Source organism: Sciurus carolinensis, chromosome 8 (genome assembly GCF_902686445.1).
Source record: "Sciurus carolinensis chromosome 8, mSciCar1.2, whole genome shotgun sequence".
Lineage (NCBI taxonomy): Eukaryota > Metazoa > Chordata > Mammalia > Rodentia > Sciuridae > Sciurus > Sciurus carolinensis.
In genome coordinates this window covers 67702899-67824794 of record NC_062220.1, presented here as the reverse complement: position 1 = coordinate 67824794, position 121896 = coordinate 67702899, and the positions used below count along the sequence as shown (strand labels likewise).

The following is a 121896-nucleotide window of genomic DNA, read 5'->3' as shown; positions in this document are numbered from 1 at the left end:
TGCCTCACACATGCTAGGCAAGCACTCTACCACTAAGCTACAACTCCAGCCCCTTTAAAGGGATTTTTTAAAGTTTACAAACTTAAAATTAAGCATAAAAAGTTAAAAACCCACGTGTTGGTCAAATAAAAAGATTTCATCTCACAATTATCTTACTCTGTACTGGAAATGTTATATAATTTTCTCTATATACCAGGATTAACATTAGTTGGAAAACAGACCAAGAATTAGATAAGAAATCAAGAGTTATCAATTCTTCATGAGTTCTGCTATCAATTCACAAAATAAATTTTCGTTGAAGTCACGGATTCTTCTTGGTATATAAATTGAACTAATTTAAACTCACATGGTTATTGTTGGACACACAAGTCCTCTGCAAATAATGGGTATAATTTGCTGCTTACATTTTCATAAATCATTGCACTTGTAAGACTTTTTTTTTAATTCCTGCAAAGACAAACAACTATATATTTTCAGTTGCTCATCCAGTCTTCCTGCCTTAAAAGTCTCATGGAACGGGTAAGGTTGTCACAACTCTTATTCCAATTTCTTCCTTTTTGTCAAAAATCCTTTGGTATTAATATCAGCCTGTACCTCACACTTTTAATTTTAGAAGCCAGCATTCCTTATAACTCTATTCTCCCTTGAGTGTTAAATTTTTACTTAGATATTAGAATCCCCTCTTCAGCTATTTAACAAAGACTTAATCCAGATGTAATACCTTTAAGCTTATGTATTAAGAATGCCAAAGATCATCTAATTCTTGTAAGAAATATAACATTTCTTGAGAAGAGAAATATTTCAGAATTTTTAAAGATGCTTTGGAAAGGAACTCAGTACTTCTCTTAATCTTATAGTTTTGAATGTCCTTGTTTCACACCCTGCTTCTTTAGAAGCATTTTTGAACACTTTACTCCTAGCTGAGGTTATAATAGTAACCCAAATATATTCACCCAACTTGTATTGCAAGTAGTATATATATGTACTAAGCCTTAATTCATATCAATACACAGGAAAAACACATACCCTTTATATTGACTTAAATAAGGGCAAGCACCTTTGTTCTGGAAAAATTCCTAACCCCTTCCCTAGTCATACATAATGTGTCAGGAAGCTCCATCCTTGCATGCAAACTGCAGCAAAGAATTCCCAATTAGTAAGGATTTTAGCGATTAAAAAATGAAATCCACAAGTCAAACTTGAACTGTTTTGATTAGATAACTTTACACATAAATTCTCTAGTTAGCCTGATGTATTTGGTTATTCTAGCACTAAGGTTTTTGTTTGTTTTAGGTGTTTTGTTGTTTTTTGCAGTACTGAGATTGAACCCAAGGGTCTCACACATGCTAGGCAAACACTCTACCACTGAGCTACATTCCTAGCACTTTTTGGTTATTCTGAAAGTTCAAATTAATCTGCAACATAACCACAGTTATTTCTCTTGCATATGACCAGCAGATGAAATCTTAAAACTATTGCCATTTAAAAAAAAAAAAAACCTTCTTGCCTAGTTATACCCTGGGGCTTTTTCGCAGTCACATGATACATCTCTGTCATGCTTTTCATTGCATTTATGCTGCAAGTCATATTAAGTAAAATATTAAAAACAGTAATTCATGTATTTTATTATAAAAGTGTGCTTTATTATAAGGAAAATTTAAATATAACCAACAATACTGAAAATAACATAACTGGCATTTATAGCCTTGGTCAAAGTTCTTTATTAAACAGGCATTTGTTTACTGTTCAATGAATAGTTAACAATCAGCTTATGCAACAAAAGAGATAAATGGAAAAAGTGAATAAAGAATACAGAATGATGAAACAGGAATTTTGTTTTTTCGCTTGTTTAACAGACATGGCTTTTAAAATAAATTCTTAAATAGAAAACAAATCATCTTCATATAACGAGCTCCCTTTCCCTACAAGATTTTGCAAAAGTGTTAAACAAAATTCTAAAATGTGGCTGATGTTATGTTACATACTTCAACTTATATATACATTATCCAATTAACATTCTAACCATGTTTTCATATACAAGTAGAACCATGAACATCCTCTAGTAAGACCACAATAGCCACAATAATTTTACCCATGTAGGTATATATTCTTTTGATATGTTTCCCAAAATGTGAACAACTGGTTAGAATTAATGTCTTTAGACATGGGTCATGGAACCTAAAAATCATGTAAGATTATATTGCTTTGGTTGAATATAATTAGGTTCATCTTATATGGCAGAATATAAGCATATCAGTGATCAATGAAAATCTTTTAAGTTTATAAGTAGACATTAACACAAATGGCAAGGCCTAATGTTATATGTGGTATGGACAAAAACTTCTTTTATTGTTATATGTGTTTTTGCTTATAAAATTTTATACCTACTACCTTAGAGAGGTTTTAAGGGAAAAAAAGGCAAACCTCACTGGCTATTGATCAGTACGATTGCGTGTTGGCAACCATCACAAGGAAGAACAGAAATGCATGGAGGCAGATGAGTGCAAATGACTATATTGTGTAGGCCAAGTGAAGAATAAAGAAATATACTGTGGTATGTAAATAAGGATCTCAACATATTTTTGGTATAGGACTAAGGTTTTTAAGTATAAGATCTTCGGCATTCAGAAGATAAAAGATTTAACAAGTTTAAATAGCTTTTTTTAAAAACGCTTTGTGACAAATATCAAAATCAAACTCTTAAAGAATAGAGGAAGTTGCAAAATGAAAAAAAGGAAACAAAGATACATGTCTGATGAGGGGAAAATGCATTAATGATTACTGATCTTAAAAAGACTCTTACCTATTATCATAATGACTAAATTGCCATTCCTTAAAACCACTGGAATATGTAGGTTACTGACATTATGCCAAAGAAGTCAAAATGTATTTTATTGCAAAAATATATAAAGTTTTAAAATTGCATATGATGTTTTATACCATTTCACCAATAGGCCAAGGCCAGCACATAACTTAAGCCAAAAAAACTTTGAAGTGAAAATGATTAAAATTTTACTATATAATGAGTCATAAAAAGAATGTGATGCCATGCTGGTTGCATGATTCATTGCCAGATTCTCTCTTACATGGGCAGAGTCACTAACTTGATATCAGGCTGAATAAATCAAACACATTGCCTACGATAGTGTCTTTTAATTGTCTTCTCAAACATGGATACTTTCAATATATTACAATCATTAGAATAAAACTTTAAGTCCAATAATTTTGAGGAGTAGAAAGTCATTTTATCAATGTTGTTTTAATGAACTACTAATTAGAAAGTGATGTTAAAGCCTATTGACTATTAAATCACTACTATTTACCAATACATTGTAAATGTAAAAAAAGGAAAAACCTGAAATCACAGAAAATGCTTGGCATCTACACAAACACATTCTCAGTGGACTAACCACTACTGTGTAATTTTGTCACTATAGGTCTTCTTGCTTCATACTTGGCTTCATGCAGTGGGTTCAACAATATCCATGTTTGTTCCAAACAGGGCAACTAATTGTTCTTCATAGGTGGCAATGTTCCTTTTCATAATTTCCATGCAAGGTCCCAGAAGCCTTTCAAATGCTTGCACATCCATGGCTAAGAAAAGGAAAGAATAAATGAAAAATAACACTCTTTGCAAAACTGCAGAATTTAAGTCAATATAATATTCATTCCCTGATGCTGTTCCATTATCATATTGCAACTGTGAATCAATAACACGAACTTAAGTTTTAGGCAATACTATAAAATCAAGAAAAAGCATAAAGATTAAAATTCTACTTCAAAAAGGAAGCAGCCAGGGTCCTCTCAGGCTACACTGTTGGATCCCTTGGCAGACACTATGCAATGCTAGGTTGGTAGGAGGTTTCTGGTCTAAGCCAGGAAAAGAATGGTCTAAGCCAGGAGAGTATCATGGCCAGGCCTTAGAAATTTTAAAAATAAATGTTCATGTTGCTACCTTAGTAATATGAATCCCTTCAAAGGTGGCAAGGGAATATTTCCTAGTCTGTTCTGAGGGTTTACAATGCTATGTTGTGAAGATCAAATGTTATCTTTTATAAAAGTTTTTATTCTTATACCATTGTCTGTATAATCCAAAATGGCAGCCAACATGATGCTTTTGTCTCCTACTCTAAATATATCCTATATCACTTTTCTTGCCTGCCTCATGCACTTTAGAGCTGAATTTACAATATACAAATGAAAAGTATTCTACCACAGAAATACAAATTACAATGTCTTTTGCCTTTCAAATTTGCAAAATAAAAAAGGCAGTGTTTATAATAGGGTGAATGAGCATTCTTGCAATGCTAGCAGTGTGTAAATTAGTAAAAATAAAAGTGATCTACATCAAGTCATTTTTAAAGAACACTTCTGAAAACCACTTCTAAGGAAAATTTCTGCATATGGAAAAGTCATCTATACACACACACACACACACACACACACACACACACACACAGGAGCTAAAATCCATAAAATATTTACCAGTAGGGAGTGACTGAATGATTTATCATGTATATATTTACCTAACTGAATGTTAAGATCTGATGTAATGAGAAAATTCCCAAGTTATAATGGATGAACAAAGCAGCTTACAAAATTGTTTTAAAACAGAAATCCCATGCAAATAGAAAAAGACAAAAAGGAATTATAATAATAGAAATCACTGAGTGGTGATGGTGATTCTGCGATTATTAGTTTTCCCTGTATGTCTGATAGTTCTCAGATTTTCTTTAATATAAGAAAAAATTAACAGTTTCACTCATGTCACCTTTATTCTTACTAATGGCTCTACTCTGCAAAACTGTCAGTATCTACTTGTCTTCTCTTTCAACCACTATATTACCTGATTAATATACTTATTTAAAGCCTTTTAAAAAGTTCCTTCTCTTAGAAGTTAATTCTGAAGAGCCCTACAAATATTAAAAACACAGAAACTAACTTTATCCTATTGAACAGTGGATAAAGAGCTCAGAGAGGTTAATTACTGTAGAATCAATTTTCTGAAGAGTGATCTTTGTTGCTCCTTCCTGAATTATATTTTATCATTATTATGGTAAGTGATTTCTCAGATATAAAATCTCAGATGACATACAAATGTCTTCCAGCAGAGGATGGCATTTCTGTAAAAATCCTCTGATAGAAGAAAGGAATAAACAGCTGAACAGCAGAACATTGATTATACTTTGATTAACCTAAACTCTGGCATCCCTGAGCTTGGATGAGTGTATATTTTCACAGACATTCCAACTTGCCTTGCAGAGTTTAATAATGAACTTTACAAAATCATTATTTTAGCTTTCTCTTTTAAGGAACATATGTTATTTGACAGGTTAGATGTAAAACTTGGCACTTGGGAGTTTTTGTTTCAATGATTAAAATAAGGTTATTTCATATATGCACAAAAGAATAAAATATATTTGCATGTGAAAATTTTCAGAGAAAAAAATTGCTTTCACAAATTGATTTTATAGTGCAGTACTAACTCTTGTATTTTGTGGGGCCTCCACAACATTTCTGAACCAAGTGATTCATATGACATGAAAACATAAAATGCAGACATAATTTCAATGCCCACCATTGTGATTCATACCTAAGCATTTGACAGTCCCAATGGCATGTGCAGAAGCTGCTCGAGGTTTGTTAGTTACCAGGGCAAGCTCTCCAAAGTACTGTCCCCGAGAACATCGAGCAATCTCTACTGCACCATTCTCTTCCACTTCTGATTTACCCTGACAATGAATTAAAAATATTAACTTTAATCAGCTTATCAAAATAAAACTTAAACTTAATCTCAATATCAAAAAGAAAATATATTCCTTGCTAATAGTATATGGATTTTTAGAACAATATTTACCTTTCTTTTCATAGTAATTTTCACTTCTCCAGATTCTACAATGAAAAAGGAATCAGCCAAATCTCCCTATCAGAATAAAACAAAAAGAGGTGAAAATGCAAATTTGACAATTCTGAAAACCATATGCTTGAAATCAGTCCAACCCCAGTGCAGAAATATTTGCCTGAAAAGTGAAACCCCATAGGAACGGTCTATTTCATTTTCTAAATCAAGAGGTTATAAGTGATAATTGTATAGTAACAGTTTTGTTTGTAAAGCTATTTGAAATGACATACTCTCTACCACAGCGTTTCTGCTAACAGCCAGGAAATGATGGCAAATAACAGGTAAGAATCTCTCCAAATTTCAGCCTGGATAATAGCATACAGAGTCTGAAATGGCAACACTGCTACATATCCCAGCAGCATCCCCTCACTCAGCAGGAATATGTCAGCTCACCTTGTGCTCCCTGAGAAGTGCTAAAATGTGCACTGTGTCTTCCTAAAGTAACAACTGTTGGCAGGCTGACCCAAGATAACCCTCACTCCTAAAAAGCAGAAAGTTCTCATAGCACTCAGGGGTGTTAGGAAGCAGTCCCTGTGGCTTTTGTGTTTCTACTGCAGTTAAGGACCATGCTGAGATGCCAGTCTACTGACAATCCACTGAGGTTCTGAAAGACTACTAAAATTCTAAAAAGTGATGCTGTTTCTCACTACACATTTTTTCTTGTTTCGTTTCTGAATCTACTCTGTCTTAATTTCCAATTTCTGAGTTAAACAGTACACTATGGAAGATAATGACAGACTTTATTTTCTTTTTTACTTAGCTTCTCAAAGTGACTCAAGAGAAAGGGGTATTTCAAAACTCTGTAGTGTAAGTCCAAAAAGTATCAGATTGTATCATAAAATGTTGAATCTATATTTCTATAATATAGTATAGCCAAGTATGTTTATAAATGTTTAAGTATGGTATATCTTTTCCTTTTTTTTTTTTTTTTTTTTTTTTTTTTGGTGCTGGGGGTTGAATTCAAGACCTTGTGCATGCTAAGCATACACTCTACCTGAGCTACACCCTAGTTTTTCAGAGTTATGAATCATAACAGGTCTCTCAGTTGCTGTGTATGTAAATGTGCTTCAAATGTATGTGAAACTGGTGAAATCTGAGTAAAGTCTAGATTGTGCCAATGGCAATTTCCTAGTTTTGATATTATACAAGAATGATCCAAGATGCACTGGGAGACACTAGATGAAGAGTACATGGGACCTCTCAGCACTATTTTTGTAACTTCTTGTGAATATTTCAAAATAAACTAAAAAAGCAAGGTATAAGAGGCTGAGGGTGCAGCTCAGTGGCAGAGTTGTGCTTAGCATGCACGAGGCACTGGATTCAATTCCCAACACCAAAAATTTTTTAAAGATTAAAAATAAGCATTTAGAAATGCACAATACTTTAATTACCAGTTTACATAGCCAAAACTTAGTCTTGTTCTCCAATTTGTCTCCACTTCTTCCCAATCCCTAATTGTGTAATCTGCATGGTATGCACATACCCACACAGATTTTGAGAGATTTATTTATTTGCCTTATAAACAATGATTTTCTTCCTCAGTCTTTCAGATCTGGAACCCTGTTTCACATTTAAAGGAAGAGAATAATTCAAATAAAGAGCACAATGCTGTATAGTGCAGTGATAACAAAAAAAAAGCCACTTAAATCATTTGCTCAATGCTTCAAAAATGTAACTAAGAAATAAGGTAGCATTGTCTGTATGCTTTACCTGTGAACTTAAACTGTCTTCATAAATCCTGCTTTTTAGTAGCCCTAGCTAACTGAAGTATAAAATGCTACTGATTCCAACCAGGTTCTTAGGAAAGTGCTGGGGGTTAAAGTTTATTGAATGTGTTTATTTAAACATTTAGTGCTTGGAAACCAGTAAAATTTATGGTGCAATGTGTCCCCTTCTTGTGACTGCTATCTGGAAGCAGCTGTAGGAGGTTTCATCATGAACTGATCGTGTAAAACTCTACAATATCTCCCAAAGAACTTCTGGGTTCTTACTAATGTCATGGAATGCTCACCTTTTACTCTTATAAATCTTACTCCCTATATGCAGTGAAATTTCATGTCATATATTATAAAACTGCAGAAAGCCATTTGACAGTTTAATACATATTCATTAAGGGATTCAAGATGGTGGGCTAAGGGAAGGCTGCATTCCTAGTTGCTCTGAAGCTTGGAATTCAAGCAGCAGGAGTACTGCTTCTCTGTGAGGTGAGTGAAAGAGGGGTTTCTTTAAAACAATATTGAACAGAGTGTCTTGGAGACTCAGAAATTTGGTTACCTTAAAGAAGAAAGACTACATTGGAGCCAAACCTGCTTTGGCAGCATCAGTGCCGGTTCAGCACAGAAGGAGGGGTAACACTGAAACAGCAATGGACAGCTTTAGCATGGAAAAACCTGAGACCAAAAAAGCAGCCTGCCCTTAGCTGATCTAGAGGCTGCACTATACACTGGTGCTTGAAAAGTATCCCATGTTTCCCAACTGGCTGTGAAGAGCTGTGGTGGGTGCCATCTTGATGCAGCCACGCTGAAGCTACTGCTGCTGGAGGAGCTGGGAGACCTGGACGAAGATGGCTATACTGTCCTGGCAAACACCTTCCCCGTAGCCTAGGGTTTACCTAACAGAATGGGAGCCAAACAGAAACAGAGTATTTTACCAAGGGGGATTGAAGTTGGAAAAGCAAAAGGAGCCCAATTCACTTCTCCTTTTGAGTCTTGACGGCTCATGTGAACAACTGAAGTGCTCAGGAATCTGAAAAGGCAGGTGTGAATACACTCAGAGACTAAGCCTGGAAAGGCTGGGTTCATGGGCAACAGAGAGGGTAAAGGACTGGCTCCCCCACTCCATGAATAGAATCCTTGGAAGGCTTCCTAGATCCAGACTCCTAGCTAAGATCAGCAACTGCCAGGCCCTAGGGGTATGCTGATCTAATCTCTCCAGATTAGTCACCACCCAACAAAGTCCCTGAGTACTGATTAAACCTAAACTAAGCCCCACCTGCAGAAATTCCACTCACAGAACTCTGCAGTGGCCCCACCCTGGGAATGCATCTATCTGGTCTGTACAGACAAATTGTCAGCTGATAGTACTTCCCATCCCATTCTACCTCATACTAGGGAGAAGAGAAACAGAATTATTTGGACCACTCTTAAGTCAATCCAAGTGGCAGCTTGGTGAGCAACACAAAAAGAAAGGGTTAACAACCCCCAGCCCTTGCTCTCACTCACAGAACGCAGCCCAGAAAGAAAGACACAGACATAGACAGTGTTCCTCTGTTCTTATTGACTATTTTTGGCCACCTCAGTGGAAACAATTGAGTTTTCACTGACGATATTTTTTGTTTTGTTTTTTGTTTTTGTTTTGTGTGTTTGCTGGGCTGATTGGTTCATGGACACATATGCATATTTGTTTATGCTCATTTTTAGCATATTTTAAATGTAGTTATTTTTCCTTGCCTTGTCTTTTGAGGGTTAGAGTTTTTGATAAGTATATTTTGGCTATGTTTTGTATTGTTTTTCATTTGACTATTTCTCTTGTTTCTCTCTTCTTCTGCTAACAGCCAAATGCTATTCTTTTTCATTCTCCTTTTACTTTGTTATTTCTCTTTTATCTCCTTCCTTACAATTGCATACTACATGCATTTTCTGTTCACTTTTTGAAATTATGAACTCTTTTCTACCTTCCTATCACATCTTCTTTTCTCTAAATTAACTATACTTTTTCCATCTCTAAGCACTAATTTGTTTGTATAACTCCTGCCCCAACAATTAATGCTATTTCAGTTATTACTGCTGTGTATGACACAGTTGACACCTGCTGTTTGCTTTAATGCCAGATATAGTTCATGGTTACTTACTATTTTTGCTGTTTGCAATTGCTGATCCTAACATTCTATTTTCTGTGGCAATTAATATTGTAGTTGTTATAGTAGGAACCAAGTATTTAGTTTAATGCTATATAGTCTTTGTGTTGGTTGTTGCTATTATTTGAATTCCTCCAATTCTGTGAGGTGCTGGGAACCTACAGAGACACTACAAGTTCATAGGACAGAAACTCTGCTGCTGAACTAAACTCAACCAAGAGACATCACACCTTGCTCCACACACAAATTAATGACACTAGATCTTCAGCTATACTTTAACACAAAGAATAAAAGAGACAAAAACCCGGACTGACAATCAGGCCCCAAGTAGAAAAACTATGGACATCCACTGCTGTAGCAAAAAGAGAAAGAAATAACACAAAGGTGTGGACACCACACCTGTGAGGAGGGGTCTCACTCCAGATCACTCTAGGACACTTTGGCAGGTGAAGACTTGTGCCCTACGAAGGTCTACACATAACAGTGGAAGAGAAATCCCTTCCAAAAGATACATAACACATGAATATAAGAAATATGAAAAAGTAAATTAACAGCACCTCCTAAAGTTCATAATTCACCATCAAGTAAATATTGAAGTGAAGGAAATATCAGATAAGGAATTCAAAAGGATCATTATAAAAATGATCAATGAATTCCAAAAGAATACAAAAAAAACTGGATTAATTAAGGAAGTCAGTACAGAATATAAACAAGAAATTCAATAAAGAGAGAAAAATGTAGAAAAAGAACCAAACAGAAATCATGGAAACAAAAGACACAATAAATCAAATAAAAGGTTCAGGTGAGGGCAAGGGTTGTGGCTCAGTGGTAGAGCACTCACCTAGCATGCATGGTGAGGCCCTGGGTTCGATTCTTAGCAACACATAAAAATAAAATAAAGGTATGGCAATACCTACAATTAATATATTTAAAAGTTTCAGCTGAAAGTCTATCTAATAGAACAGACCATGTTGAAGACAGAATCTCAGAGTTGGAAGACAAAGTGGCCAGCCTTAACCATTCAGACAGTATTAAAGAAAAAAAAAAATAAGCATGTTCAGTATACAAAAACTCTAGGGCAACATGAAGAGGCCAAATTTAAGAATCATTGGAATTGAGGAGGAATGTGAAATGTGACCTAATGGAATGGATAAACTTTTCAGGGAAATAAGAGAAAAATTTCCAAACCTTCAGAATGAGATGGATACAAGAGAAGCATCCAGAACCCCAAGTAGACAAGTTCAAAAAAGAGTCTCTCCACAACACTTCATATAAAATGCTTAACATACAGAACAAGTACAGAATTTTAAAAGTCTCAAGAGAAAAACATCAGGTCACATTTAAAGGCAAACCAAATTAGAATAACTTTGGATTTCTTAGCACAAACTCTAAGTCAGGAGGACTTAGAATGATGTGTTCCAAGTCCTGAAAGAAAATAACTGTCAACCAAGACTGCTATATCCAGCCAATTTATCATTCAAAACTGAAGATGAAATAAAAACCTTCCAAGATAAGCAGAAACTAAAAGAATTCATGACTACTAAACAGGCACTACAGAACTTACTTAAAGAAATACCACACGCAGAAGAAATAAAAACCCTCAGAACTCACAAAGAAAAAAAAAAAAAAAACTCATTTTAAGAGTAGTTAAGCAAATGAGAAACAGGACCAAATATACCAATATATCAAAATGGCAGGAATTAATAAACATCTCTCTATAATAATTGAATGTAAATGGTTTCAACTCTCCAACTGAAAGATAAAATGGATTTAAAAGACCCAACTATATACTGTTTGCAAGAAACTGGTAAAGACAGTCACAGGCTGAAAGTGCATGGATGGAAACTGATATACCATGCAAATGGAATCCCAAAATAAGCAGGAGTAGTTACTCTTATATCAGACAAAGCAGATTTCACACCAAAATTAATCAGAAGAGACAAAGAAGGTCACTTCATATTAGTAAAGGGAACAATCCAACAATAAGATATAACTAATAAATATTTATACCCCAAACTTGGGTACAATTATTTACATAAAAAAGACACTACTCAAATTGAAGCCCCAAACAGACCCCAGTATAATAATTCTGAATGATTTCAACTTTCAACACACCTCTCTCACATTAGATTGGTCATCCAGACATAAACTCAGTAAAGATTCTTTGGACAAGAAAACTATCATAAGTCTAATGAACATCTATAACTATTTCATCCAACAACAGTTGAATACACTTTTTGCTCAGCAGTTCAGGGAATCTTCTCCAAAATAGACCATATTTTAGGCCACAAAGCAACTCTTAGCAAATACAAAAATTTGATATAATTCTTTGCATCTTATTGAATCATAATGGAATTAAATTAGAAATGAACATGATCAAACCCTACAGGAACTACATGGGGAGACTGAACAATACTCTTGAATGATGAATGAGTGATAGGAGAAATTTAAAAATTCTTAGACTCAAAGGAGATACAACATAGTAATACAATGGACTAGAACCTCTGGGACACTATGAGGATAATTCTAAGAGGAAAGTTGATAGCTATGAGTACCTACATAAAAAACAAAAACAGAAAGATCCCAAATAAACAACCTAATGATGCATCTGAAGACCCTTGAAAAAGAAGAACAAGCCAATTTAAAAACCAGTAGAAGGAAATAAGATCAGAGCCAAAATCAATGAACTTGAGAATAAAAACTAATACAAAGGATCAGCAAACAAAGAGTTGGTTTTTTTTTTTAAAGTAATCTTTTTTTTTTTTTAGAACAGGTTATGTCTTTCAGTTATAGATATACACAATACCTTTATTTATTTATTTACTTTTATGTGGTGCTGAGAATTGAACCCATTGCCTCACATATCCTAAACAAGCTACTCTACCACTGAGCTACAATCCCAGTCCAAGAGTTGGTTCTTGAAAAGATAAACAAGATTGATAAGCTCTTGGTCCAAAAAAAAAAAAAACAAATTAATAAACTTAAAGATGAAAAAGGAGAAATCACCACAGACATCTTGGAAATCCAGCAGACAATTAGGGACTATTTTGAAGACTTATATTCCAATAAATTGGGAAATGTAGAAGAAATGGACATATTTCTAGACAACACAATATGCCAAAACTGAATCAAGAGGACATAGAAAACCTAAAAAGACCAATAACTTGTAGTGAGATACAAGCAGTATAAAAAGACTGTAGGTCAGGGGTGGTGGTGCATACCTGTAATCCCAGTGGCTTGGGAAGCTAAGGCAGGAGGATCATGAGTTCAAAGCCAGCCTCAGCAATTTAGTGAGGCCCTTATCAACTTAACAAGACCCTGTCTCTAAATAAAATATGAAAAAGAGCTGGAGATGTGGCTCAGTGGTTGAGTGCCCCAAAGGACTTCAAACAAAGAAAAGCCCAGGACCAGATGGATTCTCAGCTGAATCTTCCAAACCTTTAAAGAACTAATGCCAATACTCCTCAAATTATTCTATTAAATACAAGGGGATGGAACACTTCCAAATTCATTCTATGAAGCCAGTATAACACTCACATCAAAACCAGATAAGGACACATTAGGAAAAGAAAACTAAGACCAATATTCCTGATGAACTTAGACACAAAAAAATTAATATTAGCAAATTGTGTTCAAAACACATTAAGAAAACGGTACAGCACGACCAGGTTGGTTTTATTCTAGAGATGCAAGGATGGTTTAATATACGCAAATCAATACATGCAATTCATCACATTAACAGAATTAAGGGTATAAATCACTTAGTAATCTTAATAGTTGTAGAGAAAGCCTTAAAAATACTGAATAAAGCAGCAATGAAAGGAATTTACTTCAATATCATAAAGGCTATATATGAAAAACCCGAAGTCAACCTCATAGTAGATGGGAAAAAACTGAAAGCATTTCCACTATAATCTGGGACAAAACAAGGATGTCTACTCCCACTATTCAATTAGTGTTATAAATTCTAGCCAGAGCAATTAGGCAAGAGAAGGAACAAAAAAAAGGGGGGGGGTGTAAAATAGGAAAGGAAGTAATCAAATTATCACTGTTTGCAGACAATATGATCCTATACGTAGAAGATTCAAAAAACTCCACCAAGACTGCTGGAGCTAAATAAACAAATTTGGCAAAGTAGCAGGTTACAAAATCAACAAACGAAAATGAGTAGTTTTCTTATATGCCAACAACAAATCTGCTGAGAAAGAAAGCAGGAAAACAATTCTAGTCACAATAGCCTCAATAAAAATAAAATACCTACGACTAAGAGTGCAAACAATAATAAATGCTGGAGAGGATGTGGAGAAAAAGAAACACTTTACACTGTGGTATAATTTGAAGTCGGGTATTTCCACTAGGAAAATCAGTGAGATTCCTCAAAAGACTAGGCATGGAACCACCATATGACCCAGTTTTACCAATCTTCAATATTTATCCTGAAAAATTAAAGTCATACTACAGTGATCCCTGCATACCCATGTTTATAGCAGCACAATTCACAATAGCCAAACTATGGAATCAGTGTAGGTGTCCATCAATGGATGAATTGATAAAGAAAATTTAGTATACACACACAATGGAGCTTTATTCAGTCATAAATAAAAATGAAATTATAATATTTGCAGGAAAATCGATGGAACTAGAGACCATCATGTTAAGCAAAATAAGTCAGATTCAGAAGGTTAAGGGTCATGTTTTCTGTCATATGTGGAAGCTAGAGAGGAAAATGGAAAGCAAAGGGCAGGGGGTGGATCTCCTATAAATCAAAGGGGACTCAGTTGAGAAAAGGGACCAAGGGGTGAGAGGTGGGGATTGGTGGGGGGAGTGCTGGCCAAATTATATTGTTAGATTGTGTGCATGTATGAATATGTAACAATAAATCCCATCAGTTTGTATAACTGTAATGCACCAATAAAAAATGTGGAAAAAAATGAACAAAGTGAAGAAAAAAGCTAATTATATAAACAAAATATTCAATTAGCTTAATGGCTGTAGATTAAATCACTTTTAACAGGTCATTTCATAGGAATAATATTCATTTAATCCATCGCTGCTTATTAATTATAGAGACAAAGTTTGTCAAAATATATAAATGTATAGAAACCTTTTGGAATATAACCCTAAAGTGAATTACACTTGAAAAATACACACCTGAGCAATGATTTGTTCTCCATCATTGTACACTTTGGTGCCTATCACATCTACCACTTTCAGGCGTTCTGAAACCTATAAAGAAAAAAGGCAGTTACTAAGTAGTAAGAGACTAGTTGGGTAATCTTACCTATTTCGCATGTTAAAAAGTAGCATCCTAGAGGCTAAGTGAGCAGTGTGTACATTATATGCTTGTTATATTAGCTGGTAGCATTTAAAAATAAATTTGTATTTCCAACTTCTCTTGAGAAATCAGAAGACTCAGGAACTCTCAGTCCATATTTTCCTATGGCAACAATACAACTATGGTAGAACAGCAGCTGTTTCTTTAGATGGAGCACATGTTCTCCAGCTTGTCTGGTTTGGTTTTCATCTTTATGTACTTGCCTAGCTCTGAAGGCACTGGATTTCCATCCCTTCTACTTCTATTTAAGGAGATATGCTGCTGGAGAAGATCAGCTGTCTAACGCACATTCTGAAAGGTGGCTAAAATTCTACCAGTAACAAACTGGCCATCCAACATAAGAAAGGAGAAACACGATTGTGTTGACATTTGCCATTTTATATGATCCTGTGGACACATATGTGCCCCTCTTTCGTTACTCTCAAAATATTTCAAATATGAGACTAGGATATCTAGAAAAACACTGAGCTTAACAAAGTAGTATAGAAAGTAAAGCTCTGAAGCTTTCTCAAAAGTTTCTACCATCAAAGATAAAAACAGCTGATGAAGGAGATGAGGGAATGAGTCACAGGGCTGTGCAAGAGGACATTCCAGACAGATGGCAAGTGCACAAGGACCTGAAGCAAGCGAGAGTCAGCATGGTGGAGGAACAGCAAGAAGCTGTATGTCTAAGGCAGGACAATGAACATGGAGAGCAGAAAATGGGCCAGGGATATAGGGCTTGGCCACTGGGCCATAGAGCCTATGAGAAGAGTCTTAAAGAGAGGACTGTGATAATGTAGGTTTTAAAAGGATTATGCTGGCAGGTGATATAAGCCAGGCAAAAAGGTGATGGTGACTCAGACAGAAGGTAACAGCGGTGAACTTGGTGGGAAATAGATACTGAATAAATTCCGAAGATAGTGCTGATCAGGTTACTGATTGGACATGGGTAGGGAAAACCAGCTGAGTTTCCTGGAAGGATGGTATTGCCATCTATGAAGATAAGGAAGAGAAAAAAGGAGATTTGGGATGGTTTTAGGTTTGAGATGATAAACGGTTAGCAATAAAGTCAATTTTAGGAAGTATCAGCATACAGACAGTATTTAAAGCCATGGAATTCAACTTGTGCAATAAGACTAAGAATAGAAGAGATCAAAGACAGAGGCCTAGAAAGCTAATTGTAAGAAGGAAGGAGAGGAGAAAGAAAACAGCAAAGATGACTGATAGGGAGAGGCCGAATACCTTCTGTACTTAGATAACTCTTCCCTGAAAGGTAAAACTAGTGGCTCTTACTGATACATATATGATTATTTTAAGTCTGCACTTAAAGAGCACATATAAATGTGCTATAGGAGCCTGTTGTTTATAACTAACAAAACAAATGCAGTTAGAGGTAGTAAAAGAATGAGTTATAAAAACTTAACACCATGGTTTGGTCTTTTTATTTTTATTCAAATAAACGTTTTTGTAGAACTAATTATTCCTAACAAAATAAACTTTTAAAGCAGAATAAAAGCATAACCACACTCACCTCCAAAGATTTAAGGAATGGCAGTGACTCAATAAAGCTTTCATACATTTTTCTCTTTTTGGCATTGTTTTTCACAATTATTCTCCTGAAGGTTACCCTGTCCTAAAGACAGAATATCAAATACAAAGAAGTTAAAATATAGGGTTTTGGGGGGTTGGAGTAGTACTGGGGACTGAACCCAGGGATCTCTATCACTGAGCTACATTCCCAGCCCTTTTTTAATTTTTTGAGACAGGGTCTCGCTAAATTGCTGAAGGTTTCACTAAATTGCTGAGGCTGGCCCAAAACCTGCAATCCTCCTGCCTCAGTCTCCACAGACATTGGGATTACAGGCATGCACCACCATGGCTGGCTTAAAATGTAGATTTTTTTTTAACTGTAGCTTTTAGAGGAAAAATAGTCTGAATAAGTAGTTTTTTGGGGGGCTGGGGTTGTAGCTCAGTGGCAGAGGGCTTGCCTAGCATGTGTGAGGCACTGGGTTCAATTCTCAGCACCATATAAAAAAATAAATAAAATAAAAGTCATCAACAACTAAAAAAAATTTTTTTAAGTAGTTCTTGGGTTTTGATTTTCTTTTTTCTTTCCTTTCCTTCTTTCTTTCTTTCTTTTTTTTTTTTTTTCTTTTTTTTGAGGGGGGAGATGGGGGGGTACCCAAAATTGAACCCAGGGTGCTTAACCACTGAGTCACATCTCCAGTACTTCTTTATATTTTATTTAGAGACAGGGTCTACTAAGTTGCCAAGGCTGACTTTGAACTTGTGATCCTCCTGCCTCAGCCTCCCAAGTCTCTGGCATTACAGATGTTCAAAATTGAAGGTTTTATTCCCCATATAGAATAATAATTGAAGATGTCAAAATAAAAGGCTAACAACATCATTTTACTTTTAATTCAACTGATTTCATATTTTTATTTCTTCAGGCACAAAATTAATGTGGAATCACATAAAATATCTTCATTTTTTAAAAAGGAAGCATCAGGTTTACTTTTGTTCCTACATCTGACCAACATGTTGGGCTATACACCACAAGGTGGCGCCATGACATCATCTTAAAAAATATATACTAGTATGTACTTTTCCTGTGTTTGGCAACCCTAGAGGATTGCAAAATCAGTTAGGACATGACAAGCACTTTTATAAAAAACAAAGTAGGACATAAAATCTTTGTAGTAAAGTATTGTTTTGTTAAATATTTCTGTCATACACAGACACAGAAATAAATATCCTGGTCTTGATGTTCCTAACATAGACCAAAGTAAAAATCATATGAAAAACAATAGAAAAACATTTTAATCACAAAGAAATTACAAAATAAGAGATTTTGAAACATTACATGCTCTCTCTAGGTTCATTTTCATATCCACATTATGATAGAGTTTCTTTAACTGTGAAGGCTCAGAGAAACTACATTTTCTTGTCTAATTCTAGAGCTTTTCATGTTTTATCTAATTTTTATGGTCTAAAATCCTCTCATTTATATTTATATTACATGATCTCAAACATGCAGAACTTAATTTATGAACTAGGAAAATTTTTGAGGGTAGAAGTTCAAAAATTATTTTCCTAAAAATTTTATTCTGAAATAATTTTGACAAAATATTAGTTTAATTCTTAAAAATAAAATATTATTTTAATTACATAGTTTGGTGCTCATTGGTAAACAATTATAATATCTTAGTAAAATTAAAACTGAAATGTTAATACATTATTATGCCAACATATTAAGGCTGAAGTTAAATGTTCTAGTATGACAGAGGAAAATTCTAGTGTATATTAAAAGTCTTTAGGTGAATGTTGTGTGCCCAAAATTCATAACCCCCCACTGTAATGGAATTAAGAGGTTTTTGGGAGGCAATTAGGGCATGACTATGGAGCCCTCATGAATGCATTAATGCTTATTTTAAAAGCCCTAGAGAACCGCCTTTCCCCTTCCATCAAATGAGGACAGTCAGAAGATGGTCATCTATAAGCCAGGAAGCAGACCTTCACCAGACACCAACTCTTCCTGCGCCTTCATCTTGGACTTCCCAGCCTCCAAAACTCAGAGAACTATTTGCTGTTTAACCTTGTTTGAGCAGCCCCAACAGAAGAGGACACTAGGAAATTAAACATCCTATTTCCCAATTTAGTTTAATGCAATGTTAATATCGTCTGTAATTTGATTTCTTCTACTCTGAACAACATTTTTAAAAAGAGAAAATTTTACAAGATAATTCACAAAAATACTGAAATCATTTCCAAGCCTGACTCTGCATCAGCATCAGCTGTAGTGATTTCTGAGCTCCTGGCCTTTAATGATTCGAAGTCTGTGCATGTTGGCTCCCCCAAATGATTCTGATATACAATCAGGATTGGGAAGCAGACACAACACCATATTGTGGACAGAATTTACTAGAAACAGAGAAGACCCAAGAATTTACTAGAAACAGAGAAGACCCAAAATATTTCAGCAATTTAGAAATGAACCATGAGTTATAGCTCTCAGGAAGAATTTTCCACGAATGGCCCACCTCTCCACACCCACCATGATATATAAAGTCCAGAAAGTCCGATCTCAAATGCTCTTGACCTAGTCATTTCAATAATCTCCTCTCTGCATCACCTGCATGATCATACAGATCAGCTCATCTCTTAGGCTAACAACAACCATGTATTATTTACAGAGTCAGATTGTTCAATACAGGACTTTTCTCTTGGGATTTGCTTATCTTTATATATGCACGTATATAGCAGCACTCTTTTAAGGTCTGTCCACCTTAAATTTTTCTTTTCTACTTGATTTTCCATGAAAAGGGGTATGTTAAGCAAGTTGCTCTAAAAAAGCAGGTTTGAAATATTATAATTTTTAAAAGCTATTGTACTTAGGCATGTCTTCCAAGATGTTAATCACAAACTGCCCCCTTTATTTACTTTAATAACATGTACAGGCCACTGAAAATTTCTGAAGATGTTCTTGGAAGCTTAAATATTATGCACAGTGGGCCTTCTATACCTGATCAAGGTTTCCACCAGAGACGAAAATGATCAGGATTCCAAGAAGCCAACCTCTATGACAGGTTTTAGTCAAAACGCAGCCACATTACAAATATTGCCTAAAATTACCTTCAGACTATGTGAATAAGGCATATGATACATGAAATGTAACCAAATTTCTCGTTTAGACTTGGGTCCACACCCAAGTTAGCTCATTATATTTATGTAAATATTCTAAAATCTGAAAAAAATGTGAAATCTGAAACTTTTCTGGTCCAAGCATTTCAGAGAAGAGATATTCAACCTGTACCTTGAAGAAAATTTTCTCAAATATGCTTTTAAACCAAATTTTTAAAGTTTTAAGTTTAGTACTTCTACAAAACTTTAAAGTTGATTTAAAGACATGGAGTCTAGGGGGTAGGGAGGGGAGGGAGACTTCACATGTAATAGGAGGATATGAAGTATCAGGTACTATTGAAGCAGATATTGGAAGACTGTGCTTAAGGTGGTGATTCTCAAATTTTAATAGGTTTACAGATTCCTTGGGAGTCTAGCTGCAATGCAGATTCTGACTCAGTGGGTCCTGGGTGAGGTCTGCTATTTGCTTTCCTCCTCAGCTCCAAGAAGGGGCCAGACCTTGCTTTAGGCAGCACTGGTTTAGGGAAATGTTTATAATGCACGTAATTTTTTTTGAATTGTTGAAAACAGCCCATTCTATAGTTTTGATGTGCAAATATGAGATTTTTCTCTCAAATTCTGTGAAAGGAGAAGATATTGAAATAAATAAGAAGTATATTAACTATCTCGTTTGCGAGCACTGTAGTGTTACAGAAGTTCAACTCAGCACTTGATTCAGAAATGGATTTGGCTGATAAAAATATCTCTTGATCTGAGAAATAAGACATTTTACATTTCTTTTTATTAGAACCAGAGAGGTATGGAATTTTCCACTTGTGGTATCATGTTGGTGCTCAAAAATGTTTTGAATTTTAGAGTATTTCAGATTCGAGATATTCAACTTGTACTAATGCCCAGGTCCCACTGCCAGAGATTCTGATTGAATTTATCTATGATGGGGTCTCGGCAAGAGTATTTTTTTATTTGATTTTTTATTGGTTCTTTTTAGTTACACATGACAATAGAATTCATCTTGACATAATTATAAAAACATGGAATATAATTTATTCTAATTCAGTCCCCACTACTTCCCCTTCCTTCTTCCACCCTGCTCCTCCCCTCTACTTACTCTATTAATCTTTCTGCTATTTTCTTATATATATATTTTTAATTAGTATCCTATGGATATACATGATGGTGAGATTCACACTGGTACATTCATATATGAACATAAGAAAGTTAGGTTAGTTTCATTCTATTCTTTCCCTATACCATCCTTCCCTTCCTCCCTTTCCTTCATTCCTCTTTGTCTACTCCACTGATCTTCTATCACCCACACCCCACCCTGGCTTATTTTGGATTAGCTTCCACATATCAGATAAAACATTCAACCTTTGTCTTTTGGGGACTGGCTTATTTCACTGAGCGTGATAGTCTCCAGTTCCATTCATTTACCAGCAAATGCCACAAGGTCATTCTTCTTTGTGGCTAATATTCCATTATATATATCACATTTTCTTTAGCTATTATTTTGTTGAAGGGTACCTCAGTTGGCTCCAAAGCTTGGCTATTGTGAATTGAGCTGCTATAAACATAGATGTGGCTATGTCACTGCAGTATACTGATTTTAATCCTTTGGTTATAAACCGAGGGGTAGGATAGCTGAGTCATATGGTGGTTCCATTCCTAGTTTTTGAGGAATCTTCATACTGCTTTCCAGAGCAGTTGCACCTGTTTACAGTCCCACCAACAATATATGAGTATACCCTTTCCCCCTATATGCTCACTAACATTTACTGTTATTTGTATTCTTGATAATTGCCATTCTGGTAGAATGAGATGAAATCTCAGTGTTGTTTTAATTTGCATTTCTCTAACTGCTAGAGATGTTGAACACTTTTTCATATATTTGTTGGGTCAAGAGGATTTTTTTTTTAATACCCGAGGTAATTCTGATGGACAACCAGGTGAGAAACAAGTATTTTTGCTCTACATAACTGCTCTTTTTTTTTTTTTTTTTTAATACTTTTTAGTTGTCAATGGACCTTTATTTTATTTATTTATATGCAGTGCTGAGAACTGAACCCAGTGCTAGGCAAGTGCTCTTCCACTGAGCCACAACCCCATCAATGGATTCCAAGAGAATCAGTCTCTAGTGGTTTTTTCTAGACTCTAGCACTCATCATAATCACCTGGAGGAGTTGCTCAAATACAGACTACTGGGCCCCATCTCTAGAGTTTCTGATTCATAGTTCAGAATCAAGAGGTGGGGCCCTAGAATGTGCATTTCTCACAAGTTCCCAGGTGACACAGATGCCACCATCCAGGAAGCACACTTTGAGAACCACTGATTTCTCAGACTGTAATATCTCAGAGAGCAACCTGGGAAAAAACACTGAAGACTTTGTGTGGCTGGGTGTTTTTGAAGAGTGGGTAAGAGAGGAACATGTTGGGTGTTTTTCCTACTGCAGGGCTGGCAGATCCCAAGTTCCAGACTCGACTAGAGGAGGGGGGAAAGGACATGAAGCTCTGACTTAGCACAGTCTCAGTGCCCAACAGGTCAGCATGAAGCTTAATAAACTGCTTAATAAATAAAGTGCTTAAAAAATTCCCTTGTGACTAACAATTCCAAATAAATCTATTAGAATTAAAATACAGTGTAACAATTTCTTACAAATAAAAGCACTGAGGTCAAACAACTGTTTTACTCACCAGACCCCACAGAGCACCGGGAGAGGTAGCAGTGATTGTAGCTGCTCTGGGCGTATTGTACATTAAGGCCAGTTCGCCGAAACTCCCACGATTATCGTAGTTACCAACACATCTTCCAACACCATCGCATTTTACGTAAATATCAAATGTTCCTCTGTTGGACATATATAAATTAGGGGTAAAAATAATTCAAGCAAACTCCCGTTACAATAAGACATTTCAGAGAAAACCCTTGTGCAATACACTTTTATTTCTGGCCTGTCTAGCCCCTCTGGTGATAAATAATAAAAGGCCATCAATATGTTGATCAATACATTGTAAAGAGATCAATCAGCTAGACTAGGGTAGGGGCCACATATGTGCCTCCTGGGAAAAATGGGACTAAACAATAACAATTTAGGAGAATAAATGATAATAATATAAAAGCACAGCCACATAGTATATGAACAGAAAATCACCTAAAGGAATGTATATCACATTGACCATACTTAGACCACAGAACAGTGAGGGATTCCAGGGATGATCCATGTAATTAAGAGTTTGTTTCTCAAATGAACATGTATTATTTTTTGTGACCAGAAGAAAATGACTATTTTTTTAAAGAATACATCTATAATAATTTAGTTATCCACTACTCTAATCTATAGCAACAGACTGGATGCCTGATTTCATAAATAGTTCTATTGGAATATAAATATATTTGTTCCTTTATGCTTGATCTATGGTTGATTTGACTACAACAACAGATGTGAACAGTTGTAAAGACCCACAAAGCCTCAAAAATTTACTCTTTTGCCCCTCTACATAATATGTCCCTTTATTTTAGATCCGCCCCCCCAATCTAAAGCTAAAAAGCAATAAAAAATCATATTATATGTCTGATCCTGGACTTTTATATAATTTTTCCATTCTTTTTTCCTTTGGTAATGCGGGGTGGGTTACTGGGGATTGAACCCAGAGATACTTTACCACTGAGCTACATCCCCAACCCTTTTTACTTTTTATTTTTAGACAGGGTCTCACTAAGTTGCTTAGTCTCACTAAGTTGCTGAGGTTAGCCTCAAACTTGTAATCCTCCTGCCTCCACCTCCTGACTCACTGGAATTACAGGCATGTGCCACCATGTAAGTGTACTACACATTATCCAGGCCCTGTACTATATGAACTATCCTTCATGTTGGTGACTGCCATTCCACATACTGTACTTTATCAGACAGAACATGATTTCAAGGCTTACTGAAGCACCTGTGAGGACACACAAGATAAAGTCTTTGAGTTTATTTTGGTGGCAAAAAAAAAAAAAGTAATACCTTTTAAAATTAGAAAAGGATTATGAATGATAAATGAGACCAGAAACATAAGATAATAGATATTAATGAAGAAAGAATAAGGAAAAAGGTAAGTGGTATTTAATATAATTTCATGGACTGAATGACTATTTCAAGGATACTCTCTAGAATTTATTCTATGAACAATTATTTTCCAAGTATAGATCAAACTCTTCTACTTATTTTATTTACACTTTTCCACTGAAACTATCTTCTACGTTTACCACTTTGAAAAGGATAAAACATAAAATGTGCTGATAAGAAGTAAAACAAGATACCAACTCAGTTGAAATAACATCAATCTAATGTCTGTTAAAAACAAACAAATAAATAAACACACCTATGAGCTGCTTTTCACATGGTTTCCTTGCTAATAGTGTGAGGCCTCAGGTAGTACGGAACCATGGGAAAAGCACAGAGGCCAGGAGAGAGGGCTACGGGGTCAGCTCCACACTGACCATCTGGGTAACTGAGCCCTATCACTTCCGTGTGCCTGAGTGTTTCATTTCTCAATGGGTGATTAGGGTCTAATTGAAGAAAGAGCATACTATTATCAAACCTAAGGTAGTTTTTATAGTAAAAAATACCCACTACAAAAGATTAATACCATATCATATTTGGGTTCTCATATTCCCCTACAATTAAACATAGTTGAGTGAATTTCTCAACTGTTCATTGATGAAGGCTGGTAATAATAACAAAAATCATGACTTTGATTTATATTTGGGGTAACTGGTTTTGTTCTATTCCAAAATGCTTGTTAGTGTTTTGGTAACAGGTCACCCAGGCATCAGGTACGAGGGAATGGAGAGATGACTGGAAACCTTGATTCAAAGAGCATGCATGATTCATGTGTAAAGGACACCCACAGAGCCCACGTTGGGCCCAGTACAACGCTACCCAGAGAAGCACATGTAATCCAACAATCAGGCTGGGAGTTGATACCCGTTCCACATAAAACTGGAAAGCTTAGGGACACCGACTATCACATGAACACTTGATCCTCCCTTTACAAAAGTGAAGAAATGAGGACTGCGCCCAGACTGCTCCAGTTATGCTTCTGTTCTCATTTATTTAATGTATAAGGCGCACTGTTCTTTGATGAAGTAAAACACAACTTTTCTGCAATTTGATTTTCAATAGAAATAAATGTGTGCACTCTCATTTTAATAAAACAGTGTCTCTAGAGTTTTTTATAGACAAATATAATAAGGCACAAATAGTTTCTGGAAGTACACACAAACTCTGCACTATACTGAATGGTTATAATGAAGCAACAGAAAAGAAAGACTGGCTTTTAACTTTATGCCCTCGAAATATCTGAATTCTTTTATCCATGAGGATGCTTTGCTTTTATAGCTAATAAAATAACTTTTAAAAATATAATAACAGACCGAATTCTACTGTGATTTAACATGTTAGACTTTGTATTTTACTTCTATTCTCGCTATAATGGTCATCTACTACACACTATTATTATACACTATCTTCCAAATGCAAGCAAGTAAATGAGGATGCTCACATTAATGACTAAATCTTACAGATTAAGCAAATATCATCAGTTCCTCTAAAAACCATGCCTTTTTTCATGATCCAGCATGATTTCAATGCAGATACTGAAAATGGGTTTACTGTGCCCATTATGTAGCAATAATAATAAAGAAGCAATAGCAACTAGCATACACTAACTTGTCAGTTGTCATAATAGCTGCTGGAATTCTACACAAAAGGTTCTTTAAATTTCAGTAGTGAATTAGATAAAACTTACCTATCAATTACATAAAAGTTGTCACCATCATCACCTTGATCAATTACATGCTCCCCTTCTTTGACCAATTTTTCAAACATGGCATCTAATACTTGAGACATCTGCTCCTGTTTTTTTTAAAAAAATATAGTATTTATATTTATCAAGAACATTTTCTTAAGTAACCATAATTACCTCTGTATTTCTGTGAATGATCTCAAAGAAATGGAAATATCACCATTGCCATCAAATCTTGTCAGAAAAATACATTGTAAGTTTTCTGTATCACATACAAATAAAATGATTATATAGTCAGTCCCAGATTCAGTATATGAATAAAATTAATTATAATTAGTCTATTTCAGAATATTCGCTATATCACCACTTTAAAGTGAAAAATAAACCACCATCTATCTCATGAAAATATAATTTTAGCAACTAAAATGACCAGGTGGTAAATAATTCTTTTGAAACTCTTCTAAAGATACCTGTTTTAAAATTTCCTATCAGAATGGAGGAAGGAAGGACTGTATAGAGGGAAAAGAGGGGTGGGAGGGGTGGGGGGAAGGGAAAAAAATAATAGAATGAATCAAACAACATTACCCTATGTAAATTTATGATTAGACAAATGATATGCCTTTACACCATGTACAAACAGAGAAACAACATGTATCCCATTTGTTTACAATTAAAAAAAATTTTCCTATCAAAGATACCTGTTTTAAAATTTCCTATCAATCATCACTAAAATTTATGTCAAATTTACCCACACACTTGATGAACTTAGATCCTCACCCAGATCCTTTTCATTTTAGCATCAAAAACAAAATAGGACAAAGTAGAAAACAAAGCAAAATATTCCATCACTATTCTTTATCTTCAGGCAACCATCTACCTCACCAGGGCAGACCTATCAGAAATAGTTCAACAACTATAACTCAATGACTACTTAAACTATATAAAATTTTATCCTGCTCAAGTGAGATCGACAAGTTCTTAAAGATAAACTTCGACAAATGAGAATAAACTTGGAGGTGAAAGAACTCTTTCCTCAGAACCCATACAGGAACAATTCAGACCTCTGAACAGGGAGAACAAATGGATGTGGAGAAGAGTGTGGTGCAAGAGTAACAGAAAGTTAGGCGCCCAGAGGCTCATGTGTTCTACCACTTCTAAGTCCTAAGCTCTTGGTCAAGTCACTCTGTGGGTACAAAAATGGTGTATCACTTACTGCCTAGGTCCAAATCAATTTATTTTACAACCAAATTAAGGAGGTGATAATAGATTAGGGATGCAAGTGAAAAGAGTTTGAAAAACCAAACTGTTCTGGATCAAGAGGATTACAAGTCACATGTGATTCTCCTCTTGAGTCTCCATTCATAGGGAATGTGAAAACTCGAATCCACGACAGTATAGAGCATGGCAAGGGGCACTTGATGAGTGAGAGTTCCTGTGCAAAAATGGTGAGTTCGATGCGGCAGAGGGAGCTCTCCAGAGTAGCACAGGTGGGCTGCAGGGTGGAGGGTCCAACGTGCCTAGCCCAGCACCAGAAAGCTCCAAGGTGGGAAAGCCCTGGTTCTATCAGGATGGGACTGAAACACAAAGCTGAAAACAAGTGAAATGGTTAAAGCCCTACAAGGGTCAATTCATGTCTTCCTTCACAATTCCTCTGCTCTGAACACAGAATGCCTAGCAGTCAAGTGTTGACCCAACTCTTCCCAGACAAGACAAATCCAACTAGAACCGACAAAGGTGAATTCTGGTGCCCTAGACCCAAGATCCTCACCTGCTGGGATTGAGGGGTTCCCCAACGTAACAGCCGCCCCACAGTAGCACAGCCCACACAGAACACTGGCTGACAGGCCTGCCCTACTTACTCAGAGCTCTAAATCCACTCTCTGTTGCCCCTCTGGCAGCCTACAAGACTAAACAGCAAAGGAGCACCACATGGGATAGCTATTTCAAGAACAGTAGAGAGCATTTAGAAAGTTCTGCTTGTATACCCAGATAATATACTCATGAGGTTAAAACAAAACAAAACAGCATGTTTAGAAAAAGAGCAAAAAGTGTACCTTGGAAATTTAAAACATGATGGCCAATGTTCCCCGCTTCAAAATAGACTTTTTAGAGCAGTTTTAGGTTCACAGGCACATTGGACAGATATCCCATACATACATCCCCTGCCCATATACCTCCCAGTCTCCCTCAGTATACACATCCCCCACCAGAGTGGTAATTTTTACACTTTGATGACCCTACATTGACATATCATCATAACCCAAAGTCCACAGTTTACATGAGGGTTCACTCTTGCTCTTGTGCATTCTAAGAGTTGGGACAAAAAAATGTGTAACGACACATAACCACCATGGCAGTACCATACAGAATAGTTTCACGCCCTAAAATACTTCATACCTCACCTACTCATCCCTCTTCCCCGCTGACTAATGGCAACCACTGACCCTTTCACTGTCTCCATAGTTTTGCCCTTTCCAGAATGTCATATAATTGGGATCATACAGCAGGTAGGTAGCCTTTTCAGGTTGGCTTCTTTTACTCAATAATATGCACACAAGGTTCCTCCATGTCTTTTCATGGCTTAATAGCTCCTTTCTTTTCAATGGAAAATAACATTCCCTTGCCTGGACATACTGCAGTTTGTTTATCCACTCATCTGCTAATAGATAGCTTAGTCACTCTCAAGTTTTGGCAATTATGAATAAAGCTGCTATAAACATCTACACACAGGATTTTCGCATCAATGTTTTCAACTTCTCTAGGTAAAAACCAAGGAGTTTCCTGTGAGTTTTTGATGAAAGTGGTTTTGTAAGATACTACCAAAGTATCTTCCAAAGTGTCTACAGCATCTTGCATTCCCACTAGCAACAAATGAGAGTTCCTGTAGCTCTGTATCTTCAGGATATGACTGGTGGTCTCAGTGTTTTGAATATTGGCCATTCTGATAGGTAATGGTATCTCATTATTGCTTTAATTTGCATTTTCCTGATGACATATGAGGTGGCACCTCTTTACATGCTCACTTGCCATCTGTTCATCATTTTTGATGAGGTATCTGTTAGGTCTTGGGTTCATTTTTCAATCAGGTTGTTTTCTTACTGTTAAATTTTTTATTTTTATTTTTTGCATTCAAATAATTCTTTTTCTCTTATTAACAATAGATATGACATAGGTTATACACTTATGCAAAACTTTAAAACAGCATCTTTCTATCTTTACAAACCCTCACACAGTTGAATGCTTTGCAATTTCTACCTAAGAAACATCATTTTCTTCTGATGGCAGACAAAACATGAAGAGGTTCCTTTGAAGGTTCTAAACAGAAGATCAGAGCATTGGACCTCAGCTTGATTATTATTATTATTATTTTGTTGTTGTTCCAATTAGATATACATGACAGCAGAATGCATTTGAATTCATTGTACACAAATGGGGCACAACTTTCCATTTCTCTGGTTATACACAAAGCAGAGGCACATCATCTGTGTAATCTTGTATGTACATAGGGTAATAATGTCCGTCTCATTCCACCATCTTTCCGATCCCCTTCTCCCCTTCCCTCCCCTCACTCTCCTCTGCCCAATCTAAAGTTTCTCCATTCTTCCCTTGCCCCTAACACGCCATTATGGATCAGCATCTGCTTATCAGAGAAAATATTTGGCCTTTGGTTTTTTGGGATTGGCTTATTTCACTTAGTATGATATTCCACAACTTCATCGATTTACCTGCAAATGCCATAATTTCATTCTTCTTTAAGGCTGAGAATATTCCACTGTGTACATACACCACAGGTTTTTTTTTTATCCATTCATCCATTGAAGAGCATCAATGTTGGTTCCACAGTTTAGAAATTGTGAACTGAGCTGCTATAAACATTGATGTGGATGCATCACTGTAGTATGCTGATTTTAAGTCCTTTGGGTATAAACTGAGGAGTGGGCTAGCTGGGTCAAATGGTGGTTCCATCCCCAGTGTTCTAAGGAATCTCCAAACTGCTTTCCAGAATGGCTGCACCAGTCCCACCAGCAATGTATGAGTGTACATTTTTCACCACATCCTCACCAACATTTATTGTTGCTTTTATTCTTGATAATTGCCATTCTGACTGGAGTGAGATAAAATTTTAGAGTAGTTTTGATTTGCATTTCTCTAATTACTAGAGATGTTGAACATTTTTTCATGCATTTATTGATTGATTGTATTTCTTCTGTGAAGTGTCTGTTCAGTTCCTTAGCTCATTTATTGATTGGGTTACTGTTGTTTTGGCATTGAATTTTTGGAGTTCTTTATATATATATCCTAGAGATTAGTGCTCTATCAGAGGTGCACGTGGTAAAGATTTTCTCCCATTCTGTAGGCTCTCATCATGTTACTGATTGTTTCCTTTGCTGAGAAAAAGCTTTTTGGTTTGAATCCATACCATTTATTGACTCTTGATTTTACTTATTGCACTTTAGGAATCTTGTTAAGGAAGTCAAGTCCTAAGCTGACATGATGAAGATTTCAGCCTACTCTTTCTTCTATTAGGTGCAGGGTCTCTGTTTTAATTCCTAGGTCCTTGAACCACTTTGAATTGAGTTTTGTGTAGGGTGAAAGATAGGGATTTAATTTCATTTTGCTGCAGATGGATTTCCAGTTTTCCCAGCACCATTTGTTGAAGAGACTATCTTCTTGTTTTTGGTGCCTTTTTCCTAGTATGAGATAACTGTATTCATGTGGGTTTGTCTCTGTATCTTGTTTTCTGTTCCATTGGTCTACATGTCTATTTTGGTGCCAATACCATGCTTTTTTTGTTATGATACCTCTGTAGTATAGTTTAAGGGCTGGTATTATGATATCTCCTGTTCATTCTTCTTGCTAAGAATTGCCTTGGTAATTCTGGGCCTCTTATTTTTCCAAATGAATTTCATAATTGCTTTTTCTATTTCTATCAGGAACGTCACTGGGATTTAAATTGGGATTGTGTTAAATCTGTATAGCACTTTTGGTAGTATGGTCATTTTGACAATATTAATTCTGCCTATCCAAGAACATGGGAGATCTTTCCATCTTCAAAGGTCTTCTACAAATTCTTTCTTTTCTTACCATTAAATTTTAAGATCTGTTTATGTATGTTGGGACAACCACCATTTATCATATATATCTCTTGCAAATATTTGCTCCCAGTCTGTGTTTCTCTTTTCATTTTACTGTGTCTTTTGCAGCACAGAAATTTCTGGATTTCATCCAATTTTTTAAATCTAGTGTTGTATCTAAATAAAAAATTATCACCGGTCCTATATCATCTTGATTTTCTCATACATATTATCATCTAGGAGTTTTATACTTTGAACATTTAGGTCTGTGATTCATTCTGAGTTCATTTTTATGAAGGCTGTAAGATACATATCTAGATTCCTTTTTTATTTGCAAGCAATGTAAAGTTGTTCCAGCACCAAAAAAAAAAAAAAGAGTTTGTTGTTCCACTATATTGCCTTTGCTCCTTTGTCAAAGATCAGGTAATGTATGTGGAGTGGTTGGGGGCTATTTTGTCCCATTGGTCAATTTATGCATTCTTTTGCCAATATCTCACTGTCTTGATTATCACAGCTTTACACTAAGTCTTAAAGTCAGTATCAGTCTTCTTTGTCCTTCAATATTGTAGTTGCTACTCTGAGTTTTTAATCTCTCTGGATTTATCTATTTTGGGTATAAACTTAGAACCAATTTGTCCATATCTATGAAATAACTTGCTGGGATTTTTACTGGAATTGTATTAAATCTACAAACTGACCTGGAAAGACTTTGCATCTTGACAATATTGTCTTCCTATCCATGAACATGGAGTATCTCTCCATTTTATTTCATTCTTTGTATTGATTTATGATGAGAGTATTGTAGTTTTCCTCATGTAGATCTGATACAAATTTTTGTTAAATTTATATCTTCTGTTTTGGGGGTGTGTGTGAATGTAAATGGTACTATGTTTTTAATTTCATAATCTACTTGTGCATTGTTGATATATTGTAAAGCGGTTAACTTTTATTCATTAACCTTGTATCCTACAACTAGATCTAATCACTATTAGCTGGGGGGAATTCTTTTGTTGACTATGCTTGGAAAATCATGTCATCTGAGCAAATGTAGTTATATTTCTTCCTTCTCAATCAGTATGTTTTTTTGTTTTTTTTTTTTAACTTTCTTTTCTTATTGCATCACCCAGGGCTTCCGGTACAATGTTGAAAGGAATGGTGAGAGGGAACTACATTTTTTTACTGAGATAAAATTCACATAATATAAAATTAACCATTTTACAGTGAATGATGAACTGGCCACAGCTGTATAACCACGATTGCTATGCAGTTCCAAAACATTTTCATCACCCCAAAAAGAATCCCCTATGCCCATTAAGCAGTCACTTGCCATTTCCATGTACCTCTCTCCCCTGGAAACCACCAATCTGTTTTCTTTTTTTATAGCTGTATCTATTCTGGATGTTTCAATATAATGGGATCATAAAACATGACTTTTAGTTTCTACTTTATTTCACTCAGCGTATGTTTTCAAAGTTCATCCACACTGTAGCATGTGTCATGCTGCATTTTTTTTTTTCAGTCTAAATAATATTTCCACAGTCTGTGTATCCATTCTCTGTCAATGGACATTTGGGTTGTTTCCACCTTCTGACTATTGGGAATAGTGCTGCCATGAACATCTATGTACAAGTATTGCTTGACCAAGTATTTGTTCTCAATTATTTTGTGCCTATGTCTACAAGTGGAATTACTAGATCATATGATACCTCTGCATTTAACTTTTTGAGGAACCACAAAGCTGTTTTCTAGCTACATGCAGTGCTACACACCTGTAATCCCAGCAACTTGGGAGGTTGAGATAGGATTTTAAGTTCAAGACCAACCTCGGCAACTTAGTGAGACACTGTTTCAAAATAAAAAAATTAAAAAAGGGATTGGGATATAATTCACTGCTAAAGCACCCCTAGGTTAGATTTCCAGCACCAAAAGAAAAAAAAAAATTTACTTTACCCCTAGCAAAATATGAGGGTTCTAATTTCTCTGTATCCTCACCAACATTATTTTTCTTTTTTTAATAATAAAGAAAAGTGGTATTTCTTTACCACTGTTCCAATGGGGATGGAAGGGGTGGAGTGGTATTTCATTGTGGTTTTGATTTACATTTTCCTAATGATTAACCAGGTTGAGAATCTTTTCTTTTGCTTGTTGGTCATTTGTATATCTTCTTTGGAGAAATAGCTATTCAAATCCTTTGCCCATTTTTAAAGTGCATTTTGTCTTTTTCATGTTGAACTGGGTTACTTACAACTGCAAACATTTTCTTCCATTCTGTAGACTGTCTTTTCACTTTCTTTTTGGTAATATCCTGTGGTATACAAAAATGTCATATTTCTAGAAAGTCCAATTACTCTCTCTTCTCTTGTTCTTACTTTTAGTACCTAAGAATCCACTGCTAAATTTAAGGTCATGAAGACTTATCCTTGGGCATTCTTCACAAGTGCTATAGTTATATTACAGGTTTGAGTTAATTTTTTAATCTGGTGTGTGCAGGAGTTCACCTTTGTTCTTCGGTGCGTTGATATCTAGTTGCACTGGCACCATCTGTCTAAGAGATTGTTCTTTGCTCATTGAAATGTCTCAACAATCAACTGGCCATAAATGTGTAAGTTTAGTTCTGGACTCTCAATGCCATTCCATTGTTCTATATTGCCCATCCCTATGCCAGTAGGACACTGTTTTCATTTCTGTAGCTTTGTAGTGAGTTGGTTTTTGTTTTTTGGTTGTAGATGAACACAATACCTTTATTTTATTTACTTATTTTTATGTGGTGCTGAGGATCAAACCCAGTGCCTCACACATGCTAGGCAAGCACTCTACCACTGAGCCACAACCCCGGCCCCTGTAGTAAATTTTTAAATTGGGAAATGTAAGTCCTGAAAATCTGTTCCTCCAATATTGTTTCAGTTACTGAAAGCTTCCTCAATTATGTATACAATTTTAATACAGTGGATAACAGCAAAACAATGTGTTTTCAAGGCTTAGCTCTATAATGCATAAAAGCTACCAGTTCAAAATTTCATAAATAAATTAATATTGATAAAAATAAATTTAGGAAGAATATAAACTCTCTACTGGCATAGTAAAGAATCTATGTCCACATATCTATGGAATATGATATATTGCTAAGTAAAAAAAGAATAGGCAGAACACTTGTGTAGATTTTACTGCCACCAAAATTTAAAAAAAGAATATATTTTTATATGCATTGCATAACCCTGGAAAAACATACATAATAGTGCTAAAAGGACTTGGCTACTGAGAAACTGGGTTGCTGGGAGACGGAGGTGGAGAGATTTCCTTTCACTATCTTTTGTTCATTTTGAATTTTTGTAAACTTTGTATGTAATATAGATTTAAATTTCCTAATTAAAAAGCCAAAAATCTATTTAAGCAGAGCATATAATTTTACATCTTCATGTAGGCTAAGAAAACCTTGGAAAAATGATGATGACAGGTTTGCAGGAAACCATCCCCTCACTGGGTGCCTGTGTGAGCTCTGGCACCTATTTGTAGGCCAGCAGCCAGGGGCTGAAGATGAAGCCAGCGAGACAGTAAAACAGAGCTTTCTTGATATGGTGCTAATTGGCCCCAGGGGTACCCTTTTACCCGAATGACTTCATCAACTCAGGCAACATATGGTCACCTATCAAAATTCTGAAGGCTGATTAAATGAATTACTAATATTTTACTTTGCATGCTTTTTCTATTTCCATTCTTTTAGGGCAGGTAAAGGAGGAATATTAGCTTTATTGACTACTTTCCACTCTAAATGTCAATTGGGGAAAAAAGAAATAAATTGCTATAGTGAATTTTTTGGTTATTAGAATTGGCTGAATTTTAAATTATACAGCTTTTAAATAATAAAGCTCAAGAATTCATTCCTGGATATATAAGAAAGTAATTCCTGATAAAATGCAGAAAAGTTATTTCTTTCACCATTTCTCTATGTGACAGGTGTCTGTTCTACTCGATCAAAATGTCATTTCCCCATAATTATGCACAGAGTGAGAAGAACTTAGGAAATATTTAATATGCATAGGCTGATCATGATGACTGACAACTGCTATAGGAAATCCACATCTAATTCTCCTACAGAATGCAAATTTAAGACTGAACTCAGTAAAGGGCTCTGACTCACTTAAGAAATAACAATTTACTCTGCATTAATGAAAGAGCCTATCATATACCATAGGAAAATTATTTCATTTAGTCTCAAATTAGAAATGTTTCAGAAGGAAAATGGCCTACTGAGTCGAGCATTAAAATATTCATGAAAAGAATATCTTCAAAGACATTAATAATTATAAATGCTGTGACTCAATGTATGAATATACAGTACTCCACAGAAAAATGTTCTGTGGTCTAGGAGGTGCAAGATTTTCAAGCTAAACAACAATGTCAGGAAACTCAAATGAAATAGTAGATACAAAGCCAAGATCATTCTCCTTGCCAGTTAGTAATTACTATTTCTCCTTCCTCCTTCAAGTTTTCCCAGTTCTGGGAAAGAACTACATCACAGTCACTACAGCTAGACACTGGCAGTCATATTAGACTTTCCGTTAGGCCCCAATTAATTCAACTACCAAGAAACAAAGTCTGTTAATAATCCTATCTGCCTAACTTTGGTGGCAGCATGGAGGGTAGAGTTAAAGCGTAGAGAGTGATGAGAGATTTGAGCAGGAAAGGAGTGGAGTAAGGAAGCCATGGAATGATTCAGGGAAAAGCAATGGACTGACTTAAGGAAAGGAGAAAAGGCAGGGGCAGAAAGGAGTGGTTTCACAAAATATGCAGGGTTCTCTCCTGAGAACTTTAGTTGTGCCCATGGCTTACGGATGGCACTCAAGAATGGCCCATCAAGAAGAGTGCCACATCCTGCCCTCACTGAACAGTATCCAGTTCAGGCTCTAATGGTAACAGTCCCAGTACCCGACTAAGGGCCAGGAGCTAGCATCACCGGGCTTTGTGTGCATGTTTGCATCCCTCATCAAACTACAGATCCCGGGAGGACAAGAATCATGTCTAAACATCTTTGTGACCAATGCTTATACAAGCACTGGAACACAGTGAGAAGTCCAGAAATTGAACGGAAAGGAATAAGCGGATTATGTAAGTTGTATATGTAATTTAATTAAAATGTATTTGGGTTACTGGAAATAATGTATATCACAAAAAACTAGGAGGCTGCGTAAATTATGAGCTTAACCTAAAACCTTAATCTGCCATGTTGAAGGCTAAATTTCTTACTCTAGGCGGTAATCTGGTGAGGAAAATGAACGTTTACTTTTTTATATTCTGCATCATCTCTAAAAGAAGCTGAGACAGGAGGCAAATAAATGAAGCTGATTTACGTTCAAATTTTAAAAATGATCTTTTGGAAATAATTATGTAAATGTGTTTACTTCTTCCCTATAAAATATTCCATAATAACAATTCATTTTAGGGCCTTTTCTTCCCCTGCCCATGAACTAGTTTTTAAAATTTATATAGAAGACCTTTAGCAGAGCAATAAAAGAAGTCTTGAAAAGTCCTGTGTTTATAAAAATAATCATTTTAATTAAGTAAAGATACTCCTTCCCAGACTACACTAGCAAAAACCTTTAAAAATAGTTTTAAATACAACTATAATTTCACAATACTTTAAGAGTTTAAGTTGAAATGGCAAAAGTAAATCAATTCAACTTGAGGATAGAAAAGGTAGGATCCCAGGAATGTATAACTAGCAACTATTTCATTCATGCTTGTTTATCACTTAGCATATAGAAACCAAAATATCCTGCTTAGTCACTTCTGAAGCATTAAAATACCAGGTCAATGAATACAAACAAAATAACATATGGCAGTACCAAAATACTGGACTCAAACATTTTCATATCTAGCTTGTCTAGTCCTTGCTACTATGTTGCAGACCAGAAGTGTCAACATTACCTGGGAGCTTGTGAAAAATGCAGGCCTTCAGGCTCCACTCCTGACCTACTGAATCAGAATTCAATCTAACAAGATCCCTCGAGGATGTATAGGCACATTGGAGTTTGATAGGCACTGTTTTTGATGACCCTCTGAAATCCTCGCATTTACAATCCCAGTGAAAAAATAGAGAACCCTTAGTGGAAGGTCTTACCCCTCAGTATAAATTGAAGGACTGATTTTAGAGCTCTCTCTAATATTTGCATTCGGAACCAAAGAATCAGATACTTAATTGGTCCTAGTCTTACAGAATATCTGATCCACGGGATGGCTTCAAGACCAGCTCAGGATGTTGACCAGGACTTTGTTTCCTCAGCATTGACCACCACTCCTAGTTCAGAGGTGATAACAGTAAATATGGGGTGACGGGACTGACTCTACAAACTAGGGTAGATAAGGACATACCTGGGCTACTCTGACCAGCTGAATTCACAATGTTAAAGTATAACAGTGTTCAATGGTTCACTGGTAACTGTTTTGTTTTTGTTTTGTCGTGTTTTGGTTTTTGGTACCAGGGATTGAACTCAGGGGCACTTAACCATGCGCTTCACTATAACTTTTAACAGGACTTGAGTTAAACAATATTGAGATGCCATCATTTCATTTCAAATAATAAATCTATCAAGAATATAATTCATTAAATATGCATACTAAGATAAATATGAAAGAAAAACTCAAAACATTTTTGTTTAGTACCAAGTTTTCTGTTAGAGACTGATGCATGCAGAAAGCTCTGAGAAGCATATGTCTAACTAAAGACACAGATAAGGATAGAAAAGACATAGCTCCTGCCCTAAGAAATGGACAGAAGAGGCTGATGGATCTTTGGCATGGTCAAGTCAGGCCTTTCAGAGAAAATAATCTGGACTCAGAGAAGGATACAAACCTGTAATGTGTGACCCTGAAAACCAGATTTTCAAAGTCACAAAATGTAATTCATGTTCCTGGATAAAAGGAATTAGAAATCAAAGGAGATTTACTTTTTAATATTTCAGGGTATAAATATGACATAGTATAGAAGAACTGGTGTGATGCAGTGCCTTAATCTTTCAAAAAATGTCCATTTTAAGAAGACATCTCAAAAAAGAGTTAATTCTTAATTTAAAGCTTTCTCCTCTAGGGCATCAATCTGAAAACTAGAAGATGCAAAATTTGACCAAAGAAAACAAAACACAAAATGTAGAAGTAATTACAAAAGTTGACTCAGTTTTCACATTTGGAATATGGCAGGGATTCTTTCCTAAATGACTAGATAGCAAAAATATGCACAATCTCTGATGAAGGAAGCAGAACATCTAGGTCAAGAGTGTAAGGCAAAATGTGAACAGTATACTCAGTCAGACTGAGAGTGGGTATCCTAGAAATACCCAACCAAAGAATGAAGATTTCAAAATTCTTACAGAGAACAGAAGGTTCCCCCACTTTAGCCAAACAAAATGTTACTTTTAAAATATAATATTATGAGCTGGGGAGATAGCTCAGTCGGTAGAGTGCTTACCTTGCAAGCACAAGGCCCTGGGTTCCATTCCCAGCACCACAAAAAAAAAAAAAAAAAAAAAAAAAAAAAAAAAATATATATATATATATATATATATATATATATATATATATATATAAAATATGGAGTGCCCTGGGGTTGTGGCTCAGTGGTAGAGCACTTGCCTAGCACATGTGAGGCACTGGGTTCGATCCTCAGCACCTCATATAAATAAATAAATGAATAAAGTAAAGGTCTATCAACATCTAAAACCTTTTTTAAAATATATATGATATGGAATTTTTCACTTAAAATTTTTAATAAAATTCCATATTATATTTTAAAAGTAACACTTTAATAAAATATTCAAATACAGTTACTATTACTGGCTGTTGGGAGATGCCCTCAACCATGGGTCCTCAGCATTCCTGCACATGCCCGCTGGGTGCATTCAGAATGCAAGATCCTGTCCTGTCTTTACCTGGGTCATTTCTCAGGGTTGTGTCTGTAAGAAGCAATCTGAAGGTGTAAGATCATGTCTTTCCCCAAATAGCCCAGTTAGTTTACTCCTTGCTCTGACAGTGTACAACTCCCCAAATTTAGTCTCCCTCTGCTACAGCACAATCCACTGTATGTGCATGTATCCATGCTGAGGCCTCAGTCACCTCTGCCATCATCCCGGAGTAATGTGATGTTAGCTTGAAATGAGGGTAAAATTCAAGCTGCTGCATAGTTCTTGACCCTGGCACTGAAAAAAACTCATTCCTATGATTAAGATTAATCTTACCGGATCCAGGTTCTTAAAAAGCAGGATGTCCTTGCAAGCCTCTTGCAATCTATTTCTTTGATCATCAGTTTTGGGATGTATAATCTAAAAGGACACCAAATTAGAAAAACAAAGACAGCAGTCAGTACAAATTAAAATCTAACAAAAATCAACAGGCATGCCAAAAGGTGTTCACTTTAGGTTAGCACTGAAATTCACTTTAGATGACTAGTAACCATCACCCACTAAGTAGGGGAAAGCAACACAGTTTGTCTCAGGGGATGGTATACATTCATCAATACAGTAGTCCAGTGTTCTTCAAAAGGGTGTTTCCCCAAGGTTAGCAAGTTCATTATGGAAAGGTTCATGACTGGCTACAAAGACTCAAAGTTCCCAGTCAGCAGAGGCAAGGACAAAATGACAACATGTTATAATGAAAACTTAAGAGACTGCCTTTGCTCTGTTTCCGAATTTAATACTCTTTTAGGATGTAGCTCTTTCCTTTGAAACTTGATGAACATCATTTCTAGAAGCAAAGAAAGTCTTAGTTCTGTGTTACATTAGCTGTGGGATTTTCAGAAGAGAGAAAGCAACGATGCACTGCCACTCCAAGAGGACATGTGTGGGTTTAAGAGAAAATGAATCCAAGGAGTGCTGGTGCTGTCATTTTAGAACAAACAAGAGGAACTAGCCTTCCATAGTCTCACTAAACTTTTATTCTGGGAGGGCAAAGACAGCAGAATGTCCTCTCTAAGAGTGGCTCATCAACTTTCAAGTCCCTTCTGACCAGTAGAAGCCTCAATGACTCAAAATACCTATTCTTTACTGTTTGCTTGCTTGCTTGCTTGCTTGCTTGCTAGGGACAGAACTCAGGGCCTTGCACATACTAAGCAAGTGCTATACAATTTTAAGAGTCCTACAAATACCAACTCATTTCATCTTAGTAACAGACCCCCTGAAGCAGGTACCAATCAGAGGCAGAAAATGAGCTTGGCCAAATGACTTCTCCAGTATCCCCCAGTTCATTGCTGCAGAGCTAGGACTCATCCCAGGCAGGCAATGCTCTCTGAACCAGGGATCATCAAACTATACAGGCAGGCAAGTCTGTTTTTCTATGGCCTTTGGGTGAAGAATAGCTTTAATGACTGGGGAAAAAATTAAGGAATATTTTCCAATACATAGAAAGTATATAAAATTCAAATTCAAGAGTCTATAAATAAGGTCTTAATGGAACACAGACATGCTTTCATTTATGTGTTGCAAGTTAACGACAGTACAGTTCAGTAGCTGCAAGAGACCTTATGACCTCTGAAGTCCAAAATGTTCACTCTCTGCAGAGTGAATTTTTAGTAAAACAAACTAAAAGCCTCTATAGAAAAAGTTTGCCAACTCCTGCTCTAAGCCTCTGCTGCCTTTCAGTTAGAAGAAATCACAACACAATTGATAAATAAGGTTTACTCACATGTTTTTAAAGAGCACTGTGTATCTTGTTATGCAAGAGAAATCTGTACAAGATATTTTCCTATTTGTCTAATCCATTCTTCACACAGAGCTGAAAGTAATCTTTTAAAACTGAGGTGTCATCAGAACACCTCATTCTCTAGCTTTAAACCTCAATGGACTCCATCCATCACATCTGTTGAGAAGTAAATCTTTCCTTCCTTCCCCACCCTTATCTCAGCTACTCGCCCAGCCACCCCTGCCTTCACTGGGAACCTCACACTCCTCCTAATAGTCAGCTCAAGCCAAAATGCACCACAGACTCTGGTCAGATTCCTTCCCTATCCAACCGACTCACAAGGAGACCTTCAACCAATCCAGAAAGGCAGGGCCCCTGTTTGCATTAGGGGATTTTAATTCTTACAGTTTTACTGTCCCCTAGCACTTCATAGTTTGTAATTTTTCATTAATTTACTAGTTTGTCTGCATCTGCCACTAGATAAATCCCAAGAGGACAGGGACCTATTCATTTTGCTCACTGTTGTATACCTAGTACCTAGCCAGATATGCAAAATATACTCCAAAAGAAACCTGTGGAAATCTGTGGAGTAATAAACACTCCACTCTTAAATTTATCAGCTCTACTCTCCCAGCAGTCACGTTAGATATATAAAATCCTCAAATTTTCATTTGTTAAAGGCATTTCAACTGAAATCTGTCATTTTCCAAAACGAGTATTAAGAATCTAGATTTTCTTTGAATTCACATCAGAGGATAAATGCATATTTATACCAGAGATTTAAGGATTTGGTGATATACAGAGTCTCGAATTTTGCATTACATAGAGAAACAATACAAAATGTCCAAGTGAAATGTTATTCTAAACACACTGTACATTTTTCTCACAGACATTTTCCAATATCTGCCTAGATCTAATTAATTTTGAAATATGTGGTAATTATTCCTAAGGGTAGTTTGCCTTATAGTTTCTATGACAAAAAGATAAAGTTTTTAAAACATGTTTAGAGGAAAGAATACTAAGAATAACTAAGAACCTACAGCACCTTATCAAAATCATTAACATATAATTAACATATTATCAAAAAATTTAAAAATAGGGATGGGGTTGTGGCTCAGTGGTGGAGTGCTTGCCTAGCATGTGTGAGGCACTGGGTTCAATTCTCAGCACTCTATATAAACAAATAAAATAAAGGTTCAGTGACAACTAAACAAATATTTTTAAAAAATATTTAAAGGTATTACAGGGGACGAGTCCTGGAATGAATCCCCAAACCCACAAAGACTCCCTCGGAACTTCTCTAGGAACTGCCTGCCCTCATTTATAGAAGTAGTTCCTGAGTAGCCAACTATACTACCCAATCCTGTCCTCACTCTGGCCAACACTGGGTCTATCAGAAAATCCTGGGAAACTAGAGAGATACAGGAATAAAGAGAGACTGGAATCTGGGTATCTTTCAATGACAACAGTCAATTCAGGTACCCTTCTGCTGAAAACATCCCAAAGATGGGCTATCTCCTACCTACTAAATATGTATGGCTGGGTCTTTGAACTTTTGCTGAACTTGATTAAGATCTCTACACATCTGTCCAATAAGCTCTCCCCAGTATTTTCTTTTTTTGTGTTCATTTTAATGTGAATAGGCTCTTTTATGCAGCCGAGGGTGTGTGTGTGTATGTGTGTGTGTGTGTGTGTGTGTGTGTGTGTGTGGTGTGTTCCTGGGGATTGAACACCCAGGAGCAAAGGCTCCTTCATTGAGTCATCCACTACCCTACCCCATCCCTATTTTATATTTTATTTTAACACAAGGTCTAAGTTAGTTGCCAAGGATGATCCTGAACTTGAGATCCTTCTGCCTCCAATTGCTGGGATTATAAGCAAGTGCCACTACACCCAGCTAGCAGAGCAAAATTTAATGGGGGGAGCCTCCCCATCAAAACTGTTAGCAATTAGTTGTTAGTATGAATTAGACAAAACACTTTACTTATCTCATGGGTTCAATGGAAGCTAACATTCCTTTCAAGATCTCACATTTTTTGAGTCAATGAGACAACACATAGTTTTCAAATTGTACTGCTAAATGCTCCTTTAATTTACATTTTTTATTGATTTAAACAACCTCATCAAACTTACCTTTATTATTATATTTTATCATATACATTTAATCACAAATAAAAAGAATGTGACTGGTCTTCAAATGTCATCCTTTCCTGTTTCTGCTAGATACATAAGGTATATGATAGGCATAAGGTGGAGTTTTTTTAGACTATACAGAGTGGTAAACAGCATGTCACAGATAAGCAAAAATATCTGGATCCTAAGGCAACATAATTTCCTGGCTGGGATTTGAGGATTTCATCAAAATAATTTAAGTTCTGGTAGTGAGAAATGATACCTAGTGCTGGGAATCTGCATAGGATCAGGAGTGAAATGAGACATCAAGATCTTCTGTGTTACAAGGCTCCTGATCTTTCTACCACTGGGTTTCATGTGTATTTCAGGGAGCTTCATGATGTAATGACTTAGGGATCTACCATCTGCTTTTCTTTATTAAAACTCAATCTAACTGAAGTAGTTTTCAGAGCTAAAGAAATAGGTTCTTGTTTATACCTTTTAAGGTTAAAGAGACAAGGGGGACTTTGATAAAGTATGTACTCAAAAAAAAAAAAAAAAAAAAAAAAAAGTAAATTATTACTTTTCATTCCCAGGCACAGTAATCTCTTATTTAGTTTACTTTTGACTGAATAAATAAAAGAAGAACCAAGTTAAAGGACACAGCTTAAAAACTGCGTCAAACCACACTGGACAAGGTCTTACAAAAACATTAGGGCCTCCAAGAAATCAGTTGCTGGGCAAACAATCAACACACAGATTTTAAAAAAAAACAAACGGTAACTGCTATACTGACACCTTCAATGTAATTTCACTGTGACTTGTTACAGAGTAAGCCTCTATTGTTATCACTAACAGGAATAGCAGATCTTCCCTAGTATTTTTCTTTACTAGAAGCACTTTCTAAGGAAAAATAACATTATCACTATGAGAAAGAGTTGAAAACATTTTTCATCACCAGGATATATTTTGCAAAAGAAATAAAACCAGAAATACAGTGAGCAATATGTTCATCTTTCCTTTTATTCAAAGAGACATGCTTTTTGGATAAAAATAATTCTACAGAATTTGAAGCAAAAGTAGGTTATCAGAGGTAAGACTTGAAAAAGTAATAATCAGTATAATCCCATTATGTCTCCTGTTAACCTGTATGCCTACTGACATCTTTTCTATTACTCTTTACCTTTTATGAATATCAATCTAAAATTAATTCATTCAGTAAATTACATACCCTGGATTCCGCATCATCTTCTTCTTCATCAGGATTATAGGCTTCTGCACATACTATAAATATAAAAACAGGCTTTTTAAAGATTTATTCATCAAAAAAATACTACACTACATATATCTTTAAAAATTAATATACAAAGAGTACCATGGTATTAAAAAAAATTAATTCCAGGGCAAGCAGTTTGCCCCCTAAAACTGATTTCATAACATAATTCATAAGGAGTGTCTTAGAATACAATGCTGTATTTTAAGACATTGACAACTGCTTTTACTTTCTTCCATTCAAAGCCTAAATCCTTTTGTCTTCATTTCCAAGGCAAAGAAATTTGTAAGCCCTAAAAAATTACCTAAAAGGACACACACACACACACAAAGTCCAAGTCTGCCATGAAATTTTATCAATTTAATCATATAGCTATGAGCAACTTTCATAATTATCCCACAATCTAATCTTTCAAGAAAAATGTTACTAATATTTTGCATATTCCCTTCATCTTTATTGTTTATATTGCACATGCACTTTTTAAAATGAGTTTTTTCATTTAACGGTATAAGAATTTCACAAGTCATCAGAAACAGTAAATACTGTTTTTAAGGACTGAAGATTATTTATCAAATGCTATAAATAACTACTTGCCTAATGCTGAACATTTAGCTGGCTTTTATTAAAACAATTTTGCAATAAACATCTTCATCCATAAATATTTGTCTACATTTCAGATTATACTGTAGGCATTACTCCCAAATGCTATTTTGGGGGGCTAAAGTGCATGACAAATATTAAGGCATATTTATATTTCTTCCAGAGGGGTTGTACCCACTCATTGTCCTACAAGGAATGTATAAAAAGGCTTCTTAAACTCTACCCCAGAATTAGATGTTACTGTTTGAAATCTTCACCAATTTAAAAGGATTTAAGTTTTTCAAAATTATTAAATCTGAATAATTTTCCAGTGTTTATAGGCTGGCCATATTTCATCCTTTATCTTTATCTATGGGGGAGTATTTGGTTTTCTTCCCAAATTAACCAATTTCTTAATAGAATTTTAACTGTTCAATGAATCGTTTTATCCGATTTGTTTTTTAATGATTATAATTTTACAGCTCATCCATGTATATTTTTAATATAGTAACATCTATCAAGGAACAAAATACCCCAATATGATTTAAACCCAACACTAAATATTACAGGAGTCCCACTGCTTTTGAGATCAGACACCATTTTTCTTATTTGCAAATCTAAAGAACTGCTGCTTGCTTTTTTTTTTTTTTAAAGGCTGTTCTGAAGTAGTTCTTTTTACATTTACTCTTTAGTCCCAGAGTGTTTATTATATCATGAATATAGAAATTGAGAGAACAAAGGACAAGTTAAATATCTTCCAGGGACCTCAGAATGGCATTAAGAGTGTTATCATCAGTTCGTATCATCATCACCATTATGACTATAAAACCTGACTTCAGCTCTCTTTTCTCTATATACCTAGACCAATAATGGTTCTTAGCCAGGTTCAGTCCTGTCCTCCACAGAGGATATCTACCTGGTAAAGTCTGGAAACATTTTGATTGTCACACCTGTGGAGGGCTGGAGAATTCTCCTGGCATTTAGGTCAGGGATACTACTAAATATCCTACAATGCACAGTACAGTCCATATTCCTCCACCTCCAAGAAAGCATTATCAGACCACAGATGTCAACAGTACTGAGGCTGAAACCCTGACCTAAGGTATATTATCTTACTTCAATCTCACAACCCTATAGTAAATGATAATGCCATTATTTGACAGAAGAATGACTAGAGCATAAAGAGGTCAAGGTCACACAAGTTAGTAAGTAACAAGACAAGACCCATTTCTGATGCAGGATTGCCTGATTCAAGACTCAAAAACCCTTGCTCTCAAGCCCTGTCTGACCAGCACAATGCCTGGACTTCAGCCTTATATCTCAGAAACCCAACCAAAGGAGACCTGTCTCTCAGGAACAGGCTCACATGAAAGACCCTCAATGATGCATGTAAACAGAATGCCAATTTAATAACTAATTTCCAAGATGAAGTATGGAGTCAGCATGACCAGCCAATTCTCTCCCTGCAAGAAAACCAAAGAAGCAGCCAAATCACAATTAAAAGATTGCTTGGTGAGCAGGAAATGAGAAGTTAGAGGGTTTGTCAAATAAATTGAATGACTAATGGTGTAAGGCTGAACAGCCTGAGGTCCCCCCCCACACACACACACAATACAAATAACCCTGCTACTATGGCCAGGAACTGTAACTGGGCTAGCCATAGCTCTCCAGAGGGCATAAGAAAATCTACGTCTAAAATATGACTCTGTAACTTTCTGGCCCATGCATGACCAACTTCATAGGCAGAACTGCCTCCAGAATTTGTAGGGTTCAGTATAAAAAGAAAATATGAGCCCATGTTCAAAAACTTTCCAGAGGACAGTAACAGCAGAGAATCAAGCTAAATGTAGAGCCCTGATGAGTATGAGGCCCATGAAGGTGCCCCAGTTCATAGGACCAACACATTTAAGAAGGTGATGTACCAGGAAATACACTTGGTTCTTCAGGTGACTTTTTATATATATTCACTGACCCATTAGTATTGATCTGAAATTTTAATTCACAGAAGGAAATCCTTGTCAATGTCTAAACTTCTAGCCATTAAGCTCTGACTAAGAATCATATAGAGTAGGAATCTATTATTTTCCAAACAGCTTATCAGCTGCCCCATTGTTATATATTACTTAATATCCCTCTAATTTGTGGTATCTACTTTATCACAGAGTATGTATGTTTGTGTCTGGATTGTTTTATTAAAAAATTGTTTTATTTATTGTTCCAGTATTATAAAGACTTAATTCTTGGCCTTTATGTTGCAATTATTTCCCTAGATTAGAATTCACCTCCTATAGCCAAATTAAAATAAAGCACTTGCAGTTTTGCAAAGTTGCTACAGTGCTTTATAGCTCCTTGTAGTCATTTAAACTGTTTCTTCTAATTGGAACTTTCTCTACAGTCTCCTTTCCAAACCATCTCTCTTCTCTAATCCCAACTAAAAAGTCAGATCAAGAGTGTATCTTGGGCTGGGGATGTAGCTTAGTAGAACACTTGCCTAGCACATGTGAAGTTGTGGGGTTCAATTCCTAGCACTGAGGGGAATGCAAGGTCACATCTTGACCTCTCACTACACAAAGTTAATTTGTGAAACTCCACTTCCGGGCTCCTCCTTTGCACTCACCCAACACAGTGGGTAGAGCTCATTATTATTACTTACCATATTGAACTCTTCCAAACATGCTACAATCTGTCTCTCTAGGCTGGGACCTGCAGCCCTTCAGAGACTTAGAGTATTCCCTTGTTTATTTCTTATTTCCCTAGCACTGACATGGCACATTGCCTGGCTCAACGCACATTTGAATGAATGGCTGACCGAAGAACAAGCAAGCACGCAAAATCCTTGCGGACAGAGATGATGTCTCTTTTTAATGTCTCACAACAGTGTACCTGTACACAGATTCACAAACACATGGAATGAATGAATGCATGTATGCATGAATGAAGGAATGAATGAATGACAAGTTGCTCTGTGTTAAAATATCCTGCACTCTTTGTTCAAGAAATGGGGAATGAGAGGATGAGTGCAAGTGAGTGCCTTCTGTGTTTTCAAAAAAGGGCCCAGCACAGAGGTTAGAAGTTCTGTAAATATTTGTGCACAGACTAAATGAATGACAGGCTCTGTGTCTGGATGTCTGGTCAAACGGAAGCCTTCAGATAACTTGTACTGCCTTGTATTCTTTTTGAAATGTATTTGCCCTGTATCTTCTAGGCAATATGAAATTTAATTTTAAACTATTTCATTCTTTAGCAATTAAATAGCAGTGAGAGACAAAGCCCTATTCTTTAAGTAAACTCTGTATCAAAGTTTTACTGTTATTTCGTGATATATGTATTCAGATACTGGTTGTTTAGAATAGTCCAAAAATTTAAGCAGATTCCCACATTGCAGACAAAGTAATATGTACTGGTGCAGCCAACTGTCACAGATTGCAGAACAGACAGGAAAGTAAGAACTATATTGACTTTGCATCTTGTGGGACTTGGCCCTCAATCTTTTCATGCACTATATATATAGTGTGGTAGACAAAGGGTTATGCCAACTCCCAGAGTTTTCCACCAAGAACCTGCTCCACTTTGTTGCTAATGGTTGAAAATTAGTGCAATCAAAGTAACTTTGCACTACTCCAGTATATATAACCCTAGTGGCATTCTAGCTAGCAAACAAGGGAACCAGACTGAACTCTCTAAGCCACTGAGTCTTCAGCTCTGACACAGTCTTTACACACAGCACACCCTCCATAAATATTTATTAAAAGAATAAAAGACAAATTTATGAAAACTTTACACAAAGACTTCATGGTTTAGAAGCCTTCTATCTAGTTCCAAACTGACTTCTATGCAACATAAAAAAGTGAATTTTCCAGTGTTCTCAATACACTAGGACTTTAGTATACTTATTTAAATTATCATCAGCTTAAAATAAAGTGATTATAAAAGCACAGGTGTGTTAGACAACAGAGTTCTGACTCAATACAGTTAACTTATTGAAGTGGAAAAATCTTCCTACAAAGGAAAAAATTACCTTTTCTAAACATCAGTTTAAGGCATGCATCTCAACCAAGAAAACAAATCTTAAGGGGCAAAAAAAAAAAAAAAAAAAAAAAAAAAAAAGTAACTTTTTTTGGGTATAAAGTACAAATACACATTAAATACATATGCAGTCTATCTGTGGCAGTAAAATCTTATTAGCACAATTAGGAGATATAATGTCTAAAAAGAGTGAGGAACACTGGTATAAAAACACAATGGTTACAGCTAGTGAAGGAAGAAGCACCACAATGCCAGCAGGCTTCCCCTCACCTATGCATTCACATTTCTGCCCCAGTAATTTAATATAAATCTGGTCTCGCCCATTAGCAATGATCTTTTCAAAAAAAATTTTTTTCTTAAGTTGTAGGCTGACACAATACCTTTATTTTACTTATTTATCTTTTCTGTGGTGCTGAGGATTGAACCAGTGCCTCACACATGCAAGGCAAGCAAGTACTCTACCACTGAGCTACAGCCTCAGACCAGCAATGATCTTAAACTCAAATTCACACAGTAGAGACATTTAGAGAAAATGCCCAAAATACCAAAGTTTATATTTTGATTCTAAAAGACATTCAAGCAAAAGTTCTCACAGGAAAACTCATTCTTTCAAAAAACGTTTTTTTGAAATATGGGAAGAACACAAAGAATAAAGGAATGATAAATAAATATACAAATGCACAAATAAGTGAAGGGATGGGACTGTATAAACACATTCTGTTGTAATGCATTATAAATGCACAAGTTGTTTAATCCACATCTTACCTTAAATGTTATAAATATATACCATATGTAAAACATTTTTTTAGCCTAGAAAGAGAGGCAGAAATAGAACCGTCATGATAGTATCAGTGCCGTAATGGAAGTATGTACGAAACGCTATAGGAACACAGGAGAAAGGAGTCACCAAAGGCATGCAGAAGAGAAGGAGGCTTCATAGCAGGGAGATTCCTAAATAGCCAATGAAGGAAGGGAAGAAGTTCAGGGAGAAAAGGAGAGAGAGCCTTTTGTTCCCTGCTATATTCTTAGCACAAAGAATGGGTGACTGGCACACAGTAGTAAACATTAACAAAATGGTGGAAGAAATAATTATTATTTAGTTTGTAAGAGATGTATTTTCCTTACTCTTGGACATACAGAAACTGCACAGCAGGTTAGACTGGCTTGACAACAGGAACAGGCTGTCCTCAAATCTCAGGGACTTCAAACCAAGTACATTTATTTTTTGCTCACGTGGTATGTCCATCTCAGGACAGTGGTACTTTGTTCCATGTGGTCTTTACTCAGGGTTGCAGGTTGACAGAGCCTCCACAGTTTGGAATGCCACCAATCCCTAAGGCAGTGACAAACTGCTCCTTGGCTCCTAACATTTCTGCCTGGAAGTGATTTGTGCCTCTTCTGCCAAGAAGGAATATATACCACATTTCACTGGCTATGTGACATCGCCATTCCCAACTTAAAGGAGATGGGGAAATGCACTATTACCATGACTTTACCAGGGGAGAAACCCAGCATACTAAACCAGCTGATGGTCCTAACCCAAAGTGCTCTCTACCCACCCTCTACCACAGGCTTAGAAGGTGAACGGAAGGAAGACTAATACTGACCTCACAGTTTTCTTAAAACTGGGGAGGGGCTGGGGGCCTAGCTCAGTGGTAGAGTTTTGCCTAGCATGTGCAAGGTCCTGGATTCAATCCCACCCCCCAAAAATTTATTTTCCTTTAATTTTTAAAAAAGTAGAAAATTTCTTAACCTATAAATACAAAATAAGGCTATCTTAAAAGCTCTGAAAAAAATTATTACAATTTTTCTTAAAACTGCCTCTCCAATTTTAATATCTGGTTATTTAATTTATAATAACATTTTACTACTTCCTGCATGAAAATATTAACTTCTTATAATCCACCCTATTATAGGCTACATTTTAGCTACATAAAGAGCAACATAAATATATTCTTTAGTTATCCTGCAGAAATTTTGGCATCATTCATTAAATAGTACCTAAGTGAATATTTAATTCCAAGATCAGCTATGTTTATGCCAGCAGACTTTTACTATAAGGGCTTTAGCCAAAGCATTTAACTCTATAACCCTGACTGGGTAATATGATAGAAATACTTTCCACTGAATCTAGAATGTTCTCCTTTTCCCCTCAAGTTATCAATGGCACTTTTAAGAATCAGCCATCCACAAACCAACTTCTGGTTCCCTATAAAACTCTGTTTTAAACATATTCACACTCAAGTAGATCCTAAATCATTCCAGATACATAATTACCAAACCTAAAAAATTTCTCAACACTTTTTTCTTGTAATTTCCTCTATATCACATTCTGATATGGTCTAACATGTTAAATACTTCAAGTATTTTACTATACTGTCACAATCTCAAAACTATGATTTTTGCTGTCATTTAACGAGAGGTATTTAGAATTAAACTACAAAATTGGCTGATTCCTTTTTTAAGATTATATGTTTACAAAGACAATTTTCCTGAACATATATTCCACTCCTCTTTTAAGTGACTGTATAATCAAGAATCACTGACAACTCACAAATAAGCCATCAATGTTCGGAACACTATTGGGATGGGTGTTGCTAAAAAGTACATAATGAGCAACAATAGAGAGCTTCAAAGAAGTAAGAATTTGCTCCTCGTGTGCTATTTTCCTATTATTAAAGCTAAAGAAGTCAAAATATTTCAAAATCTGTTTTAAAAAAAAGATCGCCAAAGGAAAAACAAAAGACACATATGTGCTAAGTGAATTTTTACTTTAGATGCGGCTTCCGACGTGTTCAAAACTGGGTATTTAGCATGTATACTTCATCCCTGGCTCTCTCCCCAAGATGTTTTCTTCCTATCACATGCTCTACATGTACGCATTCAGCCTATAAAACATCAACGACTTCTTTAAATAACAAATTTATTTACACCAGGGCACATAAAGAGGACAAAGCATTCAACAGGTTTCTAGAAAGAATTCTAGCAATATGGGACATTTCCACTGTTCGAACATCATGAATAGCTTGTGGGATTACAAGAGGAAAGGACATAAGGACTTCAGTTCCTTTCACAATGGAACAGGGCCCCTGTAACTTCCAGTGCTGTTTATAAAAGGCTGTAAGAAAATTAACAATAAGGAGCCAAGAAAAGACGATGCATGTAACCTGGGAACCCAATTTCTGGGTGTGTTATAAATACTCTTCAAAGTAAAGCAAACATTCTTTTAGAAGAAGAGTAAAAACTCACAAATGACCAAGAGTAAGATAAACAATATAGCAAAAAGAGCCTGAAGAACAACTGAGGAGAATATATTCAGAGAACCATTAATTTTTTTAAAGCCATATGTTTGCTACTAATGATCAGAATTCAGGAATGATATTCTCCAGAACATGGTTAAGCAGCAGACAGCAAATGGATCAATTTGTACTTAAGAACATTGGAATAGGAACTGTATTTGCATCTTTCTGAAAATGGTCTAATGAAGACTTCTGAACACTGTATTGAATGAATGTTGTGCATTTTAAGAAATTAATAGTCAAGGACAAAAGAAAATGAATTCTGATCCTTTGGTTTAAATACCAGCAGACAGTTTTCCAAGAGTATGTGCAAATACTTTTACTATTCAAATATTGTGATCATCTCATGGAATTTATTTTGTTGGGTCTGAAACCTTCAATTAAATTAAATATAAATATTAGCTGATAATAAACAATATAGTCACATTTATCAAAATACGAACTTGCCTTTCAAATATATTGTGAAGTTACACTTAAGGCTTCTGGAATATTTTATTCCTTTATTGTTTATATTATTCCATATATGAGAGAAATGTAGGGACAGAAACACTACAGAAACTTGTAATTTACTAATAAGTTTTCAGAACAAGTACCATTTGATTCGATTGTTCTAGGATAGGAAATTTGAACTGAAACATAACCAGGATAATGGGATAATAATTTAGGAAATTCCTTGCTTTCAAACTGAGGAATAAAACTACATGATACAAGCATTAGGGAAATATGTTTCCATCAAGCCTCTCGATGTGGTTATTAGAAGTCTAGTATGGATTTTGATGCTATTAAATTATTATGAAATTATGACAGAAGAAGGCATATTGATTTCCAAAGACTCACAATATAATACACATTGAAAAGAAAATGCAATTCAGTCTAGTTTATTCATTATTTAAAGTCAAAAGAAATAAATCCATCTAACCTAATAGGATTTTCTTCTTGAAGAAAAGACACATTTCCATTTTTTAAAGTGGAACACATCAAACTTTTTTCATGTATATTTTCTGTGGGATTAACCCACACAGTCTCTTGAAAAATGCTTTTAAAAAAAGTGTAAGATTTGGTGAACATATTCTCTGTTATTAGGTATTTATTTAAAAACATAATTTTCAAGTAGCCACACTGATATCTATAGATATCAATATGAATAGATATTTATTTTAGTTATTGGTAGTAAATATTAATAGATATTAAATATTAATAGATATTTATTTTAATTAGTTTTTGTTGTTAATTCAGATTTTCTTTACACTATTATTTCTTCAGGTCAGGATCTAAAGCAAGATTTGTGAGGCGGTAAATGACAAATGAGTTTTGAATTTAAAGTTATATGATAATAAGATGAGATATAGAAGTAAACTAAAATGCTAAACACTTTTTAAAAAAAAATTTTTTTGTAGTTGTAGATGGACAAAATGCCTTTGTTTATTTTTATGTGGCACTAAGGATCAAACCCAGCACCTCGCACACGCCAGGCAGGTGCTCTGCCACTGAGCTAAAGCCCTAGCCCCTATACACTTTTAAAGTCTAAAAAATTAGCAAACTTGTTTGTTTTTTAATAAAAGTCAGTATTAGAGAAGATGCATTGTTTAAATGGACTTTCTCATAACTGCTGGTAAAACTCTAAATGGGATGAGGGGGTGGAAATGGACAGATCAGTTTGGAAATGTTATTAAAAACTGAAAATTTCTTGTCCAATTTAGCAAGTGTTTTTCAAGTAATTTCATCTGAAGAAATGACAGTTAAAAAAGAAAGAAATCTAATTTCCCAATGATAAATAGTAAGTTAAGATACATATCCACATATACTATTGATATTTATACAACCATTTAAAAATTATTTCTATGGGAATATCTAATGACAAAAGAAAACATTATCAAATCTTACTAGGTTTTTTTTTTTTCTTGTTTAAACCAGTTTTCAAGACAGGTGCACACTGTGAACACAAAAAATATGAATGAAAAAACCCTGACGGAATAAATACAAATGTTTCTATAGCAGTAATTCCATGACAGTAAGCCTGTGATTATTTTTGTTTTCCTTTTGTGCCTTCCTAGGTTTTCCTCACTTTTATCCAGAATGTACTATATTTATAATCAGAAATAAGGACTTTTTTAGAAAAAGAGATGATCGTAAAACTCCCTTAAGCCTTCATATATCAAAGGGAGAATAACTGTAAAATTCCATGAAACATTCACATCTCAAATGTTAAAAGGGACTAAAAACATAAAAAAGGTTTATTGCTAATAATCTTTTTAAAAAACTACCTAGTTCTTTTTCAAAATTAGCTTGAGTTTAATACTTCCTAAAAAAATACATTTACTGCAACTAACAGAATCAAGATGTTAAAATTTCTTTAAAAATAGTTCTGAAAAATATCTCATTAGCAATGCCATGGTAAAACAGAAACTCATAGTAAAAAACTTCACATAAAAGAGATAATGGGTGAAGTTGTAGCTCAGTGGTCGAGTGTGTGCTTAGTATGTGCAAAGCTCTGGGCTCAATGCTCAATACCAAAAAAAAAAAAAAAAAAATGTCTACCTCCATTTTGCCATAATGTGTGGCTTTTTCTCCACCTGGCATACTTAAAAACCATCTTTCCTTTTCTTTTTTTTTTCTTTTTTTCTCCCCTTTTGGAACAGGGATTGAACCGTTGAGCCCTTTTCATTTTTTGAAACAGGGTCTTTCGAAATTGCCCAGGCTGGCCTCGAACTTGCAATCCTACTGCCCAGGCCTCCTGAGTCACTGGGATTATAGGCATGCACCACCAGTTCTTAAAAACGATCTTTAGAAGTACACTAGTACAACAGAGTGCAGAGAATGGTAAATCCTTCCTACAAAAAGCAAAGACAAAACTAAACGAAACTTTAAAAAAATTAGGACTCTGGAAATCAACCAAAGGCATACAATGAATTAAGAAGAAATTAATCATGAATAAAACCACCAGATTTCAAGGTAGACTAGCAGGAGCCTATGGCATTCCTGCCCAGGGCTGCTATCCCGCACCTCGAGCTTGGTCAGCATGGTGGTTCTGCTAGCTTTGTTTGGGAGAACACCACAGGATCAACAACCACCCTGCCCTGCAGCACTGCTGGTTACAGTGACCTGGGTCAAAGACAAGCAGGGAAGCTAGGAGACAGCCTTCTGCTGTGCTCCTGGCTGCAGCAAACAAGGCCAGCAAACTAACCAGAAATTTAACAGAAAGTGAGACAGTCACGGATGCCTGATAAACTCTCCAAGCATCCATGGCTGCCTGGAAGGCTGTGTGTATATGCAGGAGAAACTGGCCAGGACCCAAGCCATTCCTTTCTCCAGCTGTTCATGAGGCTATAGCATACGCATTGGAGAGATGAGATGGCTTGGCAAAAAGGAAAAGCTGGGGCATACTTGAAAGCTGCCTGAAATTTCAATGTCTCCAAATTCACACAAAATCCATCAGCTCTAGGTATAGTATAACCTCTGACCAATCACTGACCACCAAGTCAGGCAGACACAGGGGAACCCTGAGAAGCCAGGATGAAGAATGAAAGCAAATCAACAAAAATCAGAGACATCAGCAGCCACACACCATGGCAGAGATGCAGCACACAGATTCAGCACAGGCAAATTACCAGAAAAGAAAAAAAAAAAAAAAAAAAAAAAGCAATGACCTGAATACGGAGGAATTCAAAATCCAGAACTGCTATCATAAATATCCAAAATGTCTGGGGCTGGGACTGTGGCTCAGTGGTGGAGCGCTTGCCTCGTATGCTGAGGCACTGGGTTCGATCCTCAGCACTGCCTATAAATAAATAAAGGCATTGTGTCCATCTATAGCTAAAAGTATTTTTTAAAATATCCAATTCTCAGCAAACTTATAAGACAAAGAAACAAGAAGTGTGCCGTGCTCAGGGAAAAAATAGCCAACATAAATTGTGTCTAACTAGACTTGTCTATCCTTTTTAGATTTCAAAGACTATTACAACATGTCGAAAGAGGTAAAGGAAACCATGTTTAATCAGTTAAGAATAATGACCACAACTCAACAAATAAGACTCAACAAAGAGACAAAAATTATCAAATGAAAATTATCAAAATGAATCAAACGGAAATTCTGAAATTTAAAAGTGCAATCAAGATGAAAAATTCACTAGGTTGGCTCAATAGATTTAAGTTGGCAGAATAAAGAATCAAAGAACCTGAAAACAGTTCAATAGAAATTATTCAATTTGATTAACAAAGAGAAAAGGAATATAAATAAAGTGTTTTCAAGACCTGTGACACAAAATGGAGCACACTAGCCTGTGTGTGACGGCAGTGACACAAAGAGGAAATGAGCAGAAAAAATGACCACAGATGACAGCCAACAACTTTTCAAATTGTTAAACATTAATATAAAAACACTAATCTACAAACTCAAGAAGCTCAGTGAAACTCAGCATAGAATAAACATAGTGAAACCCATATCTAAACATATTTTACTCACTCTGTACAAAATTCAACTCAAAATGGATCAAGGACCTAGGAATTAGACCAGAAACGCTGCACCAAATAGAAGAAAAAGTAGGTCCAAATCTTCATCATGTCGGCTAAGGACCAGACTTCCTTAACAAGAATCTCAAAGCACAAGAAATAAAAGCATGGCCATTTTGACAATATTAATTCTGCTTATCCAAGAACATGGGAGATCTTTCCATCTTCTAAGGTTTTCTTGAATTTCTTTCTTTAGTGTTCTGTAGTTCTCATTGTAGAGGTCTTTCACCTCTTTTGTGAGATTGATTCCCAAGTATTTTATTTTTTCGAGGCTATTGTGAATGGGGTAGTTTTTCAATTAAAATCCCAATGATGTACCTTACAGAAATAGAACAAGCAATCATGAAATTCATCTGGAAGAATAAGAAACCCAGAATAGCTAAAGCAATCCTTAGCAGGAAGAGTGAAGCAGGGGGTATCACAATACCAGATCTTTAACTCTACTATAAAGCAATAGTAACAAAAACGGCATGGTATTGGCACCATTGACAGGTAGATCAATGGTACAGAATAGAGGACATGGACACAAACCCAAATAAATACAATTTCCTCATACTAGACAAAGGTGCCAAAAATATGCAATGGAGAAAAGATAGCCTGTTCAACAAATGGTGCTGGGAAAACTGGAAATCCATATGCAACAGAATGAAACTAAACCCGTATCTCTCACCCTGCACAAAAATCAACTCAAAATGGATCAAGAACCTTGGAATCAGACCAGAGACCCGGCATCTTATAGAAGAAAAAGTAGGTCCAAATCTTCAACATATTGGCCCAGGATCAGACTTCCTTAACAGGACTCCCATAGCACAAGAAATAAAACATGTATCCCATTTGTTTACAATAAAAATAAATTTAAAAAAAGAAATAAAAGCAGAAATCAATAAATGGGAAGGATTCAAACTAAAAAGCTTTTTCTCAGCAAAGGAAACAATCAACAATGTGAAGAGAGTCTACAGAGTGGGAGAAAATCTTTGCACCTCAGATACAGCACTAATCTCTAGAAGTTATAAAGAACTCGAAAAACTTTACACCAGGAATACAAATAACCCAATGGGCTAAGGAACTGAGCAGACACTTGACAGAAGATTTACAAGTAAACAACAGATACATGAAAAAACATTGGACATCTCTAGTAATAAGCAAAATGTAAAGTAAAACTACCCTAGAATTTCATCTCACTCCAATTAGAATGGCGATTATCAAGAATGCAAGCAACAAAAGGTGTTGGCAAGGATGTGGGGAAAAAGGTACACTCATTCATTGCTGGTAGGACTGCAAATTGGTACAGTCACTCTGGAAAGCAGTATGAAGATTCCTCAGAAAATTGGGGATGGAACTACCACTGGACCCAGCTATCCCACTCCTTGGCTTATACCCAAAGGACTTAAAATCAGCATACTACAGAGATACAGTCACATCAATGTTTATAGTAGCTCAGTTCACAATAGCAAAACTGTGGAATCAACCTAGATGCCCTTCAATAGATGAATGCATAAAGAAATTGTAGTGTATATACACAATTTATTCAGACATAAGGAAGAATGAAATTATGGCATTTGCAGGTGAATGGATGAGAGTTGGAGAATATCATGCTAAGTGAGATAAACCAATCCCCAAAACCCAAAGGCCAAATGTTTTCTCTGATAAGTGAATGCTAATACATAACTGGAGGCAAGGGAGTAAGGGGAAAATGGAGGAAGGACGGACTGTGTAGAGGGAAATGAGGGGTGAGGAAGGGGGAGGGGGAAGGAAAGATATTGAAATGAGACAAACATCACTACCCATGTACATGTATGATTACACAAATGATGTGACTCTACTTCGTGTACAACCAGAGAAATGAAAAGTTGTACCCAATTTGTGTACAATGAATCACAAAACATTTTAAACATATTATAGTCTTCTATATGTCAAAACTAGAGAAGAATCTTCAAAGCAGAAAGAAATATGATTTATCTCTGAGACAGAACAATAAGACAGTAACTAATTGCCTCAGAAACAAGGAGCTTCAGAAGGTAGTGAAATGGTGTTTACAAATAGCTGATAGAAAAAAAAAATCATTCAAGAATTTTATATCTAGCAAAACTATCCTTTAAAATGAAGGTGAAATAAACTCATTCCCAGGTACACAAAGACTGAGAGATGTACCTAAAAAGAAATTTAAAGAAGTCTTTCAGGCTAAAAGGAAAATGACACCAGATAGAAACTCAAATCAACAGGAAAAAAAGAAAAACACCAGAAAAGGTAAATATTTGCTCCACAAAATGGTAGAAAATATTTGCAGTTTATGTATCCAATAAGGGACTAACAGCCAGAGAAAAGAACTCAACAATAGAAAAACAAGCAACCTGATTCAAAAATGGGCATAGGACTTATTTCTCCAAAGAAGTTATATAAATTGCCAATAAGCACATTAAAAGATATTTAACATGTCACTAATCATTAGGGAAAGGCAAATCAAAACAATAATGAAATATCACCTTGCACTCATTAGGTCGGTTATTATTTAAAAATCCAGAAAATAATAGGTGCCAGTGAGGATGTGGAAACATTGGAATCCTTGTGCCTTGCTGGTGGGGATACAAAATCATACAGGCACACTGGAAAACAGTATGGCATTTACTCAAAAAATTAAACATAGAATTACCATATGGTCCAATAAATCCACTTATGAATAAATACCCCAAAGAACTGAAAGCAGGGGCCCAAACAGGTATTTGTATATCCACTTTCAGAGCAGCACTATTCACAATAGTCAAAAGGAAGAAGCAACCCAAGTGCCATCAACAGATGAATTGATAAACAAAATGCGGTATGTACGCACAGAGGCATATTACTCACTCCTAAACAGGAAGGACATTCTGACAAGTTATAACGCTGATGGGCCCTAAAGACGTCATGCTAACTACAAAAAGCCAGTCACAGTGGGACAAATGCTGTACAGGCCTACTACAAGGTGCCTAAAGTATTCCAATGTGGACAGGCAGAAAGCAGAATGGTCCTGTCAGCAACTGTGGTCAAGGGGAATGAGGAATTAAGTGTAACAGGTGCAGAGTTTCACTCTGTGAAGCTGAAAAGCTCTGTGGCTGTGTGGTGGTGGCTGCTGTACAACAACGTAAGTGTAGTTAGTGTCACACCACTGGGCACTTAAAAAATGGTTAACATGGTAAATTTTATGTTAGGTTAAAAAGTAATGAAATAAAACTTTAAGATGTTTTAAGTGATAAATATGTGAGTAAATATAAGACCTTGTAAATATTTTTGCTCCTCTCTTAATTTCTTTAAAAGACAATATGTGCAAACAATAATTATAACATTTTAAATTGTTGGTTTATGACACAGGTAACGTAGTCGGTAAGCACACAAACGCCATAGTCTGTTTTTCTGGTTTCCTCCTGGTCCACACACTGCAGCAAGGCAGTCTGATCACTGCATGCCGCTGTGCCCTGTGAGAGATCCTCTGCTCGCAACTGCTTCCTGGAAAATAATCCAGATGACAGGGGTGGGAAGGACCATAAGGACCCATTTTGAAACGTTAGGATCCCATTCTGATCATCCCGAAGATGATACATCTACTAATTTCACTCTGAAAAAAACAAAAAATATACTGGCTCCCCACATACAGAATAAGACCCAACTCCCTTGGCTTTCACTGGTCCCTCCCCAGTGATCTGATCCAGCCCTCAGGTTAGTGTCTCCTCTTACTACACAGTACAGCCCAGGTCCTTGAGCCCTGTTAGGCCATTCACTACTCCCTGACCACCACAGCATCTTACTCAACTTACTCTTCTGGAATTTTTTCTTTCCACTATTAAACCAACCCTTCCCTCAAAGCTCTGTTCAAATGCCATATCCTCCCTGATACTTTCCCCCAAACCAAATACAACAGTTAGGATTAAATACCCTCTTCCAGGTTGAAACAGAATGCACCATATTCACTTCTCTGTTTCAGTGGAATCTCATCTTCTGTGGGGGTCTAAATTCTAAATACGGTATCAAGCAAAAACCTCCTACAGTCAATCTTATTCCTGAAAATTCCATAGGCTTCTTGAGATGGACATAGATGTAGTCCCAGAAGTCCAAAAAAGTGGGTTTTCTCTCCATCATAAAACTAATTTTTCTTCTGTTGAGCACTAGAGATAAGTGCCGGCTTACACTTAGAAGTCTTACTGTATGGAAAATGGGCTTCTTGAAACCTGAGGACACTCATGCTCTGAGAGGCGAGCAGGAACCCAGCAAGCCTGCACTCACACCTGCGCCTCACACACTGCGGGACCCAAGGTCACTAAGTGGAATTCAGACATGGTTCCTGTGCTCCGTGTGGAGCGTGTTCGGTGGAAGCGGAACAGGTGACATCCATGATGTGATTGCTGTGCTGTCCCCGCAGGGCTGCAGCGCGAGCTATAGTGTCCTCATCTCTGACACTCCCAAAGAGTGCCTACTGTGGTGTCTTGCCAATAGCGAATGCGTAGTAAATGTTTCTTACTTTAACTAAAATGACAGCACGATCCAAGAGTTAGAAAGCCATCTCTTCTACAGTATAAAAGTACAATCATTCTACGAACCAACCTTTTTGCCCAAACACCTGACCTCTTACAAATGAGAAACCCCCACAACTCCAGAAAAATCATTCCATCTATTTTTAATCAATTATTTGGTCAGGCACAGTGGTGCACAACTGCAATCCCAGCTATCCTCTGGAGTCTGAGGCAGGAGGACCACAAGTTCAAAGCCCACCTGGGGCAACTTAGGAAGATTACCTCCCTCAAAATAAAAAACTACGGGCTGGGGATGTTGCTCAGGGGTAAAGTACCTCTGGGTTCAATCCTCGGTACCTAATATCAAGAAACCAGGTGGGGCTCAGATTGTAGCTCAGTGGTGGAGCATTTGCCTAGCACACAAGACATGTGAGACACTGGGTTTGAGCCTCAACTCCACATAAAAATAAATAAATAAAATAAAGGTAGGGCTGGCTCAGTGGTAGAGCGCTTGCCTACCACATATGAGGCACTGGGTTCGATCCTTAGCACCACATAAAAATAAAATAAAGGTATTGAGCCCACCTATAACTAAAAACTATATATTAAAAAAAGTAAAGGTATTGTATCCATTTACAGCTAAAAAAAAATTTTTTTTAAAGAAAAAGAATCCAGGTGGCTGTTTGCTCTTAATGTGCCAAAGAAAATAATATCAAAAAATGCTTTGTAACATGAAAGATGACAGTGACCTTAGCCTCCAACTTTATGCCTTCAAAACTTGGGGTATAAATATAAAATAATATTTGGGAACTTTTCCTTTAGTAATAGTTGAACACATATGCAAGATAACTGATCCATTCTTTAAAGAGAAGAGACATTTGTCATTCTCTGTGAAGTACTGTTCTGTCATAAACAGTAATGTTTCTCAACAGAAAAAGACACATCCAAATGGGTCACCTGCAGTGGCACAGGGCAGACGGTCAAACAGGTGACTTGAGTTTCCCTACAGAAGGAGTTCAGGACTTATCAGCTATCTTTTATTTGCAGATATGCTGAGTACACTGCAGATGTCCCCTCAGGCTGGAAATTCAGTGGGCCAAGAGATATAACTGCTGATGACAAAGATTCAGGGCTTCTTCAGGGCAGTCAATCTGAACTAATGATCAGCTAGCAGACATGATTCTAATAATCATACATTGGTCAGACAAAATTAGTCCCAGGCACAGTCAGGATTTCTGAGCCCTGTCCCGTGGTGGACCCCAGATGGGCAAATGAGATAACTCCCAGGTCAATTCAGGATGGCGGGGCCCCTTCCTGGGATATTGGGGTGCCTGAATCGGAGGGAAGATGAGATCAAGTTCTTTCTGGCAGCTACTACTATAAAATGCAGAGCTTGCTGGTCATTTTCCCCACAGTGGTCTAGAGCAAGAGAGAACCAGACCATAGATGGAAAGTGTTTCAAAACCAGTTCCGGTAGCTCCTGACATTCAGTGCACTCCTGTCCTTCCTGTGGCTGGCTGATTTTGTGAGAACCACAAGCCCACTACTCTCTCAATAAACTTTGTTTCACTGATTGAATTTATGTAAGTTTCACTTAAACTCAGAAAGAATTCAAGAGTTAAGCATAACACTTTGGTTGACAAAGAGCAAGACAAAAAGGAACACAGATAGTAAAGGTTCAACAAATTACCCCAAATACCAAGAATAAAACCATGGGACAGTCATTAATAAGGAAGCAGTATTTGCAAAATAACAAATCTAAACTTCTGTGACCATTCAATGGAATTAAAACCACAAAAACGGATGATGCACTCAGGGTGCGTGTGTGATTCTGTCGAGAGTACCCATCATGATCTTTTTATCTATGATATTAGTGAAAAATGTAAACGATAAAGATAATGGGCAATACTGAAAATTTTCTCTTCCACCAAATTTTACTGAACAAATGAGGAAATTTGCCAACCAACAAGATTGGCCTTATGTCTTCAATTCAGTTTTTAACATTCCGTGGATTTCAGAAACATTATATATCTTTTACATAGCTTTATTGTTTTTACAAAAATGATGGATATAATCTGAAAATAATTCAGTTTTTACCTAATAAAATTTTGTTTACTATATGTAAAATGATCTGAAATGCCTCCAGCAAAACTAATACATGGAAACAACTTTTATTTACTGTAAAGCTGTAGGTTGGTGTTTATGAGGGAGGCAAGTACTATAGGTCCCTGGACTCTTAACCACTTACAATTTTGCTACAGACATAAATTCATTTGTTAAGGCAGGAGTATAAATTATTATTATTAATAATATTAGGGATAACTATCATTATCCCTAATCATTTTTAAAATGACAGGTTTACAATATAAGAAAAGAGGACAGGATCTGAGACTGAGGTTTGTCTCAGCTGTGTCATTTTTTTCCCCTGCCACTTAATACCTATGTGACCTCTGCATATAACTAAGCATTATGAATCTCAATTCTTCTCATCTATAAAATAAGGGTCCACCTTCAGATAAGTGTTTGATGTTGACACAAACTCTGTTAGACATGACTTTATTTCAAAGAGCAGACTCTGTAGACAGACTGCCTCTAATAGAATTCTACCTCTGCCTCTGGTGGCTGTGTAACCATGAGCAAGAACTTAATCTCACTGTGAACCAGTCTCCTTACCTGTTATTAGCATAGTACTAGTACTTCTTGCACAGAGCTGCTTTAAAGAATAATATGAATTATATATGCAAAGCACTTAGAAAAGTTCCTGGCTCATGGTAAGTACTCAATAGTTAAAACTACGGGTAGTCAAAGAATTCCCATTCTGTATGTTTGGGATGCGTGATTCTAATGACATACAAGTCTGTGTGCAAAAGGAACTCATAGCGGAACCCATGTCCTTACTTTTCAACATAAAATACCTTTTATGCCATGCAATACCCTATTTCTAATGTTCTTAGTACTTTTGAAGTTAAAAAAGAAGGAAATAAAAAGTCAGTATCTAATGGGTGAAAATGCTTTTAGGAAAGAAAATCATAAGGAATGATTTGCACAAATGCTTTCATTGTATTTCACTTTTGTGGTAGACTCCCAAACTAAAATTAACCTTAATAGGATTGTGTCATAAAAATAATATAACATACTATTTCAGAGGAGCATATGCTCTTAAAAGGTGCAAATTAGAATGTGTAACACTTTCTGTTTAAAAAAAATTCTTCTGCCGTTTTATAAAACTATACCGTGATTATTATTTTAAAAGCCATGACGAGTACATATAATCTTCATATGCTTAAAAATGAGGCAGACACAAAATGTCACTCATCTATGCAGCTTCCTGCTGCATAGTATGAATGAAACAATGGCTGCTTGTTATACATACTAATTAGCACATCTGACATATGATAAATACCTCTTATTGTAATCAGTAGGTGCTTCAACAGTTTCTAGCAGGGTAACTCTTGGCTCTGATCACTAATTACTCACTTAAAACAGGAGAGTTCATTCAACAATACTCTGAAACTGCCTAAAATTCAAAACTCAATTCTGTGTTGAAATTATGTTTTGATTTGTGCTAAACAGTAGCTGTTACATGTTATATTTTAAAGAACATGATTAATAATCAATGTTTGACCAAGTAGAGTTCATTCCAGGAATTATGAGGACAGTTCAATACCAGAAAATATATTAATACAACTTATTGTATTATGATGTTAAAAAGAGAAAAGCCAAATATAGAAGACATTTTACAAATTCTATTTTTAATTTCTAAAAAATCTTAATAGTATTAGTAATGCTACTAAACAAACATATCATATTCTCACCATACTTCAGGAATGTGTTAAGTACTTCACATTCATTATCTTATTAATCAATTTATATCTCATGAGTTTAAATACTTTTATCACTACATTTTACAAATAATAAACTGAATTTCCCTCTCAAAGTCAATCAGTGAATAACAAAGCCTAAATCTGAACCCACAGACTTCTAATCTCAGCACAAACACAAATCACTGAGGCAAACAAAATAAAAAAAAAAAAACACTCAAATTGAATAGGCAGTTCACACGCGCACACACACACAAATGCTCAGCAATAATGAAAAGAGACTAAGCTGCACCCATAAATAAGGAAATGCCAACTCAAACATAATTCACCTATATAACTGAGAAACATTTAAAAATTTTGTAATGCTGAGTGTTTTACACCATGTTAACCATAAGAGAGGAATATGAATTATTATGCTATTTTAAAGGTCAATTTGACAATGTTTAGACAAATTTTTCATGCTTATCCCTTTGACTAAGCAGTTTCACTTCTAAAAATATACCCTGTAGATATACCTGCACAATTACACAAAGATACAGTGCCTAAACTCAACATCCCTGGTATACAGATTTTAGGACATACATGTAATGAAACACTGTTCAGTTCTCAAGAAGAATGAGGTAATTCTAGATGGGAGGATATGGAAAGTAGTACACAAAATACAGCTAAATGAACAAGGTTATATAAGTTTCAAATAAATATGTAGGCGCATAAAAGTGTCTAAAGAAAGTACACAATCAACTGTTCGCTGGGTTACTTCCAAGACCAGAAATGGAGACAAGCATCCTTCATTTTCATTTTATACCCTTCTGAACTACAAATACATACTGAATATATATTTAAATTTTTAAATGACTACATACTGATTCCAACTGATAAAAAACATGGGGATACTGATTCACAAAGTTTTCAACTGGAAAAATTTTGACAGTTGAACTTTGTACTTAGAAATATGACTTCATCATTAAAAAGTTTTTAAAAAATCCTGATTTGTTATTGCTTAAGATACAGAAGCTAGAAATGATTTTAAATTAAAATGGAGAAATTGAACAAAACCATCATTACCTCTCATCCTTCTCTCCATCACACCCACCTTTACCTTCCTCCTCCCCTCACCCTCTCCCTTCCAGATCAGCAAAGAGTACCTACCACATATAGCTATTAGAGTGCTTAGAGAGATGGTCTTAACTGTTTTCTAGGTTATACAAACAGATACAACTAGATCTTTTTATTTTTTATAGGATCCATAACTACAAAAGAATATCATGTTTAATAATTACAATGCTACAAACCAAGTAAAGCCAACTAAGGCAGGTCCCAGCATTATCCTTGAGTGTACCTGCATCAACCTGTTTGATTTGCAGACATTTGAAAAGTATATAGATGGTAGTCATTATATCAATTAAAGTGAATTTTCCTGATACTAAAATTTTTCTCCCTCTCCAGGGAGAAACAAAGACCAATTATAAACCTGAATAAACTACAAGCAAATCATTTCGAGAAATGTAGTTAAGTCCACGTATCAACAAACAGTATCATAATTCTAAATATTTCTGGATATGGATTCATTAATTTGGGTAGCAACATGGTATTTTCAGACATAACTGTAAAGGGAAGGGATCATACTTAAATTTAGATCAAAATTAAACTGAATCACTCAAATCGACTGCTAAAAGCATAAAATGTAAACTATAATTTTGGGTACAGAAATGTTGAATAATGAATTGATTAAAATATAAAGAACATCTTGAAAACACTAAACAATAACAATTTAATTGTTTCACCTATAAGATGTGCAGAAAAACAATGCTAGCACTAGAAATTACTCAATTGCTTTTTCTTTATTGGAATTTAGTGTTTAACACTTTCAAAATTCAGGAAAAATAATAACAAAAAATAGCTAGAACAATTCACAACAGCCAAGCTACAGAGCCAACCAAGGTGCCCTTTGACAGATGAATGGATAAAGAAAATGTGGTATATATACACAATGGAGTATTACTCAGCCATAAAGATGAATGACCTATGGCATTTGCTGGTAAATGGATAGAACTGGAGTCCATCTTGCTAAGTGAAGTAAGTCAGTCCCAAAAAGACAAAGGTCAAATGTTTTAACTGATATGCCGAAGTTAATCCAAAATAAGTGGGAGGAGGGGGAAGAACAGAGGATAGATCAGTGGACCATACAAAGGGAAATGAAGGGTAGGAAGGAGGGATAGGATAGGGAAAAACAGGAATGAAACTGACCTAACTTTCCTATGTGTATGTATGAATATACCACAGTGAATCTCACCATCATGTACCTCCACAGGATACAAATTTAAAAAGAAATTCTAAGTAAATAACAGAAAGATCAATAAAGTACAGGGAAGACAATAGGGGTTAGGAGAAAGTGAGGGGAAGGGGAAGTACTAGGGACTGAGTTAGAACAAAGTATATTCCACACTTTTATAATTCTGTCAAAATGAATCCTATTATTATGTACAACTAAAATTAACCGATAAAAATAGCTAGAAATGGTTTGATTTTATTTCCTGTAAAATATTTACAAACACCTGTAAGGTTGAACTATGAGGTATTCAAGATTTTGATAGTTCTTCTAGTCCATACTTTCATTTAATTAATATTTAAAAACTAATTTAACAACACTAAAAAATCAGCTAACAATTTTAAAAATAAAAACATGTCTTTGGGCAGGTTAAACTCTGTGCCTTAGTTTCTACACCTAGAAAGTGAAGATGACAAAAGAGCCTCCTTCGAATACTGTGGCAGAGGTTCCCTCCTATGTTATCCTGGGGAAAAGAGCTGAGAAACTACTTCCACAAGCTGTGCTAAGGTTCATAAACAGAACAATCATCCTTACTCAAACTTTTGAGCTACTTCTTTAGAGAATTTCACTCTTCGACAAAAGAGTAGGGAAAAAAGGCTCTGGTAATGAAAACATACGGAACTCAGAGGCCACCTTCAAAACTCCTAAGGACTCTGCTCAGAAGCTGTCATGAATGTGAGGCACACTGTGAGTGACTCCGGCAGCTACGCCCTCCATCCGAGGGGCTTCCGTCTTCCCCACCGTGCAGTTTGACCTCAAGGATCCCTTCTAAAAGTATCACTTAGAGGAAACTTAATTTCACTTAACTCCTAATTGTCTGTGTCATATATCATGTTTTTGAGTCAATAATATGTAATTCTGGATTTGAAACTTTTTTCCTTATTCTAATCCCAAAAACAGCTTTCAAATCTACTTAAATGTAGTTAAAATACATGAAATAGATCCCCTCGTAAAAACGTGCTGGGGAAAGAAATATTCTAGCAGGTTTGCAAAATCTGAATAGAGAGAAAATATCAAATGGAAAGGCAATTCGAAAGTAGCTATTTGTTTTCAGAAAGCCACAGAAAAGATATGGGAAGTAGAAGCATTCAGTTTCTGCTGCAGATTACCACTCAGCAAGCCACTGAAACCCAGCACAGAAGCTGGGGCGTCCCTGTTCAGAAAACGCCCTCACACTGTAGTCGCCACATGCGCATGCCAGGTACCCCCTGTTACTCTATCTCATAGGATAACAATATTAAACCGTCTACATTTTTTTTTAAAGCAATATAACTTGGAATTTTGTTTTAAAATATTTATGAATGTCAGTTCTTCCTTTTCTGGTGAAAGTCAGTAAAGAAAACATTCATAATTCCACGAAACGGGTCTAACAATATAATTTTTTAAGCTCATCAGTCTTTCTGATGAAAAGCCCCTCTTTTCCATCATTCTGAAAACAATATGCCATTAAATTTATATTTGTTTTCTGGCAGTGTGATACTGTCTTTTGTGAAACAGCAAGAAATCAATGTTCTCTAGTTTTAGTAACTCCTGACTGGAAAGTAGGGAAAAAGAGTGGGATTGGAGTGGCTGGAAATAGGAACAACCTGATTCCTACTGGGAAATAAAAGGGAAGACCTGAATACACATTTTGCTTTTCAATTGTAATATTAACTTTTAAAATATCAGAGAATATGATCCAATCATTAGCTAGCATAAAATACATTGTTGAGCCTCAGCAACTCAGGGCCCAGAGACGGTAGCCTTCTCTAAGAATCAGCTCCAAAGCTCCAGCAGGTTCACACTGATTGAAGGGGTGGCTATATCTATGTAGACCAGTTTGTAGCAACAGGCTAAATTTTAAAAGGAAGATCAATTTATTCTCAAAATAACAATCCATGAATCCAGTTTATAAATTAGGGAAGAATGAGACTGTACTTTCATTCTTATCTTAAAAAATCTAATGGTTGTTGCTACATTTAAGAGAAATCCCTGATGCCCCAAAGACACCAATACAATGTTAAGCCAATCCACATTTGGGGTAGGGAAGTTAATGGCAAAATACACACAAAATTATGTACTTTGCCCAATTAAAATTGAGTATGATAAGTCATTGGAGAAAAAAAGAGATGTTAATATTATGGCATTTTATTAAACTAAAATTTGGTTAACCGAACTGAATAACACATAAAAGTTTATTTAGCACTCACTATGTTTCAGGTATTATGCTAAAAGTTTTGTGTGTATTCTTGTCACAAATTACCACAACCACCAGTTTTTACAGAAGATGTTTTAAGTAATTTGTCCAAGTCATATAGCTAATAAACAATGGACCTAAGATCATAAACTCTGTCTCTCACTCAGAGCCCAGTCCACCCCCAATACACCGTAGGCCCTCCTTAAATACTTAATAAATGAAAAAGCAGCCCCCAATCCAACCTCGTCACTCTACCCCACACTGCCTTCTTAAGGTAAGTTAAAGCAAGTATCAGAAGGCTGAAGAGCTGTCTCAGAAAGATGACAAAGATAGTTTTAAGGAAAGTTTAGTTTAACAAGCATTTGTGGTGAATAAATTATAACTTAAACCCCATCAAATCTAGCTATGCCCTCTACTCTGTCACCCTTGATCATCCACAAAATATAGACCCTGCAGACAACTGGGTTTTTGCCAGTTTCATCTCCCCACTCATTAAGCTTTCTGGTTAGACTTGGGTTTCTCAAGAACTCAGAGTACTTACTGCTGTGCGCTAACACAGCCCCTGGGAATGGTACTGCTCAGTAAATACTTGATCAGTTTTACTGCTGACCATGGATTCCTCCTGTCCACCACTACTCTCCTTTTCAACACCTTCTCCCTGTTCTCAAAATCTTTCATAAAACATTTCTGACATTTCTCTACCTTGGCTGAGAAATGGTTCTGCTCCAAGAACATTACTTCCCTTGGAGGCTACCACTCCCTGTACACAGTGGATCTGAAAGACAGTAAAGGCACCTCGGGGCTACCACTGTGGTGTCCAGACCACTACCTCTGAGATTCACGTCATTCAGGTACCCTTCCTATCTGGTTCAGTTTTCTTTCCACTCCAATTTTGCCATCATTACTGAAGACTCCGATGTCCAAGTTGAAAACCCATCTGAGAGACCATCTTCAATTTTTTGTCTTCTGTAATTCCAGTAAAACTTCCTCCAGCCTCCACTACAGCATCCTTATTCTGTGACTACTGTCATGCCTGTCCTTACTCCTTCACACTGCATCTTGGGAATCTCACACCTCACTACACAGGCAACCGACCAAATTTTCCCATCCTACTAGCTCTTGCATTTCCTTATTTCCCTGCCCCCACCCTTTTTTTAAATCTCACAGTGCTCAGGATGGACTATCCAGGGCCTCACACATGCTAGGTGAGCATTTTACCACAGAGCTACTCCCCCTGCCCTCCATTTTTACCTCATCCAGACATACATCTTTCTAATTTCATTAATGATAAACCTCACAGTTTAGTAGAGGGAAAGAGACATGTGAACAAACTATAGTATCAGTAATGTAACAGTAACATAAGTACATGCTCCATATATTAATGGAACCCTGAAAGAAAACGTGCTGAGGATAGGGAATGTGGTTGCAAAGCAAACTGCAGGAAGACCAGGCAAGAGAAGCCTGTGGAGTGTTCCGAACAGGAAGAGGCACATATGCCAGACAGAAGAAACGACAGGAGCATTGCACACCTGGAGTAGAGCTGCCACGTGCCACTACCTACTGTTCCCAGGGGCTCCACTCACACACTGCAGCCTATTCTAACAAAATTTCAGCAAGGTAAAATAAGTGTTTGTTTTTTAAGCAAGCAGTTGTTTTAGGTTAATTTGTAATTTACCTAATAAAAGATTTTCATGAGACTTCTCATGAGCGATCATGTGGATCACACCAAGGTCAAGTCATCTAAGCCATGGCAGGCCATAAAAGCCAGAGATTAAGACTATTGAGAAATTACTATAGCACTTCAATACCTGTGGTAATTTTATATCTTCTAACAATGCTGAGAAAAAACAAAAAGACTGGTCCTTTACCCATAGAGTTTATGAAGTAGTAACTACACTCAGTAATAACTGAAGAATGGTTGGACCAAGTCCAAATGTCCATTCTGTCTACTCATCAACTTAGCAAGGCCCTAAGCTGTTTCACATATCTCTCTGACTCCCCAACTTTCTCCCCCAGCTTCAGAGGCAGCGGAGTAATGAAGACTCACAGGGGTTCAGTGGATTACATATGTCCCAGGCCATCTTCTAAGCTCCTTGGCATTCCCTGGACACCTACTGGTGAGAAAGTTCTGAGGAGGCTGTAGGAGCAGAAAGATGCTCTCCATCCCACCTGCCCCCACCTGAACTGGTGATCCTATTATTTTACTCTTATCATCCTCTGTCCCAGTCCTGGAGGCTCCAGGAGAATTCTGGGTAAAATGCCAGTAAGTTAAAAAGATAGTCCAATTCCTCATTAGCCTTGGAAAAGCTGATCAGCATTTCTGGGCCTAATAAAAATGAACCAGAGACACTTCCATAGATTCCACTGGGCTCCAAGTCCTACAGCATGCTAAAACATGGAAGAACACAATATGCTTGAGAAGTATCAGCCAGGCACAGTGGTGCACACCTGTAATCCGAGCAACTTGGGAGGTAAGAGGATCAAGACCAGCAAAAGCAACTTAGCAAGGCCCTAAGCAACTTAGGGGAGACCCTGTCTCAAAATTTAAAAAAATAAAATAAAAAGGGTTGGGGATATGTCTCAATGGCAAAGTGCCAAAAAGAAAAAAGAAAGAAAGAAATATCAGTAAATTAAGGCTGCAAGGGTTGGAAGACAGACAAGTGGTTGGAGATGAGATGGGAGCAGCACTTGCTCCAGGCACTTGCTTTTATTTGCAACCAACCGCAAGAAGAGTATGTTTCAATATTAGTCTGGGAGGAGAATTAATAGGTGCATGAGATGGCTGGGAGCTCTTAATGGATTTCCACCCCCACTGAGGAGGAAGCCTGGACCAAGGGCCCAGAACTATACTCTGGCATCTCAAAGAACCTCTCCAGGTCCCGCCCTCTAACATCTCTTCTCAACTCCCTTGCCCACACTGGCAGCTTTGGTTTCATCTGTTGCCCCAGTGGACCTGACCCTTGATTTCGGCCTTACCCTGGGTGTCAGCTTCCCATCTAATTCTTCACGTCAGACTCTGCAGTACACAAGCTTCTTCTAACCCACCTCCACATCCAGCCCAGGCTCATGGAGGCCCCTGGCTATCTGTGAGACTTATGTGGACAACAGGCTAAGAGTGACACACTAAACTGGACAGAATACTGTGTTACATGTTTTTCAGATTATCTATTGCTCAATTACTACAATAATCTTCTGAGTTGTGTATCATCTTCACTTTATACCTGAAGAAATTAAGCTCAGAAGAAAGGTCACTAAAGACAAGCACACACGTTTTTAATAAGCAGATATGTTAAGTAGCAGAGCTTGGTCTACCTGAACCCAGAGCCTATGTGGCCTCCCTGGCAAAGCAGACACTGACACTTTGAAGTGATGGTAATTTAAAGGCGGAAACCATTAAGGCTTAATCCCCTGCTGTCGATGGCCCTGGGTTTCTACTCACTACATGCCAGAGGCAAAATGCCTAGCAGCATACCGATAATATTTAATAAAAAATAGCTAGCTATTAGTGATAAAAGCACAAATATTCCCTTCCCTTATTTTCCCAGTGAAATGCAGGTTAAAAGCTTAAAAACCAGCTCAGCTAGCACCTTTTCTGTGAGCCATGCCCTGGGAGAACCATGCTCTTCTCCTTTCACTTTGTGGATATTATGGCATCTACCGCAATCTGAGTCATGGCGGGCCTCCCAGCTGAACTGTGAACTTCTTTCTTTTTTTTAATATTTTTTTTAGATGCTGATATACCTTTATTTTACTTATTTATTTTTATGTGGTGCTGAGAATCAAACCCAGTACCTCCCACACACTAGGCAAGCGCTCTACCACTGAGCCCCAGCTCCAGCCCTGTGAACTTCTTAAGGGCTCCAAACTTTTTCTTGTTGCATCCTTAGCACTATACCTGGCACGAAGAAGTCAGTTCTCAGTAAATGTTTGTAGAATCACTTAGTGATTTAATTAGTGAAAGTAGTATGCTCCCAGCATGCATTGTCAAGTACTGGTGATTACCAAGCCAAAATGTAATACAAAATGAAGCTGATTTCAAAAAAAGATTTAGAAATGTAAATATAATCACACTGGCAAATTGGTCTGATGATATGACAATGACCTTTGGGGACATGATGACAATATGAGGGTTAAAAGCTCTTATCATCAAGAAACTTTAAAGTAGAAACAATGAACACCAAGGCTACAAAATATTTCCAAAACAAAACAAAAGGAAGCATATGTTCCCTGAATCAAGGAAGCATATGGTGCCTGAATCAGATTCAAGACAAATTTGAACTTCTCCTATTTGACTACTTTCTCAGAGACTAATCATTTTCTGTTTGGGGTGATTTTTACTGGGATTGTCACAGTGGGTGTGTGAGATTTAAAGACGTGAATTTCACCTCTGAAATTTTCTGAAGGCTACTTCAGACAAAATTACAACTATGTTAAAAATATACTCTAAAATCCAATGTTCATGGTAAAACTTCAAAGAGTGGATTAATTATTCCTACAAGAAAACTCACAATTCATAATTTGGAGTTCTGTTTTCACTTCTGTTATAAGCAATAATTACTTCAGAGCTAGTAATGCTCAACAGCAGTCCATAAAGACAATACTAAATGTCAATGGAAAGATTTGTGGATGCCAACAGGGCATATTGACTACACAGTGGCTAGGCCCATGCAAGCAATATAGGAAACGGTTTCATTGTTAGGGATAAAAACTCTGAGAAGCAAATTTCAAAAATTTTGGGAAGTCAATCTATGAAAGACAAGAAAAATTGAGTTATGTCAATTAAATTCAATATAAATAAATACATGAATGGACTTCAATAAAAACATGGGAAGAGAACAATTAGGACAATTAGGGAAATCTAACTCTAGACTGCATATTAGCCAACAGTATTGTAGCAAGGTTCAATCCCATGAGTGTTATGTTGCATTATATTGTTCTCTGGAGTTACACATTCAAGTTTTTAGGATTCCAAAAAGGCTCAAAAAAAATTAAAGTGTGCACGTAAAAAAAAGGAGGGGAGAGTGTGTGCACATCTGGCAAAATATTTAACAACTGCAGAACCTAGATGAAGGTGCTTATTGGGCTCGTCTTTAAAGCTTTCTACAAGTCTGAATTTTATCAAAATGAAATCGTGTGACTAAAAATACTTCAGAGAGGCCAGACCTTGTGACGCAAGGCACTGTCTCAAGACTGACCAGGCCTTTCCTTCTTTCTCTTTTTCCTTACAGGGTTCAAAGAGACAAGACCAGAGGGCAACCATTATGTATACTTTTCAAAACCTGGTAATAGACAAACAATAAAAAAGAGATGTCCTTATTAAAGATTAACATCAAATCATGTTATGACTCTCAAAGATTTTTTTTTTTTCTGAAAGGCTAAGACACAAAACTGAGAATTTTATTGCTTTGTTTTAAACCATTTTCAGGAGAAGAGGACTGAGCATTTTTTAGAGACTAAACACTCCATGGGAACTTTATTGAAACCATTTATTTAACTCAGCTCTCACGACAAGCTTGAATAGAGCTGTTAAGATCCCCAACTTGGGGGAGTGGGGAAGGAAAAGAAAGAAAAAAAGAAAACTCAAGGAGGTAAGTAACTTTATGTTTATATTTCTCTATTTTTAAAGAAATGATTACTAAGACTTGAAATGGGTTTAAAAGAGCAAGAGCAGTATTTCTCTTTAACAATGGGATTGTAGGGTGCTCTTCACAAATAAGGTCATGAGATGCAGTGGGAAGATAGGAAGCTGTATGTACCACAGCTATATCTCACAAGGCCTCGGACAGCTGCTCTCCAGTAGCATAGAACTTGCCTGACTAACCTGTGCGGGGGGCCTGCTTCCTGGCACCATTCTTCACTCTCTCCCACTAATCACTTCACCACATGCCTCTCATCCCTGTACAAAGTGGAAAACCGGCTTATGACACCCTGAAACCTCTACACATTCTTAAGATTCTGGAAGTTCTTTTTTTTTTTTTTTTTTTTTTTTTTTTTTTTTTTTTACTTTTTTAGTTGTTGATGGACCTTTATTTTATTTATTTATATGTGGTGCTGAGAATCGAACACAGGCCCTCAACCCATGCCAGGCGAGCACTCTACCACTGAGCCACCACCCCAGCCCCAAGATCCTAAAAGGTCTGTTTAGAAGTATTGAGAGAAACTGATCTTTTTACTTTTAAAAATGATAACTGACAGGTTTATGAGCGGACGCTGAAAACACGTAAGGATAGGAGAGTTTAGGACAAATAGTACTATTAGAACTGCAAAAATGATCCTAAATAATGTGTTTGGTAAGTATCTTCTAACTATAAAATTCCTCTTATCTTCATGAAGTGAACGAAAGGAAAAGGCAAAAATGGGGAAGTGTTTTATTTAAAAGATTCAGGTTTGAAAATTTTAATAGATGCAGTATGACTATCAAAAGCCAAAAACTCAAAGATTTAGGAAACTCAGAAGATGAAAAATGTAACTCATAGTAATTTTTTTCATTCTCTCAGCAGTAACTGAATACTTAGCACCACATACTTATTGTTGTAATATACAGCATATATTACATAATATGTAAGACATGTAATCTAGCATTTATTTTTTGAATTATTATTTTAAAATAGATGAATAAGAAACAAACTTGCATACAGACTTCTGGTTGATTTATTTGATTTTCTTCACCTAAATTTCAGTTCTTACATTAAAGTTTTACAGTTTACTTTGGAAAAGAAAATATTTCTCAAGTAAAACTTTATGAGAAAAAGATATCTGAAGAAATATTCTTAGTTATCACAATTGAGCAATCACTTATTTTTTTATTTTCAGGAAATATTACTTTAAAAGAAGTTGATATATATCTTCTCAACTAAAACTCACTTTTAGCCACTAGATCAATTTTAAAAGAGGGCTATAGAATATCCTCCTTAGGATGTCTTAACACGGTTCCTATATTCTTCTTTGCCAAAAAAATTTTAGACAAACTTTCATAAGAAGAAAAAGAAGAACGTCAAAATAAATTTTAGACATGCAGATAATTAAGTAGGTCCCATTGTTTTTTTTAAACCACTGTTCTTTTTTTATCTAAGGTACTAAATATAATTTTATCTCCTTTAACCAAAGATTTATAATGTATTTTAAGTGCTTAGCATGGGTATTCTCCATAAATTTGTTCTCTTTTCCTTCCAATAATGTCAAGAATCATTTTCATTTTGGTTCCCAGCATTTTGCATTATTGGATAACAATTTTATCCCATTAAGACTTATTTTTAAGCATAACAAGACTCCTGAATTTGATATCACCTTATTTATATCAAATTGTTTCCTGATGTTTTTAATTAAAATTTCAAAATATCTGTCATTCTAGGAATAAATGCAACGCTTGATTTTAATTTTTATTTCTTTTCTAGTATTCCATCATCTCCACATTCTCAGCTAAGTTTTGTTGAGATATACTGAACACATATGTGGGGGAAGAGGATGAAAAATAATGGAATAATGGTGTTTTGAAACTAACCTATACACCAGTGCCCTGATCTATCAATTAATGATAAATATATTATACAAATACTAATGGAATTTACCCAGAAATAAAAGTCACATGTCATACAATTTGAGGCAGAAAGGGAGATTATTTATTTTAAGACTCCTAATTAAGTTTCTATTGAAAGAATTCCACATTATGAAGACAAGTATGAAGACAAGGTGATACTGATTCTTTTTATTCTTCCTCTTTGTTTCCATCACTGTTCATAAAGGTCAAATTTTGTATCTCTGCTTTAGATAAATTTGATGCCTTACTGACATAAACATAACCTCATTCCACAAAAGACGTTAAAATATATACTTTGTTTTCATCATGTAAAATAAATACACTATGAGATTACAAAAGCCTCAGAATAGTAACGTAGAGACCACACCAATATAGCAAAATTTCCTGATTCCTGTCATTATAGACCTGATCGCTATATAGCAAGAATAAACTGTAGCAGAAACTGCTAACAAATTAAAAGTGAAATTCAACCTTAAAGCATCTTTATTATAGCACAGGTGGAAATAAGGTAATTTTATGAAACGAATTACTCATTTGTAATATCTAACCTCCAAAGGTGATCTGTTTGAAATGTTTACCTTTGTTTAAAAAAAAAAATTCTACTTATATGTACAAGGGAGAGTGATTTTCTCAAAGCGAATATAGTAACACTTCACTGTCCTCTATCTTCAGAGAAGATGAGATTCCACAGTAAATTTTCAAATATAGTTTATCCATTCCAATGACCAAACTCACTTTACTCAAACTATTTTGGACAGAAATTGTTCTTAATTACATCCCATACTTCCCTAGCAGTTCAGGTAGAACACTATAATGAACCTAATTTGAGTACTTGTTATAAGGCTCTCCCATGACTATACATGAGGTTACTGTGGTATATTTAAGGCAGCAATAGCCTCAGGGACATTAACAAATATAAAGCAATATGCTCCTATCCTAAATGACTCCATAATGATAAGTTCTTAAATCTGCATTTTAAGAGTCTTCCTGCCCCTAATTAAAAACTCTCACTCATCACTGTTGCTAGGTCTCCTTCACCCATCTCCTGAAATCACTGCTTCTAAACTGTAGCTAGTAAATCAGATAACTATGCAAGTAGTAATTTTACCAAAATAAAGAAGTAACACACTGGGATGAGAGGCTCCATTCAAAAGGAACATCAGCTGAGGCCACAGCATAACTTAAATTTAGTTACTCAGCATTTTCAATTATTTCCTACTTCATGGTTTTATCAGATGGTTTTGTTTTCTGGGAAAATGACAAAGAAGTTATTAATCTACAGCAATTATTCTCTTTGTACCTTTGCACCTTCCTGCCAAGTACTACTATCATTTTGTAAATGTCCCCATAAGTAAGCAAAAGCCATAGTAGAGTCAGACTTACCTGAGGCACGCCTTGTGAATCGGTTTATTACTGGAGCTAAAAGAAAAATGCAGAATAATATGATTAGATTTAAAAATCTAATTTTCCCAGACCCCTACAAAGGCTCCAATTAGTAACTAATCTTATAATGTAAACAGAGAAAATATGATTAAATAAAAGAAATACAAAAGACATGAAAACTGAATGTTTAAATTTATTAACAAAGAAATGCAATTTAAATCAATATTTCACCTTTAAATTAGTTTCCCCAAAACACTGTAAAGAGTTCACTGGTTAGAAGAGCTAAAACTACTTAACTGGGACAGTGTAAATCTATATATCACCTATAGAAAATCCGACAATTATATCAAGTACCATAAAAGGTTTGTGTCCGTGAATAGAGTAATTCTACTTTTAGAGATTTATTCTAAAAAAGCTACAAGAGAAGAAAAAAACAAAATATGAATATTTTTAGCACTATCATTTTTACAATGAAAAAAATTAGGAAACAAAGCTAAAAGTGTTCATGTATACTCAGATCATTTTTAGGTGAAGGATAGTATATCCTTGAACTGTTCCAATTTAATATCTGAAGTTTTGATATTTTTGTGCAACCCAAATGTCCATGACATGCAAATGTGTACACCGAAAACTGTGACTCCAGGCTGCTGCGTGCATCACTCAGCTGGTAAGCCTACCATCTGCCCACATGCCTGACTCAACTCAGCTCTGTACTGCTTCTCAGGTCTGCTGACACAGTTATCTCAAGAAGTGGAGGGCTCTTTTTTTCTTTTCTTGAGACAAGTAAGTAAATTTATGGTTCATATTATATAAGACAGGCCATCATGTATTATCCTGTAAATTTTGTTTGTAGAATGCCATGGATCTACTATAATACTTCAGTACTTTCAAAAGAGCAATTATGAAAGTTGTTTACACTATGCAATCACTTAGGTCAAGGAAAAAAGATGTAATTATTATCAGTACTGTGGTCACATTGCATGATGAACACGTAGGAGTAAGTACCAGGAAGAAAACTGCGTCAGATATTTACATTCATCCTTGCAACCATGCATTTAAACACCGACACCTTCATATTACTGATGAGTAAGTTTTACAGTAAGGCTTAGAGAAACTGATTCATTTGCTTTAGATCAAATAACCACCCTGCAGCAGAGCTGGAGAATTTGAACCTAGCCTAGGAGTATCTAATACCAAAACAGAAAGAACTGATTCCTGAAATCACATCATGAGAAATGAATACTTTCTTTCATACTGATCTTCACTGTCATTAAAGATTAATTTCATTAAAAAATGCACAAATCCAATTACTAAAATAGCATACAGTTGGTAGCAAACTATATCCTCCAGACTGATTGAGATAAAATTTTTATTTATATACCAAAATAATTTAGCCATGTATTTGCACAGCCAAAAATTACTTATTCAAAAGAAGTTCACCAGGTAAACTGCAAGTATTATAAAACACAAAGTCCTTCAGTGTGCTTGGATACTTAAAAAAAAATTTTTTTTTTTTTTTTTTAGTCGTAGACAGTCACAGTGACTTTATTTATTTATTTTTTTATGTGGTGCTGAGGATCGAACCCAGTGCCTCACCCGTGCTAGGTGAGTGCACGACCACTGGGCCATACTTTTAATCTCCCTTTTTCATAACTCCTCTGGAACCCAGTTCAAAGAAAGTCTCCCCAGCAGAACACAAGGACGGTGACTGGAGACAATGTACAAAAGCATTCAAGCACAGGAATGTTCTCGATTGTCACACCAATTCAGAGGACACCCATAGCATTTCGCAGGCAAACTCCAGAAGAGTCCTATACTAGAAAGAACTGTCCTACATTCCCAACTTTTGTCTCATATGACCTTCAAACATCCCACAGGGCATTCCTAAAGGCAAAGAAAAAGTCCATTTGTAACCATCTGAGCCTAGATTCTAACACTGCTTTATCTATATACTTCATTATGCTGTTCTAATAGATATCAAATTACTGAATTTACACACAAAACTATGTAAATCAAAGGAATTATATTTTCTTTCTTGTACTTTGATTGGAATTATACTACTAGATGTTCACTATTTCAGAAAACTCTGCCCCGGCTGCGTCATTTGTGTTGTTTGGATCACCAGTACACTATGTTTGATCAGACTCTGGAGTGAGTCTAGGTACAGTGGGAGAATCTAATTAAGTCTTCCTGTTCATATACTGAAATACATACCTACTGAAATACATTTTACTTACTATAATTTTTTTTTATTTCTCCTTGATATTTTCCCTAGACACTACAACCAATTTCTCAGTTGTAGGCAGGTCACATGACTCTGTTTTCCACTTCCCAGCAGTGAATGGGCCTGGAATGGGACAGTTTTAAGAAGACTGGTGCAACCGGCAAGTGGCATGCAGTAGTCAAGACAAACACAGGGTGAACAACAATTATGAAAATTCCAACCCATGTCCCTCCTTATCTTCTTGGAGAGCTAAAACACAAGTGTTTCCTGCATAAACTTCTGGCAAACTAATTCACACCTACACAATTTTTATAGCTTTTTGGTCTAGCTAGTAAAATAGAAAAGGAGGTTGATTCAGGGTAGAGGCCTTGCTGGAAATAAAGATGTGTGCGTATGGCCAGGCAACATCTTGTTTTCTGCCTCAGGAACCTAAGAAAGAGAAGGGGAGCAAGGAGGAAGGTGAGTCACATCACTGGTGGAAGTGGTGAGGCTGGGGCAGGACAGCAGGCAGGAGCCATCTGCTCCATGGCTGGCCCCATAGCTTCCCATGAAACTGGATAATGCTTGTAACTTATATTCTCAGCTCATGAAATACGTATACCAACACTTGATTTTCTTCTTTCAGAGAGTTTTTTTTTTTAAGAAAAATAAAAGAAAACATATCTTTGAAAGTGCCTGTCAACTACAAATGCCTATTCAAATGTAAAGGACTGATGCTTATTTACTCTGAACTAATATTACCATTTTTAAAGCACACAAAGTAAACAGCAATACAAATTCTCAAAAAAGAAAGTTTACAAATAAAGATGCTTTAAAATGTGACAAGTCAAATTAAGTTTTCTCCACAATGCTGGTCTTGCCTTTAGGTTTTCTCACTCATGGATATTCTGTGAATACACACATGTGTATATGTCATGCAAATATAAACATACATTCACAGAAAACACACACACACACACACACACATACACACACACACTAGGGAGAGAGAAAGGAGAAAGAGATTAGAGACCAGGACACTGAGAGAGAAAAAAATAGGAAACACACTGTCCAGAGAAACAAATATGATTAAGGATATACTGAACTCCTACATTTTCAAAAACTATAACCTCAGATCTTAGGGAATCCCCGAGGACAAATATAGAAATATTTATATAGGTTTGACTTTCTCCCAAATGTCATTTCTGTGGAATACTGAGAGTCCTGTGTGCTATTAGGAGAGGAGTATTTTCACAGTATGAGCAGAGATCCATTCAGTTGCCAAAGTGTATTCCACTAGATTGGTTTTACTTACTGAGCTCCTGAGAGACCAGAAGTGTAACTGATTCAAGTCCTCCATAATCCTGGAGTATTCTTAGAAGAAAAATGCTCCTTTACTTTGGGTAAACTGAAGGAGCCTCTCTATACCTACCAGTGAAAACAGTCTCCCACACCTGTTTGCCTCTGAGCTCCCTACAGTGCCAACAGGAACTGCTTATCCTTCACCTTTTCACGAAGGTACTGAGTGAATAACCACAGAATGAATCAGTAAGCTCCTAAAAGTACACAGAGCAAGTCTCGTTGTCTCCACTAATTTTCTGGCATGGATGACAGACAGCACTGGAACTGTAACAGGTTGTTACTGAAGGGCTTAAACAAGCCTGGTCCTATTTACAAAAGTATCACCTCCAAGGGCTTATTACCCCCACAAGTGGCCACCTAAATTTAAAATAAATTAGGTGAAAGAAATTTCAGAAGACTAAAAAACTTAAGCTAGTTCATAAAAATAAAAGCAGTCAATTGAAAGCATGAAGCAGTAAGTCTGGTCTTTAAAAAGGAAGCCAAGGTGACAGCAGGACATATCATTTAAGTAATTTGCATCTCTGAGCACAATGGGGAGAGAAATCACAAGTTGAAGGAATAAGAGCTCTGAGTGGGTGATCTGTGGTCATGAATATACACATAAAATTAAAAACAAAAAAACCCATTAAAAGAATACACCCCCTCTCTACTGGAATCACCTTAGCTAAATGGGCCTTTTACAGAAAAGTGTTCATATACCCTGAAGTGAAATACATACGACAACCTTAGATTCAGTCGAATAATTAGCCTCCCTATACTCCTGTTAGCTCCCTTTTCCAGCAATAAATACTTTCTGAATCTGTTAGCTGCCTAAATAAAAGACTGTAGAAACTGTAAATTGAAACCATGTAAGCTAATTATTTTTGACAGGGTAAATAAATGCTAATCTCAGAATAAATTAATTTTTCCTACACCTATGCTTCAAAAATTGAAATGAAGCTCACCCCTGAACCAAGGAAAAATTAACTTTTTAAAAAGATCAACAGTAAATAAGCAAATAACAAAAAAAAATTAAACTGTTTTGCTAATTAACCTAACAGACACAATTTGCACACATTTTTATACATGTTCAATTAAGATTGAAATCACCACTTATTTTCTACAGTTTGGTTAAAGGATGGTGAGCCTTGACTACTTTCAGAAATAACTGGAGATACTCATTACTGTCCTGAAAGACCTTGAGCTGTATTCCAGATACATGGTACCTACGAATCTGAGCTGTGGTCTAATTCTGGAGGACAGAATTAGTTGGAGAGTATACTCCAAAGCTTCCAGGTGTTGGTGCTAAGGAGACACTGGTGATAAAACATGTAGCTCAAAGCACTTCGTTGGATATCATGGCAACTGTGTGAGAGGAGGCTTGGGGAGGGAACAATTTTCTACTGCCTTTTTGATTACACAACTTGAAGAACTGGGATCCAGTGTCCAACCCACCTATTCAGATGGATCAGGGCTTGAGATGGGCCACAGTGACATGAAGTCTTTCTTTGGCTTTTACAAAGTGCCGATTTTAATGATTCACTAAAAAGATACACATTTTTATTCAATGTATAAACTAAACTCCCCAAAAGGTAACTGATATTTTTAAATATTATGGTAATAACATACAACAATTAAAGTAGAAACAACACATTTACTTTTGTTTGTGAATGAATGTGATTCTTCACTTTTAATTCATGAGAATTTTACTCAAGATGCTCTCTCTTAGAAACAGAAAGAAAAATACAGTTTCAGTTTAAAAACAAGTTCCCACAGTGGTTAACCACACACAGAGTGAAGCAATAACAATGCCAAGAGAAGGTTCCCAAATATTTTTTGGACTTTTAATACAGAGACAGGAGAAGGGCATTGTCAAAACTACACAAACTCAGTATCTGCTTCTCCAAATGATAAAGTATCCCTTCCAAAGTTATATGGTCAGATACAACAATGAAAGACAGATTTATATAGAGGCCAAAGTTCTGTTTCCAAGAGTAAATAAACCAGACTAGACAATGGGGAAAGCAAAAAGCTGCAAAGAATTCAAACTGCCACACATCATAAAGTCACAACAAAACTTTTCAGAAAAGAGTAAATTCAGAATAATATGAACGCTTTAAAATGAAGATCAACTGAGAAAACAATGAGGGGATGTGATAAAAGTTACTTTACTCATAAGAGTCATAGAAAATAGAAAAGTAGTCATAGAAAATAGTACAAAACCTTCTCTGTATCTTCCCAGGATGAAAATACTCTGCCATTCTGGTCTCAGCTCAACTGTCCCCTCCTCAGGAAGCCCTTTCTTGAACAGCCTGTGTAACAAGTAGCTCCTCCAGTTCCTCTCAATCATACCATCCTGTTTCCTTCTCTCCAGGGTGATCAGTTACTTAAAAATACCTAGTGTTTTACACTTATCCTCTATTTCCTCTCCTGCTAGACAACAAGCTCAAGAAGGTGGGGTTTCCTTGTGTTTCACTATTATACCCCAGTGCTTAGAACACTGCATGCTATAACATATATACGTATGCATATATATTATGCATAATATATACACTAATTTAAACACATGAGCAGTGCTAATGAAAAACTAATAGGGATACTCTCTGACACCTAAAGATTATATGGACAAATGTGATATTCACACAAGTATGAAGTTCGTGAAACTCATAAATTAAAATACAGTATTGGATGAAAATACACAACTGATTTTAAAATAGTAGATATTGACTAGCCTTTGGCTCCCCCCCCCAAGTGGCAAAAAGCAATCATTTTGTATTACTGTTCTCAATTTCTCATGTTTTTCCTGCTCTAGAAGTATATGTATATACCCTTTGCAGTAACTCTTACTACCACTGGTGGAGTACATTTCTCTCCCCACTGTTACCATGTTAGGCATGTGACTAAAGGCAGGAAGCACACAGTGGTTTTAAATGTGCTTGTATAATTCTGGCCTGGCTGCTTGTGCTTCAAATACCACCAGGAAATGAAAGGCTCCAGTTATCACTTATCCCAGAAGGCTGAATGAGGGGCAGAGCAGAACTCATGTCTACAGTCAGAGCTACCTCCAGGTGGAATCATCCACATCACAACCAACCACAGACTCACGAGAAAGTATGTGCAGTTTTAACCAAATAAATTTTGAGTTTGTTTCACAATAAAAAATAGTCTAATACCAAAAAAAAAGCAATCTCATATATGCTCAATAATCATGGAACTATAACCTGGACGTTAGTCTCCAAATAGCAATGATGATGATGGTGGAGGTGGTGGTGGTGATGATAATGAAAGATTTCACAAGATAGACTAGAAAGCGATAGCATTTCTCAAAGTGTGGGAAAGAGGACTTCAACAGTATTCATGTTTCCAATTTTTCTTTGAATGAAATTCACACATGAAATACAAAATTCAGTGAATTTTGACACCCATGTACACAATACTCTCAAAGAAGACAAAAAAAAATTTTTTTCAACCCCTTGGAAAGTTTCTATAAGCTCAATTTCCACTACCCCATAGGCAATTAATGAGACAATTTCTACCATATGGTTTACTTTTGCCTGTCTTTGAACTTCATGTAAATATGAAGTTTATTCTTGCTGCTGAAAGCATCAATAGCTTGTTCATTTTTACTGTCAAGTAACATCCCTTTGTATGAATATGCCTCAATTTATTTATTCATCAAATGCTGATGGACACTGAGTTGTTTCCAATTTGGACTATTTTGAATAAGGCATCTATAAATATTCTTACACAAGTTATTTTGTAAACAAATGCTTTTATTTCTTGATTTAAATGCCTAGGAGTGGGATTGATGGGTTATGGTAGATAAATGTTTGACTCTAAAATTTAAAGTCCACAGTTTTCCAAAATGCTTGTATCATTTTATGCTCTTACAGGTCATATAGAAGAGTTCCAGTTGTTCCACATCTTTGCCAACATAAGGCATGTCTTATTTTAGCCATTCTCATATGTGTTTAATAGCATCTCTTTGGGGTTCTAAGTTTCACTTTCCTGTTACCTAAAATACAAAACATCATTCCCTGTGCTTGTCAGCCATTCTTTTCTTTTGTCTCCTTTACTGACACACCCTCAAATACAGTGTTCAATTTGGTTAGGATTTTTTATTATTGAGTTTTAATAGTTCCCTTTATATATAATAAATTAGAATATATAATATACAAAAGTCCCTTTGTGAAAATAATTACAAAATTATTGAAGAATACAAAAAGAAGACAGACATACCATGTTCATAGATAGAAGAGTCAATATCATTAAAAATGTCTGTTCTCCCCAACTTGGTCCATAAATTCAATGCAACTTTAATAAAACTCCCAATAAAGATTTTCCACAAAATTTAAGTGTATCTTAAAATTGCAAAACAATAAAAGCCTTCAAATAGCTAAATAATTCTGAAAGAAAAAAGGTGGGAGCTATTTATCACACCATACATCAAGACCATAAAAAGTCATATTGAGAAAGAAATTGGTGAAAAGATAGATAAACTGGTAGCAGAAAATATACATTCTTAAGTACATTCACACATCTATGGAAATTTGACACTTAAAAGTTAATGAAGCTGGGCCTGGTGGTGCATGTCTATAATCCTAGCAGTCCAGGAGGCTAAGGCAGGAGAATCCAGAGTTCAAAGCCAACCTCAGCAAAAGCAAGGTGCTAAGCAACTCAGTGAGACCCTGTCTCTAAATAAGAAACAGAATAGGGCTGAAGATATGACTGAGTGATCGCGTGCCCCTGAGTTCAATCCCTGGTACCCACCCTGAAAAAAGTCAATGGAGGGCTAGGAATATAGCTCAGTGGTAGAGAGCTTGCCTCAGCACCACAAAGAAAAAGGGCAGGGGGATGGGGAGGGGATTGAACATGTGGTTTATGTCTATAGTCTCAGCTACTCAGTAGAATGAGGCAGGAGGATTGCTTGAGCCCAGGAGTTCAAGATTATTATGGGCAATGTACTGAGACTTTCTCAAAACAAAGCAACAGAAACAACAACAACAACAAACCAATGGGAAAAAATAAGTCAAGAAATAACATTATTTAAGAAATTAATGAGAACCCCTATTTCATACAGTATACAAAAACAAATTACAAATGAATTAAAGCTTTAGTGTGAAACAGAAGACTTCCGAATGTTTACAAACAGTGAAGAGATTATCTTTTTAATATGGGATAGAGACAGAGACAGATCCCTTAAAGCACAAAAAGTAATGGTAAAAGGAAAGTATCCATGTTAGGTTACATTGAGAAATTCTTTTCAACCAAAGTTACCATAAAACAAAAACTTTTCAATGCATACTATGCAAGTGATTAGTAACCAGGTCAACCAGAAAGAAAAAACCAAAAAGAACAACAAATTTTTTCACAGACGATAAACTACAAATATGGCCAATGAACATGAATAAATACACAACATTAATAGAAATAAGAGAAAAGCAAACTCAATTCACAATGAGATTTCCATCTAACAGTCAACCTACTGGCAAAGCCTGTTAAATTCTGACAATATCCAATGATAGGTCAATGTGGTGATCCAGGAACTCTCAGACAGCTGGAGTACACACTATGGCAACACCTGCAGAGCACATGGTGGAGTGGAGTACAGCAAAAGCTGTGCACCCCAAGCTTAGGCTAGGGGTGAAGTCCTCAAGACTTTTTAGTCCCAAAACATCTCAACACTCTTGGAAACAATTTGCTTATGTGGATTATATCCACTAATATTATTTTATTTGAAGTTGAAAACTGAATAATGTTTAAAATAGTATTTAATTTAAAGCTAACAATAAAAATTACCTGTTATCAGAATTAACACACTTTGACAGAAAACAATTACATTTTCCAAATGAAACAAAAGTTAGTTTTATCTAGAATGACTTTGTTTTACATGTTTTCAAATCGGGTACAGCAGCAGAGTTAGGTTCTCTTAGGGGCACCTGCATTCAATCTGTTCATCACGTACCCTCCAAAAAATTCTGATGTATATTTTTGAAAGCATGACAGAAAAAAATAAAAAGAAAGTTAGTAGTAGTATACTTTTTATCCTATGGACTCCCTGTAAAGGTCTAGGGGTGGGGGAAAATAGTCCTCCAGGGGTCTGTACACCACACTTTAAAAACAATCTTCAAAAACTAGTATATTTTCATAACACACACTCTCTCTCACAAACATACACACACAAAAACACATACACACACACAATGTTCACAATAGCACTATGAGAAGAAGAAATTGGGAACAACCAAAATATTTACCAAAGAATGGATAAAGTGTTTATTTATATGATTATACTACATAGCAGTTTAAAATAAACTAGAGCTGCATGAATCAATTTAACATCTCAAATACTGTTCTCGAAAACAAGTTAAAGGATAATAATATACATAAAAGAACTTTTTCATAAGGGTCAATTTATACAAACTTGGACTAAATTTAAAACAGTATTATTTCTAACTAATGAATAAATGCCTAAGATGTACTCATACAAAACAATGCACAGGAAATATAAATACCAAATACTGTATATGTGGTATATCTTTAAAGGAAAAAAAAAAAAAAAAAAACCAAAGGGTGCCAAAATTTATTGTAGCTAGGGATGGCTTTCATGCATGTTAGTCTATTTCTCTTTGTATATTGGAAATACCTCACACTTTTAAAAAGAGAAAAAAATAATTCTCTGCTCTACTTAGTTTGGGCAGGTAAAAATCTCTCCCTATGGTCTGATACTATTAGTTCAATGAGATTAGTTCACATTGTATTTTTATGCTAAATGTGCTTCTCAAGTATTTTTCATTCAATATCCTTTTAACAAATGAGTTTTTGTTAAAATTCAGACACTAAAAATACCTTTTAGATACTTTTTAAACAATTATAAGGTAATTATTAAAAATTACGACAAAAAAGTCCTAAAACTGTTAATGACAGTCAAAACAACAACAAAACAATCGAAGACCTTTGAACAATTCAATGTGAAAATAAAGATGCAAATGGATTGTCTTTCTTCCTATCTAAAACTACATTAAGACATTAGCAATTTGTAGTAAAACAAGTATAGAATTTTTTTTTTTTTTTTTAGGAATTAAATAACAAACTAATGTAAAACTTGGAGAGGTATAAATTTGTCCCACAAGAGCTTACTTTTATAAATATTATGACTTGAGGAAAAGGCAACAAGCTGTCAATTTAATGCAACTAATTTTTTCCAATTAATTTATATTTCAGGCACATGGTCATGTTTTTACTACAAGCATCTGCCTCATTTAAATAAAGTACTATTTTCAGTGTTCCTACCTACTCTGTCCTAAATTGTTTAAAACTGACTTGTAAAACTTAAATAAGACCATAAACTTGGAGACTGTACACACACAACTTTATTTATTCTACCAGTTTAACAGTTATTCTCAAGGGAAAGAATGGTGTGAAAACAAAGCAAAGCTTTAATCCATCGCTTTTTTATTTTTTTTTAAATCAAACTATTTACCTTGAATTTGAAATGGAAGTAAAGGAGGGCTTGAGTTTTAAGGACAGTGGGTATTTTAAAAATTGAGACAACCATAAGACTCAAAGATTTTACTTTTATATTTTCATGAATAATTTTTTAAATACTACTATTACAATGCCTTGAGAACGAGCTCTAGCTTTATTATATTTCCAAATCAAACCTCATTTAAAAAAAAAAAAAAACTGTCACATTCTCACTAACTTCTAAAATTTGCAGCTTGTTTCTTTTCTTTCTTATTTTTAACCAACCCACAAGGGATGCTTAGTGCACGCCACACACTGTTAGCTCATTTATAACAACAGACCTCCGATGTAGGTACTGTCACTACTCCTATTTCATAAATGAGGAAAATGAGGCACAGATCATAAGGTACCTTGCCAAAGGTCCCAAAAGTTATAAATGGCACAACCAGGATTCAAACCCAGAGTCCATCCCAAAATCAAAGTCAAACTTTTAAAGAAGTTTCTACTATTTTGGATTTTTCATTCCACTACTCTTAACTTTTTTTGTTTTTTACTTTTTTTCTGGTACTAGGTATTCACATCCCCAGCTCTAGTTTGTATTTTATTTAGAGACAGGATTGCTTAGTGCCTTGCTATTGCTGAGGCTGACTTTGAACTCCCATCCTCCTGTCTTAGCCTCTGGAGACACTGGGATTACAGGTTTGTGCCACTGCACCCAGTCACTGCTCAAATTTTTGGCAACTAAAAGCCACCTTGTTTTGTGTGCATTTTTGTAATAGTAAACTACAGCGTGTAAGAACTGTGAGGCAGAGGTAAGGGAGCTCAGTGACCACATTCGTCAAATTAGGAGAACAGAAAAATTAAAAGAATGAAATGAGAGCACAGGAAAGAAATGAAGAAGATAACATTAAGTTTAGGGCAAAATTATCTGCAGGTTGCTGAAGAACACGCAAGTGAAGTGCAGGGAGTGAGTGGATATGTTAATATGAATCCTTAAGGGAGGTTTATGCTGGAGCTAGGGAAAAACTGGGGGTCCCAAAGAGCAGCACAGTAAGGGGAGGAAGGCAGCATGCAAGGTGGTAGGAAGGAGAAGCAAGGGCAGAGATGAGAGTGGACAAAGCAAGTTTGGGACACAACCCCGTCCAGGTTTAGCACAGGGCTCATGTAAGCAGAAGCGGTGAAATACAAAATCAAGAGGCTCACATAGGGTCAGACCGACACCTCAGTCAGAATGTGAAATCTCTAAAGGGAAGACAAGCCTGTGTGCCTTTATTCTCTGCATTTTGTATAGTGATCATATGTCTGGTCTAAAAATAAGCCTCATTTTTAATAAAATGAAGTTTGCTTCTATGTAATTGAAGAAAGACTAAAGCATTTTAAATCTTGTGAAAATATTTAAAAATGCATTTTATATAAAGGATCATTAGATTAGCATTTTTAAATATTTGTGTGACTAAAGGCTTCAACCACTGTACATTTATAAACCTTACTATTAGACATTTACTATTCCAATGAGTTTTAAGTGTGCAAAGATTTGAGCACCCATTACTAGCAAAACACAACACAGAGGAAAGACTCAGGGGACAGGTATATTCCTACAGGTTCCTGCTTGCCTGCAGTGAGGACCCTGTCTGCGAAGCTTACTGTGACAGAGAGTGCATATTCATCCTACCATATTGACACTGTTCACATCAACGAGGGAAACCTGGGAAGATTTTTGGTAGGGTTTGTAAACTAACCTTTGGAGAAAGAGTGAGATTTAGCAAAACAATATGCGGGATCAAGAGAAAAACTTCGGTGAGAATATTTATCTATATCAACTTACAAACATGCCCTGTGCCTCTATAAATTGTGTTTTATTTGCCATTTAATCGACATTTACAAAAGAATTGCTTTTATGGCATGTCTTTTTACCCTTAAAATTACTGTAATAGGTAATATAATGCACGATAAACATTTTTTTGAAAGTTATAAAACAGCAAATAGTGAAGTCTTCCTCCTAACAAGTACCATCCCCAAAGGTGTCCTCCTAAGATATTCCTAAGACACTAAAAGAACTATTCTTTTAAACTTACACTTTCTTCTAATTCTGACTGGCATTCCCACAATTTAGTGATTCTTAAACATCTACAACTATGATTCTCCTTGTCCCATTCACAATTTTATTCCAGTGATGGAGACTGAACCCAAGAGTGCTCTACCACTGAGCCACATTCCCAGTCTTTTTCTTTTTTATTTTGAGGCAGAGAATTGCAAAGTTGCTTAGGGACTCACTAAGTTGCTAAGGGTGGTCTCAAACTTGCAATCCTCCTGCTTCAGCCTCCCAAGTCACTAGGATTACAAGTATGCCACTGTGGCCAGCTCCACCTACAAAATTTGCACCAAGAACATTAGTAATATATAGTCTAGGTCACAGTTCAAGATGCATACAGGAATACAGAGTTAAAAGAAAAATCCTGGATCTTCATTTTTTAGGTAACTTGTTTATTTTCTTCTCATTAGAGAATTTTCCTCTATATTCCACCAAAATTCTGTTGAGTCAAACAATTAACGTATCTAATGAATGTTTATTTAAAAAAAGGAGTATGCACACATGTACAACTAGGTCCCTGCCTGCGAGTCCTTCATAATCTAGGAACTTAAATCTGGGAACCAACCAAAAGTGGATCACATCTTACACATTAATAGAGATCAAGTTAAGTTGTATTATAAGTTGTGGTTTCCAAAATGGAGTTCATAAACCCTGAGCCTCTCTAATAAGGCAATCCTTTGAGGCCTAGGACAACAATACTGTTTACAATTAATTTTTTCTACTTCATTTCAAAATTAATATTGTGGGAAGCTTATATATAAACAATAAATTAGTATACTGGTACATGTATACAATTTACAAGGACACTGGGAGTGTACTCCACACTCAAATATATGTGCTAATAAGGATGTATAATAAAATAGGTTTAGAGAAATAAACAGTGTATGAGGTATATATTTCTCAAATATTTTATTGAGTTTCTAAAGTACATGAAGTGGTAATCTGGGAGGAAAAAACAGAAAAAGTCAGTTGAAAAAGGGCTAGACCACAAATTTTCAGAGGAAAAAGTAGGTAGCTTATTTTTTGGTCTATTCTTTTCAGCCACGTTATTGGTTGAAGAGTTACAAAAATGAAGTGAAATCAGAATGCCAGGTTCAAATCCTGATTCCACCATTTACTTTGGGGAAGACTAAATGATGTATATAATGGACCTTGCTCAACATCTGGAGCATAAGCAGCCAAAAATGTTTTTATTAAAGAAACAGAACATCATTTAACAAACATTAGCATTCTATAAGGATGGGAATGAAATAGTTGAATCATGTTTTAATTCAACATGACCTTTTGGAAAAATGTTTTGTTTTGGTCTAAAATGTATTAAAGCAAATAAGTTTTTTCCCCCTTTTTTTTGTGCCCCCCATCCTCTTAATATCACTCCCATGAACTGTTTCAACTTGGAACAGCTAATGTAAATTAATGTCAGTCCCTAGCCAAATGGATACAGGAATAACTGTATACAGTATGTCTTCTTGGCTTGGCTTTTATGTGGAACATGTGTTTATATTTTGACCTTTTGTCTTTTTCAAAAATTAGGAAACATTTAAACAGCAGCAACTGGAATGATTTTTTTTTTCATTTCCAAACATTATTAAGCTACACATGGCAGAACCTATTGCTGAGACATTTATAAATGTTACACCAACTGTGTTTATATTTCTGATTTTTTTTAGATTGTTTTGTTTTCATGTAAGCCATGACCTGAAAATTTTAGCTCAAATTCTTTCCACAAAATAATTACATAATGGAATGGTCTGAGTCATTTTGAAGTTCTGAGACACAAAATTCACTTCCATAAAATAAAGATAATGATCAGCATCACAGTGAGGTTTTTACAGTGGGGCTTTGTCATCACAACAGACTGTGGCTAAGACTGCAAAGACAAGAACAAGACCCAACACGACAGTAATGCATCCAACTCAGAAAAACTGCTGCACTGGGCATGGCGGCACACACCTGTAATCCCAGTGGCTCAGGAGGTTGAGGCAGGAGGATCAAGAGTTCAAAGCCTGCCTCAGCAAAAGTGAGGCACTAAGCAACTCAGTCGGACCCTGTCTCAAAATAAGATACAAAGTAGGGCTGGAGATGTGGCTCAGTGGTTGAGTGCCCCTGTGTTCAATCCCTGGTACCAAAAAACAAAACAAAACAAAACGGCTGCACTCTCCATTCTCCTCCACTGTCAAATATGGTCTAATATAAAGTTTCACTACTGCACTGAAAAAAGAATCAAAGAGAGAAAAAAAAAATATTTGAAGGCAAAGTCCAAAAGTACTTTTCTTCAGTCCAGCTGTTCAAACCATACCTAGCACCTGGATGGAAGACCAGAAAATTTCACAATATGTAAGCTAATGTAAACAGGACAAAAAATGTTAGTGACAGTTCTATGAATAAGACCAAATTTATAAGACCAAGACCTACTAAATTCAAGGAACTTCTGTCTCTTACCCACCACATCTTTAAACAAAACAGATCACATCTATACTCTGAAATTGTTTCTAAAGTCTACAGCGCAAATTTAAAAAAGAAAAAAAGGAAGGTTTTAACTCTCAAGAAATATTTGTGCTGTGAGTAAATGTGAGTGACTTCTACACCTTCCTTCTCCTAACTGGCCACCCCAGGTCCTGGCCTGCTTCTAGTACTGTGCCTCTGTACACTTCTAACACAGACACTGTGGTCAATCACATTAATCCCCTTCAATGAATTCCTCACTCTAAAATATTCCACAGTCCCCAACTTCAACGATAGGCCTTCTCTATTGCTATTACTCTCAATAAATGCCTTTCTTAAGGGGTCATAAACAAACTCCTAATTGACAGATTCAGTGGTCTCCTGTCAGTATTTGCACAGGTGAAAAAGAAACACACTTGTTTTTTCAACACAGTTATGAACCAACTCTTGACAGCTGGAAATTTACTGGAATCCATGCATTGAGATTTATAACAATAAATTATCATTCAGCATTTACTCCTGTTCCAAGACACAGCAAGCACATCACCCTGTGCAACCTCAAATGAAAAGCTATTACTGTCTTGCATGAAATAAATTTTCTTTTTAACACAGGCAGAAAAATTAAAGTATCTAATGCTTCAATTTTTGCCTAGGTAATTTTATTGTATGCCCTCCCTTCAGACAAAGTATGAGTTACTTAAAGGAAGCCTTCACATGTCTCAGTTGATTTTCCTGCTCTGGCTTCTCTCTCTCCCAGCCCCTTCTGGATTTTCTCCTTTTACTTCCCTTCTCCAAAACCCAAAGTAATAGGTGGTTAAGAGCAGGAAGAACAGATTTCAAGTCCTTTGATGTCCCAATTTCAACCCCTAAAGCAATCCACTTAATACTGCTATTTAAAATGAATAATGTTCTTAACTATTCTACTTCAAAAATTATCATCTCTAACTCAAAATATTTTTAAATCTTCTTTAATACTACTGTGTTATGATCATAACTAAAAGAATGGCATCAATATTTTAGCCACTGTGGTGAATGATGTAATCCATTTCAAGAGGATTTAAAACTATCACGTAAATCTCTAATAGCCAAAGACTACACAGTGTCATTAATTACAAAATCCTGGAGCTCTTAGCTCAAATTATAAGTTGAAAGGATGTGGAATTTATTACTGTGCAACAGAACTTCACATTAAATCCTAAATGGAGCTGCTGCTTGAGAAAATTTCCTACCTCAGCTTTCCAAAAAGTGTGAATATTAGACTTATGTTCATAAAACACTATGAAATTGCTATTCTACAAAGGTTTATACTTCTACAAGGTTTCATACCAATTAAACAATTTATTTAAATGTACTCAATGCTTGCTATGTACACTATCCAAATGGTCTTACAAATATCAACCCATTGCTCCTTGTGACACCTTGAGGTAGGTACTTCTTTTTTTCTTCTTCTTTTTGGTACTAGGGATTAAGTCCAGGTATGGTTTGTCACTGAGCTATATCCCCAGACCTTTTATCTTGAGACGGATCTTGCTACACTGCTTAAGGCCTCACTAAGTTGGTGAGGCTGGCCTTGAACTTGTGATCCTCCTGTTTTAGCCCACTGAGTAACTGAGATCACAGGCATGCACCACATCTGATGAGGTAGGTATACTAATGCAGCAACATGCCAATGTGTCTAGCACAGAGTTTCATACATAAAAGAAATATTTGAATGTTTAGTTTATCCAAAAAACTAATGTTCATGGACATTTCTCAAACTGATTAAGTGTATTTGAGAAGTTCATAATATATTAAAAAGATATTTTAACTTTTGGTCAGTACAAGGTATTATGACTATTAAAATAATATTTTTTTTAGTCAGATATTGGTGGTGGCAAGTTGCAGGAGGCAAGAGCTAACAACTGCTGTTTTGTCTCTTAAAAGCTTCTAGTGACCATAAAGAGCAAATTCTTAAAAGAGCATAAGGAGGTGAGCCCAATAAATTGGCCAACAATTCTTGAAGGTTACACCTACTCTCTACAATTTCCTGCTACCAGACCATGAACTCAATCGTTGGTTAACAGAATGAGCCAGTTAAGATCATTTTCACAGCAAAATTCTTGGACAGTCAGTCAGTCTATTGCCGCTATTGCTTCTGCTACCTAATTTCAGGGAAACCACATAAACCATTCAGACAGATTTCTGACTTTTATTCAAGTTAAATGAAACTTGGTCCTAATTCTGCATCTGATAGAGATGGAGAACATTTGCTCATAGTCGCCTAAGGAAACTTCTTTAGACACATGAGTATTCTCCACTCTCCTTCAGCCATTTCTTTTCTTGATAAATAACTTTATTCTCTTAGTCTCGCTCCACCACAAGCTCTAACTTACCAGTATTTTGCAGTCTTAAGGATCACTTGTAAATTCTCTGTAATCCCTTTAAGTTGTTACAAAAAAAAAAAAATCAAAGGTAGATAGGTTTTCCAACAAAGATTTGACAAAGGTCATAGTTAAAAAGTTTAGGTCACAGTTACTGCCTGGTAAATTTCAACTTAAATGTCTTTGATGTGCTTGTTTCATAAGGTATGATTCTCTATTTGTGGTTTGTATATATACATAAGAAAGAAAAATCAGTTCTTCCATGTTAATTTTTTCCCAGACCAACTGCTCTGCATGTACCCATATGTAGTTTATTTTGTTTAATATTTGTTAATTTATCATAATAATCTGAATCGTATTTACTTCATCTTTAATTTTGGCATTTTTCACTGAAGAAATTGTTGAACACCACAAGATCTCACAATGATGCCTACAAGAAACTACTAATCACCATAGATTTTACTCCAAATTAGTAGTGATTTAACTCTTTGGGTTACTATAAATGCTTCTGGTAAAGTCTAGGCTTAAGGACACTATGCTTTCAGAAGTGACACATGCTTTCTGCAGGATAAGGACGTAGGAGGCAGAGTAGATGCCAAACAGTCTCCATTATAGCTTCTTTCTAGCCTTCAGGAGTTTCCCTAAAGAGGGTCACCATAAGCCAATGTGTTGACCTTTAGGTATTAGAATGACAGTAACAGAAAGTTATTACTGAACTGATAAAATCAGAGGAGAACGGAAGTGGAATAGGGAAGCTATCAGCAGAGAAAAGATTCCTTTGGAAAGGCAGAAAAGTAAAGCCCACTTTCACCCATCTGACTAGCTGGCTTGGCACCATCTACAGCCATAGCACTTGACCCTCAAAAAATACTGAACCCTGGACCAGACCAGATTTCTCCAGTGAACTGTAGGTGCCTGGCTTTCTGATTAGCTCTCCACATTATGAGGCCGACATCAGAGGCTTGATCCTTATGTTACTCAATGAACACCAGTTTCATGGGCAAAATAACCCCAACATAACATGTTATCAATACCATCATTTATACTAAAGGGATTCATGACACAAGATGTGAACCAACAAAGCAAACCTATTATGAATACTGGAAAAGTAACTAGGAAAATCTGACTTGTGAGTCAGTTCATGGAACAAATTTCATTTAAGAACTCTCCAATGGTCTTGGACTTCAAGGTCAGACAGATGGTAAGGAACCAGGCTCTGCTACTTACTGGTTCTGTACACCACCTTGGACAAGTTAATTTTCCAAAGCCAAAAAGATAAAACACATCCAAAGTCTCAAGGAGAGCTTGATGTATAAGGGGCTAGCACAGGTTTGAAAAGCCCCAGTGCCTTCTGCAAATAAACCTGGTAAATCAAGAGCACAGAGATGAAGCCAGGCTCACCTATGTCCCAATCCTGGTTTTACAGCACACTGGCTGTGAAACACCAGTCAAGTGACAGCCTCATCTTTCTCATGGAGCTAGGATAATGAATGAAAGCATTTAGATAGTACCTAGCACACCTCAAATAGCATTCTTTATAAATGTTATTAAGTTAAGGAGGCATTATTCTATGTTCAATATTTTTCAAAGGATGTTCAGGAACTACAGGTATCAGCATGCCTGGAGATGTCTGGTTAAAAACAAAACAAACAAACCTATGTGCCACCCTAGCCAATTCACATATTTGCAAAAGCTCTCCAAGAATAATACCAAGTAATGTTCATTTCTGAATCAAACTTCGTTGAGATGCACGTGAAAATGCAAAACTTATTGATCCAGCTGGTCTTATGCTGTCTCAGTAAATTAAGACTTTTCTTCCAACACTTATTCTTTACTATGCCAAGAGAACTGCACAGTATCTGATGGGTATTCTTTGGCACTTTTCCGGATGCAGACATTAAACTGATGGCTTTGTTTTTTAGGTTCACTCCTGACGTTCGTTTTCTCCAATGGACTTAAGTATTTTGACTCCCCCACAGCCACACCCACCAACTCTTGGTGGGCAAAACTGGTCTGCATTTTTGTACAACTTCAGCCTCCAGAGCAAGTGTGCGTTTATAGGTTTGTTAAAAGGGGGAGGGGAAAGATATTGATTTGATCCAGATCAAAGTCTAAAATATTTACTTTTTGGAGCTTTACAAAAAAGTGTGCCAAATACTTTGTAGCCTACAATTAAGTGTTTTTAACTGACAATTTACTTTTTGAAAAATAGGATTAGGATAGAAAATATCGAAAAGCACTGCACCTAGAAGGAAGTACTGTTGCCAAAGTTTCAGTGATACATGCAAACATGTATGTCCACCGAATAATTAACAAATTGTACTTGGTTGCAGTCAAAAGTTTTTAAAGTCCTTGAGCATCAGGCAGGGGAATAATTAGCACAACCAGTTAACAAGTATTTACTAAAACTCCAGTTGAATAATTTTTACAGTAAAAGTGTGTTGGGAAATATGAAGCCAAATAAAATACCCTGCTGCTTACAAGTTAACAGCTTGTTTCTTACATTACAAAATGAAAATTATATCTTTTCTGTGCACAAATACCCATTGTATAGGGAGAAATTGGACTCATCATTGCACAGTACTTCAAGAGCATTATACAAGCAAAATATTTTAGTTACATTAACAAAACTATAGAACATATATAGGTTCAAGCCCTTATTTCCTAGATCCCTCCAATCTGGGAAACAGGTCGGTCCCTTTCTTTGTATGTGTGCATGTCTGTGTGTGCATGCCTGTGTGTGCATACATGTGTTGGGAACATAAAAGAAATATTAGATGCCACTGTTCTCTCTATGTCATCCATTATTGGCTTCTCCTTTTCATTTATATAAAATAGTGTTCTTTCTCTTGTTCTTGCTTCTAATAAGAAAAGCCTTCGATTAATTTTTGGGTGCAAAAAGAACAATTAAGACTATGATTCTCCTATCCTGGGAAACACTAAAAAGTCCATAATTGAAAATTTAAGAAACACTCTTCCCTTTTATCTTCATAGAGCACTAATTTTCAGGGTTTCTGTGATTGTTTTGGACAAGATTTTAAAAATGCATTAATTGTACAACCCATTTCAACATATGATTAATTCTGCAAAGAAAAGAAACACCTTCCTAGGAAGGGACATGAGGAAATGAAATGACACTTTTAAATGTTTTCATTATACAAAATGCACTGCGGACACACAAACCACAAGCAGTATAAATAAATAAAAGCTGGTGCAATGCTGCATGCATGTTTGCCTTACGCCACAAAGAGAAAACACTGTACTGCTTGCACACCATGGTGTTTTAGCTTGGGATACCATAAAAATGGAATTTAGGCATGTTGTGTAAATACAGGAGGCTGTAAACGTGTGTGTCTGCGTGTGTTAGGCAAAGAGGGTTGTAAGCAGAAGGGGTGGGACTTGCCAAAAGCAGCTATTTGAGAAAATTCCTTTTCTTTCCCATTCATTCTTTCTAGCTTCAGTGTCTGGCACAGTCCTTACAATTACTCACTGGCTTTTCATTCTAAAGACAACCAACAAGCTTTCAGAACTTCCTACAGTGTTTTTCACACACTTTTTATTTTTTAAAAAAGCACCAAATCATTCAATATGTGTTTTATATGAAAACAACAAACCATTAGTCCATTTCCTGGTTCCAAAGACCCCATGGGTTGCAGGCTAAACAGGATCCTTTGTTGTGTGTCCAAAAATAACAAGACAGTACTGGTAAATTGGAAAATAATAAATTACTGTTTCCAAGAGTGTCACAGTTAATACCATACATTTTGAAATACCCCAGTGAGTCCTAATTCATGCTCCTTTTAGTGAATCTACCGTCCTGACAACAGTAAAGCCAATCATATTGAACACTTTGCCTTTTCTCTTTGGACACACCATTAATAAATTTAAGGGCTGAAAGAGGCCGCCCAGTGGGCCAGGTTCCTTTATTCATAATGGTATCCTCCAGGCGAAATATCTCCAACCACAGTGAAAGTTGTCCTCCCAGGAGATGCCCACCCCAAACCGGACCAGGAAGAGAGCAGGCAGATGGGCAGAGGGAACCGTAACCTTTCAGCTCTTGCACCTCCAGAGACGGGGAACAGGGAGGGCATGACAAGAGAGCAGAGTAGGAAGGTGGGCGAGTGGGAGAGACAGAAATGGATGCTGAGGGGGTGGGCGAGATGGGAAGGTAGGGAAGGTGGAAAACGCGGGGAGAGGTGGGTGAGCGTAGCTGCATGATTCAAGAGCAAAGGCGGGGAACGCTGGTGGGCAACGAGGGGCCCGGGGGCGTGAAGGTGTCCGGTCCTCACCGTTGAAAGCGCCTGCTTCCGCGGCCTCCTCCTCCTCGCCATTCTCGGAGTCGGAGCGCATGGGCTCCTCCGCGAAGTTGACCCCCTTGCTGGGGGTGCCGCCCCCGGCGGCTGCGCCCGCGTCCCCCCAGGTCCTGCCCTCATGGCCGAAGCGTGCGGCGCCTTTGCGCTCGTTCTCCTCCTGCAGGCGGGTGAAGTGCTGCAGCGCGAACTCCAGCAGGTCCGCGGGCTGGTGCCTCAGCACCTCCACGGTGAAGCCCTGCAGCAGCTCCGTCAGCCCCGCCGGGATCTCGATACTCATCCTGCCTCCGGGCGGGCGGGCACCTGAGCGCCGCCCTCGCCCCTTTCCGCTATCGGGTCTCGGGCCCCGCGGCCACGAAGCGAGCGCCGAGGGCGCAGGCGGCGCTACCCGCAGCGAGCACGGCGCACTGGGCCCCGGCGGCCCGGCTGGCCCGGCCCGCGGCTCCCGGCGCGCGGCTGCTCCGTGCGGCGGCGGCGGGTGAGCAAACGCGGCCCCGGGAGGGCTGGCAGCATCTCCAGCTCCTCCCGCTCCTGCCGCGGCCGCGCCTCTCCCCCTCCCGGCGCCCCGCCCCCGCCCCGCCGCGGCGCGCCCACGTGACCCCCGGAAACCATGGCAACCCCCGCCGGCGAGCGCCGTGCACAAGCGGCTCAGACCGCTGCAGGGCGGAGGACGCTGACTGGCGCGGGCGCCCTAGCAGGGAGTGGGACTCTGCTGTGAGGCCAGGGGAAGCAGCCCCGCTGTCCACCTGTCAGCAAGTCTGGGAGCCGCGGACCAGTGATCTGAATTCCCTTACGTCATTCACCAGGGGAAACCCTTAGAGCGGGTGCCTTGCGATTTGCCCTGAAACCAGCTACCCCCTAGGTGGTGACATTTTATTTTCCTCCCCAAATCTAGATGAATTGACAGATAGATGCTGGTGATGTCTTTTGTTTAAAGTCAGGTAGTGGTAACTGGTTCACTTTTGGTCAAAGAAATCCTATCCCATCTTTGTGACATCTTCCTTTTTCTTTCGCCACATTTTATCCAGCCTTTCCCTATCCGTCCTATGTATTATGGTTTGCCTTACTGATGCTATTCCATTGTGCCCTCGATGCACTATTACTGAGACAAAGGCATCATTTACTGGGAGGCACTTATCAAAGTTAGTTGATACCTTTCAAACAGGATAGAGCAATTTGGGTAAAATGTCAGTACAGATGGTCCTAAAGCAAAAAGAGCTTTGCCTGATTAGGCTCTAAATGTTTATTTAAAAACCTTTCCTTATGCTTTGATAATTTTCATTTAGATTTCAAAACAAATGAATCTTTCAATATAAAGAGAAATAAAATTGCAAATTTGTGATTTTAAAGTAGAAGTCCTTGACTGCAATGAGGCTAATTCTGCAAGTTTTTACATTTTTACAGTAGTGAAAATTGTCTTTTGTCAATTAAACACTATTTAAATACACATACTTCATTTTTTACAGTGACCATATCATTGTAAATAAAGTAGTTCAAGGGCAAGCTCACTCGTTTTTTTATATTTTTTTGTTTTATTTTATTCACTTAGTTATTCTGATTTCTTTCCACCCATACAAATGAGAAAATACTTGACATAGGAAACTCAAGAACTAGAAATCAGAAATATAACAAACTACTCCCTTTCCCAAAAGTGCATCTTAGTATTGACCATGTGTTTATGTACATCTTGTATTTACCCCATGAGGGAATGTATTTCTCTAGTTTGGTTTCTTATCCACCTCATAATAATAATGTTTGTTGTTTTTAAAGTCCTGACTGTAATAGTGAAGCACTTTAACAAGTAAACTTTTATAATCTGGTGATCCTCTCAAATGATTGCTTGGACACAATATTAGTTGATGTTTATGTTAATTATGATTAGCCTTGTTCAACTATGGTAGAAAATGCAAAATATCATAGCTAAACAAGAGACTTATTTCTCTGTAATGTAAATGTAGACCATTCAGGCTGGTAGATTACTCCATGATCATCAGAGACCCAGGCTCCTTTGATCTTATTGCTCTGTAATCCTTGGTTTGTGGTCCAAAATGACTGTATACTAGTCACTTTGTCCATATGTCAGCTAAGAGTAAAGTGGAAAAGAGAAGGGACCCTCCCTTCCCCTCAACCTACACCCTTTTTTTTTGCCAAGTCCCCATCTATACTCTTGGCCGGAATTTAGTCAACATGGACACACCTGTCGTATGACAAATTGCATTTTCCAAAATTGACAGCAACAATATCTCCTATCCCATAAGCTCTTCCACAGTATGACCTTGCCCCTCCCCCATGATGAGCTGAAGTCTTACTTCCTCGCTCCTTGAATCTAAATGGGCTTGTGTACTACTTTGAACAATGGAGTGTGATGGAGGTTCACGCCAGCCCTGTGATTGTTGCCCTGTTGAAGACCTGATCCATAGAATCGATGAACATAAAGAAAAGATTGTTTTAAGCCTCTGAATTTGGGGGTAACTGGTTACACAACAATAGTATCAACAACACATGACTACAGGGAGAGTTTGGGAATGCAATTTTTATTTCAAGCTGTTAGGTGCCAAGAAAATGTTTACTTGAGGACTAAGGAGAACTGAGTCGAGACAATTATCAGACTCTGCACAACGATTAACACCTTTTCCTGAGAAAGGGCAGAAGAAAGAAGGCACTAATCTCCCAAACATTAACCAGAGCCATATTTTAAAGTGCCATCCTACATCTGGTTTTCAAATTTATTTATTTCTTTTTGTAGATTTATAAGGCATGGTAGGTGGCCCTGTCATCAACCCAATGCCACAGAGACTCTCATTTTTTTTTAGAAGTGTAGAAATGACTCAAGCTTGAAATGTGTAATTGGATTAGAAGACCTATTAGTCTCTGGCATCCTGGGAGATTTACAATAGTGTAATATTAAAAAGAAGATATGTCACAAACAGCTCTCTGACGATTTTTATTTGCATCAATTCTCAAATCAATAGCCATGACCTGAAGAAGTAAAGCTTGATCCTGATATTCACATTATGTTACTATTGTTCCCAGAACAAACACTTCTCAAATCATGTTCTGGCTTTTATTTACTACCACATAACCTTTTGGTAATATATGATTTCTTTTGCTTTCATTTTCAAAATATTTGCTTTTGAAACTTAGAGTGCAGTGACAGTGACTTAGTGGTACTCTTTATCTTGAATTCTTTAAAAGAAACTCCCTGGTATTGATTCTTTGGTTGTTGATTTACAAAGCAATTTGTACTAGTTTCTCAGAGAATCAGACTGTGAAAGAACTCAGAGCTCAACATTGAAATAAGAGTTCTAACAAATGTGTTTTCACTCCAGGAAATTAAACATATTGGACAGAGATACCAACTTGCATGTATGTGGCTGCCAAACCAAGAACAAGCCAACAGTTTGGACAAGCTTTACAATGAAGATTAATAACTATGGCCTGTCACTCATACGCATTCTCTATCAATAGTTAAGATGTGTTCTGATCAAGTCTCTCTGGTGCAGGAAATATATACCCACTCAAGGGGAGTGGAAAAAAGCACTTGATTGGATATAGGAGTTGTGCTTACCTAAGGCTCACTGAAGTCACTCTCAATTTTATGTACTTTATATTTTATATACAGTTCAGTACTGACTACAGTTTTGGTGTCTCTAATATTCTCAAGAGAGAGAGAGTCCAGTTAGTTGGTCTTGGCTAATCTAAGGATTGTCTTGCCTTGACTGAGATGGTCCAGTGAGGCCACTGGGGTACAGGATCAGGAACTGGTCAGGTAGTATAGACCTGGCAAGACTTGCCTCTTCAGCAGAGAAAATCCCCAAACATTGGAACCAGAGTGGTACAGGTACCTTGCAACGTGCCTGCTGAAGTATGGTCAATTCATTTTCATAGCCTGAAAATCTTATAAACATTTGGACTAAGACTGAATAAAATGTTTGATCTCTAGATTTAGCTTTGTTAAGAAGTACCTCCAAAGACTAGTGGTTCCCAAATTCTGGCAAGCATCTGAATCACCTAGAAGATTGGTTAAAATATGCTTACTGAGCCCTACCCCTAGATTCAATAAGTGTGAAGTAGGACCCAAGAATTTGGATTTCTGTCACCCAGATGATGTGTATACTGTGGATCTAGAAACCACACTTTGAGAACCACAGCGCTATATTCCCTTAGGGAGGAGTTTATACTTAGGCTGAAAAAGGAATGTCTAGAAGTAACATTTTTGCTTAACATCAAAGCATAAACTTTCCTCTGGCTAAATGAAGACAATGCAAATTCATTCTGTATTCTATTCTCCTTTAAGGGGTCTTTAAAAGTTAAAGAGATTTTTAAAAAGCATCAAAGAATATGCCCTTAAACACAACATTTTGCAAATAGAATATGGATTTCCTTTTGAAGACCGGATTAGATACACACTTTTTAAATCTCTACTTCCTGAAAGTTCACCAAAATAATAACTAAAGTAATAGGGGAAATTCATAAGTGCAAAGAGAGCCACAATAAAAATTAAAACAATTTTTTAAAAATTTAGATTAATCTTAAAAGGAAGAAAATGGTTACACGTGCTCGAAGACAATATCCTAAGTGAATGAAGTCAGCCGCTAAAAGATCAATCCTGTATGATTCCACTTATATGAGGCACTTTAAAAAAGCCAAATGTTATAGAAACAGAAAGTAAGAATGGTGATTGCCAGGCAGTGGAGGAATGGAGAGTCGTTGCTTAATGGGTGAAGAGTTTTGGTTTTGTAAGATGAGAAAGTTTTGGAATTGGTTGCACAACAATGTGAAATATTTAATGTTACTGAATTGTCCCCGTAAAAATGGTTAAGATGGCAGAATTTATATTATGTGTATTTTGTCACAATTTTTAAAATATCTAAAATATTTTTAAAATGTTTAATTTTTAAAAAGAGCAAGAAAAAAGGAGCAGATGAAAGTTGTCTGCTAAAGTTTTGGAACAAGTTTAGCAAACTAGAGAATGCTGAAACCTAAACCTGGGTGAGGGGTCAATCAGAGGAAGCCAATAAGAAGCAAGATCACATCTGTCTCACAGAGTGCAGAAGCGTGGCATCTGGAGACACGGGTTGCCTCTGAAGGGATGCGAAAGGGAGAGGATTGGCTAAACGTACATATAAGGTGCTGGTAACACTCTTCACCTTCCAGCTCCTTCTCTACCCTGTATAAGCAACTAACTGCTGCTTCCCATTTCCTCCGACCCTCTTGAGAAATTGCTGCTGTTAGTGTCAGCTCTCTTACCTCACATCACTGCTCTGCAACCGAGCTGTTCTGAGGTAAGCAGATCTGGGGTGATCTGCTTCCGACCTACTGCTATTTAAGCCTGTGTAATTCCCTTCCCTGAGTGCGGGTAGTAACTGTGACTTCCTTCTACTAATAGAATATGACAAAAGAAAGGGATTTTGCGGATGAATTAAGGTCCCAAAGCAGTTGTTTTTCAGTTAATCAAAAGGGAGATTATCCAGGGCCTGACTTAATCAGGAACAGCAGCTACAGAAGAAAGAGGTTCTCCTTGCTGCATTGGACCCAGATGTAAGCAGCCACGTTGAGGAAGCCCATGTGAAACCCTTAGATTTCAAGTTGCACTTTTTCTTTATTTTCCTCCTGTCACTGGCTTAGTGAGTCCGTTAGCTTATGCAGGATAGAAATCAAACATGACAGCTGGGTGCAGTGGTGCATGCCTGCAATCCCAGCAGCTTGGGAGGCTGAGACAGGAGGATGGCAAGTTCAAAGCCAGCTTCAGCAACGGTGAGGCGCTAAGCAACTCAGTGAGACCCTGTCCCTAAATCAAATACAAATAGGGCTGGGGATGTGGCTCAGAGGTCGAGTGCCACATCCCCAGGGTACCAATTCCTGGTAACCGCCCCCCAAAAAAGAAAGAGACTAAACATGACTAACAAAGAGAGGATAAGTAAGAATTATTTATTGCATTGCTTTACATAGCAAGATGGTTATCCCCTGAGTACAGTAGCAAGGAAAGATGTCTACCATATAGGCCAAAAATATGTTTGGGAGCTAGAAAACATACCCAAAAGCTATGTTGTAATGGTATTACTGTGCCTGTGTCGTTTTTGGACTCTGCCAAAAATGTTTGCACCTGGTTCAAAATGTGCCTAGCCTTGTGTTTTTCCCTCGCCTGGGTGTATCTTTTAGTGTGTAAATGCTTCTAAATAAGGATCACAGTTACTTTGGGCATGCAGTTGTGGTCAGATCTGCTTGCACCAGTGCTATGCTTTCTTGTTTGACCATGGATGAGTTGAGGAAGGTCCTCCTGCCATTTATCGCAAGCATCCAGTACGTACTCAGTCCTTTTCTTTAACAGTACCTAAGTGGAACTTACAGTTCTCCCTCACTCCTACCTCCATGGTCACATCTTTTCAGTCTCCTCTGGTGGCATGTCTTATGCTCCTAAGCTCTAAACACTACAGCATCCAGACATCTTCTTTCTCTAAACTCACTCCCCAGTGATCTCCTCTAATCCAGTAGTTTTAAATACCATTTATATGCAGATGATTCTCAGAATAATGGTGAAGAAGGCATGGTGTAGCTGAGGTTCAGCAAGTCTAGAGATCATCTGGGTCCAATGGAGCAGGAAATCAAAAACACATCAAAGGAAGTCCCCAAGGAAAAAGGAAAGGAAGCAATGAATGATCTAAACTGCTTGATTATATTGAGAAAAACTACACCTCTGTTAGAGCATTTGGGAAATGAATACATGATAGTTTTAGAAAAAGTTAGACAATTGAAAATCTTGTAGTCCACTGCAGGGAAAACAGAGGTTAAATAAGAAAAAAGATCACAGAACACAATATGGCTTAGCCTAAAGCAATATTTATAGTCATAATAATAGGGGAAAAAAGATTATCGATGCAAACAAAAAGTGTGGTATGACTTTTGTGGAAAGAGAAGAGGCAAGAGTGGATATGGGTGTGTGCCTGTACTGGTCCATATCTGTATGTGTATGTGTCTGTGTCCGTGTGCATCTGTGGGAACTTGGAAAAGAGCACTGCGTTCTCTTCCATAACAGGCAGTCAATGGAAATTCAAAATCGAAGAATCAAGAATAAACGTATATATCATCTAGAAGAATGACATTAAGTAGCAAGAGAAATAGCTTACACAATTCAAAGTACCTCTAAGAAATAGAAACAATATACTGCTTTGACTAAATTAAGGAGTTTGAATTTCTATGCCAGGTTACCAGGATTCCCACCTTTCATACAACCTTTTCCTTTATTTCTTGGTTTAGGGGATCATATAGCTAAGATTTTTTCAGTTCCTATATTTAGGGGGCTAAATGTTCAGTGAGAAATCCCAAACCTGCATCTTCAAGTTCTGTGAGTTTGATATATCAGAGGCTCCTAAGACAGACAGTCACTTTTTACAGGTCAGGTCTTCAAGGTATTTGCTAACTATCCTGTTTATTGTCTTACTTTGTTGAATGTTTATGAAGCTTTCCTTTGTTTTATAATATCCTGTTCTATTTCAGTGATTTCTTTTTTTTGCTCCTCATTTTCCCTCTCCAACTGAGTTACTCCATTACACTTGTGAAATTCAAAACTTAAGATTCCCAGGTGTAGAATTCTCTTGCTAATCTGTATCCCTATGGAGTAGAATGTTCCCTTTTTTGTTTTCAGTCTTCTTAGAGCAAATGTGTGCTTTATTTGAAGATCAGTTTGCCATTTACCCTGGTTCAGGGTCATCCTATCTCTTGTTTGCTGAACTGTATGCTCTACTAAATTCTGTTTAGTCTTTCTCTTGCACAGAAACAAATTACACATGTGTCAGAACAGAAGGGGATACTTGGGGTGTCTAAATTACATTTTATTTACAATTTTAAAGGTAGACCTACCTTTTCCAATTCTCCTTTAGTGCCCAAGTTCTGGAGCTTGTGAAAACACACAGAAGCCAAGCTACATGAGCACTCATACAACTAGGTGCCATTTTTACCTGGCCATTTAGATATTTCCATTTGCTGCACATTTGTTCATCCTTGAGAAGACTGGTATTATTCTTTGGTGAATGATTCCAAAATAAACAAGATTTTTAGTTCAGTCTTCTTGCTTACCCACAAAGTCCACAACTCCATTTATCTGGAGGACTATAATTATGTCTCAACACCTCAAATTTAACAACAAAATTCTTTAGAAACAAACACCAAGCTCTGCACCCTCTATTATTTGCTGGTGACATCATCTAGGTGGTGGTCTAGACTCTCAAAGCCACCACTGACTTTTGCCTGTCACATCCCTAATCTGGCCACCATGGGATCTTGCTGGCTTTTCTCCTATCCCTGCATTCCTAATGTCACTGTGTATCTTAGCTTGGGCTGACAGAAAAAAGACCACAGACTGGGTGGTTTAAACAACAGAAATCTATTTTCTCAACATTTTGGAGGAAAGACGTTCAGGATCAGGGTGTCAGCATCGTCAGGTTTGGGTGAGAGCTCTCTTTCTGGCTCATATTCACATGGCTTTTTCTTGGCATATGCCCAGGGGGGAAGAGCTCTGGTGTCTCTTCCTCTCATTCTGAGGCCACCAGTTTTATTGGATTAGGACCTTTATCCTGTGATCTTATTTAACATAACCCTTCCCCACAGCCCTGTTTCCAAATGCTGTTACATTGGGGGTTAGGGCCTCAACATATGATTTTGGGGGTAGAAATGAATACAATTCAGTCTATAACACTGTCTGTCCTAGAATGGGTCTTAATCACTTCTTGCCAGGATTGTTGGCTCCTAATAAACCCTCCGGTCTCCAGTCTCTCCTGTTTCTAGTTAGGCATTATCTTTTCTAGGAACCTTTCTGCTTATGTTACTTTCTATGTTAAAAAAAAAAAAAAAATCAAAGCAATAAAACTTTTGATGACGTTTTATTTCCTGCAGAATAAAGGCAAACCTCATAATCATGAAATCTGAGGACTTTAATAACCTGATTTCAACCAATGTCTCTGCTTTAACTCAAAATCCCCATCATGTCATTTATACCACAACCACACTGGATCACTTTCTCGCCTTCTTCTCAACAGTGCCTTCTCACTTCCCACCTCCAAACCTTCACTTACCATGTTTACCCAGCTTGGAAACCCTCACCTTCCCCAACCAAAAATACTACCCCCTGGTCATATGCAAAGTCCTCACGAAGACTTCTTTGATTCTCTGGCCAGAAGCAACTGCTTCCTATTTTGTGCATTCTTTTGCACTTGTAATTATTTTATTTTATTTTATTTTTTGACATAGGTTCTACCAAATTGCCCAGGCTGGCCTCAAACTTTCAATCCTTCTATCTCAGCCTCCCAAGTAGCTGAGATTACAGGAATGCATCAGTGCACTGGACATATTATAACTTTTTATTTTGTTTGTGGAATTATTTAGTATGTCTCTGGAAAATAATCTTCTGGAAGAAATGAGTCATGGCCTGGTTTGCTCACAAAATATTACAAGAGCCTTACAAAGTCTAATAGTTGCAGGCATCCAGTGAGTATATTGTTAATATGAACTGTGAATGTATTAATGGAAATTATATCTTAGTCAAATGGATATAAAACATAGTATTTAGATTAGTGATTTTCAGACCATGTTGATCGGAGTTGTATTCTATTTCACGCCTCAGGTTTCAACATTTTATTTGAAAAAGGGGTTTTGTTGCTAGATATTTTAAGCCATTGCTTTTACTTGACATCTTCATTTTACAGATGAGAAGAGAGAGAGAGACCAGATAGGGGTTTAAAATGACTTCCCCAAGGTTTTCCAACTGTTTGGTAGCAGAAACAGAATCAGCAGATTATACATAATCAGTATCAATTGGAAAGATGTATTTGCAGAGCAGCTTAGTGACCTCATCCTTTCCTAAGATATTTCCCAGTCACTGGAAAATGAAGATCTGAAGGGAATCACAATAACTCAGTGAGGACACCTGAGGTTGCATCTCGATGAGTTCTTCTTGTAGGTACTGTTGCTGCAAAACTATGTAAGATTTCATTTTCTCGGGGAATGTGTTATTCAACAAAATCTTGTTTTAAAAAGATTGACAGAAGCTTTAAAAAAAAAATCACATAAATAGTGTTTCCCAGGATTTCTTAGGGACTATATCAAAGTAAGATCATACAATATTTTAGCATATCAAATACATCCACAGCTTGTGTATGCTTGCATGCATGATAAAATTAATGTTATGATGGCATTTCTAGCTGTCGCTTGTTCTTGATTCCTTTTTGCTTTAAAATTTCTTATAAACCATGCATTAAGTTCACAAGGTCTCAAACAAAATGAGGAAGAATTGAAGAAACAGAAAGAATGCTAGCAAAAATATTGTGTTTTTTTCCCTCAATGTTACTTTACACTAGTAGTTCACTCTTAATAGCAACACAGCCTGACAACGCTTATCTATGTATTTAAATAGAATCTGCCACTTAAACAGCTCTGTGAAGCATGCCTTTTTTGGCATGAAGCAATCCAGGGAGGATGGAAAGCTACTGCGTAGAGAGCCGAAACCTGAGTTTATTATCATCAATAAGAATAATAATAAATCCTGGATGCTACTTCCTGGGTCAATTTATATATTTAGATTAGATTTCCTATTTTTGGTGCACATCCCAATGAATCAGAGATATTAATGCTGAGAGTAGCACTAAGCAAATGAATGAGAATAGGTACTTGAAATGCGACCATTTTCCAGGGTTAAAAAATGTGGAAATTTACCTGTTCGATGTAGACTATGGAACATTTCCTTTAATAGCTTGCAGTGGTTCTCCAAGAGAGAATTCACACATGAAGCCAACATTATTTATAGCACCTACTCTGTGCAAGGTGCCAGGAAAGGAGTTGTGGTTCCAAAAAGGGACCATTAGGATAGAGGTAAAATACTCCCATCCTTATATTCACACTGGGGAGATGAACATGAAGCAAATAAATAGGAAGCAAATCGCATAATTATGAAGAAATATAGGATGGTCTGAGAGAGTAAAAATTGGAAATGCTTCCTCTTTGTTGATTGCATGTCTGGGGTCCAGGCACCCCATAATTTACTATTCAATAGAGCACAAGAATGTTATGGGCAGGCCTGCCGCAGGGAGAAAAGCTGATACCATTATACAGATCCTTGGCTCAGATCCCCTCCACCCCGCCGAGAAAGCAGTTTAGCAAAATGTAGACCATCTCCGTAGGCTGCTCCCTTAAACCACATCTATCTTCTCCACAGCTTGCAGGGCTCCTGTCTGTTCCTTCCAGCTGGCTTTACTGCATAATAGCAGGAGCGTGATTCTAACAGGAAGTAGGTCACAGGTCAGCAGGAGTCGTGAAAAAACATACGTGACATATTTTTTTATTTTTACTTTTAAGTTGCAATGCTTTATTCATAAAACTTCATAAATGTATTTCATCTAAAACGCTTTTTCTCTCAACAAAGGAAACAATCAATAATGTGCTGAGAGAGCCTACAGAATGGAACGAAATCTTTACCACATGCACTTCAGATGGAGCACTAATCACCAGGATACATAAAGAACTCAAAAAACTTAAACCAAAAAAACAAATAACCCAATCAATAAATGGGCTAAGGAACTGAGCAGACACTTTGCAGGAGAAGATTTATAATCAATCAACAAATATATGAAAAATCATTCAACATCTCTAGCAAATAGAGAAATGCAAATCAAAACTACTCTAAGATTCCATCTCACTCCAGTCAGAATGGCGATTATCAAGAATACAAGCAACAATAAGTGTTGGTGAGGAAAAAGGCACACTCACACATTGCTGCTGGGACTGCAAATTGGTGCAACCACTGTGGAAAGCAGTGTGGAGATTCCTCAGAAAACTTGGAATGGACTCTCCATTTGACCCAGGTGTCCCACTTTTCAGTTTAAATCAGCATACTATAATGACGCAGCTCAGTTCACAATAGCCAAACGGTGGAACCAACCTATATGTTCTTCAATAGATAAAAGGATAAAGAAACGGTGGTATATATGTAACTGAGAGCTTTGTCCTTGTCCCCGATGCCAATTAAAAAATGAGGACACAGTTTTGAGAAAAAGGAAAAAGAAGTTTTATTGCTTTGCTAGCAAAGGAGAAGCACCGGGGACTCCTGTCCCAGAGACTGTGATTCTCACCATCAGGAGGAACAGGGGGATTTTAGAGGAGCTCTTCAAAGGCTACATTCCAAGTATCCCTGACAGGGGGCTCCAGGGGGCCCTGATGGTGTGTTAACATTCACTTGTTAATTTGGAAGATATTCACTTCCTTGATCCTCTGGGAGATAATTCAAGGTAATCTTGTTTCTCTGCCCCCAGGTTAGGGAGTGGGAGAGGAAGAAGAGGAAAGGTCCCTTTTAAAAATAAGCCTCAGAGCTATATTCAAAAAGTGAAGTGGACCACAGTTACATATATACACAATGGAATGTTACTCAACCTTAAAGAAGAATGAAATTATGGCATTTGTAGGTACATAGATGGAGTTGGAGAATATCATGCTAAGCGATATAAGCCGATCTCCCAAAACCAAAAGTCAAATGTTTTCTCTGATATGTGGATGTGCTGATCCATAATGGACCAGGGGCAAGAAAAGAATGGAGGAACTTTAGATTGGGCAGAGGGGAGTGAGGGGAGTGGAGCCGGCATGGAGGTGGGAAAGATGGTGGAATGAGAGGGACATTATTGCTCTACGTACACGTGTGATCGCATAATGGTGTGACTCTGCGTCGTGTACAACCAGGAAAATGAAAGTTGTGCTCAATTTGGGTACATTGAGTCGAAATGCATTCTGCTGTCATGTATAACTAATTAGAATAAGTTTTTAAAAAAATGCTTTTTCTGGGTGATATAAAAAAGAGGAAATGTAAGACATTACGATTGTATTTATCAAATACCATTCTTTTTTCATTATTTATATATATTGATGAGCATTTTCAATGAGTTTCTCTTCTTGTTTATAGTTCACATTTATAGTTAATAGAACAAAATCTAAATGTAAATATCCCCAACCTACTTGTTATACATTTTTTATTATGAATTTTTATTTCTATTCACTAGAAAGGATTTTCTCCATAAAGTCTGGTTGCACTATTTGGATCAAATAATTCGTTAATATTCCAAACTATGTCTGTGTTCCTGTGCTGTGTTCTTTGTCATATGTCTCCTGCTTGCATCGCTTTTCTTCCTACTTCCTACTTTTTAAGTAACGGTTTCCTGAACAGAAGAACTCTTGTGAACCCTCTTTTCTCAGTTTGAAGCTTCCAGAAAACTTTGCTGTTTGGCTTTCCATAAAGAACTATTTCTGGCCAGGTGCAATGGTGCACACCTGTAGTCCTAGAAACTTGGGAGGCTGAGGTAGGAGGATGGCAAATTCAAGCCCAGTCACAGCAGTTTAGTAAGCCCTAGGCAATTCAGCGAAACCCTGACTCAGTACAAGAAATAAAAAGTTCTGGGTATGTAGCTCAATGGTAAAGCACCCTTGGGTTTAATCCCCTGTCCCAAAAAAACCAAAACCAAAATAACACACCTATTTCTGAGTATCTATGCATCTTTCTACAAACGTGGACCCTAAACACTTGAAGTTACTGTTTCGCTGACCATAAACTTCCCACAGAGCTGTCACATGCTACCCATTCTCTCTCTTTAATAAGATGGGTCTCAATTAATCTCTTTTACCCATGCCTTCAAAGTTGTGTTTGATTGATTGATATGAACTCTCTCCTGTGTCCACCCACCACTGCCCATTTTCTTCATTGAACCTCAAATTAACTCATCTCTTTCTTTTGTTTCCCTCTAAGTTATCCAATACTTTTCAGTTTTAGAAAGGTTGAACACACCCCTTTAAAATACTGTTTATTGCATAATGGCTCAGCCTGAATGCAGCTCCTTCTCTTTTCTGGAAGTAGGTGGATGATTATTTTGTTCACATACAACATGAACTACAATAAAATCAGACAAAAGGAGTTCTGAATACTGAGGCCTTGTGTTCAAGTCTCAAACTCACTCTTACTAGGTTTGGGTCACGTTGCTTCTGGGGGTCATCTATTGCTATAAAATGAAGGAACTGGATACCAGAAAATCTCTTAAGATCACTTTTAGCACTAGAGTTCTTGATTCTATTTAAGTCTCAATAGAAATATCTCACAGCCTATATAATGCATATGCATGTTATTTAAAACTCCGCAGGAAGTCTACTCTGTTCTCTCAATATTCTCTTTATTTAATAGCTCTTTTAATTTTTATTTTGTACCATTTTACTATCTAAAAAACCATACTCTTATGAGTCTAATGAAGATTTATTTTTTCTTTTCTCATTCCTTTTATGTAAATTTTCCCCTTTTACTGCTCAATCTCTCTGTAGTTGTTCATAACTAAATCTAGAGTATGTATTTGTCACCAAAATGAAAACAGAATCTATCTGTTCCTGTCATCCTCATAATTATTTTTATAGGCTACAACTTACATGTGCTCTTTCCTTTATTTATACACAATACTAACCTTAAATCTGAAGGAAAAATTAAAAAATAGTATTTTAAACAATAAAAGTTGATCACAGATATTTGAAAAACAAGACCATACAAAGAAAAATGCAGAAATTTGCATATTCCCAATATCCAGAGACAACACTATTATTTTTAAAAACAAACTTTAGGTAATACCTTATTTATTATTTTTTCCTGATGTTTTGCTAAAATAAAAGATTACCTCTGTCATTTCTAATTCTGTCCTCTTTTTATTTATAAAGCTTCAATTTTTCCATAAACAATAGATTCCTAATTTCTAGTAACCATCTACTTTCACTGATTTCTGGACAGAAAATTTTGCTTATTAATGTTTCATTAGCCTCTCCCTGTGCAGTATATTTTCATTTTCTATTGTTATGCATATTGCAGAGGGTTGCATGAATATTCTTGCCTTATTTCCAGCTTTAGCCATAAAGTATCGGAATTCTAATCACATTTTGCCTAGCCATTTTGTATATTTTACACAGTTAGAAGATAACCCATATGCCGACTCTATTTTTAAAAGATGTACGCTTCATTGTATTGATGACTGTCTCCTAATACAAAAACAGTAGTTCAAGCTCTTTTTAGTCATTCTGTTATTAGCTTTGTACTAATGGAAAGTCTAGTCTGTCATCTTCTTTTCGTAGCATAATTTTATACCTGAGGTATTTTCCTGTCACGGCTACCACTAGTGTTTGCAATGAAATTATGGAAATAATTTAATCTAAATTCAAACCCATTGAGAGCCTCCAATTAGTGCTAATCTATATAAGTTTCTTTAAATGGATTGTAAAAAGCACTAGTATCATGGATTTTATTATTTCCCTTTCCCCCAGAATCTAACCGAATTTATCTGCTGAAACCTTTTTTTAACAGGGGAATTATTTGCAAATGCTGTGATAAACCAGCCTGTTCCAGGAACTCTCTTTTTTTCTCATGAACTTTATTATGCTTTCTAACTTTCAGACGTTTGCCTAAGTCACTTAAAATCCAGTCTCCCATTAGGAGAATAAGTGGCACAACCCCAGAACATTAGAAGGAGTCCTGTTTCATCCCTATTCCTTGCATAATCCTAAGAGGCTCTCTGCAGAGCTGGACTGCTGGACACTAGCCATGCTTAGGGGTCTTGGTGTCACTCTCAGTTCTTGTGGACCTTTATTTCCTCCAGGGGCAAAAACAAAACAAAACAAAAAACATGAGGCAACTCTTCTACTGTTCTCTTCTTTCTTTTTACTGATATTATTTATTTATCCAAAGATCATTTTCTCCTTTCTGGGATGCACGTGTTTTAGTGTGTCTTTGAGTGAAGGTTCTACTTCGGACAGTGCCGTTTCTCACCTTTCATAGACGTGCCTGCTCTTCTCTTCCTCCTTTTCAGTGATTTCATCCTCTAGCTGATGAATTCCCCCTCTTTTGACTGTTGTGTCCCACAGATTCCCCTCCAGATCCCGCCTTCCCCTTCCTTGCTATCTCTTTCTCAGGGTCCGACCTTTCTTCCCATTCTCACTTGCTCTGTCAGGCATTTTCCACACCGACTCTGATTCCAAGCACAAAGTATAGCTACTCTCTTATCACCTACCCCTGCTTATCTGGGAACAAACCATTTTCTTTCACACTACAGTGTTCACAGTTTTTTTTTTTTTTCTTTTTATGATATTCTCCTAAAATATTTGTCTGTTGTTGAGTCTGAGAAGATGAAAGCGGAATAGAAAATGAATCAAAGATTTTTTTTAACCTACATTTAGAATGAATAACATTCACAAAATATCAGAATGAGCTAAGGGCCTTTGGCAGAAACTTCAGAGGATCCCCTCACCCTTTATTAAATATAGCATCAGGTCACACAAAGAGAGGTTCATCATAGGGAGGCGTCTATACTAAGCAAGAAGGAAGTTGTGTGTGTGTGTGTGTGTGTGTGTGTGTGTGTGATGAAATTAGGAATGGTGCAGGTATTCTCTTGATTTTAGAGATCAGTGCTATAACCAGCAACCATATTCTCCTACAAAATCTTCTCCCACCATCATAAATAGAATACTGGACTTCTACAGACCATGGTTTGACCTGAGTACCATTGTGCAAGTTTTTCAACTGTAAAGCCTTTTTTCCCTGTATTCTTCCAGAATTTGCTCCAAATATGTTGATCTGGCATCTCCCCAACTCATCAACTTTCTGTGTTAGTTATTTTCTGAACAATTTTTTGTCTAGTTGTATATAAGAATGTTTTACAGGCGGCATTTTTTTTTTCTGACTCCTTTTCCTCTTCGTGTTTTTCTGTCTTTTTTCTTCTTCCCTATTATATTAATTTACAATTGCTCTGTAATAAATTAACTTCAAACTTATGAGTTTAGAACAACTAACATTTATGATCTCACACTTCTGGGGGTTAGGAATTTAGGAGCAGCAAGGGGTGATGGTTCTGGTTCTGGATTAGTCAAACAGTTCTCCAGGGCTGTCTTTATCTTAAAACCTTTTGGAGGCTGGAGGTTAGGTTCCAGGAGGACTCACTCAGAGGACTGCTGGCGGATGGCCTTCCTAGCCCTCCACAGGGCAACTTGAGTATCCACATAACATGGCTGCTGGTTTTTCCCATAGCATGCATCCAAGAGAGAGCAAGGAGTAAGTCACATTTCCTTTGATGACCTAGTTTGGAAGTGACACATCAACTCTTCCACCATGTACTGTTCATTAGAAGCAATTCAATAAATCCCTCCCATATGCAGGAAAAGAACCTTGCTTTACCTCTTAGAGAAAGAATGATTAAAGAAATTGTGAACATCTTTAAAAAAAATCACTGCACCTACTTCCTTCTTCCTCCTTGTACAGAATTTTCATTTGATGAAAGAGAACTGGAGGCAGCACACATATTGCTTTCTCATTCAAGGCATCCGAATAATACCCTCAGTGGAAACACAGCAGCAAAGGTCTAGGAACCAGAAAAACAAAATTTACTGTCAATTCCGTGTTTAAAGAGGTTTGTGCTCCTGGAAGAACCACTTAAATTTATTTGCCTCAATTTTACTCATGGTTAAACTGCAGAAACTCTTTGATTTTCCTTTTAAATTCATAATTTGATTTCATTTCCTATATTCATTTTTCAGAAAAATATTACTTAACATTTGTTCTTTCAGAGCACTAAAGATGAAATTCCTAATTTGGGGGGGGGGTCTCAACCACTATAAAATCTTGTTACCTACGTATTTCTGTTTCAACTTTATTTACTTTTCTCTCCCACAGTACACATGGGCTTAAAATCAATCATCCCATCAGAAAGGAGATGACATGTCTAACGTGGATAATTGAGGACAGTTTAATAAGGACACCGTCTACAAAGGTGTAGTTTAAGGATACCTACAAGGACAGCAATATCTTGCAAACAGTGCAATATGAAGGAACTGTTACCATTCTGAGGCCAAAACAGGAAAAGGGAAAGGTCAGTAACAGAGACATAGTGACAAGAGTTACAACCTTGGATCCAAAGATGGAGCCTATTTGTAGTGACGCCACGGGACAGAGCTGAGGGAGTATATATTCCACCCTCGTCTCCCTCCTTCCCTTTTCACTCTGCCATCCCATTTGTTGGTCAAACCTAACCACAACTGAGTGCAGAATAGATCTCATAAGTAGGAAATAGGCAGCACACTCCCAAAATGAGATTAAAATTACACTTCGAACATGAACATAGGGACTATTAAAACATGATAGATACAGTCAGACCTAGAGGACCCAACAGGTTGTGAGTACCCAGCATAATCTGGATGATCTTTGTGTCACCTCAGGAGGAGGAAATTGAGTTGTGATGATGTTTAAGGAAAGTTGTACTCAGTTAATTATGTTGTACTCTGTCTAATGTGTAAATAAAAGTTGGGGATTTGATATAGGATATTGAGAAAGACAGGTTCTCCAGAAGTATCCAGAAGGAGATTGCCCTGACTCAGGAACACAAATGTCTTCTGGGAGGCAGATACTAGCCACAGAGTGCGGATGCACACCCTGGGCGTTGGGACCATCCAGCTCATTCCCTCACTCCAGTCCATTCTCTTTCAGCAATTCTTTATGGTAATCGGTCCTGCTTAGCTTTGTCTGTCATGAAATAATGTGCTGACCAGAGTACCTAAGTATCCATATCTTTTATATTTGCTTTTCTTACTATAAATTAATAAGCTATTCTGGTGGTTGCATCTGTTAGTTTGGTTAAGTCCATTTTCAAGAGATGGATGTGGAGGTAGGAACAAGTCAGATTTCTGTACCTACAGAGCCGCAGGAACAGCCTCTGGATTGGAGGACACTGAGCATGGGAATGAAAATGACCTGTGAGGAACTGCCATGTGCCTCCCAGACTCCACAGTTACCCTGTCCTGGCACCTATCACAGTTCATTATAATTGTTTAGTTACCCATTTCCATTGCTAGACTCTAAGCTCTCTTATTAAGACATCTTAATAACAGTGCATGAAAATGAGTGAATGAATGAATGAATGAACTCGACCAAGTGTGTACGTGGACCTTTTCAAAATTATTCTCTGTAAAAGCTCTCTAAATCACTATTCTGCAGTGAAGCTTATTTGAAACTCGTATTCTTCTGTACATGGTTACCGTAGGGAGCACCCTTCTGTGTTTTCTGTCACTGTTCCACTGTTTGAAGCAGAATCCTAATCCCTTTTCATCTCATAATTTTTGCTTGTGCCTTTGCCATTTCATTCAGCTTCACGGTAATGCTCTTATCCAGGGCTGCTTTGATCATGTGTTCTTTTCTTCTTCTTCTTTCTTCTTGGTTATTGTTGGGGTTTTTGTTTGTTTTGTAAGTGGCTATTCAGATTTTCTAGTTTCTATTAGCTTATTATTTGGGGGGGTTCCATTTGTCTTTTCATCTCCTCCATGACCCCTTGCTATCACTCCCTTGCATTATTTTCTCTAGTTCCCCCTCCTTCCCTTTCTTCCATCCCTACCACCACCCCTGTTCAGGGAGGCACACTATCCCCTTTTTTGTCTAAGAGCCTGTAAGTTCCTGGCTGTGGCTGCTGCCAACTGCTTCTTTGCCTGACTGCTCTTTTCTGGCTCTGAGAAATTAGATTGGACATGTCAGTAAAAATAGTTTTTTAATGTAAATTTTGGAAGATACATAAGAGTAGGGAGAATAATAGAAAAAATCCTATCAGCTTTGGCCGTTATTAACATTTGCTAGTTTTGTTTCTGGATATGGCCCTCTAAGGCTATGTATTACAAAGCTGTTCTTTATACCTTCAACCTGCACGTCATATTCAATGCCCTCTTGAGCCCAGCGAATCCCGATGGACCGACTGCGCGCTGCTCCGCTCCCAGCACACACTCTGAGCACACCTCTATGTAGTGCTCACCACATGGCTGATTCCACCATGTGATATCGTCTCCCTCGCTCCTCCTCCAGCCTGTGAGCTCATTGAGGGAGTTTTATCTTCTTTTTCTTTGTTTTCCGAGTACCTGTGCACAGTGCCTGGCACTTAATGGACCTTAACAAAAAGTTCTTGAATGGATGAATGAATGAAAAAATATACTGTAATAACATCCCAATTTCAAGTTAAAAATACATCTATTCTGGTCATTTTCTTTCTAGTCGATTCTTACTTACGTATAAATCCAATTTTTTTCCCTCTGAGACAATGGAGTTTCTTACTTGTTCTGATGTTATCATTGATGAAATATCTATATTGCATATTGCAACCATTTTGTTTTTAAATCATGTTATCACTACTAGGGTTTGGATATGATTTATCCCTCAAAGGCTCCTGTGCTGGATTGTTGGTCCCCAGTATGAAGTTGCTGAGGTGGCAAGAACTTTAAGAGATAGGATGTAGTAGGAGATGATTAGATCATGGTGCTTATAAGCAAGCCTGGCACATCCCTTTGTTCTCTTAGTGCAAGCCCACTTCTTCTGCTTCCCTGTTGTGGTATAACACAGCCACAGGGGCCCCAGCCAGACACTAGTGTGCTGCCATTTGGACTTTCCAGTCATGAGAATAATAAGTTCTTCTCTTTGTAAAGTATCCAGTTGCAGGTATTTTGTTATAGCAACACAAAACAGATTGAGACAATCACCAACATTTAGATAGCACTTAAAGTGTCAGGCACTGTATAAAGTCTTTGTAGATATTATCTGTCACTCCTAAATCACAAAATCCCAGGAGCTAGAAACTACTATTATCTTTTTTTTTTTTTTTTTTTTTTTTTTTGCAATGCTGGGAATTGAACCCAGGGCCTTGTGCTTGTGAGGCAAGCACTCTACCAACTGAGCTATCTCCCCAGCCCTAGAAACTACTATTATTTTCATTTTTCAGATGAGGATGCTAAGTTCCAGGAGAATAAGTTACTTATAAAGATCATATCACAAATGAGTCAAGGAGTCAGTATTAAACTTAAGATATATTTGATTCCAAAAATAGTGCATCTACCCACTGTGCTTACTAACTCACTACCATGAAAGTGGTCTTCCTCTTGGGTTGGATAAGTGCTATTTGTATCTAGCCAATAGCTCTAAATCTTTCCCTTTAGCAACTTTTTCCAAAATAAATAAGAAAATAAATAAGAAGTTGCTCTACTCGTAAAGCTTAAGTCTTGCTCTGCTCTTTCACCCTTGGCAACCAAATCACTGCAAAAAATGTCTCTTGAAGTCCTCCCTGGTGACTTGCTAATCTGGGTTCCCACACAATATCCACATGCAGGCACTTGTTGACTACTTTTCATCTTTTCCTGATGACAAATAATCCTTTGGACAGTTTCACGATCTCTTCTCCTTTCCTGGAGGGATTGTTCTGGAAGCACAGTCCCCACCACCAATAGGCCACATCTTTCATCTCTTCCTCCTTCCTGACTTCTTCTGCCTCTTTCTTGTCCTATGACTTCAGCCCACCTGGTACTCAAATCTTCCTGTCTTGGGCTTGCTTACCACTTCTTATCTCCGATCACTAGACCGCTCAGATTACTTCCGGACATTACTCTTTACGCTTGCCTTTGTCAACTCTAGTGTTATGGTGGAACTGGCCTGGGTTGGGGCCATAATCTAGAAAGACACAATCTCAAATGCCATAATCTCAAATGTTCAAATCCGTGAAAATCACAAATGCTAAAGTTTAAAATACTCCCCCTCCAAATCACAACCCATAAAACAAAATTCTGGTAAAATAATTTAACAATTATTTAAATGACATTAATGTACCCCTTTAAAGGGGGAATTATTTGAGAAATGTATACAATAGAATACTTTATAGGCCACCCTACATTAAAAAGTGGACAATAATAACATACAATTTTTTTTCAAGCATAAACACTCAGGTAGACTGAAGACAGTTGCACAAGTTTAACATTTGTACAGAGCAATAGTAACAAAAATGTCATGATATTGGCACCAAAATAGACAGGCAGATCAATGATACAGAACAAAGGACACGGAGATAA

At 36.7% G+C, this 121896-nt stretch overlaps 1 protein-coding gene across 1 annotated transcript; it reads right to left on the bottom strand.

Moving 5' to 3' along the window:
- Positions 1-1627: 1627 nt before the first annotated feature.
- Prkar2b (protein kinase cAMP-dependent type II regulatory subunit beta) lies at positions 1628-100531 on the bottom strand. Its single transcript, XM_047562695.1, has 11 exons — positions 99964-100531; positions 77767-77802; positions 43585-43637; positions 38804-38887; positions 25504-25610; positions 22408-22561; positions 16607-16708; positions 14910-14984; positions 5858-5923; positions 5594-5732; positions 1628-3594 (listed from the first exon to the last, which is right to left on the bottom strand). Exons 1-11 carry the CDS (start codon positions 100262-100264, stop codon positions 3461-3463), a joined length of 1251 nt encoding a protein of 416 aa, XP_047418651.1. The 5' UTR covers positions 100265-100531; the 3' UTR covers positions 1628-3460.
- Between the last annotated feature and the right edge of the window lie 21365 nt (positions 100532-121896).

Bases quoted from the DNA above. Each gene is read 5' to 3' on its own strand.
- Prkar2b (XM_047562695.1), bottom strand. From the start codon at position 100,264: ATGAGTATCGAGATCCCGGCGGGGCTGACGGAGCTGCTGCAGGGCTTC. The intron at 22,562-25,503 runs GTAAGTTTTATC...TATGTCCAACAG, and splicing joins AACTTTTATGTAATTGATAG to AGGAACATTTGATATTTACG. The intron at 3,595-5,593 runs GTATGAATCACA...TCCTTTTCTTAG, and splicing joins TGGGACTGTCAAATGCTTAG to CCATGGATGTGCAAGCATTT.